Here is a 144,179-nt window from a genome sequence, read left to right as displayed (position 1 = left end):
TAAGCAAGTATATGTATGTCTCCCATTAATACAAGTCACTAAAGTTTAACCATGTGATGGAAACGTATTAGTCTCAGCGACTACATCAGGATCTTTTCCTCAATAAAGGGCTGGGGAGAAGATATAATTCATACATACAATACTAGGCTCAGTGTTCTCCTAAATCCCACTTTCACTTGCCAAGTGTGAAAGTGAGGTTGCGCCTCAATCAAATAAATGAAGTAAATGTATAACTCTAAGCCTTCTGGCTTCCGTGCCTACGTGAGCAACGAAAATTAGCAAACATATTCAATGCCACAGGAAGCTTCAAACTATTATAAAACACCATCCATATTAGATTATAACATATTAGTACATTGATGGTTATATAATTGGTGATTAACACTTTGCAACACAGAGGTGTATGAAGATGATACAGGAAAGATTTAAGTTTTCTTGCAACACCTGCTAAGAAAGTGAAGACACAGAAAATGCAGCATCTGGCATCATCAAATAGTGTTAACTGGGTTGGTTTCCTCTCTGTTAATAAACAAGGTAGGATTTCTTTAAAATTGCTAAATATATTTTGTAGTACGAGCAAAGGACCCTGAAAAAGTGCTGGGCCGGGAGAATAATCCCACCTCTGCCATTCCCTTTTAATCGCCCTGATAAATTCTAATCTGAAATCAAAGATTGAATAAATTACATGGAATTTAAAAGGTTGCTTCTTCATCTTCATCAGTGCTACCACATCAATATATATTTTTCATTAAAAGTGTGCATAAAGAAGGAAGCGCAAATTAGTTAAAGAAAATCTATAAAAGTTTATTTTTTTCAATAAAACAATAGCAACAACATAAAATAGGCACAATTACAAACATTCAAAAGTACAGTTATTTATGAGCAATAGATTAAACATTAAAAGAAATAGCTATAAACATTAGTACATTACTATAATCTAAACCAGTTCATTCCTTATTCTAATAGCAACAACCCAAAACTCTCAATGGCATAACTACCCAAAGGTCATGAGTTGGAATTGGAAATGTTCAAAATTATATGGGATAACTTTTTGGAACGATAAACAACTTCAATTCATTCTCTCTCTCTCTATCTCTCTCTCTCTCTGTAAGTTAGCAGTTACTCATCTAAACTGAAATGGATCAACCAAAATAACCCAACTTTCAATATTTTGGGGAATTATCAAAAGTGTAATATACCATCGTCTTGCAACGAGTTTCGTTATTTCAGGTGAATTTTATACGCATATGGTCTCTGATAACTCTACAGCAATACCAAGCTTAAACATAACCAAGATGCTTTGTGCCCAAATTCATAAATTGAATCTAATGGTGCTGCAAGATCCTCAGCACAAGGACACCATGGTACTCACATATAAAAACTGTAATCGATATTCTATAATCGACTGTATTATAAATTCAAAAGATTTAGCAATTAGAATGGATGGGTACCGCTTAGCCCCCTGTGTGGAAAGTGACCATATAACGTTGACACTAGCCGTACCATATCATTAAAAGTCATGAAATCTCCGGCAAATGACAGCTACCTATGATCTAAAAAGACTGACATGGCAATCATCCAAGCAACATAAGAATATGGCCTTCGCTGAAATACAAATTAACTCGGAAGCTAGCGAATAAGGTCAGGTAAACCCATGGTGGAAATATGGTCTAGTCTATGTGCTTCAATAATAGAAAACTTTCCAATCAAAACTTTATCTAGGGGCTACCAAATTAGGCCAATTCATAACAGATGTTACTCCCACAGGTTATATTTACAGAAGAAAGCCCTCAACACAGCAACGAGGACAAAATATCTCAAAAGTTCTAAAATACTCTTACGGAAAGGGCTAAGAAGAACATACAAACAGGAAATCTGGAAGTCTCAAAGGTCTCACAATGAGGAAATATGAGCAAATATGCACCATTCATGCAAAACCAATAACATATAAACCTTCTGGAAAATAATCAATGACCTGGAACTTGACAGTACGAGTGCTAATAGTGCAAATATTTCAGAATCAGGATGGGAAATCTTATTTCTAAGCTGTATCGGTCCTCACCAGAATCTAATATCAGTTATAATGTACAAGGGTCTATTACAGCTAATTCTACAGTCATTATTTGTGACAGCAAGAAGAAAGAAATCCCTTGTGATGAAAATTTATCAACAGTCGAGGAAATGTTGAAATCAACAATGGGTGGGATGAGACCAAATGGAGCCCCCGGCCCGAATGGCATTCCTAACACCATTTTTAAAGATAATATTGGCCAATGGGCAATATTTTAACTCCATTATTCAAAGACATTGTAACTACAAAACTGGTTCTGGAATCCAGGCAAGGAAGTATTATTCATCTGATCTACAAGAATAGCACTACAGATAACGCAGATAATTACCGGCTAATTGCCCTAACAGATGTGTAGGCAAAGGTTTTTGCTACATACCTACTTAAGGATCTGGAAGAGTGGGCTGCAACATCAAATATAATTCAAATTAATGAAATGGATTTCAAAGAGGACAATCAACAGTCGCAAACTTACTGTCCCTCACATTGATATCAGAAAGGGCAAAATACAAATGTCATAAGTTATTTATGTGTTTTGTAGACTTGAAAGCTGCCTTTGACTCTGTTCCCCAAAATCTCCTTGGGTCAAAGTTGACAGCTTGGGGTGTTCCACAGAATCTCCTGAACATGATTATACTGCTATACACAAATCCCTGGGTTTGGGTAAACTTGGGTGACAGTAGACGTACAACCCATCCACTTGAACCTTTTAGTGGTGTAAACAAGACTGTGTATTAGCATGTATTTTTTTTAATTTATTGCTGGTTTATCTGTTCAATTAAAAAAAGTTAATTCCCACTCGCCAAATATTTCAGGAACCAATATAAATACTTACAGTACGCAGATGATACCATATTGCTTAGTCACACCCCAATAGGCTTACAATGCCTAATAGACACATTTAACAACTATATTATAGCTAACAGCCTAAAAATGAATATTAAGAAAACTAAAATCATCACAATAGGCTACTCCAAATAAGGTATGAGAGAATAGAAAGCAAATGACGTAGCGATTGAATCCGTTAAAAAGTATTTAGGAATTACATTTGATGATAGATTAACATTTAAAAATCATTGTAATATTTTTAAAGCAAAGGTTCCATCTCTTACATTTGCTTTCAGAACACTGCGCAATAATCTATTATGTCCCAGCCACGAGTTCTTACTTAAAACCATGAAGATAAGGTTGATTCCTACAGTGGCTTATGGGTCAGTAATTTTCAGAGGTAAAGACTTAAAACTCCTGGAAAGCTTGCAAATTAAAGTGTTTTAGTCTATTTTCAATATGCCGAAAAATATTGATCATGTAAGTCTACGACTGGAATTTGGCTTGACAAACCAATTCCTAGTGAGAAAATCAGCACTTTTGAAAAGTTTATATCTCTTTTTCTCTTCTGAAGCGTGCACCTTAGCAAAAATGGGCTGGCAAGAAAAAATTATTCATGATTATGCCAGTGTCTTGAGAAACTACTACACTGAAAGCCTTCAGACTTTCAATCTGCAGCATTTTGGCCCCTTGGATATAAATAAAATTTCCCTTAAGGAGATACTAAACCGTGCAACTAATATACTATAATTTCTGACTGACAAGGAAGCTCCTACGGGGAAAAAGTTTGCCTGGTCTGTTATCAATTTGTTTAACAAGTTAGAGCCTCTGCCATTTCTATAGACAAACCTTAAACCATTCTTTAGGGAACAGTTGCTTAGATTAAAATTTGGTAGATATCCAACAAAAGATGGTACCCCATCATAGATACAAAAATGTTTAACCAATAGCTTCCGTCTATGTGGTGCTTCTGATGAAACTTTATTAGACATGGTGTGCATCTCCCCACGTTTATTAAAAGAGGGTGAGAACCTGCTGACAGGCAGTTATATGCTGTCTCTCAGGTTAATCAGCCTACTTAACCACAAAATGTATTACGTTTATTAATCAAATTGATCACATGCTGAATCAGGGCGCAGAACCCCCATAGCAATAGCACATGAAGGCTCCTTATCTAATATGCTATAATTATTTACAATATAAAGCATTCATGCACAGTACTTTAGGACTCACCACTACACCAGACTACTAGGCATAAGCGTATACAAGATATAGCACATATGCAATTTTCTGCTTAGGACTCACCACTACACCAGACTACTAGGCATAATCGTACACAAGATATAGCACGTATGAACTTTACTTCTTATGATTCACCACTACACCAGAGTGTGGCAGTGTGTATTATATTATTGTACGATCTGAAGCATTTGGGTTTTATTAGATATATAGAATGGTTTTAATGATTGGATCTTGCGTTTTAATATATATTTTGAGATAAAAACCCTATTCTGCTTGATGTTAATGTGTGTACACGGTATCAATGTTCCCAGTATGGACTGCTACTCTAAAAACGTCATAACATCTGTAGTAATGTTGGTTTGACTTTAGTGGAATTCCCATGGTTACAGAAATAGCATTTCCCCAGTAAATTATTTGCATGAACTAATGTGTGTTTGAATTCAATTTTCTACTTAGAATGATTTTAACCAATCAGACAATAAAGGTCTTACTACTGATCTAAACTGGCTCATTCACTCTTGCCTTTCAAACTTAAATATTTTCTTATGGTGAAGCTTACATAATAGTAATGCTTTGCTGATAATATTTCAAAGATCTGCATTGTTTGCATTTAATAGCACACTTTTTATTATGTGTGCATGTTTTAAGAAATATGTCAAATGTAAAAAGGAAAAGAATAGAGCTGTAACACAGCAAATTTGTAGCATGTATGACAAGAATGAAAGCAATTCATGACAAAATCAGTTTGTAAGCAGCAAATGTGTAGCATGTTGATTTGCAGACTTGTGTTTGTCCCCAAATATTTGAGCCTTATGCATCCAGGCTGACATAATATTCTCTTCCAAAAAGATGACTGGCTTGCAGGTAGGATTTGGTGTTGAGAGTCCAAAATGCTACTGACATTAGCAGTAGCAAAAATAAAGAATGATCAGTTCAAGTGCAGTGTAAATAAAACACTAAATATTAGAATTGAATCCTTGGTAAACATTAAGGAGAAGGATCTTCAAAAATGAGCAAATATATCCCAGTTTAGGCATATAAAAGATGTATTCTTTTTTTAACTCAAAAAGTGACTCAGGCATATGACTCAGGAAAGGGCATTGTTTCCCTGATGTAAGCTGACATCCTTAGCAATATGACTATGCATTATTGACAGTAGAAACTGTGCAGGATTATGGTAAATTCCAAGTGAAGACATTAGTTTCTCTAGCCCACTGAACACATATGCTGCTTTGGCTTCTTTCCAACCCTCAAGTTCATATTTATCCAGTATTCTTCAGCCAAAAACATTTGATGGATGACACCTTTGTAAAGGAATCCATACATTGGCTTCAAGTGAGACATTAGAAGAAGTACAACATGTGGAAAGGGTTAACCATGTAACATCAACTAGTGTGTAATTTAATGTTTTCCCATAAAGAGAATGAGTACTTTCTCCTTAGGAAAATACAAATGAATATATTCAAAAAAAGGAAATGAAAAAAATTAAAAAGCATAATATCGACAGACCGTGCTGGCTAGGTGAAACTGACGCACCAAGAAAAGCTTGTCCTATATAATTTTATTCCATATTGGGGAGTAGGATGGAGCAGTCAGAGAACATTTTTAAAGCTTGAAGGTTCACAGCAAATACAGCCATGTCACAGAACCCACATGGACTGATCATTCCATTGTCCATTTCAGCATCTCCAGCCCCTGCACTGTCATCCCCAAGATGGCCAACGCCTCCCATCGGAGGTGGAACATAATCTCAGAGACCAGCTGGGCGAATGCCCTTAACATTCCCAACCATGCTACCGCCATCAACCTCGAACAAGGAGTGAAAATCTTCAATGCCTGGATCAAGAATTGTGCAGACAGCATCATCCCTATCAAGAGCAACATCCAGAGAAAATCCTCCAAAAAGGCCAGCTTGTACACCCAAGAACTCAGAACAGTGAAATGAGACAGCAAACAGTTGGAGAGGTGATGGCACACCAGCAAGGGCACCTCTGACATGGCAGCCTTCAACATGTCCCATAAACTCTACCACCACTTGCTGAGGGCAACAAGAAAACAACCCTTGTTGCATGCATCAAAACCAGCACCAACAACACTAAGGAATTTTCAATATCATTAACGAATTCTCCCACCAGGCTGCCAGCGAAAACAACATCACGCCCTTCCAAGAGCCGTGTGACAACCTCGCTCACTTCTTCCATGACACAATTGAAAACATATACAAAAACTTGGAACCCCAACCCACACCTACGGACTTCCTCGACAGATACACCACCATTGTAACCAACACAAACTACACACTGACCACCTGGGACATCCTCTCCGCCCAGGACACCACCTCCACCATGAAATCCATCCACTCACGATCTCCCACACAACCATGCCCTCAACACATTTTCAAGCTCGGAAAAGACAGGAGAGGCCAGGAATTCACCACTCTACTCAACACCTCTATCACGAAAGCAGCATTTCCCAATGCCTGGAAACACGCTGAAGTCAGATAACTACTCAAATAACCCTCTGCCAACCTAAGCGAATAAAAAAATTACTGGCTAATCTACCTGCTCCTATTCCCAGTTAAAGTACTGGAAAAGATCATCAACAATCAATCATGACACACCTGGAGCAGAACTAGCTCCTCAATGCGTCCCAATCGGCTTCCGCAGCAATCACAGCACCAAAATCGATAATCGCAGCCACCGACGACATCTGAATCCTTCTCGACCAAGGAGAAATATCAGATTTGATCCTCATTGACCCCTCTACCGCCTTCGACAATGTATCCCACCACACGCTGATCGAAAGACTCCAACACATCTGCATCCAAGAAGATGCACTCATATGGATTACCTCCTTCCTCATCAGAAGAAATGGGAAGATTCACCTCCCACCTTTTACCTCTGAACTCAAGGAGATCACTTGGGGTGTCCCCCAGGGCTCATCCCTCAGCCCCATATTCTTCAATGCATATATGACCCTGCTGTCTAACATTGTCAGATCCCATGGTCTCAACATAATTTGCTATGAAGAAGACACCCAACTTATCCTCTCACTCACCGACTACCGACTACCCTATCACCACCAGAACCAACTTCCACAGCTGCATAACAAATGTCGCCAACGGATGAAGAGCAACTGCCTGCAGCTGACACAGACAAGACGGAAGTACTGAGCTTTGGCAACATCATCAACACATGGAATGACTCCAAACCTAGAACCCGTACCCACTTCCTCCAACCATGCCAGAAACCTCAGAGTCATCATTGACATCAAGCTCAACATGAAATCACAGATTAACACCATCTCCTCTGCATGATTCCTCACTCTGTGCATGCTACGTAAGATCTTCAAGTGGCTTCTCCTACACATGAGACGCACCATAACACAAACCCTTATAACCAGCCAACTGGACCATGGCAACACTCTGTACATTGGAATTGCCGCGCACCTCCTACAGAGACTTCAGACCATACAGTATGCCTCGGCCTTGCCAGACAAACCTGCATCACACCCCGCCTCAGGCAACTCCACTGGTTACCCATACAGAAGAGATGCCAATTCAAGCTGCTGACCAACAAACACACAAGACTCTATGCAACCGAGGACCACCTACATTAACCACTGCCTTAACCTCCCCCAACCATCGAGATGACTACACTCTGCCTCCCTTTCACTTGCCCATACTCCCTGCATCTACTGAAGCAGAAGTGGGGGACGTTCCTTTTCCCCCATTTGAAACAAAGAGACCTGGAACAGCCTCCCCACACACCTCTGGACCATCACCTCACTTCAGGAATTCCGAATGACCCTGTGTAGTAAAATTACATTATAGTGAACTGTGGCACATTATGCTGCATAGTATGCCTTCCTTGAATAATTTAACATCATAGGTGCCACATAATTTGGTCTTCCATTGATGCATAGGTCTAGTGGCCTTGCTCACAATGAAGCATTTGTAGCAGAAATATTACATAGGAATATGAGAGTGCATTAGAGAATTGGCTGCAGAATGGTTACAGTGAGAAGCAGTGAAGGTAGTTGGAGGAATGGGAAAATATTATGACAGAACATTAAATAAATTGCATTCCACACATATTGACATTCGTTATCTCCACAGCATAAGGTATCAGAAGAATAAATCATCTGGTCAAAATCGCACAATTTTTGTTCAAGTAAAAAAGATAAGATATAACTCCGGAAACCATGGCTCAAGACCTCCAACTTTGCCCAGGTCATCTCCCCATGAATCAAGTTAAGGAAATTATGTTTTTCTACTTTGCAGTCTGAGTTGTTAACAAAATATACCTTGTCTTGCCTGAAACCAAGCACTTCCGCAATCTTTGTTTGATACATGAAGTCATAACGTACACGTTTATTGAAATATCTGGGGACAAATAGTGATCAGATGCCCTGGAATTTCTCCATGCAATTGTCTTTCTCGCTTTCTGCCTTGTTCTTTACAAGGCTCAAGCATTAATTTGGAGAAATTCCAAGTTATATGTATGAACTTTAGGGGTGAGCCAGTGCAGCTCAATACAATACACCCCAGAGTTTAATATGACCCACTTACACTCATGTTTAGGGACCAGGACTCATTTTGTGTCAACAGATTTTGATCTGGAGCAAGAGAGAGAACAAATATATAAATTGCGGACGAGAAAAACGGATATACAATGACAAAAGGAGACCACAAGGATGAAAAGGACCATGCAAGAGTTAAATAAAGAGGCTGAGAGTGTCTGGTGGTGGATGAAAGAGACAAGAGGTAGAATCAAGACTATACAGCCTTGGGATTCAGCGACACCGACATTTGATGACGCTGGCCGTGGGCCTTTGAGCAAAACTTTGTGCCCCGGCACTTATTCTTTTCAAAATTAATCAGGGCCGGATTGGCCGTAGCGGGCACCGGGCAATCCCGCGGTGCGCCGCACGGGTGGGGGGCCGGTTTTGGACCCCTGGGGGCCGATTTTGTTACAGGGCCGTTTTAGCTGCAAATTCGTCCCTGTAACAAAATCGGCCGAAAACCGGCCCCGGCAAAGAGCTCGGCGGCACCCACAACCCCCCCCACTCCCCCCCCCCGGGAGGGGGTTGGCCGGCGGAGCACTTTGCCAGGGCCGGTTTTGGTTCCCAGTCCGGCCCTGAAATTAATCAGTTCTACCCTTGGGATCCTGGCTGTGGAACACTGAGGTTTTCTACTGTAAACAATAGTCTCCCTAAGCTGAGAGGGTCAGGTTAGTAAGAGCTGTGTCACGCTTGAAATTAATTACTGTAAAAGCGGTTAGATAGGCATCAAGGCCAGTGTCACAACGTCATTCTTTGTGCTATGTTTGATTTAACGGAAGCAGTTAATGATTTTGCTTTTTATCATCTCTGCACCCTCCTTCCTCACCACACAGACACATTTCCCCTAGTTTTCTTTTCACTAAGGATCTGGAAGGCATCATGATATTTGTTATTCGGAAGTCAATTTCACGCGCGACTGGACTATCTCTTCAGTTTCTGTTTTTACTCAGTGTGCTGGGGGTGTACAGTGGAATCATTTGTGTTTATTCAACTTGACGGCAGCGGGGCTTTCAGATAATTATTTGGGGAATTTGAGATATAATGTAGCAGTAAACGATGCGTCCTCAGAATGAAGCATATCACGGATTTATATCCTTGCCGGTGTATATTATGGCTTTTAGCATTCAAGCTCTAAATAGAAATAGCTGTCTCTATAGCTTCAACACCTGATCAGCTTGTGCTGACAGACTAAAGCAGTAACTGCAAGAGCTTTCAGAATTAATATATTGATCGCAAGCTTTCTTACTCATGCATTGAACACATACAGTGCGAAAATATATTTCCTCTGGTGTCTGTCTCTATCGCCTACATTCTGGGCTCATGGCAGTATTTTTCTCCAGCAATCACACTCGTCTATTTTATTCTTTAAAAAGAAATTGTCACTGATTACGTAGCACATTTGAAAGTCTCTACCCTCCAAATAAAAGGCCCAGGAGGTGCTATCCGCTTAGTCAGTTTCAATTCCATTTATTGGTTCTGACACCCCAGGCAGGAATGCTCCACTGCCTATGATGTACTGCAATAGGCTTTAAGGATGAATCGAATCGGTCAAGAACTGACCTCCTCAGTGCCAGAGGTCAGTACTTGGATTTGCAGTTGGAGTATTTTACTCCCTACATATGGGAGGTGGGAGAAATATATTATTTTCAGCATGAACAATTTGCTGTCCCAAAGAGAATATTTTTAATTGAATAAAAATATATTTGAGCTTCAACACAAAGGCAGTTTTATTTTAGACTTTGCTCTTTTTAAATGATAATTAAATTGACAATATTCCGCTTTGCTAGGAGTAAAGTTACTCTCTCATTTGGGAGTTTAGACTGTGCCATGCAGAATATACTTTGGTTGGAGTACTTTTGCCTTTTCACCTTTACCTGTAATTTGGGACTAAAATTTCTGTCAAATAACTGCATCGTTTATAGGTTTTCTAGCAAATCCGTGAAGACAACTAATGATTGGAGGACTGTTCACCCTATTATTTGCATGCCGCTAATGGTTTGTCTATAGAGGGCTGGTTGGTGAGAGATTTTAACCACACCAAAAGGCAGTGTCAGATTGTTTTTTTTTGTCAATGATAAATATATTAAGCCACATGTTAACTAACTTAGGGCCTGAGTTAGACTTTGGCTGAGAGGGTGCTGTGTTGCAAAGGCTACATAGTACTGCAACATAGTACTCTCTCCGCCAAACCGAAGTTCCGCCCGTCTCAATTAGAGTCCGGAGGAGCTGAAGCATGTAATTGGCGCTGGCCACTCCTTCTCTGCCGCTGACATGCAGTCCGACAACGTGACAGAGTAGGGGTCGTCAGAGATTTGGCTAGTTGACCACCCACCAGATTTAGGGTGGGTAGTCAAATGGCCTGGTTTCCCTATCTGTCACCCACTGTCCATTACAGCAAGGTAAAACCAGGAGGTAAGGGACAGTAAAAACTTATAAATGACCCCTACAACATAGGAGAAATCTACCATGTCGATGTGGGTGGGGTCATTGCTTTTTCACTTCCAAAAAGAAAACCTCACTTTGGGATTTTGTTTTTTAAAATAAAAAAATATTGAAGGTTTGCTGTATGGCTCCATCACGTTAGTGAAGCCATTCATCAAATTTTCAGTGTTTTGACAGCAACTACTGTTACAGGTTTCCTGCCACTTCATTAGATATCCACTGGGCTGGTTGGCATCTCTAAATTTGGTAGGAAAAGCACCCTCAGAATGGCGTGGCAAAGTACTCCACTATGGTGGTGGCACACACTGTGTTTGCCAAACTATAAATGAGGCCCATACTCTCCTCAATACTTTTTTTAAAGTATGGTGAGCTAAATACTTTGGTAGGTCGGTAAGTGGTTGATATGGGAATTTTGGGTAAATATGTGCAGTTCCTGAACATGGATATGGTGATGGCTGAATGAGATTCTGAGCCGAATCTTGTGTCATGTAGGTTGAATGTGAGATCTTGCTTTTGTTAAGGACCAGGCACAAGTTAGAGGCTGCTGGATCATCTATAGGGAAAAGTGGACTACAGATAAAAGGCAACAACATCTTTTGTCAGACTTTATTCAGCTGGGATGACAGTCCCACCACTCTTGGTGACAGAAATGTCTTGGGTCTGCAAGTTCTTTTCTTCTATTGGGTGGTAGGTTTTGTGGTTCCAGTCAACTACCACATGCCAGGCCTGCACAGAGAGTTCCGCTCCAGACAAAAATCTATCTGCTCCGGTCTCCAGTGGCGGAAAAGCTAATAGATTCCTTGGAATGAGTCGTCTGGTTGTTCTGTATCATGTGCACCAACTTATCCTCTTCACCAATTTACATTGCTATGACTAACACATCATCTGCCAGGATTAATAATCTCACTGCCTGCATGAGTTTAATTGTGAATTGCATGCAAGGTTCGGTAGACACGATTGAGCATTCACGGCAATCAGGGGCATTTTTGTTAATAACCTGTGCGAAATAGACGCAGTGTGTATTATGCATGAGAAAGCCCTCAATCTGCATGGAGCAAGTCTATTAAGGTTTCCTCTGGAAACACTTCCTCATCTGGATGAGTAAAGCAGGAAGAAATTATGATGGGAATGTGCACAAAATAGTATTATTTCCTATAGAACTAATATTATTGTGAAATGCTGTTTAATATGCCATCACAGATTTGAGGAACTCCAAACATGTGACCTTCTAAATCAGAAACCTCTACAGAATTATGTAACCAGAGGAGGAGAATACATTTTTGCAAAACATATTAAATGTGAACTTTCAGTCCAGAGAGTCATTTAACTCTCAAATGCAAGAAACCTCTTCCGAGAATCATGTAGCAACTAAGATTTGAAAAACTTCTAAAGAGCGTATATCACTTGAGATTTGAGGAGCTCTTGATTGTTTGAAGACATCTGAAATTGTGGTAATTTGAAAGGCACATGTACAAACTCATATTCAATAGCCGCTTCACAGTCAACAAAACAAGTCAATTTTGAGGACACCTGTTAGACCACCTGTGATTTTCTATATATTATTCAAAATGTTCCTTTGCTTTTTACAATAGAACACTCCATTTATATGTACAAAGGAATTAATGCTCTTGCACTTGAGAACCATGTAGTACCTAATAGCGCCAAGTGTTTGGAATGCCAATATTATCAGACACTTTAAAGATGCAAAGCGTGTGGTATGAATAAAACACATGCAGCAAAATATGTCCATTTATTTATCCATTAACAACACACAGTATATTTGCAATGCACCTTATTGTGTTCTACATCTGAAAGGTATAATAATTTAGCTTGTGTGGACCCAGACAGAGAGTAAATGAAGTCTGAAATTAAATTCTAAATTTAAATTCATTTGGCAGTGCTTCTATTACTTAATTTCTTATTAAACCGAAACATGCAAGACTAATTGCCAAAGGATCGCCTTATTGTGGGCTTTTGACTACTCTTGATGATTCATCTGCCAAATTTGTGTTACTCTAGTCTTGCATGATTCACACATTCTGTATTACATGCAAATTTCAGAATTTTCACCATTGAGCATGACACCAAATTTTATGTGATTTTTGCCTGCAGGAAACTGGTTCAAGTTGAAAATATCTTTCTTTTTTCCCTCTTTTTTTTTTTTTTTTTTTAAAAATCAAAAACTTTATTTCATTAACATTCAGAAGCGTTTCACCTTAGAACATTAGATTAGTGCATTGAAAATAGGTTTTTTTTCAAACGGATTGCTTTAAAAAATGAGTGTAGAAATATATATGCCTCCTCACACCCTGACAACAATGCCAATAGTGAACTAAGAGGCAAGTCAGTAGTCACGTACAAACCTCTGGGTGATTGGGGTTTTTATCATACATGGCAACAATATTTCATTAAATAAAACACAGGAGAAGGTTTTGTACAACATATATCCTGAAGGCATACATTTCAAGGTGCCTTCATATCTCATAATGAAGAAAAAGGAGGCAACGTGATATTAGGCAATTGCGAGTATAAAGTAATGTGGTCAAGTGGGAACGCTAGGACTGATCCTAGGTTTTCTGGTTTTTTACATTCTGTAATTATATTTAATTTCAGTTATCAAGTTACTTCCTTTTTACACTTGCCTCTCCCAAGCTAGAGATAGCAAGCAGAGAAGGCCTACCCCATTGTGCAGTAGAGAGATTGCAAATCCGATACAGAATAGCACAGTATTGTCAAATATTTGACTCTTCTAGAGACATGGGGCTTAATTTATAGAGCAGTATGGATTTAACCCCATATAATAACTCCATGAATAACTGACCACATCCTGTATATGATTCGCTTTCCCTACGTCCACCTTAACCTTCCACAAAGCCCCACTCCCTTTTTTTTTTTTTTTTTTTATTTTATTGAGCATGATCTATAATAGTCAATCAAACATTTTCTGTACAAAAGAATACCAGCATAATAAAACAATAATACATCCATAAAAAAAAAAAAAAATAGATAAATAAATAAATAAAAAAATAAACAATTACAAAAAAAAAAAAAAAAAAAAAAGCATTCACATTAACATCCAGTACATATGTATGACTAAAAGATATCTGTCCATCTTATCTCAGTGGGAAGATCTTATATTGAGATACCAATCGGAGATTGGGGCCCAAATCTGGGTACCCCGGGCTTTAGCTTTCCTACCTCTTGTGTTATATATAGCTATCTCCTGTTTGTATATGGCAAGAAATCGACTAAGCCACATCTGGAAAGTGGGTACATTTGTATCCTTCCATCGGGCCGCCAAGATAATGCGGAAGACGGCAGTTCCCAGGAAAACAATCCTCCTTTCTTTCCTACTATAACCTAAGGATTCATCGTGGCCTAGAAGATATAATGTAGCAGAAGACCTAAGATTCCGCCCAAAAATTTGGGCCCAAAATCCTCCAATCATTGTCTGTAGAGTACCAAGTTTCGGACACTCAGCAAACATGTGGATTAAATCTGCTTGTCCCTGTCTACATCTTGGGCAGCAGTCATCTACCCGCAGTCCCCACGTGAAAAGTTTAGACGGGGTAAAATAAAGATTATAAATGGTTTTGGAATATTGTGCTTTAAGGTTGGGTGCTAAAAATAATGTTGTATAAAGGGTTAAGGAATAGTCAATATCAACATCTGAATTTCTGAGTTTTAGCGCCCAAGACCGCTCAACACGATCTAGATCATCAGTAGAGGATTCAGAGAGTGTGTCATATAAGGTGCCTATCCTGGTAGCTCGTTTCCCAATAATAGAGAAGAAGTGAAAACTATCTAAATTAATATTGAGTTTGGGGTTGCGGATGCTGGTAAAGACTTGGAAATATTTTAAATAGTCTGTGGATGGAATATCAAATCTCTGCTGTAGCCCTTCAAAAGATGGAATAGCATTCAGTCCTAAAAAGTCACCTAGTGTATAAATACCTAGATTCTCCCATTTCCTGGATATACAGTCGTTTAAACATGATGGTATGATCTTACTATGCCATAGAGAGATATATCTGGTTATTTTTGGAATGCCTAGTTGTTTAGAGGCAAGTTTCCAAATTTTCCACGCGTCACCAATCACCTTAAATTTGGTCTTTTTATAATATGATGTTTCAATTTGTTTCAGAAATAATCCTTGACATCTATCACCTAGCCCAAGTTCAAAGATAGAGGGAATATAGGAATCTATATTGGATGAATTAGAGGGTTTAACTTTAAAGAGCGGGCCCATTTGCTGGAGTAGTGTCGCCCAAAGATAAAATGTCAAATTCGGGATACCCAGGCCACCTCTATGTAGGGGGAGAGTTAGGAATGGTAGCGCTCTCCTAATTTTTCCATAACTCCATATAAATTTGGAAATTGTAGAATTGATGATTTTAATAGTACTGCTGTCAGCCATCAGTGGAATAGCCCGAAATAGATAGAGTATTCTAGGAAAAATACTCATTTTAATATAATTCGCTCTCCCAATTATTGATAGATGTAGATTATCTACCCTCTTAAGCTCAGTTTTTATTTGCTTAATCAAAGGATCATAATTAAGCCTATTAATCTCTTTCACCTCTGAAGATATATTTACACCGAGATAGATTGCGTTTTTAACTTTATTGGGGCTATCATATATGATGTTATTTGTGCAAAGAACCATAGTTTTGTCCCTGTTAAGGGAGTAGCCAGAGTAGGAACCGAAAGCCTGGGTTATTTGCTCTATTTCTTCTACTGCGTCAGCCGGATTGGTTGTAAGCACGGCAATATCGTCGGCGTATGCTAAAATTTTAGTAGAATATAGACCCACCTTAACTGGTTGAATTTGAGGGGAGGTAAGAAGTTTTAAAATTAAAGGGTTAATTACTAGGGCAAATAATATCGGGGAGCAGGGACAGCCCTGTCTAGTGCCTCTTTGTACCTCAACAAACTCTGACTCAAAGCCACCGATGGATAGTTTAGCCCTAGGGTTACTATACAGGGCTTTTATGGCTTTAATAAAGCCTGGTCCAAAGTTGTTAAATTCCATAATGTCCCATAGGAACTGCCAAGACACTCGATCGAATGCCTTTTCGGCGTCGAGAAGGATCCTCGACATTTTTCCTCCCGTGGCGCCCATGATGTCAAATAGGGAGATGACTCTACGGGTATGATCAGTCGTACCCCGCCCAGGGATAAAGCCATGTTGCCACGGGGATACGAGATGTTCGATGACCCCCCTCAGCCGATTTGCGAGTATCTTGGCGTATAGCTTTGAGTCCGAGTTTATGAGGGAAATAGGCCTATATGAAGATGGAAGCTGGGGAGGTTCTCCCTTTTTTGGGAATATCGCTATGTTCGTGTATTTCCAAGACTCTGGTGAGTTTGAGTGGTATTGAACCCCCAGAAACAAGTCTAATAGGTGGGGTAGTATCTGTTTACCCAACAATTTATAAAGGTCTAAAGGAATCCTGTCGGGACCAGCCGCCTTCCCATTAGCGAGCTCTGATAATGCAATCTCCAACTCTGAGATTGTAATTTCTTTTTCCAGATCTTCCTTAATTGCTTGATCTAGTTTTCTAGATAACTCTAGTTCAGGCACCCGGTCTCCAGTGGCGGAAAAGCTAATAGATTCCTTGGAATGAGTCGTCTGGTTGTTCTGTATCATGTGCACCAACTTATCCTCTTCACCAATTTACATTGCTATGACTAACACATCATCTGCCAGGATTAATAATCTCACTGCCTGCATGAGTTTAATTGTGAATTGCATGCAAGGTTCGGTAGACACGATTGAGCATTCACGGCAATCAGGGGCATTTTTGTTAATAACCTGTGCGAAATAGACGCAGTGTGTATTATGCATGAGAAAGCCCTCAATCTGCATGGAGCAAGTCTATTAAGGTTTCCTCTGGAAACACTTCCTCATCTGGATGAGTAAAGCAGGAAGAAATTATGATGGGAATGTGCACAAAATAGTATTATTTCCTATAGAACTAATATTATTGTGAAATGCTGTTTAATATGCCATCACAGATTTGAGGAACTCCAAACATGTGACCTTCTAAATCAGAAACCTCTACAGAATTATGTAACCAGAGGAGGAGAATACATTTTTGCAAAACATATTAAATGTGAACTTTCAGTCCAGAGAGTCATTTAACTCTCAAATGCAAGAAACCTCTTCCGAGAATCATGTAGCAACTAAGATTTGAAAAACTTCTAAAGAGCGTATATCACTTGAGATTTGAGGAGCTCTTGATTGTTTGAAGACATCTGAAATTGTGGTAATTTGAAAGGCACATGTACAAACTCATATTCAATAGCCGCTTCACAGTCAACAAAACAAGTCAATTTTGAGGACACCTGTTAGACCACCTGTGATTTTCTATATATTATTCAAAATGTTCCTTTGCTTTTTACAATAGAACACTCCATTTATATGTACAAAGGAATTAATGCTCTTGCACTTGAGAACCATGTAGTACCTAATAGCGCCAAGTGTTTGGAATGCCAATATTATCAGACACTTTAAAGATGCAAAGCGTGTGGTATGAATAAAACACATGCAGCAAAATATGTCCATTTATTTATCCATTAACAACACACAGTATATTTGCAATGCACCTTATTGTGTTCTACATCTGAAAGGTATAATAATTTAGCTTGTGTGGACCCAGACAGAGAGTAAATGAAGTCTGAAATTAAATTCTAAATTTAAATTCATTTGGCAGTGCTTCTATTACTTAATTTCTTATTAAACCGAAACATGCAAGACTAATTGCCAAAGGATCGCCTTATTGTGGGCTTTTGACTACTCTTGATGATTCATCTGCCAAATTTGTGTTACTCTAGTCTTGCATGATTCACACATTCTGTATTACATGCAAATTTCAGAATTTTCACCATTGAGCATGACACCAAATTTTATGTGATTTTTGCCTGCAGGAAACTGGTTCAAGTTGAAAATATCTTTCTGAGACATTTTCCCTGGAACAAGATAATGTTTTTTTGAACCAGTCTCCTCTGATATCTCACATGATGTTTTATATGCAAGGTGTGTAAACTCTCGCAGAGAAAAGTTACTAGAGATACTAGCGAAATATATTTTACAGAAGAACCGCAATTTCATGAAAATATTGTGTATTTCGAAAGGTAAATAAAATCACAAATACTACACAACCCAACATGTATGCGCAACACACAATTAAAACTTCATCCACAGTCACTGCAGTCTCCAAACTGAAACATTTAGCAATTCCAAAGTTACAGTTTTCCACACTGAGGATTATGTTATCACCTGCCTATTGTTTAGTAACACATACAGAGGAACTCAGATAAAACAGTGGGCTGTTCCATTTTGTTTGATTGATGGTTAGGTGGCTTTTCAAAAAGCAAATGACTACCTCCAGCTGGTTATTTATTTGGCCTTGTTGTGCGTTTCGTGTGCTACCAGCAGTTCGGATTATTTGGCCGGATTTAAATGTGGGAGGTCCTAGGCTTCCATCAAGGACTGACTGATGTCCAATTTGCCCAGCTCGGTATTCTTATGTCCAATTTAAAGTGTCAGAGAATTAAGTCTTCTCAGTGGTGGAGGCTCAGCTGCTTCAACCAGAGGGAATGTCAGGCAGTGATGCCAACTGAAATTGAATCATACTGTGCATTCATTCTAAGCATAGCTGCCCACACTAGTTTTGGTGGAGCACCGCCTAAGTAGAGCTGGCAGCCTTGAGTGCACAGCACTGAAATGAGCACCTGACATGATGTGTGAAAACTACCTACTGTGTTTAAGTAGGGTACTCCTGCTAGAATAAAGCTTTTCTCTGATCGAGGCTCCAGTCATTAGGGAGGAGCTCCCTCATGGTAAATGCTGTATCTGTGTGGCAGGGAAGCCGTTCAGCCAATGTGGTGATCCACCTCACTCAATTATGGTGGCATCTTAGCAGTGTGACCATTTAAGCTAAATGATTCACTATATAAGGTTTAAAACAAATAAGAATGAGAATCACAACATTCAATTCAAATACTGGCCACCGTGATACTCTCAGTGCATTTTGTGTATGCCAGAGAATGCATGGCCAAAGTTAATATTAATTTTTCACTGCCACAGAAACTCTCACTTTATGAGGTATGGCAAATTCACCGCATCTCTATGTAGCGAATATTAGAATATCGCTTGTGACACCAATTGGTTTCAGGGTGGTTGGGACGCATTGAAGTCAGAATCCACCATTCCAAGTAGGATGAGTATGATACACTTGCCCGAGAATCTGTGCTCACCCTTTGGTAGCTTGGCACCGAGCAGTCAGGCTTATCCTCAGGGCTCGAGTGTAAAGTTTTGGAACAACACCACCCTCGCAACACACTGCGTACGCCACAAAAAGACTCAACACTATATATATAAAACACTTGTCTTTGTATTACACACACACATCAAAATCAAAACGAGATAGACATTGTATATACACTTAACAGTTATTCGCAATTGTCAGACTTCCTAATTGAAATCAAAACGAAACACACATTGTACATCCACTTTACAGTTATATGCAATTTCAAACATTCCCATTAGCAGAAAGGTCAGACAGTCATATGTCTGTGACTACGCCTCGTGGCCCAGCCCCTCAGTCATTCAACTACACCAGCCAACAATACACGTTGCCCCTGCTGGCAAACCGTAGACTGGACATTCGGAGCCTCTTAACTCAGAAAGAAACAGTTATTTAGTTTCGTCCATCTGGATTGGTCCTCCAAGCACCTGCCAGGTCCTAGATAGAGTGTGGGATCGCTATCTCCCCGTAGACAAAAGTTTGGGACCCATAAAGCTGACATGCTTCTAAGTCTGGAGAAATGTTTTTCCCTCCGACTTCTGACAGAGGCCGTGATGTCAGGCACTGTCATCATTCGATCTGGTGGCCGAAGACAGTCTCAGCTCTTGGCTCAGGTTCCCCTAACACCACTTGGACACCACACTCTCTGGAGCGCAAGCTAACACAGGTCCCCTTAGTTGCAAGCACGGGTCCCTAGGGCTCTCCAAGCTTTGCTGCATTCCTCAAACTCTTCACATCCAGGTACCTCAGGTGGCTGCTGATCCTTACACGCATACTCCTTTGCACAGTGTGATGATGTACATCAAGGCGGTCCTTGCCACTACCAACAATCACTTTCACCGTCTCTGGCACACCCAGTGTAGTCCTTTTGATCTTGTGGGGATGGTGATATTATTTGTGTCGCTGGGATCTCATGGACAGAAGGACAGCTCACTGGGCCTTGGAGAGTATTTAGTGACTCAAGCCACATCAATTGGCCCTTGGCTGCAGGCCAGCAACATCCAGGTCAAAACTACCAAGTGATAGTCCCCTTCCTGGAGCATGACAAGCTCCAGGCCACCAAAAGTCCGCAGATAGTCCAGTTGCAGTCCCTCCTGCCCTAACGCTTCCTCGTATCGATGTCTCAGTGCCGAACCAGCGTAGTATGGCTCCAAATCCGAAAGCTTCTCTAGTTTTGGAGGCCCACATTGGCCTTTGAAGATATGATCAGTTCAGAAATCCACCTTAGAAATGCACAGGTCCTCTCAAAATGTTGTTCTGTCTGCCATTCTACCCTGAGAGATTTGATGACTATCTTTAGTGAGGCCAAGACCCTGCCCCTTGGAATGCAGGTGTCAATTCCACTCCCACAGAAAGGCCCCTCAGAATCTGAGGTCTACAGTTACCAGTGAACCACTAGTTTATGGCCCGCTATTAGAAATGTACAGATGTGGCTGTCCCACTAGAATCCAATTGTGAATTAGGAGACAGGCCGCCAGGGTCACAGAGCCCTGAGTATCAAAATGCCAATTTTCCCAAAGTGACATTTCCATCACCGGAATGTCAAATTCTCCTCCATTACCGGAGACGATTCAGCATTACGAACTAATTGATACCAAACACTATACTGCTACTGTTCTGCCCATAGTAAATACGGCTTAATGGCCTCTTCCTACACCCCCTCATGCTAATCCAATGTGAGAAGCAAGTCCCATCATACTGAACACACTACCCGGTGCCAGTCACGATCCTTACAGGTAATGCTTACATGCACATGCCAACCTCTTCCCAACACCACGCCCTGTCACCAGGGAGAACTCTGATATAGCAAGAGACATGCAGAACCTTGGCACATAGATTTTTAAATGCCAAGCCGAGTAACAGTAACCGGTGCACACCGGCAAACCTGTTGCTCAATCAATGAGCTACCTCCGTTGATCGCACAACCAGTGCTACAGGCCCACAGAGGAGTATTTGAGATACCTGCCCCGGGTATAGGTCTTATACTTTGATAAGAGACTTACACATAAATCAAATTAGCCAATCATATATACACAGATCCACAGTATGTATATGACGAGCACAGAGCTTTGACACTGCACAGCAGTGCCAAACATGCTCAAGTCCTAAGGCTATCATCCAGATACGCAGAAATCTGGGAAGGAGAAAAGCAAAAAATCAAGGGAAAGCACCCTAGAAAGGGCCATTTTCAACAAGCATTTTCCCCCAAAATTAAAAACATTTGGTGGAACACCTAAGGCATTTGGGATTTTCAACATCCAACATGAATATTCTACTTGAAATTTTATATATTCCCCCTGGCTCCATGGCCACACAAACATTCGGCTTTCAAGACTTTGCAGGACTATTTTGTTTGAAAGAAATCCATTTTGCTCCCATCACATGTTCTGATGGAACTTCTCCTTGTCATCCTACTGTTGCTTTTCTATATACTGAATATAAGTGTTAGTTGAGCAATCATAAGCATAGGCAGAGAAGAGGGGTGGGGCCACAGCCAGGACGACTGACTCCGGAATCTGGGGATCACGGTTCGATCCCCGGCAGCAGATTAGCCCAGCACCATGTGACTCTGGGCAATAGCTTGCTTAATCTTCCCGACAGCCCCCAGCGCCCAGAGACCCTTACGGGTGATTGTTCGCGCTTTACAAATGTGGATTATTATTATTTGATATGATATTCTCTCTTTGCCATCAGCCTCACAGCGCTTCTCTGAAATTTCTCCTCTTCTTGATGTAGTTTCAAAAAGCTGCCACATGCAAGAGATATAATATGCTACATAATTAAAAGAATAGAATTCTATATTTGCTACTGACACTAAATTTATTCAGAGAATTAGGAATAGACAAAGTTGAAAACATATCAGTCTGTCGTAAAAAACTCCTTTATCCTACTCTACCAATTCTATCAGTGGGGTTGTTCACGTCCCCTGAGCTTGGGGGATGGATTAAGGGAGAGGTTTCTTTGACTCCGTCACTGTGTATTAGTATATGTTTGTGAGATGGAGTGCATCACGTGACAGTGTCTCTGCATGTGTGTATTTGTGTGAATGTTTGTGTGTCTATCTGTAACATTGTGTGTCCTTAACACCTTAACCGCGGCGGTGCGGCGGCTTTGAAGAGTGGGCAGGGCCGCATCGGCCAACGGACGTGCGCAGCACAACGGAGGTAGTGCTCACAACAGCCGTTGGCCGACGGGCGCAACGAAGGAGTTAAGACAGTATGTTTTCAGTGGACACTACCATGTCTGCTCTAAACACCATTATAATAACAAGTCAGATTTCCAGCCAGGCATGGCCATGCACCTTCATCTCAAATCAGTGCTTGCAAATAATGTTTTTTAAAAAGTGCAGGGTCTCAAAGTTTTTAAGTGTCTGCTGACAGCGCCATTGAATGGTAGAGTTGCTCTTCACCACCATGCACTTCTTGTCTCTAGATTTCACTCTTGTAAGTCCCTTTTCGCCCTGCTTTAATCCATTTTTCATTGTTTTCCTATCTCTCGGTTCCTACTTTTGTATTGTTTTCTACCTTTCTCTACTATGTGTGGGTCAAAGTCTGCTATGAAAAATATGAGCTAGTCCCCAAAAATAATTGTTGTGCCACCGACCTTCAACCACCGGTACACAATAAACACTGCCTCACATGTTACCTGAAAGAACAGGCTGGTTCCTTTTGACGTTTTAAATGCTTTATTCCTTTTTCATGTAGATTCCTGAATATCATTGTTAACCATTACCTCAAAAGCATTTTCCTTTTACTTAGCTAATGGCTTGGTATATAAAATGTGTACACTAATCCTATTAGTTTCCTATTGGAAGGACAGGGGAGCTCTTTATTAGGTACAAGTTGTTCCCCTTTGATATCCTTTTACAGTATTATATGGTACAACCTCAGATCTACTGTGGCTTTTCATCATCGTAGATCTTATACTTTTTAGCCTCGCAATCATTTTCTGCACCTAGTTTGAGTCTTAAATCCCAGCGCACCAGAGCTGCGTTCCAATCCTTGGCAGTAGTTCAATCAAATTTCACTTCTTCTCAGTAAAAGACATCTTAACAGTCGACAGCTGTTCCTCGTGGAGGAAAGCCATCCTTCCCAGTAATGAACTCTACTCTGTTCACTTGACTGTATTTATGTGTGAAAGCAAATTAAATATTTTACCATTCATTTTTACTAGTAACAACTTTATTCATTAAAATATGGGCGGCTTTTTACAAGAGCGGTTATTAACTGGGGTTTACATCACATCACATGGGGTTTGCTGTCGGGGTAATTCCCATCCAGTCATGTAACTAACATTATTTTTCTTATCCTTTGAATTGCCCTTTGCAACAATGACTATTTTTGGAGGACTGATGCTTCAGCATTCGCTACAACAAAGAGCAGACTGAAACCCAAACTGTACCTACTACAGTTTGTATTTCTGTATGTATATTAATGGAGGCATAAGGGTCGTTGCTGGCTGATCCTGTTTTTGAAGACAAGGGGCCTCATTCATGAAAAGTGACGCATCGCTGCCTGAAAACAGCGATGCGTCACTTTTCACTGCGCACTCCTTCCGACACCAATGATGCGTCATATTTACAGTATGACGCATCATGGCGCAAGGAGTTACAGATACGTCAGTATTTCTGACGTATCTGTATTGCGCAAAAGTGACGGATTTCTGGAGTGTGTCACAAAAGTGACGCAACTCCAGCAATGTGTCCTTTCACATGGGGCAAGCCCCATATGAATGGGCCTGCGTCAGTCTTACGCCTGCTGTGAGGCAGGCGTAAGAAATTGATACATTTGTGTCCTAGAAGTGGGGCCGTGTAATCTTATAGATTTCACTGCATCACTTCTATGACCCTTTCTTGGTCAGAACGCCCCCCTGCACACATTATACCTGGCGTAGGTATAATGTGGCGCAGGGGTTTACAAAGTGGTACAAAAGGGGGTGGTGATGGACGGAGCATCTGAATCAATCAAACACTCACACCCAGTCAAAAGATCTGGGTTTAATCCATCACCGTGCTTTGGCCCACTCTGCCACCCCAGTTCAGACATGGTTATATGCAAATCAGTCTGACCCTGTGCCTCATGGGAACAGTCCAGCCCGAACTGCCAAGCCATGTCTTCCCTGGACCGGAAACAAGCTTCCGAGGAACGGTTTCTGGCATTCCAGCCGTCTTCAGCCCGGCTTGCTTGAATCCAGTGGCAAAGTGAGCAAGGGACTCATGTCTGAGCATACCCTGCCACACTTATGGCGGCCAAAAGCGGTACAAAAGGGGGTGGTGATGGACGGAGCATCTGAAGCAATCAAACACTCACACCCAGTCAAAAGATCTGGGTTTAATCCATCACCGTTCTTTAGCCCACTCTGCCACCCCAGTTCAGACATGGCTATATGCAAATCAGTCTGACCCTGTGCCTCATGGGAACAGTCCAGCCTGAACTGCCAAGCCATGTCTTCCCTGGACCGGAAACAAGCTTCCGAGGACCAGTTTCTGGCATTCCAGCCATCTTCAGCCCAACTTGCTTGAATCCAGTGGCAAAGTGAGCAAGGGACTCACGTCTGAGCATACCCTGCCACACTTATGGCGGCCAAAAGCGGTACAAAAGGGGGTGGTGATGGACGGAGCATCTGAATCAATCAAACACTCACACCCAGTCAAAAGATCTGGGTTTAATCCATCACCGTTCATAAGCCCACTCTGCCACCCCAGTTCAGACATGGCTATATGCAAATCAGTCTGACCCTGTGCCTCATGGGAACAGTCCAGCCCGAACTGCCAAGCCATGTCTTCCCTGGACCGGAAACAAGCTTCCGAGGACCGGTATCTGACATTCCAGCCGTCTTCAGCCCGGCTTGCTTGAATCCAGTGGCAAAGTGAGCAAGGGACTCACGTCTGAGCATACCCTGCCACACTTATGGCGGCCAAAAGCGGTACAAAAGGGGGTGGCGCAAGGAGTTACAGATACGTCAGTATTTCTGACGTAGCTGGAGTGTGTCACAAAAGTGACGCAACTCCAGCATGTGAAAGGGCCTGCGTCAGTCTTACGCCTGCTGTGGGTGTACTTGTAAAGCGCACTACGACTCCAAGGAGTATCTAGGCGCTGAAGACCGCTGGGGAACCCGTCCTGTTTTTCCCTGTGAGATGGTCCCTTTCTGGGTGTCTCCAAGGTGAAACCAGGCATCCCCGGCGTCTGTGGGGGGCCGTTGTAGAGATGAAGCAAGCTTAATGCCCAGAGTTGCCGAGTGTGTTCCCTGGTTAGAGTAGGCACTGAGGCGAGAATTATCGAGCCCGTTTTGACCCTGGTCCACGACCCTGCCGCGTCGGGAATTGAACCCTGGTCCGGGCCGTTCTCTGCTTACGGGTCTGCCGCCTCTAACCAGTGAGCCACACCACTCCACTTGCTGTGAGGCAGGCGTAAGAAATCGATACATTTTTGTCCTAGAAGTGGCGCCGTGAAATCTTATAGATTTCACTGCATCACTTCTATGACCCTTTCTTGGTCAGAACGCCCCGCCCTGCACACATTATACCTGGCGTAGGTATAATGTGGCGCAGGGGTTTACAAAGTGACGCATCTACCTAGATGCATCACTTTGTAAATATGGTGCAACAAGGCACATTTTTAAGCTGCTGGTACGTCACAAAAAGTGACGCACCGGCGGTGTAAAAGTGACGCACGGCCTCATAAATGAGGCCCAAGGTATCTAAGACCTATTTGCATAAGTAAATTTCCCATAATCATAACAATTTGGTCTCAAGAAACTTCAAGGATTGAAGCTCTGCTCATCTCGTTGTAAAACCCGCAACTTAATCACAAGATACATATTATCTTCTACAAAGGCTATGTGAATAAGTTCTATAAATACTCCACATAAGCAGTGATCTCTGAATTTGAGTAGAGATACAAGTGGCGGCGTGTCAACATGGGCGTTAGGGCAGTGTCCTGCTATATGTGAGCTACCACATACTGGCCAAGCATCTGCCCACATTTGAAGTGCATTTGTCTGGTGCTTTGACTGATAGTAAGAGGTAAAAACTAACCAGTGGAACATCACCCAAACTGTGCGAGTTCCCATCAGTCAACTCACGAGACCGCCCTTCATCATTTGGGGACCGTCACGTTTAGTAGGTCGAATATCCACAATAGATTGGCTGGTGTAATAAGCCTAATCTACGTTAAACGTGTCAGTAGGAAAGCGTGTCTGTGGAAAACTGAATAGCAGTGCATAAACAGAAGTAAGTGAAAGTGAATCAGTGAGTGATAAAGCAACAGAAGTTTAAGATTGGGTAGTGATAGGGGAAAAAAAGTTTATTCAGTACCCCTTCAGTCCCAAAGTATAAAAAACAGTGCAATAGTAGTGTAACAAAATAACTACTAGGAAGTATCTTAAGTCGACATGTTTCTGCAGACTACTGGAGCCAGGTGGTCTCCCGCTGCTTCTTCAGGACCATTACGTGCGACTGCTAATAAAAGAAATTAATATCACCTTATACGTGATCAGTTACCATCTTCCTAGCTTCATAGAACAATCATCCAGATACATACAAGAGAAAAGAAAAGCACAAACAGGGCACTATTAGTATGTGCTTGAATTTGCACAAATAGATACAAATACATTTGCTGACTTAAAAGTTAATAGTCATCAAAGACAGTTGTAACTTGTCATCACACTCGACTGCTCACTCACATTTGTGGCAGGAAGGAATAGCCCCACCTCACCTGGCTTCAACTCAGGTACATGGAGCACCGCTCTAGCGGAGGGAATAAACAAATATTTACATTCTAAAAATATGAAACTATGTAACAGTAGTGCTCAATCTAACTGCAACGACCCACCAGTCGATGCTGAGTAGTCTCCCCATGTGTTTGAAAATGGCCAAATAACTATCTAGGCTTTTCGCTTCATATGACAAGGGCATTTAGGAAAGCAGTGTTGCCACAACGTTGATAGAAAGCATTAGTAACCACGTGCTCTGAAAAGCAATTGCCGAATCCTAATAAGACATAGGTCGGGAATATGCAGCTGTATCCATATGCTCAAAAACCGCATTGTCATAGTTGAACTCACAGCCCTCACAGTTACACTCGAAGCGCCGAATCATTCAATCATCTCAACGTTAGCGCTACAAGCCGTTAGGAAAGACGTATTAGTCACTCTTATCAGGGTGCCAGAACAACGAATCATCTCAGCGTTAGTGCTAGACGTATTTAGACAAAGCGCATCAGGCGCTAAGCGCATCGGTCACTCATGTTATTTCCCAGTGCTCACAATACAAATACAAACACTAAGTTTGGCACGCTTATTGTGCAAAATCGCTAGGCGCTGCCAACTGACCTCTCCGTCGGTACCCCTAGCTTCCCTCTGGGCTGTCAATTGGGGAGGTACCGGCGCTGCAGCACTCGATCGGTTTAGTTCGTTCCGGCTTCGGCGTCACTCTGGCGTGTGACGTCATCATGGCGTGCCGCGCTATGCATCATGGGAAAAGTAGTTTGACATTCGCTCTATGGTTACCCCGCTAAGAGTCAAAGGTGGTATAACACTCGATATGTGCTTCATAAGAAGCCTAGTGATAACAATGCTGAATATAACTCCATACCCGTTGAGGGCGCGGAAGTCACAATCGTGATCGTGACGTTTACGGCAACCATAACAGTCGCCAGTATTTTTTATCAGCGATATCTACAATGACACCCACTAACATTATGGAACCCTTCATTCCATTTAATATACCGCAGGTTCTCAGCACAATAACAAGAGACCTGACTAAAAGCTAGAACTGATCCATTATGATGTAGACGATGACATGCAATATTGTTTTATGTCAGGATCATCGTTCAGTTTGTTGGAAAAAGAAAGCGACAAGCAAGTACAGGAGAGTAAAGATGGTCTGCTCAGATCCCCAAAAGTAGATAAGGGTTCAAGTAGCGAACCTATGCCCGATATAATTGGGCGACCAGGAGAAGAAGAGGGCCTCGAATAACAATAGGGAAAGTCTCTTGGAGATTCTGCCTCCGAAACAGAAACAAGATCGGATTACATGTGTAAATACATTTAGCACACAATCCAATCAAATTCAAAAAATTGTTGATTCACTTTCACTTACTTCTGTTTATGCACTGCTATTCAGTTTTCCACAGACACGCTTTCCTACTGACACGTTTAACGTAGATTAGGCTTATAATACCAGCAAATCTATTGTGGATATTCGATCTACTAAACGTGACGGTCCCCAAATGACGAAGGGCGGTCTCGTGAGTTGACTGATGGGAACTCGCACAGTTTGGGTGATGTTCCACTGGCTAGTTTTTACCTCTTAGCATTTAGGTTCACTCACAGATACATACTTTAGAAATACTGATCTTTTGACCTACTGTTATTTGTTGTTGGTGTAATTAAGTAATTGGGGGTTATAGCAGTTTAGGTCGGTAATCTTCTCCTGGGACCCTCCTCTCAGTGTTTTGTGTGCTTTGACTGATATACTGGCGGTCATTTTTGGCATAAGGCCCACAGGTGTGTGGGACTGTCTGGAATTCAAGACAACTATTATGTCCCACTAGTTTCAAACATTACCGACCACCACTAGTGGAGGAGAAGGGTATTCTATCTTCATCTGAGGCTCACCAATAATACCCAGGGAGAGCACTACATTTTGGATAATATTGTCATATTAAATTGGGCACTTGCATCTTCGAGAGAAGTGAGCCATATGTTTTTAAGGTGTCTTTTGAATGGCTTTAATAAAGTGGATAGTACAGGAGGCGTAACTGTACTGCATTATTTATGGTGGTTAATCTTTACCATCTTTGTCTTCTGTAGCAACACACTCATCCTGTTAAGGTGCATTGAACCTGATACTGTCAATTTTGTTTTAACTGACAATGTCTTTTAGGTTCAACATAAATTCACTATTGCAGTTGCTACATCTAATTAAGGAATTATTATAAATTGTTTTCATAAATTTTTAGATGACTCTCTTGTACATCGCAAAAACCTCCCACATGTTTTTAGATGCAAAATGGTGGTGGGCACAGATGATGATTTAGAGCACTGATTGGTTGGAAATCAAGTTTGTCTTCAAACAGCAGTGGAATGCTACATGAAGCCGAAGACCATACAAAAAATGGTGTATTCCTGTGTTTCTTTGAAGCAGAAAATGGATAGAAGCAGTGCTGACACATATCTAACCCTGCATAGGAAAACACAAGGTAGAAGTTGGTTTGTGCCAAAAAAGAATTTTGAGAGCAACTTCAGCCTACTTCTGTATCTTCCCACTCTGTGTTGTTGATGGAACAAAGAGGAAACTCTTTTATATGCCATGTGACTGGACTAGGACCTGTGGAGTTTATAGTACTTCCACCAGATCCTGGTGAAGAAATTGATTTGGTAATGCAAATCTGAAACCTGCTGCATTCTTAGTTCCAAAATCAATTAATGTGAGATTCCTCCCCATTGTGGACAGGTGGCTTGTGCAGCACAGAAACAACTCTTGCCACCTTGAAGGCATGAAGGGGATAGAGCCAAAGCACTCTGCTTTTACTTTATTTATGCGAAGCACCACATCTAGGATCATGGGTGCATTCAATGTGGAGATAGTGTCTTCAGGGATTATGAGTTTGCCATTTTTCATCAGGCCATCCGCCCTGACACTCAACTAATGTCGAACTCTCCAGAGTGCTGAAATGGTAACTTGAATAAACGCACACCATGTTTAGACACCTTCCGGGAATATTGTCCATATGTTTGTCTACATGGCTGGAATTGCCATCTATAAGAATTAATTTTTCTCAACAATTGTTGTAATGTCCACTATGCAGGTGCCCTTGTAATATCAAGTAGACCCTCCTTTGTTGGGTGTGCAACGGGCTTGTCTTCTTCCAGGCTTTGGGTAGGATACCTTCATAGGTAGTCTGCTTGACTGCTGATATAAGCAATTGAGAATCAGCATTTCTGTAGATGAAATGCCCATATTTCAAGCCTCAGTGGAGGATCAGGTGACATCCCCTGAAATAGGGCCATCAAGTGTTTGTGATCAGTTGCTGACTTGAAGTAATTTCCATACAAATACAAACTGGGAGGGCACACAGGCCCATCAGATTGACAGGGTTTCTTGTTCGATTTGGGAGTATTGGCCAATGTTTGCTTCTTTTTTTATCACATTGTCGTCAGTTAGTACGAACCTTCTCTTAATGCTGGGAGATAGCCTCTCACTTTGTGCACGCTAGCCAGGCAATTATATTTTTTATTCTGCGACTTTATTTTGAATATTGCATGTGTGAGTAATGATTGGAACTGGAGATCCCGGGCAGCTGTAGTTAACATCCAATTAAGCTAATGTTCATGTCTCTATTACAGATATGGGATAACTCTTTGTAGCATTGCAAAGAACATTACATTCCTTAGTTGGTTAGTCAACAAATGATGCCCCAGAAAGAAAAAATAAACCAAACCACTAAGATTTTTTTCATTTTTATAAACTTGGTAGCAGATACATACTAAATCCCCAACAGTTTCAGTTTTTTCTACTTATTAATCGATAATGCTGTTTATTCGATGTAGATTCAGACGTGAAATTAATTGTGAATCATTCTTTGGCAGTACGAGTGTATTTACTCATATGAAAGACATTTTTGTATGTTATTATATCTTGCATTTGGTTCTTGTACTCCTGCATTTGTAAAGGAAAAATACAACTACAAGTACCATAATGCAAGGAAATTAATGGACGGGATGAATTACCCACAAAAGAACTAGTAAAATGAGATTTGGGGAATATCACATTGTAGCACCATCCACTGTCCTTACCTGTTACATGTACTTTGGCTGGCAAACACTTCAAAGAGTTTAGTATGACTCATAACAGGTACGGGAGCTTATCAAATCATTTTTTTCTTGTCAGGCTTGCAAAGGCAAGTGGAGCCCCCACATTTTGCCTCTGTGTTTGTAGCAGGACTGTCCCTAACTTTCCAAGGCTTGTATTTGTTGTAACAATTGTGACCTTTTGTAAATAGTAATATTGTAATCTTTCCCCTTATTCTCTGTTCCCTTCCCCCCCGTATTAAGTAATGGACCATTCCTTGACGGTTAGAGGTGCCTTGGTATTCTAGCAACACTCCAACTGCCACTCTGACTGAAGATGTGATTTTGTGAATAAATCTGCTTGGAAACCACTCTTGTCTTCGGGCTAGCAAGAAGCACAGCTCCCACTTTTGTTACAGGGGGCCGATATTGCAGCACTGCTGTGAAACCGGCTCCCAGTGACAACACCGACCCACACTGGCACAAAACCTGTCCCCAACCCTCCGGCCCACAGGGTAAATTCCCGGTGCCCGCTAAGGCCAGTCTGGCCCTGACTACCACTGCTCTTAATCACCAATGATGGTCTGCATAAATACAAATATTATCACTGGTAGTCATGAACCCTACTGAAAAGACTTCGCCCATTGTGTTTCAAACACTTCTGCCACCAATAAAATGCTACAAGTGTTTTGTAGCTTCTTACTCTAGTCTAACCTGAAGTGGTGGTATGTGTGTCACAGTAACAGCGCTCAGTGCTGGAAAAGTATGAGTGGAGATTGAACCTGAGTCAACTTGAGCCAATTATCCTACATGAAAAAAATTAAATACCAGCATTTGTAAAGTGCACAGCTGCGTCCGGAGAGGTGGGGGCCCTCGGGAAGATTAAGCAAGCTATTGCCTAGAGTCACATGGTGCTGGGCTAACCTGCCACCGGCACTGGGGATCGGACTGGGAACCCTGTGGTCTGGAGTCAGGCACCCTGGCTGCTGCGCCACACCTCTTCCATCATAGACATGGACCCTAAAAAAGGGCCTGAAAATGATATCTTTGCACTATCTGTGCTCTGTGAACTATGGCCAGAGAGAGACCCTTCCTGCTCCGCCTGCTGCATATAGCAGTGCAGGCAAAAAGGTATTCAGCCCCTACTTTTAGCCCACATAGGCCCCGATTCTGAGTCAGGTGGAAAGAAATTACTGCATGGAATTTTGTTCTGCCTGATTAAGAGAGGGTAGGTTTTTTTCACACCCATTTATGTATAATGTGTCTAAGCCATACCCGATTTTTATGACCTGTAATTTCGGATAGAAACATTGCATAAGGATTTGACTGCAACAGCAGCCAAGCTGCATTTCTTTTTTTTTTTTTTTTTTACTGGTGGCAGTAACAGCTACCTACCAAAAAAACGACCCCTTCCCTACCCTACTCCCTTCAACCCTCTCCCTCTTCTCCACCCCATCCCAACCGTGGGTCTCCACATACATTTACCACCTATTTAGTTTTACAACGAATTGGTTCTTTGTAGTGATTCCTCATTCCTTGGGGTTTACCCATAATTGCACAGTAGTGGTGCAGATTAACTACACTAAAAGTTACACAGTTGATTTTACTGGTAACCCAGTGCTGTGTAACTTGTAATCTGACCCTTTGTCTAGAAATAAAAGGTAGCAAGGGATGCATGGTTTGGAATCGTGTCTGACAGTCTCAAAACATATTTGAACAGGATTTCAGTAATATTCCCACTGCTGTATTCTTTTCTTGTTGTCTGTTATGCATTTGGCTGTCTCCGCTCATCACTTATTTGTGAGAACCCCACTGCTAGAATACGTTTTATCTCTTAAGTCTTTTAGCTACTTGAACTGTTTGGTATCCGATTGTTTAGAAACAATTAGGGATTAGCTATGACTGCTCTGCAGAGGCTCTTGTCATTTAGGGAGACAGCATTATCAGCCATGCTTTGCAGGCTCTTAGCATTTCTCTGTATACACCTAGCCATGCCTTCCTACCAATCGGCTGTCAAGTTTTCAGATTGTTTATGTGAGATATTTACCAGGCTTAAGTGTATTTATGAGTGAAACTCCACAGCCAAGGATATAACAATTCGAGTGACAATTTGTGTGATATCATTTTTTTAAAATGACTTGTATATTCACAGTGCTCTCTCAGTCGCCGGCTGGGACCATGTAGCACTCTAAATACACAAGTACTACTATTCACCACAACTTCAACTAGAATTTTGTTCTGTTTCTTTCTAGTTACACACATAGATATTAGAAGTGATTGCATTAACCAATTGAGGTTTCACCACATAGAAGAGTGCATTTACCACCGATTATTTTAGCTTGCAATATATATCAATTTAAGATGTGTGCATTATTTTATATACAGATCCCATACTTATACCCATTTGTGCTTTTGAAGTGGGGTGACTTCAAAGAAAGGTCTTTGAAGTGCACAGAGGTCCCTTCATCCTGCCGCAGCGCCAAGCTCACTACAGTGTGTGAACAGGGACCTGCTTATTCAGGTGTAAGGGTGAGGCTGTGCCCAGCTCCTCTGTTGTTATTCACTGTTCAGAGTAATTCATGTATGATTTTTTAATAATTCTTAATGTAAAGCTTGGCCAAAAATAAGAGAGTGTCAGTCCCAATATTTACTCCAACTAATGCCTCCAGTGAGAAAGGATTAGTATCCAACCGACGATATGTCCTCTCTGGCACAGCGCAAAAAAATGAGTGAATTATTCTGAGCAGTGAATAACAACAGAGGGAAATAGAAGACTGATATACAGCTATTGATTTAAAATATAAAGGGGCCAAAATTGCGGTCCGTACTTGTTGTGAAGAAGACCACGGAGGCACTCCAAAGGTGTCACCTGAAGCCACAATAAAAGCCATCTGGAAATAAACCCTAGCATGTTGGGAACTGTTTTGAAAGGAAGAGTAAACGGATGAGACTAGAAGCAGCACTACACATTTGTGACAGAAATTCCCTCTTATGACGATTGATATAATAAAGAAAGGATTGAATACTGATGGCAAATGAAAAAGAGGATTTGACAACCCTGATGAAGTCCCATGTGGAACGAAACGCGTTGGCTGAGCTATATGGATTGCTTCTGTTAAATTGCTTTATTTTAATAAAAGTGGATGCCAAGATATATACAAGACTCCTAAATGTCTACTTTGAATGGGATCATGACTATTGGAGGAAGTGTGGTACTTTCACCTTGATCAGGACTATTGGATGAAGTGTTGGAGAAGAATATAACCCCTGGGATTATGAAGCGATATTGATTTATTGAAATTGAATGCTCCTTTTGCTGTATTGTTCTAGTTTGGACCTTGTGTTTTGGTGGCTTAAGGGCAGTGGGGTCACAAAAGTAGAGCGTGGGAATGAGCTAAAATTAGGACCAATAACACACCAGTGCACCTTTTCTAGCCGACACTACCAGTGTGCTTTTTTGTCGTATTCTATTCGTAGGGCACTAGACCCTATAGGACCTATAAAACTACAAATCTGGTGCCCCTGACAGACATCCTTGATGTCCCCTGATATCAGGGATACCCTAGGTTGGTCTCCCCGGCATGCACTCTCAAGGAGGTAGCCCCCCTCCTCCACTCCATCTATACAGGATGTGACTGGTAGCTGCTTTTATAGCCTTTGTGATGCAGTAGTTAATCCCCCATGTAGCTCAAGCAGCTCAGAGACATATAAACAGAACTTAGAAGCCCTCTGTATCCCTCTCCAGAGACTAATCAATCAATTAATCAAGTGGCTTGTGAAGAACGACTACTCACCGTAAGGGTCTCCAAGCGCTGGGGGGGAGGGTGGATGGCTGCAGAGGAGGGATACCTCAATAATCGACTGCTACTTGTGCAGATGAGCTAAATGGCGACTTCACCTGGAAAGCACACTCCCTCCTTGCCCCTTTTGTTGTTTTTATCTTCTACCTTTATTTGAATTGGTGAGTGTTATCATAGTTATGCTTTTGATCATCTCTGATGACAATAGATGAGTTCAAGTGTTATGGGCGCTCTGTTATATTAGTTTTTATTCTCTCTCCCATCTCTACCAGGACATTGATTATCTCAAACTAGGCATGCAACTGGCACTTTAAGAAAACAAAGCTGGAGATGACTGCTTAAAACTGCCCTTGTGTATTTATTAGACTCTTACAAGGAATCAAAATAGCAGAGCACCAACATGGATTCAAAAGAGTTATATCATGCTACACACTTTATGAATTTTCGAAAATGTATTCAACTCACTGAAGAGCAACAAAGGTAGGGTTCTGAATAATATTTAGAATATCAAGTCGATTCTGCCATCTGGGTCAATCTAGAGACTTAATACCATGGGGTTGCGATTGCCACCTGAAACCAGTTCAATACAAAGTTATGAATAAAAAGGAATGGCTGGTGTGCTTGGTACCACATTGATCCTATAGTGCTGGTGCATAAAGGAGTGACCAGTGACAATCCGATGGGTCAGTCTAGCCTGAACAGTATCTTAACCCGTTCTCACCATGTTGGAGAGCACTGCACATGGTTCAAGAAAATACTTAACAGGGTACTCTGGGTGAAAGAAGTCTGGATGCCCTGTAGTCAGGCTTTTCTTTTCTACGTTGGTTTAATGTGAAGTGATCGGTGGTGCAGAACTGGTGTATCTGTGCTAGGTATATGTGTTCCTGGGAAGGGTACAATACAGTGACAGTGCAGTACTGAGCAGTGCGTGTATAGTGAATGCATGTGTTAGCTTTATATGTGCGTATGAGTGGTACAGTACCTGAAGGATATAGTACTGTGCAGTGCATGCATGATAAATGCATGTGCTGGGTGTCTGTGTACCTGTGGATGGTACAATGCATGTAGAGTTTAGTGGATGCATGTTAAATACATAGGCTGAATGTATATGTGCCTGTGAGTGGTATCATACATGTAGGTTACGGTACTGTGCAGTGCTTATATCATGTATGCATGCACTGGGTGTATGTGTGCCTGAGAATGGTACAATACATGGAAGGACCTGGGTTATATTTTGGAAGATCCAGACATGTATCGTGAAACAAGGAGAGAAGGTAGTGAGATCCCCCTAGACAGATTGGTGTATTGCTTCATTCCTGTAAGCTGAGTGGAACAGATACTGCAAATGAGATGATCAGGCTCACGCTGCACACATCAAAAGGTGCTCTTTGATACAGTGAGAGGTCCCAAGGAAGGGTCTGATAAGAGAATCATAAACAGCAGGGCTTGGGTCACTGGGCTAACCTTTTTATGCACATCTCACTATGGCTGACATCCAGGTGTGAACTCTAGTCACTACCATGACCTGTGTTGTGGGACCATTAGCTTCAGAGACACTGCTGCTGTGACAGACTGATTTTCAAGAGAAAGGTGCAGCAGAGGAGTGGACACTTCAAAAGAACACCAGCATAAAACGTAAAAGACTCAGACCCTAAATCATATCTGATGTCTGGATTTGGACAATGAGAAGGGGAGACTGAGACCCCCAAAATTGTCATCTGCCAAGCAGCCAGGTGGGTTGTGTGAGGAGGGGAAGCTATGCAAGACATCTGCCTTTGACCAGGAATGGGGGCCTTGGCCTGCTAGTATCCCTGCTGGGTGAGGCAACACTACCCAGGGAATCCAAGACCACCTGCCCTGGAACCTGGAGCACCAGTGCCTGCCTGCTTGCTAAAACCAGAGTGCACTATGACGAAGAGGAGAGCGTTGGAGGGAGAAAGATACAGTGGGCTTCCTTTGTGAGGTGTGAGGAAACAGCTGCTGCACCGATCGGATCTTTGCCCGTGTACAGGACAAAATTGGTGACCCACGTATGACAAGAGAGGGCTGCTGTTAATTGAACCATGTGTCGTGCTGCTTTAATCGGCTTGAGCCCGTCCGTTATGCTGCATCGCAGAGCAGATATGACAGGAGGAGCCACAGTGGTAAAGACTGGCATGTGGAAAAGGCAGTAACCTTGAGTGGAACAGACAGTGACCCCATGTGCCAGGAAGGGCCACTGTGAAGAACTACACTGTGCCGATCGGGCAGGAGTGAGATCCCCTATGCCAGAGGGAGTCACCAGGAGTATCAAGCACTGCAACCTGATCTGCCATTGCCCATATGAGAAGTGAGCACTCTGTGGGAGCACCTGCACACCATCACTTAGGTGAGGAACCCTTGACAGGACTGTTGCAACCAATCCCCCACGGGGGAGGAACCGGGCACTAACCCCACAGGAGGAGCCGCAGAGAGCCTCCGGTCATTTTGGGACTGCGGTAACAAGTGAGAGACACTGCACTCACTGAGTGTAGCCTTCCAGGCTACATGCGGGCGACTCACCTGAACTCAGCTGCAGCCACCACGTCTACTGACAGATGCACTCTCCATGCCTGTTGGTACTAGAAGCGCTGCAGCACCAGAACACTGTTTACTTAACTTAAATTCAAAGTGGGCTCTTGAGACTCAGACTGCTAGTGGGGCATACCCTGGATGTTACCAATAGTGAATGTTGAATAACCACTCTGGCTAATTTAAGAATGGAGTGGAACAGGGAATCGCCATAGAAACACTAGATGCCCAATCTCAAGGGCGACTGTGTAATTGTTTGTGGATGTCTTATATTACCTTTATGTTGTTTAGAGGTAGAAATAAAATAATACCCTTTTTTCATAAAAGTAAGTTTTTGCTGAACAATGATTTATTGTGGCTGCCGTGGCCAGGGCCGGACTGGGAACAGAAACCGGCCCTGGTAAACTGCTCGACGGGCCCCTCTGAGGGGGAGTGCGGCTGAGCTGTTTGTTAGGACTGGTTTCAGCCGATTTTGTTACATGGGGGCGATATTGCCAGCCCCGGTAACAAAAACGGCCCCTCAGGGGCCCAACACCGCCCCCCACCATGGCGGCCCACCAGGGAAACGCCTGGTGCCCGCTATGGCCAGTCCGGCCCTGGGCGTGGCCTTTTTAAGACGTGAGCCCATGTTTATTATCTTGAATCCACATTTTCCCCCAAAGGGAGCTTTGGACTGCTAAGATCAGACTACTGTGAAAGTTAAGTGCAGAAGGGGAACTTGACCCTGTTATTGAGAATTCATAGTAATTTGAACCCCAGGACATCAGGAGTAAAAGGCCTCAATCCCCTCAGTTGGGCCCAGTAATCCATGCTTGCCCCATGGCCCTCTGTAAGTGATTCCAAAATAAGGCATCAGGGTAGCTGCTGTAGTTGGTTACAAAGTGTACAATGATTTTGCAACAAAATGACCTCTACCCTAGCACACAGCAGCCCGATATTGATATATATTAAATGTACTGGGGCTAAGATAAAAAGTCGAAGTGCAATTGTTAAACTTTTTAAGTAATACTTTAAGTTAAAGAGAAAATGGACTACATGATCATTGTATGATGAATTATTGAAAGAGAAAAATAAATGAAGGTATTTCTTCACTCAACTTTGATAAGCATGCTTTACAGGCATAGGGGGCTTGTCTCAAAAACATTTTTATATGAGTATTTGTGTTTTATTCGGGTCTTGGATGTGAGTTACACATGAATGTCCAGGTGTGTGGCACAAAGCATTTTCTGTGAGTATGCAAAATCTATTCACAAAAACCCTGTAAGAGCGTGCATTTTTGAAAAAAATATATATTTCCAGACATCCTTGATGTTTCTATTTTTTTATTGTGATTGTGCTTTTCTTTTTTAAATAATTTGCTCAACTCGATTCTGCTATAGCAAGACCATACACTGCTCCTGTAAATGATTTCTCTACTCTGAACAATCATTTTTTGATTTAAATTTTTTTGCTATAACCGAAAATATTTTATTCTTTTATGCCAGTTACATTTTTTAGGTTCACGTGTCCTAATTTACAGTTACCCGTAAAGATTTTTACTGGCCCTTAGAAGCACGCCAATGGGCAAAATGGTTGTTAGTTGAATGCTCACTGTTGGCTTCTGCCGTGACCTGCAGGTCACGAGTTTGACTGGCAACAAAACCAACATTCCACCATTTTTTTTTTATAAACACATTTTTATTGGTTTACAAAAGGAATGCACCAGCCATTCTGCACCGTCTCTCAATAATTTAGGATGACATACAGAAGTCCGCGTCACCCAATGTACAAACAGTAATAAGACAAAAATGGGATGGAACATTCCACCATTTTAAGGTTAGTACAATGACTATTATTAATTGGGTAATATCAGCATCTGTAATTTTCAGAATTTAGGGAAAATGTGGCAATACATAAAAGTTGTTATTATTAAAATACAGATTCTTCCTGTACGCCGAACGTCTTTGCAGAGCATTTTGTTAGCTGCAGATTATACTTGGAATGTACACATTACTAGGCGAAAAACTATAAGATTGTGGAAGGAATGCTTGAATTAACCTCGGCCATTGCTCGGGCTGCATTTCAAACAAATGTTGTTCGCCCACTGTGCTTTTCTTGACAGAGACCAACCTTGTGCAAATTAATCTTGATCCTGATCCAATATGAGCAGCCCAGCCTGATCTGCCGGGTCAGGTGCTCTCCAGATGGGAACACAGGTAACCCCTGACAAGTATCGATCAGGTTAGGTGTCATTAGTGAGGCATAGTGTGTGTTCCATGACCTTATAAAGGAATCAGCCTTCGGCCTTGTACATCTTTATCTGAGGTCGTCAAACTGCACACCCTGGGGGTCCGTGGTTGCATTCTCAGGGGTGTGCAAATTTATTTGCAAGTACTTGTAAATGAAGATGGCCTGGAAGCGCTTTTCGTATTTCCAGGCTTTCTTAGTTTATATTCAGAAGTCGAAGTACTTGAAAAGTATGGCAACTGCGATGCTGAGTTCCCTGGGGTAAGGTCAGTGAGTTGGCAAGCAAGGTCAAAGATGCAGCTGAAATGAACAAAATATACAGTATTTGCTTTTTTTCACCTATAAAAAACGAAATTCTAAAAAAAAAAGCCCAAAACTTACATGAAAAATAAATGCAAGTTAAACTAATCTGTGTGAAATGCAGCCTTTTAGGTAATGAAACCTCAGCTGGCTAATGTAATCAGTGCAGGTTGTCTGCGTGTGACCAGAAAGTCATAGAACTGAATTCTGGTTGGCGTAGCTGGGAATAGTGTTTTGCAACATAGTACTACAAAGTTACAGCTTGTGGCAAAACACTCTTGCATATGTAAATCACAATTTATAGCAATGTATTTCAATAATATTTAATCAGACCGTGCCTAGAAACCTAGTCACTGACAGTGCAGGAATACACTGGCCCAAATTCTGATGTTTGTGTCAGGAGAACTCTTCAAGCAGGGCCGATGTGTCAGATCTGCTCAGGATTGCGTTGCGTTGCAGAGGAGATACGTCTGTTCTGCTGGATTCACAAATGGGCTGGTAGAGCACATTCAGGCCCACTTCCAAGGGTTCAGGACTCGGGTGGCAGCACTTGGCAGGGTAGTACTCACAGCTGGCAGAGTACAGGTGCTGTGTTCAAGGATGTTGGAGGCTTCTGTCCCTGAGGTTCCAGTCAGGAAGCAAGCAAACTAGCCCTTGAAGTCACTTTGGAGTCCTGGTTTCAAAAGATGCAGGTCCAGTCCTTCTTACCCAGGCAAGAGGGCAGCAGGCATCACGTCAGCCCCGCAGGGCACCAGTTCCTTCAGAGCAGCAGTTTAGCAGAGTGCCTGTCCCTTCAGCAGCACAGCAGTTCTTGTTCCTGGCAGAGAATCCACAGGGCCAGAGGTGTACTTAAGAGGTGGTGACTGAGGTCCAATATTTACACATGGTGCCCTTCATCTTGAAGGTTGGGAGAAGCTTCTGGATGTTTCAATTTGATCCAGCGTTTTCTGGGCCCACTTGATTACCATTGGTCCTCCGACAGATCTTTCTGAGAGGTGATGGGAGTGAACATTTATATCCATCAAATTCAATTAACAGTGCAACCCATTTGGCTACACTATGAGGACCAGAAATTGGTAGGTATGTTCAAAATCAAGTTAAGATACACGACTCTTAAACCATGGTATAGAAATACAGAATAGCAACAGGCAGTCCAAGCCTGTGGAAGAAATGTAGGTGAACTAATGTAAGGTAAACAAGCAATTCAGTCACAGCAATACAAACGGTTTGCAGTAATATTTGTTACTCAGAAAAGAGTTCCATGTTTTGTAGTCTATGCATTGATTAATCAAAATCCTTTAGGAGAGAGGTCCAGCTAAAGGGATGGTTCTTAAAAACCTAAGAGTCTCGAATCAGGAATTTCCATAAAGGAAATTCAAACAAAGTAAGGAAAATTTAAATAGGGAGGGTGTCAGCATCCCAGAAGCACGGTCAAGAGTCTTCCATGGGTCAGTGGGTAAGTGTTATCCTAAGCTACACTAAGGAAAGAATTGAAGTAAGCATTAAGGTCAAAACCTCTGTTGTGAGAGGCAAGAGGGCTCCTTTGTACGCAGGCAGAGCATTCTGCCCCCTCCAGACTGTCTGTGTGAGAGTAGGAGAGAGGAGATGCTAATCATTGTCGGTATGAGTGGTGGCCATGGGAGAGGAGGCTGGACTGAAACACGGCTCACAAAGCACTGCACACTTCAGCTTGAGGCTACATTTGCAATTAATTTAAATTAAAACACAAATGAACATACGGTTCTAGTGCATTGGATTCATGTTACATGTATCTTTCTGTAAATCTTTAAAATAATCAGGTGTCAGTATGGCTAGAAACTACATATAAATCAAGAAATAGATCAAACATTAATGCATCTATTACATAAACGTGTTATTGTTTGAAGTGAAATTACACTCTACATATGTGAGGATGGTTTCTATCCAGCTGTCTAAAGAGTAAGTGTGGTTTAATGTATTAAAGCACATAGTATGAACATCAAATTTCATCTATATTGAAAGTACATTATCTACAAAATGAGGATGGTTCAATTAATTAAGACTTCAATTAATATCTCAATCAGTTATGTTAAAACACATATGAGTAAATTATCTACTTCTACAGTGAACCCACTCTTTAAAAATGATGTCAAGTGAAACACTTACATTAATTTGTTAAGCCACCCAAGAAATTTGTGCTAAGTAAAAAAAAAAAAATATATATATATATATATGTGCTAAGTACACTTTCATGTCATGTATCTGTTAATTATCTGTGATGTATTTGTGACATACAAAGGGTGGGCAATCTTGCGCAGCACTTCCTTCGATGTCCCCAGGCATCCTACCCTCCCTGTCTTGGCTCCAGATTAACTACAGAGGGTATGCAGCCCTTTTGTGTTGGGGCAGGATACAGCTTATTCAAGTGTAAGTAGGGCTGTTCTCCGCTCCGCCCTCCCATCATGCCAGTGATGGCCAATCCATGGACACCAAAGGTCTTTATTTTTGTATGTGGCTGTCTAGGAGGAATACACGAAGCTCAACTGTCAGCTACACCCAGTCATGTGACACAGGGACAGTCTACAGGCACTAAAGAGCTAAGGCAGGAAAATGTAAAATTTCTAAAAGTTGGCTTTTTCTCAAAATTGTAATTTGAAATCCGACTTTACCATAAGAGAGGATTTTTCATTACAATTCCAAGACACCAAACGTGAACTGTTCCCATTTGGAAATGATAGATTATTAAATGTAATAAGGTAACTCCAATGTTATCCTATGGGAGAGGTAGGCCCTGCAGTAGTGAACAATGAATTTCAGAGTTTTTCACACACTGGACATTTAAGTCTTAAAAGCACCTGTCCTACTTTTTAAAGACATTGCATCCTGCCCTATGGGCTATCCAGGGCCTGGAAAAAAGTTTATTTTGCGAGGTAGAAATGGCAGTTTGAAACTGCACACACAGGCTGCGATGGCAGGCCTGCAACGGGTTTTAAAATTGCTACATGCGTGGGGGGCACAATCCATGCTGCAGGCCCATGAGTAGCACTTAATTTACAGGCCCTGAGAACATGTAGTGCCACTTTACTAGGGACTTATAAGTAAATAAAACATGCCAGGGGTTAGGCCAACGTTACCATGTTTTAAGGAGTGAGCACATGCACTTTAGCACTGGTTAGTAGTGGTAAAATGCTCGAAAGCCCTATGGCCGGCAAAAAAGAGATCAGAAACAAAATGTCAGAGGCAGGCATATGGCTTGGGGGAAGATCACCCTAAGGCTGACAGGTCTAACATGTGCCCCCCAGCTAAAAGTGAGAAGAACTACTCCACCTCTTATGAGTTCTCATCATTAAGGCAGAAGAACCTGGATAGACCATCAGCATTGGTGTGGTTTGACCCAGGACGGAGTTCCACCATAAAGGCCATTCCCTTTATGTAGATGAACCACCTCAACAGTATGGGATTTCCACTCCTCATTATCATGAGCCATCTGAGGGGTCTGTGGTTTATCTGAATCCATAAGTGAGTCCCAAACAGGTATGGTCTCAGCTTCTTCAATGCCTACACCACAGCAAAGGACTCCCTTTAAATCACACTCCACCTCTGTTCCATGGAAGTAACCTCCAGCTAATAAAGCTACCTATTGGTCTAGGCCCTCCTCGTTTAACTGTGCTAAAACAGCCCCAATGCCATGCTCTGAAGCATCTGTCTCCACTATGAACGCATCAGACAACTGAGGAGCCTTGAGTACAGGTGCCGTACAAATGGCCTCCTTGAGGGTGTCAAAGGCTTTCTGGCAGACCTCTGTCCAGATCTCTATTTTGGGCTGCTTCGTTGAAGTCAGCTCACGTAACGGAGCAACAATGGTGCTGTGTCCCTTAACAAACCTCCTATAGTATCCTTGGAGGTCCAGGAAAGCCCTCACCTCAGTTTGTGTTTCAGAGGGCTGCCTGGATAGGCTCAGTTTTGGCCTAGAGGGGCTGCACCTTGTCCCCACCTATGATATGGCCCAGATATATAATGAAACCCTGCCCCATCTGGCACTTACTGGCCTTGATCATTAGGAACGCTTGCTGCACGGCCTGAGGCACCTGAAGTAGGTGTCCTCCCAGCTGGAGCTAAAGACCGCTATGTCGTCCAGGTAGGCAACACAGGCGACCTCCCTCTCAGCTGGGACGCTGTTGACCAACTTCTGAAATGTGGCTGGGGCATTCTTTAGGCCAAAGGGCATCACCTTAAACTGGAAGTGATCCTCTGGGGTCAAGAATGCAGACCTATGTTGTGCCTCCTCAATTAGAGCATCCTGCCAGTACCCTGATGTAAGATCAAAGGTACTAAGGAACTTGGCAGTGCCCAGGCTGTTGATGAGCACATCAGCTTGAGGGATGGGGTGTGCATCAGTCTTCGTGATGGAATTGAGTCCCCTGTAGTTCACACAGAACCTCTGTTCTGGAGTGGTTCCCGGTGAGGCAGCCTTGGGTACCAGTGCCACAGGGCTGGAACAGGTACTGTTAGAGTGCTCAATCAATCCTAACGCCAGAATCTTGGAGACCTCCTCCTTTATCCTGGCCTTCACCTTGTCTGATAGCCTGTACATTTTATTTGTAACAGGCATACTGCCTCCAGTATCTGTCATGTGTAAGCCCAGGGTGGGAGAGATGAGGGTAGGAAACTGCTCCACCATCAGGCAACATTTGCACTGCTGTTCTGGGGTCAGAGGAGAGGAGATGATGTCCCCCTCTATTGATGCATCATGCTCCTGGGCAGACAGTAGGTCAAGGAGAGGCTCACTCTGCTCTTCCATCCCATCATCTGCCACCAGGTGCATGTTGACTTCAGACCTCTCATAGTAGGGGGTGAGCAGGTTTACTTGGAGCACCCTTAAGGGGTTTCTAGGAGTCTTGAAATCCACCAGTGAGGTGGACTCCTTCTTCCTCTCCTTTACCTCCTATGGGCCTACCTAACAATCCTGTAGAGCTCTGGGTTCCACAAGCTCCATAACCCACACCACTGCCAGGTTGAAACTTTACCAGACCAGAGTTGCTTCTGGTCATACCATATTTTCATAACTTCTTGGCTGCCCTCTAGATTGCTTTTTCCAGAAGTGATGCATCTGGTTGTGGAGGGCCAGCATGTAGATGACCACAGCCTGAGTGGGTTTCCTGTGAGCTCAGCAACTGGTAGTCCTACCCTGCCAAGTGGTGCCACCCTAGTGCTGGAGCCTTGGAAGATTGCTGGACTAACTACAGGGGGTATGCAGCACTTTGTCTGAAGGTAGGACACAGCCTATTCAGCTGTAAGTGGAGCTGTGCCCAAACCCCCCCACATCCTGCCAGTGGAATGGCAGTTTTAGAATTCCATGCACAGGCTGCAACTGCAAGCCTGGGACAGGTTTGCAGGGCTAATTAAGTGTGTGGCACAAATATTTACAGGCTCTGTGTATATGTAGTACCGCTTTACTAGGGACCTATAGGTAAATTAAATATGCCAATTGGATATAAACCAATGTTACCGTGTTGTAAGGAGTGAGTACATAAACTTTAGCACTGGCTGGCACTCGGAGATTAAAATTGCACTTAGTTATAAAAAATGGATGCCGTACAGGAAGATTGGAGCAGAAAGAGAAAAGTAGAGAGATAAGAAACTAGAAGGAAGAAAGAGAAGTATTGAAAAAGACTAGTAAAGGAGGATCTTAGCCTACCATTTCAAGTAAAATGTTTTAGACCAGATAGAGGGGCTGGCCCTGAAATTTAATTTACCTTCATCCATGCCTGGAGTTTAAATTTCCATTGGCTCCTCTAGAGCCCCAGAAGGGGTGCACCAAATAGACGATGTCCTTGGGAATGAAGACTACTAGCCTGTTTCATATCGTCATTTTTTACGCATAAGCCAGACACTGCAATGTGGTTCACAAATAATGCATAAGTGCAGTTTACCTTTCAAGTGTGTTCTGTAATTTCATGATGGAGTCTTACAATTGTTAATGAGGAAAGATATGAGAAGTAAATATAATTCAAAAATAGCACATTTCCATTAAGTATGCTTATTTATTGATAGCACCTATTACTCAAACCAAGCGTTCAAGAAAAATGGATCCTAGGTTTCAATGTATATGAATGCCACACATTTATGTAGATTAGGAATGCAATTTGTGCATTACTCACGTGGGCATCAATTATCCATATACTTAAAAAACATAGACCTACATAGATAATGTGTACATTATGCATATGTTGTTCTGAAATTTACGACAGTCAGCGACAGAATCATAGCATGCTCATGCTCACTCATATGGGAACCGATGTAATTTAGTGGCTGATTGTCTGCACTTAGAGCCTGAACGTCTGAATTTGACAAATAACATGCACTTATCAGAAAATCATGTGTTTGATTGACAGCTGCATATTTCTTTCATACAGCTGGGGGATTTTTAAAATTCTTCTTTTGAAATATTTGAGGACAAATCAGGTGTTTAGGAGAGAAGATGAGGGAAAGAAATACTGGAACGCTTGAACATATTTTCTATAGAAGCCATGCTGCCTCTGCCTGGAGTTTATTGCCTGTCGTCTTTCTAGGGATTTGATTTTAGAAATGTAGTCAACTAAAACAGGGCTTTATATTAGAAGCCTTTCTGTAAGACTCTTGTACTTGACAATGGTGACAATTTGAAGCCTCTCTTCACATATATTGTAATATCAGATAACACATACAGACACAACTGGAATGCTCATATTGTTTTACATACAGCTCAATCAATGCAGAAACATTGATCGTGCCTCCCTCTGCCCACAGTGGTCTGCTGTGAAGCCAAAAGCAACGCCATCCCATAAAAGGCACGAGGTACTACATTTTGTGTGTAAGCTTTTTCGATAGGTCATGTTCACCATGGGCGATTTCTCAAATCATCTTGAAAGCAGGGATTGGAAAAGTTAATCGAAGTAGTGTTGGCTGCTCGCTTGTTGTGTTTGTCAATGCTTGGTTTGTTTTGCTATGGGTTTAATAAACTATGATGTGGGAGCTGCCTGGCCTTTGCAAATATTAAAAAAAATACAGTGTGAACAAATTAAAAAATATTTTTTGGGTCTCAATAAACACAAATTGCCATGGTCTCAAAAAGCAACATTGCCATGTTTATGGGCACTCTCCTTGTGAAAAGGCATAATGCCTTTTCTCAACCTGAAGTTAGCCAATGGCTGAAGTGAGTTGAACATTTGCCACATACTGTATGCTGTAGTGGCCAGACGAATAACATGAATGTCACAAAGCAGACCAATGGATGAAAAAGACTTTAAAAAAGCCCCAACAAGTAATATATATATTGTATTATATATATGTTAATATATATATATATTCACTGAAAAAAACATAGGTTTCAGGGGTGTTATAGTTAGCTGGACATTTCACTCGTACAAACCCATAGAAATTCCTCCATTATAGTTAGTTCTGCTAACTATAACTCCTGCCCCCGCAATTCACTGCTGCTGACGTCGCATTTTACATCACTCATGACATAGTCAGTGACATCACTGATGACATCTCAAATGACACCACTGATGACATCATCCAGTGACTGTGTTATTCTGTAAAGTTTAAATATGTTTAATATATAGAGGTAAAGGCGTATTGAAGAATGAGTGGGTGTATAAGTGTCTGAATGGATGATTTAGTAGGTGCGTGACTGACTCTATAAGTGAATGATTAAACGTATCTTACTGAATACATGGGTTAGTGACTAAACTGTGAATGTCTGTATCCGTTTGTCTGTTGGTGTGTAACCGGCTACATGGGTTTGCGAATAGCTACATGAATGTCTATATGTGTTATTGATTGGTTGTCTGAGTATCTGTATGGGTGCCTGAGCGTTTATGTGGGTGGGGTGTGTGTGACTCTGTGCATAGATGTGTGAGTGGGTGATCACTGGGTGCATGGTTTTAAGAGTACATCTGTGATGGTCTGTATGGGTGGGTGAGTGTGTGTATGGGTGTGTTAGTGAGTGAATGTATATCTTAGTGGTACATGTGTGAGTAATACATATGTGTAAGGCAGTATATATGTGTGATGGAGTATATAAATAGCTATAAGTGAGAGTGTGTGATTCTGAGAGTGGATGTATGGATGAGTGTGTGCTTGCAGTGATTGTAAAAGAGCGTAAGAATGTGCTAGTATTTGTATGAGTGATTGAGCTGGTGTGTGTATACCTGTATAGGTGAGTAAATGGTAGCGTGATTAAATATTTGCATGATTGACTAGGTGTGTGAGTACCTCTATGGATGAGTGGTGGTGTGTGAGTGTGTATATAGGTGTATGAGTGCATACGATAGTCCTGTACTGAGTGACCATACGTATGAGTGACTATACGGGTGAGTGAGTGGATGTATGTGTAAACCTAAGAATCAGTGAGTGTGTATGTAGCTATTGTTGTTGGAGTGTCTATGGTTTTGAGAATGGCAGTCTGTAATTTAGAGTGGGTGAATCAAAGGTTATATTAGGGTGTGAGAAGATGCATCAATTTATCACATGGATGATGTCATCAGTGATGTCATTTGACATGTCATGATTGATGTCATCAGTGATGTCACTGACCATGTCATGAGTGATGTAATATGTGACGCTATCAGCAGTGCATTGCGGGGGCACAAGGTATAGTTAGCAGAACTAACTATAACGGAGGAATTTCTATGGTTTTGTACGAGTAAAATGTCCAGCTAACTATAACACCCCTGAAACCTATGGTTTTTTCAGGGAACTTCTAAGGTTTTTTAAATGCAAATTCCTAACTATAATGTGCCTGAAACCTATGGTTTTTTCAGTGAATTTTAAAGGTTTTTTAAATGCTAATTTCTAACTATAACGTGCCTGAAACCTGTGGTATTTTTCTGTGAATTTCATAGGTTTTTCAAATGCTAGTTTCTAACTATGCCTACAGAGGTAGGACATGTGAAGAAAGAAGAAAAAACACACAGAAAAAAGCAAAAGAAATGCAGAAAGAAGCAACAGAAGTTCACAAAGACGAAGAAAAGTGCAGGAAGAAGCAAGACATGTGTAGAAAGAACCAACAGAGGCCATGTTCCAAAATCATCCTGTGCCCACAACTTTTTCAGATGGGAACTGGTGGTAACTGACTCTGACTAACCAGGCCTAGAGCCAGTGCTATGCTAAAAGACACTTAGAATACAGTGAAAACACCTACATACACTAGGGAACACTATGCGTTGGGGTACCCCTCTGATTAGCATGACTGCCTCTGTAAGGCCCTAGTACACTACATAATAGGGCAGGGAGATTAAAACTATCCCTTTAAATGCGCTACAGGGTGCGTTTGCACAGTGGTGAAGGGAGGTGGGGGGCTGAGGTGACATGTGTGAAAACACCCTGTGGCCATTTTAAGTTGGGAGATAAAATCCCCTTGAATCTTGACAATCCCTGCGGTCCAACTAGCCAACCAGGTACCGTCACTAAGCGCCACAGAGCTGCGTTGCAGATAGGTGTAAAAAGGGCGTGGCCTAGCCCACCTCTCTGCAACGCAGCTCTGTGGCACTTACTGGAGGTACCTGGTGGGGTTGCTGGCCCCCAGGGCCCTCAGAATTAAAGAGGAATTAATTCCCCAACTTAAAAAGCACCACAGGGCGTGTTTGCACACATATCACCTGAGTCCCCGCCCTCTCCCTTCACCACTGTACAAACGCGCCCCGTGGTGCGTTTTAAGTTGGGAGATTAAGTCCCCTTGAATCCTGAGAGTCCCTGGGGTCCAACTAACCCATGAGGTACCTCCATTATGAGGTACCTCCTTATTTTCTCGGCCGGATTCGTGCACCCAGTGCAAATTCGGCTGATTACTTTTTTTTTTTAATGTTTTTTTGGGACCCCTTAAGCAGGTCTAGGGGTCAGGCTGTTTTTACCCTGCCCCCTTTTCTCTTTTTGCATGTTTTTTTTACTGCTTTCTTGTGTCTCGGTTCCTGGTTTGAAGTGCTTGAAGTGTGGGTTGAAGTGTTCCTGGTTTTTTACTTCCTGGTTTGAAGTGTTAACAGCCAATTAGAATGCAGCTCGTGATCGGCAGGATGTGCGGATCCTCCGTGGCTCTACATATCGAAACTTTTCTTTTTTTATTTTCTCAGCAACTACTGAACGGATTTACACCATTTAAGAAAAAGAGTGCTTTCTGAACCAAGCACTACATTTCTGCCAATTTCGATGTAATTCCGTTCAACAGTTCCAGCTATAGCCATGTCTAAAATTTCCTATGGGAAATGCATTTTTTCACCTCTTTTTCTTGAATTTCTCAGGAACTACTGAATGGATTTACACGAGTTAACAAAAAGAGTTCTTTCTAAAACAAAGGCTACCTTTTTGCAAAATTTGGTGTAATTCCGTTCAGCAGTTCGGGCTGTAGCTGTGTCTAAAGTTTCCTATGGGAATTAACATGGAGAAAACACGTTTTGAGACCCCCCTTTTTTCTTGGCTCCCGCTTGCTGAATCACCTCGAAAATTTCAAGATCAGAGCTGACCGGAGCGCCCCACTGTTTTGAAAATTTCGCTAAGATTCATCAACCGGCACAAAAGTTATTGGGAAAAGAAAAAACGCTTTTTGAATAGAAACAAGGTCCTAACTATAACTACCTACTGGAGACTGCCAGTAGGTAATATATACATATATGTATATATGTATATATATATATATATATATATATATATATATATATATATATACTGGCAGCCCGCCCCAGCGTTGCCCGGGGCAGAAGGGGGCTAGGGCAGCATTTCAGGCTTGCGTGCACCCACCCATGGCTCCCGCCCGTCCCTCCGCCCGTCCCTCGTTGCGCACCCGCGGCTCTTGGATGGTTCACTTACCTTACTCGCCGCTCCTCCTCGCGCTGCTGATTTTACCGCTCCACTGCTCCTCCGCTTCTCGCTGGTCATTACCGCTTGTCCGCCGCTCGCCGCTCCTCCCCGCCTGTCCGCAGCTCCTCCCCGCGATCATGTCCTCCGCTCTTCCTGTTGCTCCTGAACGCCGCTCCTCCCCCCGATGTCATGACGCAGACGTCGCGGCCGTACTTCTTTCAGGGGACTACTTTGTTTTTAAAGTAAATTTTTTAAATTTACGTTTTTATTTTATTTTATGTAGCCTATGTCCATCTACACACCCTGACAATTTCAAGGATGTATCGGGTGTGTGGATTGGCGCTGTGGTTCCCGAGTTTACCTGGCTCAAAGGGTTGTGTTCTCTCTTTATAATAGTAGTATAGAGATATGTATATATACCAGGGCTATCTTCTTCTCTCGTAGTAGATGAGGCGACACTGCGGGGATTAAAAACAACCATTTATTTAAACAGGCATGACACGTTTCGGAGTTCAACCTTTATCAAATGCCTTTTAGTTAAAAAAGTTCCTCTGGTGCTGGCAGCTTCTAAGTAAGTCTCTTATTGGCTCAATCACTGAAGTAGTGTTGAGTGCACCTGGAAAACGTTGCACGGAATCACCGATGTCTCCACTATTTGGACTGCATTACCCAGCATGCAGTGTATCCATCTTGCTGGTTGGTGGTTCCGTTCAGTCGGTATTCACTTCATGTTCCCAATTGGAAAGCCGACTAGTAACGTAGCCAGATTGAAGCTGTGGCACTTGTACAGGGCTAGATGGAGTTCGCATCCCTCACTCCCAGCCTCACAGTTCCATTGGCAGCAGAGTCTGAGATATCGGTAAAGTAACGACGTCTCTCCATAAGGTATGGACTGCCATTTGGCAGCGTTCTGTTGTCTCCGTTGTGCGAGGCGGTCCGGGTAAGAACCATTGACTCCCTTCTTAGGACACTTGCAGGAAGGCCATCATCGTGTGTCAATGGGAACACGCAATATATACCAGGGCTATCTTCTTCTCTCGAAGAGGCAACAACAATAAATATATATATATTTATTTATTTTTTCGCTAAAAAAACCAAAGGTTACAGGGATGTTATAGTTAGCCTCATGTTTCACCCATACAAACCCAGAGCATTTCAGCAGTTACAGTTAGCTGAGCTAACTATAACTTGCGCCCCACAGTGCACTGCTTATGACCTCACATATTACATCCACATACAATGCAAGATCAAACATGCTCAAAACCATCATGAGGAGACATTGGGGCCTTATTCAGGCAGATCCTGTAATTGGCAAAATTGTAGGCGATTCCCTCATTGTAACCTATACAACACCAAGCTCGCTTAAGGATAAATTGGTCCAGAGTTTCCATCAATCAAAACTAGCTACCACTTGGTTACAGGTCAAAGAAGGATTTCACAAGTGCCATTCCTGCAAAGCTTCCAAATTCACTTCCAGCTGTAAAACATTCAAAACACACGATGGCAAAAATAGATCTAATACTGAATTCATCACATGTACCACAGAATTTGTAATTAACTTTTTAGAATGTCCATGCGGTCTTTGATATTTAGGAAGAACCAAATTTCAACTAAGAGAATGCATCCTAGAACATCAAAGGGCTATAACCAATATGGACTTTAGCTATCCCGCATCGAGACATTTTTACAACTCCCACAACAGTAACAATAAATTACTCAGTTTCTATGGGATCAACAGAGTAATGACACATATACGAGGAGGTGACAGGGAGAAATAGCTACGCATTCTCAAATCCAGGTACATTATTGATCTCAATACCAGGATGCCATTTGGGCTGAATAGGGAGGAGGAACTGTGCACACAAATAGGAATTTAATGGTCCATTCTCCTATGTTATCTCCGCATGCATGATTACATATTCGGACAATTGTCCTTTTTAAATTTGATGTTTTGCCATATTTAGATACTTTTCCTTCTTGCTTTCTTTTCGATAAGGGTTCCTTAGCTTTATTTTTAATTTTGGGTGCACGTAGAAATAGTCAGGATTTGTGGCGATCCATATATATACCAGCTGGGCATTGGCCCATGATTGAGTTATGATCCACAAGAAATTCTATTATGTGAATATATTTATGACTAAGCTGCATGTGTAGACTGTTTTGCAGCTTACGTTTAGATATATGAATGGTTAGATGCTACTCACAATAGGACGAGTGGCACTTGATGTGATCTTCGCCCCAGACTTTTGTAATTTGCACTTATAGAAAACTTGGAAAATGTCATTATTTGCATTTCTTTCTTTCCCCAACCGGCGAACCAGGACAACATATGGCATACATTACGTATATTGAATTCATAATATCGTCATGGTGTTCAGTTGCATATTATTGTTGTGCAATTTTTTTATTTTTTTTCTCTTGATGGACATTTAGCAAGATGAATTGATTATGCGTATAAGCATTATATGATTTCAAATGTTTATGTTGTTTTAAAATGACACCGCTTCGCATTACGAATCTGTCTTATGGTTAAACATTATCCCATTGTTCATTAGGTAACGTGACCATAATCACTCCAAGGGCAGGATTGCTGACAGGCATGCACATTTGTCCTCTTGTACCTATGAATTTATACTATATATATATATCTATATATATATATATATATATATATATATATATATATATATATATATATATATATATATATATATATATATATATATATATATATATATATAATCAAAAGGTCTTGGCCTAACTCCAGACCTAATTTATACATGGTATAAAATATGGAAAAATATTTGGTTTTAGGAAGTTTGTTTTCTATTACAATTTTTTAATATACTCACTAACTCAGTTCAGGGCATGCTTACTTTGCATATTTTCTTAATTATTTACATATTTAGAGCTTTGCTGTGGCAAGATCCACATCAGGATTCCAGTTTGTGTGAACATGAAGAAGCGATACAACTTAAGACTTGAACCAAAACGATTCAGGATAAATAAAATAACAACCCATCTTTTTCAGAAGCAGGTCTGCACTGTGGAACTCCCTTCCACTCAAGTTGAGATACTCAGAGATCCATATGCTATTCCAAAGAAAGCTGAAACCCCATTTGTTCAAAGTTAACTGCACTGAGCGTTGCTGCCCATCAGCCCATGCTGTTTTTCATTTTCTCTATCTTCTATCTTTTCCCACACCTTTCTCTTCTCTCGCCTAATTTCTGAATCATGTTTCTCCCTGCTTTCATTGACTACTAGTTTTTTTCTTTCACCCATTTTCCAGCCCACTTCTACTTCCTCTTCCAGTAACTCTCATTATATTTACTGGCAGTTCTGTAGCTCTTCTCTCATCTATATTCTTTCATCTCTCCCCAGTAGAATATTGACATCAATCTAATGTTGATGCACTTATGAGATGAGTTTCGTTTCTTGTGCCTGCATCTCACTCTTTTATTGTATGTTAAGCACAGTAATAGTTCCTGGCTCTATAAAAATACAAACATAAATAAACAAATGTGGGAAAGTCCCTAGCTGATAGACATCAAATTGCAGATGTGATATTTTTGGTATTTTAGTGGCACAATCCTGAAATGTGTTCACAGTATTTTCTACCTTTTGCTTGGACTATTGACCAATGATTTATTTATTTATTAGCACTCTGCCCCTGCACCATAATAAAATGGTGTTCCTGGTATATTTAGAAGTTTTCACGCCTAGCACCAGCCACAACTAAGCCTTGGGCCTCTAATTGAGGGTGACACCTCCACATCTCTTCTGCCTTGCTAATAATTGCAGGTGAGACTAGATGGCAAATGTTTTCTGCCACTATCAAACAGTCCAGTTATTTGCTTAGCAGTGTTCACCAACAAAGATTGAGATTTTGAAAGGTTAGCCTCAGCATGGAATACCCTCCCATACATATTATATGTATATCTAGAAATAGCACACAACACATCTAAATATTGTAATGGAATTGCTAGGCAAGAAGCCCAAAAAACGTCCTGCGCAAATACCGATGGGGAAAAGAACATTGTGAAATTTCTGTTACTGCCCTATTACGGTGGACAGCTGAGCTTGAGCTAAAACACATAGATACTCATAAAAAATTATGGAGCATGTAATAGCGTGCAAATTAATGCCTTCACACCTTCTTTAAGACATTAGATTGCTTTGATTCATATAAATCAATTTATGAAATGTCTTCTAATCTGGATCTTCATCCCACATTTTAGAAGCATCTTAGTAGCATCACAACTTTTATTATTCTGGGTATCCATATAGTAGCCTACATATTTAGCACAATGCTCACTGCTACCTTACATTTCATGCGTCATGTTTTAGTTAGTAAATGAACACTTTACTTTGACCTCTCTATAATCTATGCTTCATGGCATTTGTGCCAAATTTGTTCTTCACTTGGGCACTGATATTTCTCAAGTTAACCCTTTGTTGCCACCATAGGTGTCTTATTGAACATCAAGTCCCTGTTGATGGTTTCAACCTGGCTCAACCTTAACACCTTAGCTGCAAAGGAACGTCCAGCTCCAGTGCTGGACGTTCCATTGCGCAGGTGCAGTTGGAACGTTCAACGGCCGACAGCAGCACTACGGAGGTAGTGGTGCTGCTGGCCGTTGGTCGTGTGCAGCACTTATGAGGTTAAACCTCCATTTTCCAGTGTCCTCTGCTTTCCCAGGATACCCTTTGCTGAAAAACAAACCTGATGTTAGCAGCAGTTTAAACGTTACTTTCTGGTCATCATTCCCTCTGAAAACTTGTTGTTACTGCCTCTGAGACATTTGCATCATCATGAGACAGCTAAACTTTCAAAGAGGACACATCCTCATGTAGCAACAGCTTTCTACGCATGTGCAAATCCTATCATTAACTTCCAGAAGAATCCATTCACCACTTCTCATCTAATCTGTATTTGACATCAGGATCCTAAAACCCATCTTGTTATCCCCCACTGAGCAGCCCACTACGTGTATGTCCCTGCTATTACTTCCATTCATCCTGGCTAGCAGTCACCTACTGACCTTGCGAGCACTGCTCAAGTACAAGTGAAAATATTTTTCTCAAACAGAGTAGCACATACCAGAAGGTAAGAATTGTCCAAGCTCTCTCAAAAGGGGTTGTGGTGGTGCCTTTCCTTGTAATAACAGCGACTCTGTTGGCTCTCCCAGTGCCTAATTTGTACAGGAATGAGTGCAGGTCAGTGGCGTAGCTAGATGTTGTGCCGCCCTTGGCGGTCACTGTGTTTGCTGCCCAGTGGCCACCTGTAAGAGCGGGGTCTGGCGATTCCTGTGACGGCCACCACGCACGGCTGTAGGCAATAGTGGGGGAGCACTGCCCCCACACCTCGTGCTGCCTGGGGCAGACCAGCCAACCCACCCCCCTTGCTACACCATTGGTGCAGGTGCTGGAGAACTTTGCTCAGAAGCCCATAGCCCGTGCCATTAAGGGCCTCATTACGATATCAGTCGGAAAGCTTTCTGACTGACTCCTTGTCAGAATCGGTTCCGACCGACTTGGGTTCATGGATTCCGACTGATTGATTACGATGTTTCCGAACACCATTCGAGTGGACTTCCGTTGACTTCAATGGGAGCCTGAGTTCCGGCCGACAACACAGACTCTCATTGAAAAATGGGGTGGTTGACACCAAGGGGCCTTTTGGTGTGTGAGGGGTATTTTACAAAACACTAAGTGCTCCCACACCACTGTGGTGGACACTTCGCCCTTACCCCAGTAGGATTCTTTTTGTTTATGTTGTATTACAGATGTAGCCACTAATGCAAAAAAGCTATTGACAAGCATAATGAGTGTGATCCCCATATAAAGTATTGCTCTCTTGTTGCATCCCTGAGGATGCCTCTTAGATGGGAGGTACATATAGTTCCCTTGTCCCCCACCCACAAGAGGTGCTCTCACCTGTCAGGGAATACCTGACCCATATGCACAAAGTGCTCCTGGTTCTTCTACAATAAAAGGCAGACCTTGTCTGTCTTTGAATGCAGCTTTTTCCCCAGTGTAGGCACAAACGCGTTCCTTGCACTGGAGACAGAAACTTTGTGTATGTAACATGGGACACATTTTCCTTGCCTTACAGGAATCACCTTCAATTGGGTGCACTTGCCACAGACAAAGATAATGTGTCACTTTAAATATTATGAACCCAGGACTTCCTTCTTAATTTGGCTTTGGCTGCAAACATCCAAGCCATGATGCTAACAGCTGCCCATGATTTTCAGTTGTCTTTATTTATGAAGGAGAAAATAACATCTGCTGAAAAATAACACTGCTATATCTCTCAATCCAATGGCGAACCTCTCTGGGACTTAGTACTTCAACATACCCAGGACCTCCGGTGGTGGTGACCTCACTGTCATCTCATTCAATATTGTAATCCAAAAATCAGAGGTCTTCCAGAAAATGGGGCATTTCTGCATTTCAGCTGCTACATCTGGCCCCTGTTTGCTGAAGAGAGTCAACAATAGTCTCCTCGTTGCAACCGAAACAGTAAAACTTATTTTAAATGTTGGGGTTGGTCTACACTAATATTCTCAGACATGTCAAATGATAAGTTTGTTTACTGAGTATTTCTCAAGATCTATACTAAGGAAGCATCACTTGATTAAAAAACCCAATAACAAGTATTCATCAAAAGCACTGGGAAATTAAAAATACATTAAACAACTAAATTCCTTTGCAATTAACATACAAGTGGGACAGTCAAGAAAAAGTAAAAGGTGTTGCAAGTGAGATTCATATTGTTCTGAAAAAACAGATAATTAAAGATATATGCTTCACAAGAGCATACAATGTTAACTCTGATCAATTGCTTCGCTCAATAATTTTGCTCGCACCACAATACTCCATTTTGAGTGCTTAGCATAAAGGAACATGAACCAAGCAAGACAAACTCCTAATGAAGCCAAGTCATGGAAGTATTGAAACCAGATATTGCTGTGTGGCAGTGGGTATAGTTACAAAGACCCTTTATTGTCATCTGGCAACTAAGGAACCATGGTTTTTGTTAACCTTTGTACTTTGTTAAACTTTGCGGATTTCTAAGGGGATTCTTCAAATGTGGAGGCTGACAACATAGGCTTTGTTTTTATGTCTTGTTATACTTTTACAGAAAAAGGTGCATAACAGGTTTCTACTGGAGGCTGCTCTGAGAGTGATGCTGGTGGCAATGATCCCCACAATGTTTCCTCGGGCCTTATCATACTTGTTAATATTCAGTGAGGATTAAAATGTTTCTTTCTTTAAACTGTACAACTAGCACCTGGTTTGAGCTAGGAGAGTTCTTCTCCTGGATGTGTTCCATGATACTGGAGTGGCTCCAAGCCAACAGCTGTCAGAGAAATTAGCATTCCCAAAGGTTTCTTGTGCAGCATTTAAGGTTTACTACCACAAAAACTTAAGTGAATGGTCAGTCTTGATAGCCCATGACTCTAATAAGACAGACAGGCTTCTAACTAGTGACCCGACTGGAAACTTCTGCCCAGAAGGCAACAACATTTATCCCTAAGTTACACATGCCCCTAGCAGGCTCAGCTGTCTTTCTGGTTTATGGGAAGGTGGAGGGTAATCATAGGAGGCCCAAGTCTGGCCTTTCTTCCTTTATTCTTGTAGAGCTCCAGCAAAAGTGCTTCAAACAATATTGAATTTTAGAATCCGCAGAATGACGGTGCTGCTCTTATGCAGATATGAGCTTCATTTCTTTTAGGAAAGTCATTTTCTATATATTTGAAGCCTTTTTCTGCTTCGTCTAGTTATGCTGAGCTTTGAAATTATTGCAGACTTGCTGTGACCTATATTCAAATGTCAGCCTTTGATGATGCTCCCTTATCCGCAGTATTTGTGCTAGCTAAGATTGCCCTGATTTCAATGATCTAATGTGCTCAGCCTTTCCTCCTGCTCAGACTTCTGATGGCCAGTAATTCCCCAGAAAACTGTAGTGTTTTTTCACTTTTCATTCTGCCAATGATTTAACAAGAAAATTACTTTATGGCAAAACTTTACCGTAAAACAATAAACTTAGCCAGCAACGCAAAACGTCCATTAAAGACAGGTGTCTTATTTCTTGTTTTTGTTTATCACAAGGGACTCATTGTAAGATTAGGAATTGCATAAGGCTCACTCTATATTAAATAAATTGATAAAGCATAGTCAAGAAAAATTATTTCAATATTTTTTACTTTGTGCAATGCCTAGTATAAAATAGCATTTATTAGTTTAGCACATTTTAGAATGTTATATGTCACATTTGTTATGTTGGTGGCAGATACAAGAAAATTTACTGCAGGCTTGTTGCCAAGAGCTATATTTAGAAGGATAATTGTCATGACTTCATCTCGAAGGGTTGTTGTTAAATTAACCCTAAAAACCTACTTTGTTTCCAGCAAAGCAAATGTTGACAGGCTTTAAGATGTCTGGGTTTAAAATACACTCCTGTTGTAAATGTGGACGATCTAAGGTCACAGTGCAAATCCTTTCATACTTCAGAGAATTACACTAATCCATGCACGCACAGAAGATAGTAAATCAAATTGAGTTTTCCTAACAGGTCAGTGACTGTATTATCTGATGTTCCCGAATCATCATTTTGCTAATTAATTTGACCCAGCGCTTCTAACGTTCATAATGTATTTTAGAATTAACGCATTGAATATTAAACTCATCAGGGTAGTGAAGAGTCCATTTTAGTATAATGGTGTACAGTTTTTGTAAACATGCGGAATATGAGATTTATCAGATAAAACAAACTATTAACTGTAGAATAACGGGATAACATTTTTAGACTGTATAGTGGTAAAATACTCTTGTCGGCACCAACAAATTGCATGAGGCAGGCCCCTTGAACCACATTTGCGTCACTCTTCCCATAAAGCATGGTGCGGGAACTGCCACCATCATTCTACTTTATTTCAAGCTAATACAAAGGTTTTAAAGAGTTCAATAGACCCTTTTAAAGGGCAAGTTTAACCAGTTTTGAGGAAGTGGTGAACAATCAAGTGAGCGTTCCGTTTTCCCCTAGCAATTGACATACCCCCAGATGCATCAACAACCCATATTGCGATTCCTTTATAGCGAAAAATACCGATTCGCTATTAAGGAATAGCACAATGGAATGCATCTAGAAATCCCTAAAAAAATAGCGATTTCTTAGAATTCCTTAATTGCGACTCGCAAATTGCGAGTCGCAATTAAGGAATACCTCCCCATTCATTCCTATCGGCCTAGAGGCCCATAGGAATGAATGGGAAGACAATCTCAATTTGCGAATCGCAATTAGCGAATCGCAAATTGAGATTGCAATTTCAAGGGTGCAGGGGTGTCCAGAGGACACCCTGTTGCACTCCTGAAATTGATCTGTGCACATATGTTGCGCACACACATGTCCTTAGGGCATGTGTGTGCGCAACATGAAACTTTGAAAAATGCACTTTAGTGCATTTTTCAAAGTTTTTGCAAATTACCATGAGGGCAATGGTTGTTGTTTGTGGATTTCCACATGGAATCTTGTTTATTTTGTGAATCAGGCCCATAGAAATGGAGATTGTGAAAAGTAATGATGCAAGATAGTTTATTTGGATTTAGCACATTAACTAATTCACATTTAGGTAGTATTCCATTAAAACATTTCTCCAAGGAGAGGGGAACCTTATTAATAACCTATTATGACCTTATTAAGGAAGTTGGCATTTGTCCCTGTGCCTTTATACAGTCACAGGACGGCTCAAGACTTGTAATATCTTTATAATGTACTTCAGGGGATATGTTCTCCAATATATACAGATTGAAATTATAAATGATATGTCTACTGAAGATAATTTTACAGATTAGAGTGTTGGCACTGAAATAGGGTCTGATTTAGCATGGGTCTGACGGTACTCCAACCATCAGGGTGGCGTAGGACATTACCTCTGTCACTCCTATGGACTGATGGACATAAAATTCGGGATTCGGTGGACAGAAAACATATGGTCTGCCCATCTCAAAATGAGGTAGGCAGGTCCTGGGTTTGGCCCTAGCTTTTTAGAAGGAGAACCCTGTCAGCCAAAATTCTATATCAGGCTCCTAATTCTTATACCACACAGTGCTACATCATGTTAGATCTGCTGAATTTAGAACTGAGGCTATTTATCCTCATTTGTGAGCGGTCAGATCACACGTAGTGCGCTACAGAGTATGGCTAGTTTGTGGGTTGCACTATCATGTAAAATGTTGAATTGAATTGCAGATTAGATTAGCATGTATTCATAAGTACATATCACCTCATGTATCAATGGAATAATTGTAATACCTACATCCAAATGGTAGACCTGCCAGTTCTATGAGATTAATTAGTATGTCACAAACTGTAAAGTTATGCTCAGCACCTTGCTTTGACAGCTAAATTACAGCATTTTCTAGTTAACAGCAGGTACATTCTATTTCGTAGTGACTTAGGCCCACATTACAAGTGACCATGGCTAAGGTGCAATAAATAAAGGAATTGTAGAGTATGTTTATTTATTTGGTGAGATAGAGAGCTCCTATTAAGCGTTTTCCCTAAAATAGGGAGTTACATGGATATTTTTGTATTTACAAGATGAAAACTGTCATGTCCCAGTACGTACTGAGCATTTTCCCAGATAAATATCAGACAGTATGACCAGTCGATATTTAATCAAGGGCATGGTTTTTATTGCACTTAGGGGTCGATTAGGATCGCGGATTTCCCGCATCCTCCGGGCCGGCGGAAGCCACCGCCGGCCCGGAGGGTGCGGAAAATCCGCTGCGGACCCACCAAAGACCCACCGCCAAATTAGGATGGCTGGTGGGTCTTGGTTTCAGTCCGCCGCTTTTCCGCCGCGGTCGGCTTACAACCGCGGCGGAAAAGCTCTAACATGTCTGGCGGTGTCTATCAGACACCGCCAGGCATATTAGGATGTCTGGAGTACTATGCCTTTCCACAGCGACATTTCCGCCGTGGAAAGGCATACGGAATTTTGTTTGGGGGCCTGTTGCGGGCCCCCAGGGGTGAAAGGGGGGTGGGGGTACCTATGGTACCCCCCTGCCTTTGTGTGCACAAAGCGGCAGGCACCGCGCGGTGCCTGCCGCTTTGTGCATGCAAATGCACTGCTTACATTTTTAACATTGCGGCGGGTGCTGCTTCAAGCCGCACCCGCCGCAATGTTAAAAATAGAGGATGTGACCACCAGGGTGGCGGTCACATCCTAATTGCACAGGAGGGAACGCCGCAGCACATGCGGACGTTCCCTCCTACTCAAGGCTCGCGGACGGACGCAAGTCCGTCCGCGATTGTAATATGCCCCATAGTTTCAACCGGGTGTCATAAAATCCACCAACTCATAATTCCTATATGTGAGGTAACAGGTGTTTCCACAGACACCAGAATTTAACTGCCCACTTGTAGTGAGGGTTTTGCATTACATAGGCCTTTGAGAGGGAAACATGTCTTTGAATCTGGACTTTTCACTTAAGTTATGGTCATCACTGATCAGCTAATGATAAATAGTGGGGTATTGTTTTAGCTTTTGCTTCATTTTATATGCATTTTTGTTAAACTGCTGCAGGGATTCAACTGGTAAGCAGAACTGTGCCTTGGGATGATAGGACATCAGAATGTAGGGACTGTGTCTCTCTACCAGATCAGTATCTGGCAGCCCAAATCTGGGCTAGTTTACAGTGCCTCACCAGAAATCCTAACCTTACAAGAGTAGCAGGTGATTTTGGCAAACCTAGAACATGAACCTCTAGGTCCGCAGGGAACGATGGATACAGATCATCACCTTTCATATCTCACTCATGTATGCCCTTAGTAAACAACAAAAATACATTAGGAAAGTTTACAATACATTTATTGAAACTATTGTAGTCTATTAGAAGCAGATATATTGTGATTAGTATGCAAATACAACTAAGCAAAGTAATCAAAATTACTAGCAGACTGTGTACAATAAACAACCCAACCACGGCAAATAATCTATCTGTCTGGACCTATTCCTACTGTCTAAGCAAAGGGATATATTAGTGATCTCTGGGGTTAGCAACGGACCCTATACTTGGTGTGCGTTTGTTCCAGGACAGGTCTCTCTGCCAGAATTCTCCTCTCTGCCCCCAAAAGTACAAAACACAGTTTAAATGATAATACTGCTGCATTGGAAAGCTGCAGTCGGGCCACCAAGTCAAGTATAAAACGTTAGGAACTGTTGCTGACTGAGCAGAAAACAGTACAACATGGTGTTATGTATTCTAGATGACCTTGCACAGAATATTCAAACTGAATCCCAAGAAGAGTCACCAAAAAACAAAACAACAAGTACAGCGCATTTCTAAAATAATGTCACAAAAAACAATAGTGTTATTTGTGGCTGTGCAAGCAGAAGCAGCCAAAAATATCTAATGACCTTTCTCACTGCTTCCGCTGTTGGCGAAGCTATTGGAAGGTCATATTAACAAACAACTTATGGACTTCTTAGAAGCTAATCAGCTTCTAGATTCATCTCAGTTTGGTATCAATCATTTCACAGCACCGAAACAGCCCTAGTGGCTGTTGATCAAATAGGATGTTCCCCTGATGCAAACATTCCTCCTCTACTTGTGCTGTTGGACCTATCTGCAGCACTCGACACTGTGTCGCACTTAAGGATGCTGCAAAGGCTGAGGGGGATCAAAATCCATGGCACTGCTCTACAATGGTTCGAGGACTTCCTTACCAATAGAATGCAAACCATAATTTTAGGTGCTTATAAATCCCAAACACTGTTGCTGGATAAATCTATGTGGCATCCCTTGCAAAGCTTGCAAAATCTTTTGGATTTGAAATACTATCATATGCCAATGACACTCAGCTTATAATATCTTTTGGTAATGATCTGACACAAGTAAAAGAGCATTTTGCAGCAGGACTTAGAGCTATTGCTGCATGGATGACTGAAAATTGTCTTCAGTTGAACGCGGGAAAAACGGAGAGAGATCATGTTGTTTGGGAAGGCACAACAGCTCTGGACAGTGATTGGTGGCTTCTTGAACTAGGTACTGCTCCTAGCCCTAAGCCAGTTGTCAAGAATCTGGGAATTTACTTGGACCAATCCCTCAAAATGAAGGAACAGGTCCGAATTACAGAAGGGATTTGCTTTCACACTATGCGGCTGTTGAGAAGAGTTTTCCTGCTCCTTCCACTTGCTGTTAGAAAAACTCTGGTTCGGGGCCTGATCACAGTTTGCCTGGATCATGGGAATGCCCTACTGGCTTCTGCAAACGAGACACTATTATTAAGATTGCAGGTTGGGCAGAACACTGCAGCGTGTCTTATTTGCAATCTTACAGCGGGGACACCATCATCTTCTCTTCTACGCACGCTTTATTGGTTTGCCTATTTGGAAAAGGATCATATTTAAAATCTATTGCTTGACTCATCACGCTCTGATTGGGAAAGAGCCCTATTTTCTAAAATCAAAACTCACTCTTTATTGTCCAACACGTTCTCTGCGCTCCAGGGACAAAACTCTGCTCACTGTCCCACAGATTAGTATTTCTCACTCAGGGGGCAGGTCTTTTTCTTAGGCATCCCCTCGCTACTGGAATGTGCTTCCACTCCACATACGTCTGTGCTCTGATCATACTGAATTTAGGAAAATGCTAATGACTGCACTGTTTTAATTCCGCTCCCTGTTGTCGGTAGTCTGTAACATTGGCAATAACACCAAGTTTATAATATAATAATAATGCACTGAACTAAGGAAGAACCAAAGTGGGCGCAGAAGTGACATCACTACAAAATCAATAGATGCAATTATAGATTACTAAAATTACATTTTGGGGCTAACTTTGAGCATGTCTTTGGAGTCAAAGCAGATAATCACTGTCTACTTATACTTTATATTCAGCTAAAGTATTAGTGATAGAGCTTTTCTTAAAAAAAAAGAATAGCACAAGTAAAAAAAGGAATAAGTAATCACGGTTGCATATTCTGCAAGGGTCAGAGCCTCAGGTGCATGGTTGCAGTATCATCCACACTCTCAGAATCTTTGCATTTAATAGTGCCTTCAACAGCCAAATCGTATGCACTGTTTTCAGGGATTGCTAGTGGATTTAAAAATTTAAGAATTGCTAGATTTTAAGAATTAAGAACCAATAGAGTTTTTTTTAAAGAACCAGCAATAACACGCTTAGGAAACTAGAATCCTCCTTGAGATCAAACTATGCCTTGATCACTTTTTCGTTGTCAAGCTGAAGATAGTGCAGCCATGTTCCCATCTACAGTTACTCTTCTTCTAGACAAAAATATTTTCTACAGGCACTCAAAGGGAGCCTTTGGGTAATACATTTGCTCTGAACTTTATGAATCAATCAGAATGTAGAAGCAGAAAATAGTAGACGCAGCAGAAAGAAGAAAGATGAGTGATTAAGTTGGCCAACAAAGACAAAAAGAACTTCATCCATATAACGTGTAGCAACTATGATTTTCAGTATTTTCTTAAAATTCATTCTGTATGTGCATTTGAAAAAGACATCTTCTCTATTCTTAAGTCAGAATATGCACAGTGTATCAGCTCTGAAATGTTGAAGATGTATGTTCTTGCAATCAGAGTTGCAAGGAATCATATATGTGGCTCTGAGGGGTTGCATGTCTCTGTAGCACGGTTAATAATATTGACTGGCAATAATATTGCATCCGCTACATCGACCTACTTCTACAGTCAAGGACCGCTGTACATGCCCATCACATTGCCTTCATGGCACTCCCCAAGTGGTCATAAAGCACTAACACTTACTGAAAAAGGTAGGTTGCAGCTTCAAAGCAGAAGTAGTGTCCATTAAGCAGACTTCTCCATGGCACATTTGCTAGGAAACATGGTACCACAGATGCATAGGCCTTCAGTGGGACTCTTGCTGAGGGAGAGCAAGAAAAACTATGGCATAGGCAACAGGTGCATAATGCATCCTGTTTAAGGCAGGAGGTGAAAGTAGGATACAAATGGAAACCAACCTTGCCTAGTGCCTGCGGAATCTAACTATCTGTTACCAAACAATAAGTGACAGACTTATATATGGAAATAGGTGATGATGTCACAGTTAAGACAATGATATTTTGCTTTTATGAATGTATTCTTGAATTTCTGAGAGCATGTGTGAAATTTTAAAAGTGACTATAAGCATGAGTATGAGTGTGTGAGATTGAGTGTGTGCTTGTTGGTGTGGGCATGTTTAACCCATGCTATGAGGACTGGGTCAGTCCTCATAATGTTGGTAAACCATGACCGAATTAGAAAAACGCTGTGTTTGTGAGGACCTGTTCCTGTAGTGCTTTTAGGTACTTTCAAGCAAGTGCAAAAATGCAATTATATTTGATTCAGTCCTCTTCTTAACCTGCCCCAGTAGCAAAGCATACATTACGTTATTATAGTAAATATATGTGGGTGCATGTGTACTAATTAATAGTGGGCATCCTGGGAAATTCAGGCCAAAATAGGCTCTGCCCTCCCAAACTACTGCAATGTGTGGTCTTGCTCAAGAGTGTCAGTGCCCATCTCCTTCAAGTTGACTCTTCTTCCCTGGACTTTGAAAATATTTTGTTTCTTCTACCATCCCAAGGACCGTTGACATGTTTACACACCAGAATCAATGCTCGTATTTGTTTTTTCATTCTTTATAAGTCTTAAATTTACTTTGATGTATATTGACTTTTTATGAGTGTGCACATGTTAACCTAAAGGTAAATTGGATATGATCCAAACTCTATAACACATTCTTCTCATACACTGATTTCAGGCCTAGGCACACATAAGATGAGATAAACGGTAGAAGGTAGCTACAATATAAATTATTTGAAAGCAAATGTTTTGTGGTAGGATGTGGCAGTGATTTGTTTGTGAAATCTTCACTTATGTGGTGGTTGCTTTCCACACTCGTGAGGGTATCATCCATGTCCCTCACTACGTAACACTGAGGTTGAGATTCATTTTGTGCACATGATGCAGGTGGGTGGTGGCCCCTGTCAGTGGCTCCTAACCCCTAGTTTCCTGAGGTGCCTGCCTATTCCCTGCAGCTAGAGTTGAGCCCCTATTAGAGAGTATACGTTGCTTGAACATGGCATGGTACCTTAAAATATCCTCCCTCGATGCCCAGTGATGTTCCCAGTGCAACGTCAGGATATCTTGTGGACTTTTATTTACGTTCTCCAAGACAACGTCTTGTAGGTGTATGTCGATGTGGTGCATGGTCACCCCCCCCTTTTCTCAAATATCTTCATGCACAGAAAACTGTTCATGAAAAAGCTGCTTCTGCCAGACGACAGTACTTGACCATGAGAAACCACCAGAAGTGTGGCAGCACACTGCTCATCCTGCATCTAGAAGAATGGCATCTGGGAGATTGTAGGGGGGAGATTAGGCAGTGAGCTAGAAGTATGACTTGTCTGAGTCCTCATGTATCATGAGTAGATAGAGAATTCAGAGTTACACCAGAAGAGTGGATTAGGGAAGCAAATGAGAAACTGATTTCAGGCCATGGCACACATAAGATGAGATTAACGGTAGAAGGTAGCTGCAATATAAATTATTTGAAAGCAAATGTTTTGTGGTAGGATGTGGCAGTGATTTGTTTGTGAAATCTTCACTTATGTGGTGGTTGCTTTCCACACTCATGAGGGTATCATCCATGTCCCTCACTACGTAACACTGAGGTTGAGATTCATTTTGTGCACATGATGCAGGTGGGTGGTGGCCCCTGTCAGTGGCTCCTAACCCCTAGTTTCCTGAGGTGCCTGCCTATTCCCTGCAGCTAGAGTTTAGCCCCTATTAGAGAGTGCCCATATACGTTGCTTGAACATGGCATGGTACCTTAAAATATCCTCCCTCGATGCCCAGTGATGTTACCAGTGCAACGTCAGGATATCTTGTGGACTTTTATTTACGTTCTCCAAGACAACGTCTTGTAGGTGTATGGCGATGTGGTGCATGGTCACCCCCTTTTCTCAAATATCTTCATGCACAGAAAACTGTTCATGAAAAAGCTGCTTCTGCCAGAAGATAGTACTTGACCATGAGAAACCACCAGAAGTGTGGCAGCACACTGCTCATCCTGCATCTAGAAGAATGGCTTCTGGGAGATTGTAGGGGGGAGATTAGGCAGTGAGCTAGAAGTCTGACTTGTCTGAGTTCTCATGTATCATGAGTAGATAGAGAATTCAGAGTTGCACCAGAAGAGTGGATTAGGGAGGCAAATGAGAAACTGTTTTTGTCCTCAACTTAAGAATGGAAATGCACCATTGTCAGGCTCTTGAGCTCCAGGTGCTGCCAGAAAAGAGAAATAAAAGCTGTTATTTTGGCATTAGTGATTGATATATGAGAGTATCTGTCCAGTGATGTGTGCCTATACACAAGGTATGATAGCATCTTACATGTGAGTGCCTTGAATGCTTGCTGTGCTGACAGACTCCTTGACTTCAGCTGTTCACCAACCATCAATTATGAAAATCATGGAAATTCTGACAATGTGACTGAGGACAACTTTGATAGGTGTGACAACATATGTCAATGCCAATACCTATACAAGAGTGATACAGCACATTCTTTTCACAGGATCTCGAACAACATCCTCATTTCTATCAGGATCAACCAAATGCTGCTCCAATTTATGAAAGAGTTGAAGACACACCTCCTTAAAGAACACTACATAACAGTGCATTAACAAACCCCAAACAACCTACCTCTCCTATTGCTTAATGTCTTTATGCTTGTCTTTGACCATGTACAACAGTCCGCTGCCTTTTGGCTACAACATAGATACATTCATAAATACATTGATAAATTGTTAAGTGGGCCTACATCTGTTAGAAATAAAAAGTGGAAACATTAGTAAAAAATTGTATCTGATTGATGCATGGAAGAGGGCGAGGCTGCAATTTACAGGATGTCTCCTGATCTGATGGGTAAATGTAGTGCTGAGATTTCAAGGGCCATTGTATCCTGCAGATGTTGACAGAGACACATAAAGAATATATAAATATTGCAACACAAATAGTATGGGTGCATGGGAACATGTGAATTAACATCCATAGAGTTGGATCCTGGTGACCACTACTGGCAGGTTATCAATTTAGGTCAGGCATTCACATGATGTGGGAGAGTTCTAGGTGCTTTGACAAAGGATACATCACTCTACATTCTGCTGCAAGGTGGACATGGGTGGATTGAATGGATGGCTGAAGACAATATACTTACCAAAGCATCCCTACAACTGAGCTTTGTATTTTCTAACATATGACACAGATATTATACCTATAAGTATGTTCACCTTTGTTGTAAATTGGGTTACTGGCTGACTTGGGTGTGAGACCTGGTCAAGCAGCAACCACAATCCTAGTCAGTGCAAGGCACAAACCCCAGATTAACCTATGTTCACCCTCCAGTAGCTTGGCACAAAGGAGTCAGGCTTTAACTCGAAGGCAATGTGGGAAATTGTGCAACACTTCAAACAATAAAACTGTGAAAACACCACACAAAAAGATCCCACATCAGGTTGAGAAAAAAATAATAGATTTCAATAAATAATACAAGACCAAAACAAGAAACATTCACTAAGTAGAACTTGAGATATTGAATTTCGAAGATTTTAGGTGAATATAGCACCTAGAAGCAAAAAGTGCTATTTGGGATATCTGGTCATACTGGACCAGGACAAAGTCAAAAGTACAGGCTGACCGTGATGAAGGACGGGCCGGCAACAGGGACCCAGTTGGACCAGCTGAAAAAAGTATGTTAATTCTATGCTTCATTGTGTTGCATGTATTCGGGGCTAGAGTGTGTTGTGAAGTGCTGGAAATGTGATGATTCAGAGATGCGGCAAAGCTGTGGTGAGAGATCCTGATGCATCAAGGAACTTGCTGACGGGGCTTGCAAAGTGAAGACTGGTGTTGAGGATCCGTGGGGCAGTCGAGGCGATGTGTCGACTCTGATGAGCAGAAAAGCTGCAATGCAGAGTTTCGCCAGCAATGTTGAGGCTACTGTTGTGGCGAGATGAGTTGTAAAGGTAATGCGTTAGGTCGATCCATGCAGCAACGGTGATGTGTCAGTGCAGATTAATGCAGCAGAGACGATGCACCGGTTCTGATCCGCGCATCAGCGGCGATGTGTTGGTTTGATGGAGGATGCGTTAGTATGAGTTCCATTATTTATAGCCAGTTGGGCCTTTGAAGTGGGGGAGAAACAGAGTGGTAGTCCTTTCAGCAACATAGCAGTTATTCTTCCTGTTCGAATATCGACATGTCCATAAGTGTACTGAGGTGGTGGTGCCTGAGGTCCAGTACTTATACCCAGTGGTTTCCTTAGAAGTGGGGGAGATTTCAAAGACAAACCTTTGAAATGCATAGATGCCCTGCCCTTCCTGCCCTGGCTCCAGACTCACTACAGGGGAGTATGCAGTCCTTTGTGTAGGGGCAGGATGCAACTTATTTAGGTGTAAGTGAGGCTGGGTTCAGCTCTTCCCTGCATCCTGCCAGGATGGCCCATTAAGTCACACCTAAGCTCCCATTGTGCATGACTGTCAAGGGGTAAATACACAAAGGCCAGCTGTCACACACACCAGACATGTGACCAGAAAAAGGCAGCAGGCATTGAACGGCTAAAGCAAGAAAATGCCAACTTTCTAAAAGTGGAATTTGCAGAATTTCAATTTGACATCTGACCTCACCATAAGTTAGGATTCTAAATTGTGATGCCAGAGACACCAAATTTGAAGGGGTCCTCTCTTCCCATTTAGAAATTACTCTTATAAAATGTAATAAGGCAACTCCAATGTTATCCTATGGGAGAGGCAGACCTTGCAGTAGTGAAAAACAAATGTAACAGATTTCACTACCAGTACATGTAAAACTTAAAAATACATGTCCTGCTTTTTAAATGCATTGCACCCTGCCATCTGGGCTGATCAGGGCCTATCCTTGGGGTGACTTATACGGATTAAAAAGGAAGGTTTGGGCCTGCCAAAAGGTTTAACTTGCCAGATCGACATGGCAGCTTAAAACTGCACACACAGGCAGAACTGAGACATGTTTAAAGGACTACTTAAGTGAGTGGCACAATCTGTGCTGCATGCACACTAGTAGCATCTAATTTACAGGCACTGGGCATAGGTAGTGCACATTACTCGGGATTTACAAGTAAATTAAATATGCTAATTGTGGATAAGTCAATGTTACAGCCTTGTTTTGGGAAGAGCACAGAACGTTAGCACTGGTTAGCAGTGGTAAAGATGGCAGAATCCTAAAACCAGCAAAAATGAAGTCAACAAAAACAGGTGGTTTGAAGAAAAAAAGTTAGGGGAAATCACACCAAGGATGCCAGGTCTAGCAACCCTTTAAACCTGTTGGTGAGACATGCTGAACATAGGGTCCTAAATATGTTATAACATTAAATGTTCTCTATTCTAACACTTATGTAGAGAGAGATAAGCAGAGTCAATTCTCTGGTACCATGGAAATAGACTTCCCAAGCTCTGCCATCTATCTCATGTGTAAGGCCAGTTAACATATCAGTTTGTCAGCACAGTAGGTACAGTAGCAGGTGGTGGCAGGTGGCAGAGGCACTGACAACCCAAGACTTGCAAAGTATATAATGGCATGCTATAAATGAGCATATATCAGGTTATAGTAGTAAACTTATGGTCATACCTTGAGTAGAACATGTCTCCACCCCTTCATATTTTTGGATGGAGAATTGAACTCCCATGACTGGGTGAAAATGTTCTACCTGGTCTTGGTGAATTGCAGTCAGGTGGAGATAAGTGCCCAGGCGTAGATAGAAATCGACTTGTATGGAGACCATTGTATACTGATTTGCCCACATCAGTTGATCCCAGTGTCACTCACATTGCCATGTGATTTTGTGGCATTAAATATTGGGACTGGCCAACTAACACAAATATAAGCACGACAACAAATATTACATAGCCCTCAAGAGACTGTCTGCAGCTATTTATTATCCCATTTTCAGTTTATTGTAATTCTTAATGCCTTCGGTATGAGAAATGCATCAGTTACCAGCAGTTTGAATGTTGCTATGAAGGGAGGCTTTCAGGCAGAGGAGTAATTTGAGGGCTTTTAAGAAATCTTGGGTCCATGTTGGCAGCATCTGATTATGAGAAAATGGCTTTCAAAGAATATATGAACATTGTTATTGAGAGACTTGAACTTGAGGCGGAGAGTATTTGGCCTGTTCATGTGTGAAGAGCAGGCTAGTGTGTAATTGAGTCTGAGAGTGGACACTTCAGGCCAACCTTAGGGGTGAATGGAGTACAAGGTGGCATTCATATTAAACAGACAATTACCTCACAATATTGTTATGAAAAATAAACACTGCATGGAAAGGTCTAGCAATATTCAGTTGTTGCAAAGAAAGTAAATATTACATATGTGATGCTTGTTATACAATGTCATTTATCAAAGTGTCATTTATGGAAAGAATTCATATTAGAATTACATGAAGTATACCCAGTGAAGCAGAACTGTACAGGAAATGGTGTGAACTGTTCGCGAAATAGCTGGTTTTGTGTCTGTGAACAGAGAGAGATGCATGACCCTTTCTGCAATGGAACGTCTATGTTTGACATTTTTGTGCATCCTGGCTTTTGTCCCAAAAGAATATCGATTGGAGGCCATCCTTTAGATTTCCAATAGCCAGGATGGGATGGGGGTGGGGTCCATTGTGAGGGAGCTGAAGGATCCTATAGAATTCCAGTTTTAAATGAACAAAGGAATGTGAAAAAGAGGCAAGCCCAGTTGGGACACACCCATTTACCTCAAAGATTAATGAGAAAGGTGTCCAGAATGGACAGATGGGTGTCTAAGTATGCTACACAGGCAATGGGAAAACTAAAGCACTCAAACGTTCTTTCTTCCTTAGGCAGACATTTCAACACACAGACAAGGCTGTGACCCTTAAACGGTAAGAAGGAACTTACACATTCATAGTGCTGCTGAGGAAACTGGAAGCTATTATAAGATACTAATGGTATTTACTATGTTGTTCCGTCATAACTAATAATTAATATGTCAGTCTAGTGGAAAACAATATTTGAAGACATGGTGAAAATTATAATGTTTAGTTTGCTTATATATAGTTTTAATATATGAAACCCTGCAATTCCTGTAAAAAGAAATTCTAATGTTCTTATTACAGTTTAGTTGTGACATCACTAATCACCTTTAATAGAAAAATTACATCACTACTCGACTGTCATACGTTCCCATTGCTAAGTTGTGATGTTAGAATGCAGCTGCCAGAATCACCAAACAATGAGCTGCTGTTTCAACAATGAAAGTTTGCACTTGAATTTCAGCTCTCCTTCTTCTGAATACAAGTCCCAGAAATTCTTTCTCACACAGTTAGTGTTCATTAAAATACATTAGAATGTTAGCCTCAGGTCATCACAAAGGTTGAACATGACTTACATTCAATTGCTTAAATGTGTTAGAACAAATTGCAAACTATATAAAGGCATTTACATTTTTTTCACAATAGAACATTTACATTATTAGATAAAATACACTCCGGTGCATGTTATAAGGATATTGCACGTTATAGAGAAGTGTTGTGACTATATAGAAGAATGAGGATGAAGTTCGTATTTCTTTAAATGTCATGGAACTCCCCAAGGTTCCTGCTCTTCACCTGTCTTCCGGCTTTGCTCGAAGGTATTCTGACTTCACTACTCCAATGTAATAGCTTATTACAGTTAGGCAGCTACTCCATTTTCCTATTAGTTGTGACTAGTAGTATCGCAACTTTACTTTAATAGGAAAATTATAGATATTCTTTCTTGCATAGATTTCAGGCTCCAGTCTATTGTAAAACGATTATGGGTAGGAAGATGGTATGTGTGGCCACGTCAAAGGGCTATTGAAAGTGACTTTAGACTTACCGGAAACTCATATAGGAGCAATACCTTTGGCTCCGTTCTTCTACATGGTCACGGAAATAATTGATGTGCAATATCCTTACAACATACAGTAGGGCATACTTTATTCTAGATATATAGTTCTCATGTTCTTGACTGTAATATCCAATGTTTTCGATTTTTCAGTGACAATATGGTTTGAAAGGAGCTGAATTGTTAATTGTACTGACCATGACTGAAGTCGCTCAGTTTTGAGAAGCTTCTGCAGATGTACCAAGGTACCTTCATTTATTGGAGCTCAACTCTTGCTGGAAAAATGCAGTCTTGAAATGCTATTTAAGCCTAGACAAAGAGTGCCTTGACGGCTCGGACTACTTCTCCATGACTGCATCTCTCTTCCCCAGCCTTTAATGCTGAGTCCTTAAGTTTCTCCTAACATGATTGTGCTTTCAGAATGCCCTCCTGGTGCAGTAGTGGCTGCTATCAGATGGGGGTGTAGGGGCATGGGAGAGGAATGAAATAAAAAGGAAAAAAAGGACTTACCTCAAAGGCTGTCCTCGTCCTCTCCTCCGCCCTCTTCCTTCTTCCCGTCTGGGTCAGCAGGAGGAAACACCCAGGCACACAAGCTCCCCTGAGCCAATCACAACGTTGCAATGCAGCATTGTGATTTGTCTGAGCGCCGTGGTTGAATGCTCAGACGTCGATAGGGAGCCTGCGCATGTTCCCCACCAGGCTGTAATGCAGCATGCAAACATGCAAACATGCACACATGCAAAGAGCGCATGAACTGTTTGGTCTGCCCAAGAGGCCTGGCCAAACAGTTCATGCGCACTTAGGGACTGCCCACCACGCCGCCCCCTGCTCTGGCCAGCCCGCCCAGCCACTGAGATAGGAAGAATAAAATGATAAAAATGATACGTTATTATCATTTTATTCAGTGGGGCGACGCTCCCCCACCTTAGTAGAGTAGCCGCCACCGTCCAACTTTATGTAGAGCTGAAGCTGCAGCATTAGCAATAATAACATGCAGCTACTGGCAGTATCATAGACATTTCTGAATTAACATAAATGAAAACATATCTCCTTGTGTGGATGAGACAGACTATAAGCTCCTCAAGGACAACTGTTCAATCGAGACTGAAAAACAAAATGGAAAGTCTCAGCTGGCCGCCGGTTTGTCCTGCCACACACAAAAAACACAAAAGAAAAATAACATACACGAATTGTTAAGCAGATTGTCTTTCCTACGAAGTGCTATTAGAAAACACTGAATAAAAGAAAAAAGCAATTGTATTTTTGTGAAAAAAATAACTGGTGCAAATCGAAACGATTTTGAACAATTCACAGGATTAGAATTCCTAATATCAATTTTTAATTTAAGTAGACGTTTAATTTAAAGCTTAAGTTTACTGTTGGGGTGAACACATTCGAATGCTCGTGGAAAATGTAAACAAAAAATACTTTTATCCAAGAAGATGGTTAAAGCCCCGCTGTGATACTGAGGCATTTGTTCAGAAGATAGTTCCATCCAAACGGACACCATCTGGCTTTTTGAATCAGATGCTATGGCTGTATAATGTGTTTATTATGCACCTGTCCTTGAGCTGATTGCGGTATAAAAATCACGATAAATCAATAAAACCATGAAGATCTACTACTTCTAGTAGGCTTTTAAGACTACAGATACATGTAGCACATGGGAGGGGAGAGAAATTAACAAAACCACCAATGCTCATTACACATTGCAATATGTGTCTTAAAGCTGTAGCAGCATTTTAATTTGTCAGCAGTATATTGTGCAGGGCTAGATTTCACCGTTAGGTGTGTTTAAACGTGTATCCTTGACACTCAATGCTGAGTGAAGATGGGAATTGTTTCGCCCCATGGAAGAGGTCAAAAATTCCCTTCGTTCACTGAGACCAAATTCACCCCCTGCAGCCACTCCAAATGTGCTATTTCCCAGTTGCAGGATGTTCCTCCCACAAAAGTTGAGGCATCTTGAAGGTGCAAAGGGAGATCAGAAGGTATGGGGGTGGATGGCGAGATGGGGGCTTAGGGAGCGTCACTCTGGGTAGGGGACTTTCCTTGGGGTACTTACTCAAAAGGATCTTCCCTAGGAGAGAAGATGAGTGAATCTAAGAGAAGGGGGTGCAGTGCTAGGCGGGGATCAACCGTTTGGTGTGAGTTGGGATGATGGGCAGCTGCCAATTGGCCTCGGTTGTTTATCCGCTGCCCCTCGGGATCAGCCAGGGGACTGGTTACATGAAACTTTTTTATCATTTTGAACTTTGATCAATTCACACATCACAAAGCGTGTGGAGTTTATTTTTTCCCCCGCAAACTCAAGCCAGTCAACCTCTCAATTTTTCACAGTCCTAATTTGCACAGTATTGAAACATTAAATGTATATTATTGCCAGTGTTACATCAATTTAAAAAGTGTTGTCCATCAAAGTAAAGATGTTACTGTCGGATCATTAAAATACCACTAAGGAAGACCAACTCTCCTGAGACAACCAGTACTGCCAGCCAGTTTAAATGATCGACTCTTGCCTGAAGAAGGCATTCTTGGAGACGTTTTGTAAGCTTAGATGGAACAGTCTTGTTTGTGGTTGTTGTCATGACATAGTTCTATTCACCGTGCATGACCAATGGCAGTTCCTTAGTTTCTGTGCTTGTTTCTCCCCTCCACAGTTTTGAATGATGAGTCCTGTGCTTTTATTTTTTAACATGGATGTGTTATTGGAAAATCCTTACTATGTCACTTCTAGCATGGACATTAAATTACATTAAGTGAGCTGATGCAGCTTCTTAGACAATTATGGCATGCCAGAGACTTGGACCATGTAACGACCATCTTTCATGAGTGGCACAAGCAGCAACTAAGGTTTTAGACCAGATTTAAGGGGATCAAATAGCTGTAAGTGCTGCACAGCAGAAATCCTGGCAACCTATAGAACACAGGGGCCGTTTCAGTACTCAGATCGAATTCCCTGGTGTCCACAGTTTTCAAGGACTTGCTTAGTTTTCAGTTCTTCACCTAACATTGGAGAGTAAAGGTTTATGACTACACCCCATGTTTATACTTAGGTGCTGCACTTGTGTTTTTCACTTCCCTGTAGAAGACTGAGAATACTATAATATATTTGTTTCTTATTTGTCTTTTAGGGATCCTCAAAGCTATGCCTTTGCTCATTTTCCTAAGCCATATAACACATTATTGATCTGTAATAGTTGATGCATTTTTTTTTATTATACAAGAATGCACATTACATGAAATACATTAATTGCGTGTTTTGATAGCATGTCTCTAGTTCATATATTCATGCATTCATTTGACCTGCTTAGGAGAAAGCAAAGGGAATTCTCATATTACTCCTCTCACTTTACATCATGATCACACGGTTAATTTTTCACATAATGCGGTCTTAAAATGTAGTGCTCTTCTTGAGAGAGATCAGGACACAGTGCTTAATTTGAGCCGGTGGTTTCCATTCTTAAAGCGTTGGCGGCCTCGAACTGTCTAAATTGTCACACGTCAGTGTGAAAGAGGCCGTGTAAGTAAAGCAGCAATGTGTGGTGCAAACTGCAGTGGGCTCCTGACGAAGGCTCCAGCACTTATTTGATTTACGCATTAAGCACTGTCACGACATAAACATTAGGGAAAGCAGACCAGCGCAGCTCTGAGGGGAGCCATCCAAGGCCTCCTGAGTCTGTTAGTCAATAACATTTCTTCTTATTAATACTATATACTGTGATAAGATTAAGAACTCAGGGGCATAGCTGTCAATGGTGCAGCAGGTGCAGTGGCCTTGGGGCACTGAGGCCAGAGGAACTCACTGGACCCTGATTATTGTTGTATTTTAACAGTTGACAGTCAGTTGGGGTGCCGAGTTTCCCTGCATGCACTGGGGTCCATACCACTCTTGTCACTGTGAACACTTTGCAATTTACAGCCGACAAATTCAGCTACCACCAGTAGATTTTACCATCACCACAAAGGCGTTCTTGTGATATGAGTAAGATCAGTAGCAATTTCCAATGCCACCAATGTGTAGCTTCTTACATGATATGCTCAGAGCCTTCAGTTTTAGTTGAGGCATGGTCTTGGCAATACCGGGAATAAAAGACATAACTGCTTTCATGCTGACAGTAGTGAGCAGGACCGGGTCTGGCTTTAGTATTGGTGGTGCCTGTGCGACAATGGTTGTTGGCGCCTCCCAATGACCACCTTGCCATAGATTACCTCACTACCACCATTTGACAGTGCCCCCCAAGTCTCCATAAACACTCTCTCTTAGATTCATTTATTTATGTAGCGCCACTCATACTAGTGTAAGATGTCAGTACACTTTGCATCACACATACGTTGCACAGAGACAATCACAGGTGTGTAAATCAGTGTATAGGAAATCTTACATAAGACAGAGGCCTAAAAGGCGTAGGAGTCACATGACATCTTTACTGGTAGGCAGTATAGTTTAAGAGTCCTTGGTCTGAAAAAGCACAAATTCAGAATTTAAAATGTAACACCTTTGTTAGGGATTTTCTTTAACAATAAGAATTGATTTCCACCCAAATGAACCCATTTTCGCAATATTAGCATAAGGAAAGATTGGGAAAAAAAAACATGTAGCTGTAATATATTCCTAGCAGTTTGCATGCAGCTCTTTGGCAACAGTTTATAGCTCACTCCTCTATATTCGGACTTCTAACTTTTAAACTGCAAGTAACAAAAGGATCTCTCTGACAAAGTGATAACCCATTTACATATTTATAGTGCATGCGTTTTGATGCTAGCTATGATGAGTCAAAATGTCCTCTACCAGACAAAGCTCTGGTCTGTCTCCAGGAAGAACATTAATCATCGGAGTTATCGTGACATTTTCTTTGATGCTTTAAAATTTCTGGGACAAGGATATTGGCATCTGGTGTTTTTAAAACAATAAACCTGGCGCCATTACCCAACTCAGTGCCCGTTGCGGTGGCACTGATCGCACCCCCCTAGAGCCGGCCATGAGTAGGACAGACTCTCAGATCTTCTTTCAGGGGCAGGCAATGACAGATGTTCAAATGCAGGGCAAGATTACCCATAGTGGGCACCCAGGATTTTACCGGTGAGCCGGAAGAGCGGGGGCAGTTTTCAAATCATGGGGGCCAGTTATGTCACTGGTGGCCGGTTTTGCAGCAGTGCTGCAATATCAGCTTGCTGTAACAAAAGCGACAACAGTACTAAAGCGGAAGCAGTGCTGCTTCTCGCTAGAACCCAACACCCCCCACCCGCACCCCCACCGCCCCCTCCACTGGGGCCAGAACGGCAAAATTGCCAGGGCCGGCCCTGTTCAAAAGATACAGAGTAAAGCTTATAAAAAAATTGAAGTGGACTAATGTTTGTTCTGCCACATAAATAGCACAGACAAGAACAATAACATTCAATATAAACATGGAGAATAGGCAGCTTTAGTAAAATGTTCTACAAATTGGCCTTCCTATGAGCTACTTGAGAAGGCTAAAGGAATGAAAAGAACAATTGTATTTGTGTCCATAGTAAAACGAAATGCAGGTAGACATTTAAGTTAAAGTTTAAGCTTTGTATTGGGGGAGAGCACATTTCCTCATAGGAAATCAGACATGTATAAAAACATTCCTTTCACTAAATAAGATAGCAAAAGTCACCCTGTTGCACAGAGCTTTTGTTCAGAAGGCCATTTTGATCATGTGTGGGCAGCGGGCCCCATCTGTCTTTTTGAATCAGACGCCATGACTTTTCAATGCTTGTTAATTGCACAAGTCATTGAGCAAGCACGTTAAATCAATGAAAGCTTGAAGACCTACTGTCTCAAGTAGGCTCTTTATTTGAAAGGCTATAAATATATGCGGTACATGTGCATGAGGGGAAAGAAACAAAACAACCAGGACATTACTTTTTGAAACATCCTGGCTATAAAAGTTACCACCAATATTTTAATTTGGTAGCTAGAGATTCTGGAGTGTTTAATGTCAGCACTGTTGTGTACAAGAGGAGTGCAAGACCATTAAATGAATGTATAGATATCGCGCAAATATATATTACGTTATAATACCCAAAAATATATATGAATTCCGTAAGTATATTTATATAAGAGCGCCAGAGCAGTCCTAGAATTAGGACGCTGAACTGGTGCAGTCTGAACAAAAGGAATGTTTCCATACAATACATCTCCCTTTGATGCCCTAGTCAGATTGCATAGTGCCACATTCCAAAACATAGACTTTCCTAAAGAGCTTATGTTCATAGTATTGTGTGCTGTCAAGTAATATTTGCATTTCTAATCAATATCCCTTTGGAAACTGCGTAGTCGTGTGTTAAAGTGCAAAACAAATGTATAAAGTGCTTGTGTTCAGATTCAAAGCTCTCGCACTGTCAATAGTCTTTGAAATAAACCAAGATGCTTGTCAATGAATGTTGTACCCCTTCATCTCTCAGTTATCTCATAAAAAAAGTTGTCCGCTGATCTTATCCATGTTGCTAGATAGGCTAATTCAGTAACACCTATCCCTCCTAGTGATTGTCGCCATCCGAATATTCCAATGTCCGGCCCTGGGGGGTTGGTATCCTTCTTTTTCTAGCCGTCACAGTCCTGCTGCTCAAGCACTATGGAATACTAGACTAGACTAAAACTCTTTGGATGATACCAATAGGCCATTAAGGGCATCCTTAGCTGTCATTATTCGCTTCAACAATCCAAATTTATTCAGAATAGATCCTCATTTATCAAGCTGGACAAACAGCCAATCACGTAATTGCAAATATTGAAAATAGACTCCTTTGAAGAGTAGATCAAACTCTAATTAAATTTATCAAACCATTTAACATTCTTTCTGCTTACCATCTCTCCAATAGTTGCCACCCCCCACTCTTGCTAGAAACTTGGACTATCTCACAGCACGGTCAATTCATGGAGTTCAAGGATCTTAAATATATGTAGAGTGTCCATGATATTCTTAGCAAATTCACAAGGATCTTAAACCACACTTTCTTAAAATACTTTTTATTCCCAAACAGTGTAGAAATCCCAAACATCCTTGCCCAACCATTTAAACCATAATAGTGTTGTCCATATTGCCTGAAGGTGCTGGATTCATTATTTGGTGTATATACTCCCCACCCGACAAAGTCCACCGTCTGCAAAGCAGAGTGTGGAACATCTTTTTCCTGCTGGCTCGATTTCTTTTTCCTGTTCATATCAACTATGCTATAGATAAATTCAATGAATTGGAGATGCTCTTAGACAAAATAGCATGGAACTGGCAGAAAAAGAAATATGCATTAAGATGACAATCATCTTGACAAGATTAACTCTTCCAATGAATGTAAATGACAGCTTATTCCTTAATCTAAATTGGTTCTTTATCTGTACTCGTAATGGGTATAATTTAACTTGAACTAAGTGGGGGATAATAGGCATGCACGCCCCATACCAGTGAGGGGCATTTTCACTTGTTTCAAAGCAATTCACGCAACAGAAAGCTGCTTCCGATGCTGTGTATTTTAGGTGCATAAGACACACAGATGATGGACGGAATGCCGAGCAAATCAAACTTTCACCCCCAGTCAAGAGATCTGGGTTAAATCCATCGTTCTTTTGTATTTTAGGTGGGCTACATGGGGGAGCCAGCTCACTTACTACCAAATATCTGGAGGCGTTCTTCCTAATAGGGAGAAAAGCTGTAGGAAGTTGCCCTCTGCATTTCTTTTATACTTACTAAAGATAATAACCACCACAGTGACTGCTTGGGTTTTATTGGCATACCCAATCCATTCTATTATCTAACATTTGTACCGTCATGGCTTAAATACTTGATAGAGGAGTGCCCAATTACAATTTTCTCCCTTGGATGTGGAGTATCTCTGCACACAAATATTGGATGTACATATACACCGGGGGAGATTTCTACAATCTTTTTCTCTCCAAAAACCTCTGGTGAATCTCCTCAAACAGTATTTTATGGGTAATCTAACATGTAAAAAAACATTCTGTAATTTTACAGCATAGGGCACCAAGCTCCCCAGTTGATCAGTACCACTAACCACGTTATGCTTATATCACAAGTGTATGACTATAGGAACCTGCCTACCGTCAGATGCGCATGATTGCAAAACCACCCATAGTTAGGGTATGAAGTGTGATTGTATCCTCATGTTTCTTGGAATTAAAAAATGTGCATTCTCAAGTGTGCTTTGTTTTTTTGCAGTGGTTTACCATTTTTCACTTGATAGCATCATTGTAGATCATACTAAATGAAATCAAGCTTTAACCAGGGTCTAGTCTGATATAGGCTGGTGGTTGATGTCAATTGGGGGCCTGCCAATACAGGGCCCCCTCCCTCCCACCAACACAAGCTACCACAAACATTGAGTTTAAAAAAAAGAGAGATTTACCGTCCTAAACGAAAATACATCCTTGACACATCCATTATTGTCCCTGGATTTCTCCAGTAGGAGTCTACTAGAAGTTAAGCCTTAGGCCTCATATCTACACATGGTATGAATAAGCAGATATGCAGGGATGCTAACAGTCCTGACAAAGGCCACAGACCCGAATGGGCTTCAAATATTGGCCGAAACATTTTGGCTTAATTAGCTTAATTAATTGAGTCATTGATACTCATAGAGAGCCCACACATTGTTTTATCAGTGGCTAGGGTACCAAACAAATAAAGGGAATCCCTTTGGGTATACCCTGAATTTGTTTTACCACTTTTCTTCTGGATCCCTGCTTTAAATCCAGTAATGATTTATATAGGAACTCCCAACTTTGGTTGCGTCTGCCCTAGTGGCACCATCCTACCAGGGTGTGGGTATGTGCTAATGATGAAGCATGCTGATATCTAGTGGGCAAAGTATCTATGCTAAAATATTTGGATTTCCCCCAGGTGCTCACTCTATCAGTCCAGCCTAGTTGCCCATAAGTGTAAAACGTTGTGCTAGCGAGGATAGAACTAGGTCTTCTACCCTCTCACTCTCTCTCTGTGAAAAAAAAAATACAATTTAACTCAAACAATTTACCAAAAGCATGCTTACTTGTGTACCCAAATATCAAGAAGAGCCATCGACATTCGATTTTCTTAACTGAATAGGCATGATATTGGGCTCAGTCTTAAACAACAAGGGCTGCGTTTTACAATGATTGACTCTGTAGCATTGATTTATAAGATTTAAAGTTCTGGGAACATTGGGTTCTCCCGGGGCAAGATAAAGTGTTGCACCATTGGCGTACAGTTTGATCTTTCTTCCTGCTGGAAGGCAGCAATTAGTCTAGGAACAAGATGGATCATGAATGTAAATGGCTCAATGAAGAAAGCGAATAACAAAGAGGATAAACCCTCACCCTTTCATCAGTAAGGTAAGATATTGCTTGTATTTATATAATGATTTGCCAACATTTTCTGAAATATCTACTTTTCTCTGTTTAAGAGAGTGATGGGTAAAAAGGGGCCACACTTCCTGGGATTCCAAATTTGATTTAAAAGTGTGTTATACAATTCACTACAGAACACACCACGTCTTCGTGTTTTGTCATCGGGTAGAATCCTTATTGCCCCATTTACTTCATTTTTTGTCAGCTGTAATTTACATTTTCCATTCTGACCTTAAACTCCTTCGATGCTCATGACGAGCTCAGCTTGTCATGACGTATACCTCTCGTTGCTCATGACGAGCTCAGCTCGTCATGACCACACCCAATTCCATTATGGCCCAGCACAGCAGAGGAGCTTCTCAAGCAGCCAAGGAGTGAAGGATTGGGAAGTCCTGAAAAGAGAACAGCATTTGCTCTTTGCTCAGGTCGAGCGTTCCTGCATATATGTCTCTGAAATGGTGAAACAAGAAGCTACTTTATCCAGTCTCTGAAGCTTCCAGCCACTCTTAGGATTACTGTTTTAGCATTCTTATGTTTGGATTGCCAATCCAGGAGCCATCTCTCTTTGAGTCTATCTTCATATAACTTCTGTCTTTACAAAGTGGCGGGAAGAAATTGATCGTTGATCGAACACTGTACAGATTTTAGCTCAAACTTATCAATGGCAGTGGGAATGGTTTACTGCTAACACAAAGGGTCACTAAATATGCACTTTTTTATCATTTTTTGTCTTTGTTTAATGCACAATTCACAAAGATTGCAAAGTTTAAAACGTATTCTAAAAATTCCCAAATCAGCCATTTCCATAACCTAGCCTATTATAATTTGCATATTTCTTTCCACATAAAATGCTGGCATATATATATTTTTTCTTTCCAGTGGTATTTCAAAACATGTAATTCCCCTTAAGAATGTAAAGGTCTGTCAACGGGTAATATCTTTGAGTCATTAAAATACCACTAGCACAGATCAATTTACAATATATGTGGATGGTAAAGGCAGATGAAATGGAGTATGCATGTATGAGTAGAATAGACGGGTGAAATGAGGAAAGGTAAAGGAGAATGGTGGAGTATGGGCCTGTTCAAAAGAAAGAGACAGATAGGAAACACAGTGATTAAAAGAGACAGTCTGACAATCTTGGAGTGCCTGTGCTTCCTTCTTTTAAAAATGGGAATATTATCAATTCTCAATCAAATCAGTTTCGTATTTAGAGTTCTAATGACAATGAAGAGAGATGCCCTCTCTTTGAAACGATATGCTGTGACCACCAGAGAAACATTTTAACATTGAAGAATTGTGGGTGACCACAAGTTCTTTGAATTACTGTACACAAGATCATAATGGCTTGACTTTCATGACATTCACAACATAATGTGTGCCACCAAAAGGAACTCTGTGATTAGCAGTCGCTTTGCCCACCCGGGGTTGTATTATAGATACAACTCACTGTTCCACTCTGTGTCACAGCACACACTTAACTCTGGGTGCCTGGCAGAGACTGGAACAGTGATCTGTATCACAGCAAATATGTTGTTTTCCAGTGCAGGCAGGACCTGTGCCTGCCTCGGAACAGTATATTAGTGAAAGACTAACCTGCTGTTTGAAGCCATATGTTCACCTTTCTCTGTCTGTGCAGGCAGCAACTGACCTGCCTTTTAAAGTGGGGTTCCTGTTGCAAGTTGTGATTTGCTGTGTCTATACCCAAAACATTGTAAATGTCTCTCCATGAGTAATTCGCCTTCTGTACTTAGTCATGCCTTAGCAATAACGTATAGCTGCCTTGCTTTTTTGTTACTTGGTCATATGGGGTGTGCGCTTTTGTGTGGCCAAGCTGCATGTGTTTGTTTTCTGGACTTTGGCATTAACGTGTTAACATTTCTTTTGCTATTACTTTAAGGCATGGTATTTTTGTGTTTATGGTTTGTAGTCAGTTGTCATTTAATTCATGGTGAAGGCCTCTATGTCTAAACAGTGATGACTCTTATATGGTGCAAGGTGCATGTTACTAATTTAAACATTCTTAGGTTTGTATTTATGAGGATAAGGCCAGGCAAAATAACCGGGGGTTGTGTGAAATCGGGATTATTGTGTATACTTCAAATGGACCTTTTCTTTAATGTCCTTGCTAAATTGGTGTATGCCTGCTTTTGTGATTATGTTATTATTTGGTGAAACTCAACTTTGCAACCTCTCCATGGTCTACGAATTTGTGTCATTGTTTTTAATGATCAGTACATCATTTTTGTTTATTGTTTTTTGTAAATTTCTTCGTTTTCCTCTTCAATTTCATTGCCCTTGGGTTTGAGCCTCAGGATTATGACTCAATAAAAAAACGAGCACACTACCATACTGGTGTTCTGCTTGAGATGTCCTTTACACATCTGTGTGAAACAACCTTTCAGGTTTTCTTAAAAGACCCCCTTACCCACTAACATAGTTGGTGGCATGCTTCATCATTGGGGTCCCACCCGAGACACTTAGTGCATGAAGGGTGTGTTGCAATGCCTGGTTACAGTGGAGCTGTTTTTTTGGTGATTCTCAAGTGAAGTGAAGAAGAATGCAATTTAAAATTGCCTCCAGGTTACCAGCCAGGAAAGTATATTTAATAGTAGCAAGCATGGGCAAAGATTAAAAGTAGTGGTAGGTGTGCTCCGAAAAAGCAATGAATTCTCACATCCTCAGACTCAGTCGACATGTCTCAGCCATAATGTCTAAATGCCTTTTGGGTCAGTATGACTTTCTTCAGAACCAGTATCACATGCATTAAGGCATGCAACATTCAATTCACAGCTCGTACCTTAAAGTTGTCTGTGCTTTCTCCCTATGACCCTTGAGCCTGATTATTTTCCAGGAAGGCATCTACTGCACTCCACTCTACTCTACCCAATGCCACTCCAATTTCCTAGGACAAAACATTGGTACCGCAGAGGCATATGGTCATGGTGTACCGCTTCCATATATTATCATTGGTGCTTAGTGCTTTTTGGCCCTATTTTTACTTGAAACTTAAAAAATTCATAACTCCAGTTCCCCTTACTGAATTTTTGACTTTTTTTGTTTGTTTATTAAAACGTTCTCTATTTTTCTAATTTAGTTGGGATTTTTATTGTTTGGTGTTTTGACTGTATTACTGTTTTGGTACTGCATAAATACTTTACACATTGCCATAAGATAAGTCTGTCTGCTCTGTGCATTGATACCAGGTGGCCATCTACACCATGAGTGAGTTGTGTCCACCCTCAGCGAAGTTCATAGACAATATTAAAAATACAGGGGAACAATCATGACATTGAATAACCAGTATATGTTTCCTGCTTAAATGGTGTTTAAAACGTGTATTTTATTCATCTGGTATTTTTTTATATTTTCTGGAAGCTTTTTAAGTGCAACTACTCTGGGAATCTTACTGTACAGGTTATTATTATGTATACAATAAAGTTGTTGTCTTCTTCTCAACCAATTACATCCACAGTATGACTGTGCAACCATTGAAAGGCATCTTATAGGAGGGTCGATAATAGTAGTGCAAGCGAAAGAGGAAACTCTGCTTGCATTTCATTTTAAACACGTAAACAATCAGCAAATGCATTAGACCAAAAAGGATCAAATGAATGCTGTGCACAAGCGCAGAGAACAGTTCATCTTGTTTTATGTCAGTATAATTGTGTTTTTAAGAAGGGATTTCGCTAGCCATTTGTTTTAGAGCCTAATTACAAAAATGTTGGAAAAAAATATAGTTCAATAGTGACAGATTCATTTAAAATCTCGTGCAAAATATTGATTTAAAAGTCTACAGAAGTAATAACTTTACCAATAATCAGTCAATAATAAAGTTTATTTCAGTGACAACCAATAAAACCATATTAAAGTGCATTAAAGCAAATATTGAATAAAATCCTCGGGCAAACATTCGTTTAAAATACAGTTTGAAGAAGATAAATGAAATGGTGCCTGATTATCCAAGCAGCCAAGAGGTCCCGAGATACTGCAAAGAAAACACCCTGGGGCATATGTACAAGCCCTTATCGCCACGGGAACGTCACTTTTTGTGATGTTGCCATGGCAATAGGGGCCTTGCCTTATGTACAAGGCAGCGTTAAGCCACTTAGCGAGGCTTAGCGCTGCCTTGTAGGGTGGCAAACATAGGAGGCAAACATAGGAGGCAGCGCCAAAATGAAGACTAGGAAAATCCTGGTCTTAAGTTGGCCATGTGTGCTGCCTTGTGCAGCACACATGGAAAAACAAAATGCCACGGTTTGCACCAAAATGCTTCTGGTGCAAGGGTGCCTGCATTGGCGCTAAGTTGTTAAACTTAGCACCATCACAGGGGGAAATGCAAGGCTGCATCACATTCTTGTAAATATGATGCAGCCTTGTGTTTCCGAAGTGGCGGAGTGTGTGGTTAAGCCCAGGAGGCTAACGACACGCTGCGCCACTTCATTGTACATATCCCCCCCAATTTCCTCATCAAATGCCTGAGTCGTTTAACTCCATTTAAATGGCATACATTGGGTTTGAAGAATTAATTATATCTCATCTTCTACCCAAGTGTGGTGTTACAAAATTGCCTAGACTGGCCAGTTTAAGTTGCCCAGTTATGGCTAAAGCATTTCCATTGTAGAATGTGCATCGATGGAAAGTGCTTCGATGCCTCGTCAGGGGTAGTAAGCACTATATATAAATACAATCACAATTGCAATTTCAGAGGTAGTGAACCAAACCTAGTTTTAACTTATAAAATCTTTGCCAATAGTGGTTTTACTGAAGCAAGCACCTCTCCAGAAGAGGTACACCTTTTTGAGCTAAAACACTGTAGTCAAGCTCCCTTGTGGGAGTTCTTGAATAGCTTTACTTAAAGCAATAATTTGCACACAGCTTTGACTTCAGATGCTAAGATAATATTAACAGACTCAGGGGAAGACCGCAAGTGAAGTATACCTATCCATCCCAATAGTTCTCAGTCATGTTTGAACCAGTCCAGGATCCCATCATCCTTTAGACCTATGACATCACACAAGGCTTCCTTAAAATAGTTTAATTTGGGCACCCCAAACCCTGACCCTGTAACAAAGAAGCCTCCTCTAGACTGACTATAGATGTAATATCCATGAGCCAAGATCTAGAAACAATAGGATTGTGGGAGAGTAGGTGGCATTCTGACACTGAATCTTTTATACCTTTGGAGCTGGAGGTATCAATTGATCACCGTGTTCCTTTACAACTCGTGCAGCCATATCAGCACCTTGCGCTAGTAGATTCTTCGACATTGGGATATATTTTTTCAATTTCATGCCTAATGATACCCCGATGCCCACGCATTTGAAATTGTGCACTTCAAGCTTTGAGTTATCCGACACATATCTATTACCGAAAATTGTGTGTGGTCTAAAAGTCATCAGCTTAGCTTTAGCAGTGCAATAGGCTAGGCCATTTGATCTGCAGAACTCATCAAATATGTCTCATAGATTCTGTGGACCACTTGGCATCTCTGAAACCAATAGTTACAGTCTTGAAGCCTCCGAGCCATGGTGCAACATAGGTGAAAGCACTCACAAACTTTAAAACTTGATTAATAAACATGAAACTAGAAATAAAAACAATGGGGAAAATGAACATGCTTGGTGGATAGCTTTATTTACATGGAAGGGCTTTCAATTTTCTTCAGGGCTTCCTTGCATTCTGGGGTGAAGTTTCCTTTGTTTAATCTTGTCAAAATGCTCAAGAGACCAGATGAAATAACCAAGTCATTTAGCGATCTCCAAAGCAAAATTATGGAGAAATTCCATAAATATCACTTACAGAGACTCCTTCCTATATAGAACATTTCGGTTCCAGAGAAGCGTCAGTTTCTCTGAACCTGCGTGCAAAACCTTTGTGCCACCATGAATGCATCGTATTTACAATACGGCGCACCATGGGGCAAGGATTGACAGATGCATCAGAAATTCTGACGCATCTGTTGGCGTAAAAGTTACACATTGCTGGAGTTGCGTCTCAAGCACAACACAACTCTAGCAAGGCATAGGGAGGTCTATACTTATTTTGCTGCGTCACTCCTTAGACATAAGGTTTTGACGCAGTGGCGTCCTAGAAGTGGCGCAGCGAAATCTTGTAGATTTCACTGAGTCATTTCTACGAGGCTTTCCTGCATGGGAACGCCCACCCTGCATACATTATACCTAATGCAGGCATAATGTGGCGCAAAGCTTTACAACGTGACGCATCTCCCTAGATGCGTCACGTTGTAAATGAACCGCAACATGGCACATTGTTTTGTTTGGAAGTAATATCTTTTCATTTTTCAGGATGCTTTGATCACTAATATGCAGTGAAAAATTAGTAGCTGAATTGAAAAATAAGTTTTATTTTCATCATAAATTACAATATGTCGAAGCTAAATTATAGCTATACCTTATAGGTTTTGTGAACAGTGCGTTCTTGGGCTCAAAGAGGTTCTGTTTGATACACGTTGCATATTTCATTGCCTGGCAGGGGCTAACAAGGCTATACCAAGGGCAGCACCACTGCATAAATTTGTATAAATTTGAACGACTGATTGTTAAGTTGATTGAATATTGTTGTATAAATTTGGTGTGCAGGTTACATACTCCTATTGTGTACATTGTTTACGCCGTCACTGTGTCACAAAAAGTGACGCAACAGCCCGCAAAAGTGACGAAAGGCGCTTTTAAATCTGCCCCTTGGTCTATAGAGCTGATTTTCTTTTTTGAACCACACTCGACTGAGGGGTTGAATTATGTCATTCTGCAGCCAGGTTTCCAGTCTGGCGAATAGTACACAAGTAAAGATGTTTGGACGTTGTGACGAAGGCTTATCAATTGGTATTCTGCAGGATGGTTCTTAGAGCACTTTTTATGCACTTATTCTATTTCAGCATCAATCCTGGACTTGGGTATTGGCTCCATCAAAGATGCCAATATCTACAAGCAAAATATGTTTGCTCCATAAAATGCACACTGATTTATGTTGGTCAGCTGGGATTTTCCCACTTTTCACTTCTTACCCACAGACAATTTTAGCTGTCTGTTGTCAAAGACCTATTGCGTCAATGCCAATGTCATTTGCTTCTCGTTCAATATTTTTATACTTAAGGACCGGGGGTCTAAGTATTTCTACAGGAATAACGGTCCCTCAAGTACAAAGTGACAAACAATATTAATACATTGAGATACAATGAGGTCTATGTCTGATATCCAACTGGAATATTTTTTTGCATTTATTAATACTAAGTAAAAAAACATTGCAGTGCGGAAACAAACACGAGAATAGCCATAAAAACCTCCACACTCAGACATTTTTCATGTGACATAAATGAACACACAATGGTGAGATCACAAACTGTAATGACCCATGCTCATATGTAAAAATGAATCAACGCACTGTGGCTGACAACGTTTCGATCCCTTAAATAGATGTAGGAATCATCATCAGGACATAAGGAATCATGCCTGATACAAAATGAGGGTTACTCAAATGTAATCCAATGCCTGAAGAAAGGCCCCACGACGTGGTCCTTTACAGCTGCAACTTAGCGTGGTATTTTAGACCGGAGCACAATGAAGACCTAATCAGAAGGGTTCCAATCAGCAAAGACATGTACTGAGTTATTCTTGAATAAAAGGCAAGGAGGATCAAATTAGGGCACAGTGGCTGTGCTGCATGCGGCTGCATCAATACTCAGTTAAACCACGCCTCGGGTAAGGGCGGGCAATCAGGGCCTGAAACATAACCGGAGAGTTGAAGGTCAGGCCAGAATAAACAAGGTGCAATATGTTTGTGATAGATGGCCGATGGCTGTAAGGAAACTATAGCACCTGGAGTTTTAGTTTGATGACTTGTGCTGTTCTTCAACAACTCACATCAGGTAAATACTTTTTTCGTTGAGCACTTCATAGGAGTCAATGCATTGTCCGCCTCCATGTACTCTCCAAATTGCTCCCACATTTCAGCTCATCTGTAAAAACAAGGCACCAGGTATACTTTTGACTACAGAGCAGAATTTCCCTGGTTGGTTTTATTTTATATCCTACCTTCCACGTGTTTCTGGATAGTCCAGGCTTGGCACACAAAGGCAGCATTTATGGCCCAGGGGGGATGGCAGGCTGCTTCATTGACTCTGCCTCTGTTGATGCATAAAAGTAACTGGAAAGATGACTCTTTTGGCAGAGGCCTAAAAATCTGCTCCTTGGGCTTCTACAAATCGCATAATGGCTGGGGCATTTGTTCCAGTACCTAGTCAGGGGAAATGTAAATAGCAAGTGTTCTCCTTTAAATTTTAATATTTCGTCAGGCAGCTGCTAATTTATTTTAAGTGCCTACAACTGTTCCTCCATATAATCGTTAAGCTGTATAACATGCAGTTAGATTTTGAAATTCTGTTCAAAGATGCCTGTGTGAAATTTGGAAACGGAACCAGGCAGGTTTATAAAGTTGAAAAAAATGATGAATTCAATTCTCAGTTTCAAGATAATTTAGGGAATGTTTGTTTTTCCTCCAGCAATTTGTCTTTTTCTCTTTTTCTTTTTACACATTATTTTTATTGGGATTTTCAAAATAAGGAAGAACATTAGGAGGTTACAACATATTATGTTATGGTGATGAGTAAGTTAGACAAGGAAGCAGATGTCTTACTTTACATACAATGAGTAATTGGGTCTCTCTGGAACAGAAATCAGAACAGGGAAAAGAGGAAAAGAAAGAAATGTAAACAATAGCATGGACCAATGATTAAACAAGGGACTGGGAGGTATCAGAAGCCTCAAAGTATCTATAAAGAATAGTCACAAGTGCAAGGGGGAAAAGCTTGAGAAGTCTGCCTGAGAAGGGAGTGGCATAGCATGATTCAAGGGTGGAATGTAGAGTTGGGGCATTAAGAAAGGGGCAGTTAGATGGGGAGCTACCCCCGTAAGAGTCCATCGATTGTGTAGGAGTAATTTTGACATTTTTCTTACTTTTGTAAGAATGCCTTATGTTGCACCTGGTCCTTTCTGCAGGGTTATCCCCAAACTTTTTGTCTTCTGCTGGGTTTTCCCCAAACCTTTTGTCTTCCTCCGCCTATTTTTCCGACCTTTCTGTTGGCTTTAGAACTCTGGGCACTTTAGCTCTGCTAACCAGTGCTAAAGTGCATGTGCTTTCTCCCAAACATGGTATGATTGGTTTACACCTGTTTGGCATACTTGATTTACTTGTAAGTCACTTCTAGAGTGGTATACCATATACAAAGGGTCTATAAACTAAATGTTACTAATGGGCCTGCAGCACTGCTTTTGCCAACCACAGCAGTAGCCTTTCCAACCCTTCTCAAGCCTGCCACTGCATGCCCGGTATGCACATTTTACTACCACTTTGACTTGGCATTTAAAACTACTTGCCAAACCTTAACTTCCCTTTTATAACACATAGGTCACCCCTAAGGTAGGCCCTGGGTAGCCCTGTGGGCAAGGTGCTATGTAAGTAAAGGGACATGTACCTTTATGTTTGCATGTACCTTTAAGTTTTGCATGTCTTGGTATTGATAAACAGGCTGTTTTGTTTTTCACTACTGTGAGGCCTACTCCTCTCATAGGCTAGTATTGAGAATTCCCTTAAATACTTTTAAGTAGTATTTTCTGATCGGAAGAGAGTGGTGTTGCCATGTTTGGTGTGTTTAGAATGGTAGTGATAAATCTCACTTACTGGTGAAGTTGGATTTCACATTACTATTTTAGAAATGCTACTTTTAGAAGTGTCCATTTGTCCGTGCTTATAACTCGTTGTGCTTTGCAGCCTGTCTCCAATAAACGTCTGGGCTGGGTGACAGCTACACTTTGTGCATTCTCTCTAGACAGCCACAACACAGGAAGGACTGGGTGTGACAGGGGATACATCTGCATTCATTGGCATACTGATAGTCTTCCTCGACAGGAAGAGTGAGAGGTGGTTCACACTTAACATTTGAATAGGTTGGGTTTTGCCCTTACACAAAGGACTGATTTATCCCCTACTGATCACCTGGAGCCAGAGATGGGCTGAAACTAATTGTTGTGCACTTCTAAGGGTTCTTTTAAAGTCATCCCCTACTTCAAAGACATTTTTGAGTACAAGTACTGCGTCTCTGACCCCATGTTTTTAGATACTATGTGGGACTTGTAACCAGACACTGCTGGCTCTACATCTGAACATTGCCAAGAGGACTGCTGTGCTGCCAGGAGAAACTGCCATTCTTGCTACTTCCTGTACTGTGTTGGCCTGTTGCCTGTTGATTACTGGGCTGCAGGAGGGATTACCACTTTGCAGACTTCCCTGGATGTGCTGGCCTGCTGCTTGCTACCTGCGTTGGTGTCTTACTAGTGATTTCCAAGATTTTGTTGGCTTGCCTCCCTGTTTGCAATCTCAGGGCCATCAAAGATTGCACCTAACACTTGCTGCGGCACTCTGCCAACCTCGGATCTCACCTTGCTTGATTTATTTCAAAGATGACCTAAACTCAGTGCCGAGCGCCTGCAGCTGTGTGTTTATTCCTCAATACTCGCACCGGCGATATGTGATGGCCAGGAATCTCTGTGCCTGCTGGGCAATTTCCGCCCAGCTCACTGAAGCTGTCTTGCCTGAACACTAACTGGCGTGGCTCAGTGCGACTCTGGGCACACCCTATTTCAAACATGGATCAACAGCACTGTGCAGGATGCCAGGAATCATTGTGTCTGTGGGCCGAGAGAAGACGCCGTGTCTGCCCTCCTCGAGCCCCTTGTGATTTCGGCCACCGTGTTTATTCTCTGAGGGGCTTAGCACCACTCTAGAACTCAACCCGGATATCAGCAGTATCAACAGACAGCATGTGACCCTTGAGACCTCTGGGGTCTCGATCACCTACCTGCCTTTGTGGGCGGGTTGCCTGAGGTGATTATCGCAGCCTCCCGTAACCAGGTAGGGCAGGCTGCTTTTGATAACTCTACTGGAGAATGAGATCCTTTTTTGTTGTTACCACAGGGAACTGGAGTTTAGGTCCCTGATCGTGATCAAAGTTCACTCGCCGAGGGCCCAGAACTTTGCCCAGTCTCCGACGTGACTGTAAACTCCTGATTAGAAGTGCACTGGAACTCCCCATGCTGTAGTAATGAATTGCTGGGGATTCGACCAGGTCTCGGCAGGAACATAAACTCCAAGATAGAAGCCCACAGGCGCTTCCAACATGCGCTAATTTGTATACCTGTTTTTAAATATATCTCGAATGGTACAAACTGGATTCCTGCTGTTTTGTCTTGTTTTGATCAGTATAACAAGTACTATCTGTGCATAGACATATCTGGAAGGATATTTACTGTATTCTAATTATTGTGGTCCAAATGTGCTTATATAATATAGAAGCCATTTTTCATATACTCCTGTTTGGAGTTTCTTTTTGTGGTGTATTCATTGTGTTGATGTGTGAGTGCATTGCACAAATGCTCACACATCGCCTATGTAGATAAGCCTGCCTGCTCTGCGCCAAGCTACCGGAGGGTGAACACAAGTTATCTTGTTGTGTATCTGACTTACCCTGACTAGAGTGGTAGGTTCTGCCTGGCTGAGGTACATACTTTAGCCAACCAGAAAGCCCATTTCTAACACTGGCAAACCAGTTGCTTAGCATTCACATTATACAGACAAGACCCACCTTGTTTGCTTGCTTGTCTGGTAATTACTAGTAGAACCTCGTTTTGAATAAATGGTTCTATATGGGAACAAGTATTGGTTAGGAACCTACTATACGACGCATTCCATTCCCCTGCCCACCATCAGCATAACACAAGAATGAGTACTGCACCACCCAGTGATTTAATTTGTAAAAAATGTTTGTTTTGCGGTATGGGCTATACTGCCAAAAGCTACAATTTACCAAAATGTTTACATACCTTTTTATTTTAACTGTCTCAAGTAAATCAAGCACCTAGCATGCTTCCACTTTCACTTTTCTTTGTCAGCTCAGTTTTGTAATAAGTCCTGGTTGCTTTACGTCATCTGGGACCTTACTTTTTATAACTGCCAGGACTGAGATCTTAGCTAGTTTGCAATCTCTATTGAACCAAGTGTGTGATTTTGCTTTGCTAGACCTCCTATAAGAGGAAGCATTGATAAAGCGCAGAACAGTGAGCTCACACACTACAATATGTAATACAGACCTAAAAATGCAGTGCGAGTGAACCCCAGGAAAGTTGTTAAAAAGTTAGTTTTAAAGTGCAAATTGATGTCAGTGGTAAATTTCCTGAGGTACTCCAACATGTTTCATTTACTCATATCTATTTACACCCAGGTGCAAAATACTGCACGTGTAAATCTGATCCAAATGCAACATTTTATATATTTCTCTACGACGGAACCCTGGCACTATACCCAGATTAAGCATGTGCTTATTTTCTCTTCATTCTCATGGTGGATACGTATTGAATTGTGTGACAAAAGCAATTCCCCTGTTCCTGCAGGTTGAAATTGTGCCTTCAAAAGCTATATGAATACTCACTAACCCTGGGTGAAGCACTACGCTACGCTCGTGCAGTTTGCGAAGTTGCGCAACTTCGCACTACGCGAGCTGCACGTAGCACAGTGCGAACACGCGTAGCGCAGCGTAGCGTAGTGCAGCGGTCATTTTTTGCTTGTTCGCGGTCCTCAACGTCATGTTCACGACCGCGAGCAAGCAAAATGACATCCTGGCGAGACTCTCAACGCGGGGAGGTCAGGTTTCTCATTGCGAGTGGCCGTGCATGCACACGACCGCTCGCGATGAGAAACTACCAGTTCGCGTTGAGAAAGCTGCCGCTCGAGTAAAAATCTACTCGAGCGGCAGAAAACTACAGCTCGCACTGTGCAAGATGCCGTTTTCAATGATTACACAGTGCCGGATGCTTGTTCGCACTGTGCAATCATTGAAAATGCATCTTGCACAGTGCGAACATGCTACTACGCAGCTCGCGTAGTGCTACGTGAAGTTTGCGTAGTGCGAAGTGCACTTCGCGTAGCGCTTCTTCGCGAACTACGCCCACCCTTAAACTCACTAGGTATGAGTTTGTGAGCCTTCATCTACTTTTACCGAATCCCCCTCCCAGATATACCCATAATCCCAGTGTTAAACCTATACTTATAAATGTGGCTTTTCTACCACACTGGTTGAATTTTCACATTCATAATCCGCTTTCTGCATACACTATTCCAACAATCCTCAATCTGTGACTCAGGACTGAGAACCTCTATCTGGTAATGTTTCTTGATCACCTAACGTATGCACATTTATGTACACAATCCATCAGAACTCAGGTCAAGCCTGTGTGTATAGGGCTTGTAAATAGGGTTTTATGGAGGATTGTAATATAAAATAAACTTGTGCTTTCAGCAATTCATTGAAGCTGGCATTTATTTGACTTTTATTTAATTGTTTCACTATTGATTTGTATTTGCTTAGATTTCTTTTTTTATCATATGTGCAATGTTTTGCACATATGTTTTCCAAAGGTTGTAACTAAGTAGGATTGTCTTATTGTTCCTAAACAACGCATGACAAAAACAGAATTTGGCGCACTGTATCATTCTTTTTTTTTTTGTGTTGAAATTGTTTATTGCAGTTGGGATCAGAGCTGATGAGCGACGTGGGGAGATCAAGAACTTTAAAGAGCATTATTTAAAAACGAAAACATGCTCTTTTCAACCTGAACGGAAGGTTTAGTTAGTTACACATGCACTACTGACATCAGTTGCAATTGCCAAAGCTATTTTTTATTTTCAAGGTCAAATATTGTTTCCGTTGTGCCTGTGTTTGAAGAGACATTGAATGAAACTGAATTGGCAAAAGTACTCGGTGCTGGCTTCAGGCTAATTTAAAGACTGGTTTTAGGTGCTCCTAATCGGACTTTAAAAAAAGTGCACATGGAGGTCAATCCTGAGCTTCTATATCAGATAGGTGCCTGCACACGGTGCCCATAAATATATTAGGATGCACCACCTCAGATTATTTTACTTCTCTAAAATAAGAATAAACAGGATATTGCCATGCGGTGATCTGTCAGGGTGTCATCATGCAGAGGCATTGTAAGAGATGGGCAAAATGACCCTTGGCCCAGGGCCCCAGCCTTTCAGACCCCCTATAGAGTCAGCTCTGCCCTTGCCCTGATGACTTTGATAATTCTTAACAGATTGCTTTAAATGCCGTTTTCCTTTAATGTACTTTTTGACGTGGATGATGTAGTGAAGTCTATGACAGAAATTTGGCAGAGAAATGTTTGTTTTTCAACATCATGCAGCATCATAAATACAGTTTCTTTTAGATCAAAACAGAACCTCACATATGAGAAACGGCAGGGGATCAGAAAGATTATTTGCAATAATATTAGTGAGATGCTGCTGAATTACAATATTGAAAACATGTCACAATCCTTGAATATTAGAGGTAAATACATTTAGAATTTGGACCAGTGTGACTGTGCCATGTCAGTGACCTGGCCAAAGAGGGCATCAAATAGAATCATTAATTTAAAGCTGTTACCTACAGGAGCCCCCAAATTCTCTTTGACCCTGGGCCGCCTTAAGAGGTCCTCGCCACCATGGCCTTCGCAAGTGAGACATTATTTTGGTTCCTGGTGCTGATATACTTTTAGGCTTTCGTTTTGCTTGGTACCCACAGCAGGAGGATGTGAAATTAATTGGAATCTGTAATGGTGTATTTCCAGGATGCGCCACACAGCGCTTACAGCAGCGATACTGTAGATCGCGACAGTGATCAATGGGCAATCTTCGGTTTCCAGCAGCTCTGCTGCGCGCCCCTAATTAGTTTGCGTATCTCCAACAACTGGGGCTGTGTACCGGAATGCAAATGTAATTTTCTGGGCTTGAAGAATTCGAGGGCGCCAGATTTCAGAGATGAGATTCTTGAATATCTTTGCTATCACAGAGAACCGTATTGATGCTTCTTTAAAAATATTACTCGACCTGTGGTTCCTTTGTGGATAAAATTAGCTCAGCCTGTCAAACAATTAGCTGTGAAAAACCACATAATAATGACTTGAAATTTATAGCGCTTACTAGCTGGATTGGTACTTTTGTAAATGCTGTATTTGAAAGGTGTGCCTTTGAATAATTTATTGGTACTTTGGATAGATTTACCAAGGTTTTGTGTTGCCCTCGCACCACGCAAGGGGGCGCTAGGGGGATGCAAAACCAAATTGAGGATTATCAAGCCACTCCAGGACATCTTGCGTGGCCCTGCACGGCTTGATATGTCTAGAGTAACGCAAGGCAGCACAAATCCCTGCCTTGCATTACTCTGTCTGAGGGAGGCACTCCAGGGGAGGAGTGTGGGTGTTCCCTCATACCCACCCACGGATTTTGAGCCATTCCCTAATTTACCATTAGTGGTAGACCTGGGAATTCAAAATGCTATGCATGGCGTAACGAAGAGAAATATCTTTATTTCTCCTAGTTTTTTCCTCCATCTACATGCAGCACACACAGAAAGAGGATAATGTATCTCAGGATTGTTTTTTGTGCAGGGAGGCATCCCTTCCTGCACAAAAACAATACTGCCTACAACGCAAGCAACCTTGCACCATGCTCCAAGTGTGCCTGTGTTGGGGCTAGGCAGCCAAAAGTGCACCAGTGCTAGGAAAAGACAGGAAAGTGCTGTATAATGTTATTTATGGTGCATTCCAGCCCTTTCACTTCCACGCAGCACAGCAAGGAGACTCGCTGCACTGAGGAACAAATGAAAAATATGGGCCTTAGTGTATTGTCCTTGGAAAAATAAATGGCTGGATATGCCTTTTCAGTATACAAAATCATGAGGGGATATTTACTAAGAGGTACATGGATGCTTGTGTGATGCAAAGCGACACAAAGCATTGCATGGATTTGTTTACCGTTGTAAAAGCCTGAGAACTTAATGAAAAATTGTGCAGCAACATGTATGGGCCTGCACAAACCTTGTATATATCCCCCTTGATCTGCAACTTACTCATCCAGGTCAGCCGGGGCTTGATCCCTCAGATCTGGCCAATTTCCACCCGATCTCGCTGCTGCCTGGCCTTGGCAAAATTGCCGAAAAAATGGTCAATCAGCAGCTTTCCGGATTCCTCGAAAATAACCTGCTGCTGAGCAACTCCCAAACGGGCTTTCGTCCGGGGCAAGGCACGGATACAGCCCTGATAGTGGTGGCGGAGGAGGCAAGGTGCATCTTAGATTCAGGAGGATCCGCAGTTGTGATCCTCCTGGATCTAAGTGAAGCTTTTGATACGGTGGACCACGAAATTCTAACCCATCGTCTCGTCAGGTTGGGCGTAACAGGAATGGCCCTGAAATGGCTGGCATCCTTTTTGAATAATCGCTCTTTTAGAATCTGGGAAGGGGGTGTACTGTCTAAATCAACCCCCCCTCCAGTGTGGAGTCCCTCAGAGCTCTTCTTTGAGCCATACTTTGTTTAACATATATACGGCCCCACTGGAGGAGGTGGTGGCTCCCTTAGGGATCAAAACAGTCACCTACGCGGACGACACCCAACTAGTCGTCTCGCTAACCCAACAAGAGGGATGTCTGGATAACCTCTCCGCCTGCCTTGCAGTAATATTTGCCTGGATGTCTAGTTCGCGGCTCAAACTAAATGGAGCAAAAACGGAGATCATGCTCCTGGGTCATCATTGTACATCTCTCCCCGAAACTGTCTGGCCCCCTTGCTTGGGTGAGCTGCCCTTACCGAGAGAAAAAATTAAAAGCTTAGGGGTGTGGTTTGAGCCTAATTTAACTTTTAAGACGCAGGCACAGAAAGTTGCAGGCATCTGTTTCGGCCTATTAAGATCAGTACGGAAAGTTCTCCCTCTCCTGCCTCCCCAGTCTAGGAAACTGCTGATTCAGGGGTTGGTATTATCCAGATTGGATTATGGTAACGCCCTGTTTTTAGCAGCTCCTGAAGCGACCGTCAACACCTTACAACGGGTGCAGAATGCTGCAGCCAGGATGCTGGCGGGTGCCTCAAGAAGATCATCGGCTAGACCGATTTTGAGAGCACTTCACTGGCTCCCAATACGTGAAAGAGTCATCTTTAAATCACTTTGCATTACCCATAAGGCGCTTCAGGGTAAAGGGCCTCCTGTCCTCAGGAGCCTGATCTGCCCCTATAAATCATCTCGGGCTCTTCGGTCGGACTTTGGAAACCTAGCTAAGGTTCCCAGAGTCAGGAAGGTACGTACAGGGGGTCGCCGCTTTTCTGTAAATGCTGCAAAAAACTGGAACTCTCTCCCTAGTCGGATTCGTACTGAACCCTGCTATCTTAAGTTTCGAAAGGCCTTAAAAACATTTCTTTTCCCCAAGGATACCTAATTATCGGTTCCCTCCTCATTTGTTCTCTGTTCTATTTTTTGTTAGCGCTGGGACGCTCTTGGGCAGCCATGCGCTTTATAAATCAAATTTCATTTAATTTCATTTCATTCATCGAATGATAAAGTCAGTCAGCCATCTTGCCAACACGAGGGTGCCTGTTTTAATATAGCAGTACCTACCACAGCAATGTAAGAGATTAACAATATTCGTGTCAGAACTGGTATTTTTCATTTAGAATCATCATGTAGCAAGTAGAAAATGCCCATGACAAGGTCAGTTTTTCGCAAATATTTCATTTCTAAGCCAGTGTCGCTCCCGCGAGGAGTAACATATTTATCCGCACAGATGTTCACCTGTCTGGGAGATGGCACAGATCCATATGTTCTTTCACTACCAAAGACTTTAATTAACCTTTCTGTATGAACTGTTTGCAAAATCAGGTACTACTCGTTACAATCTGTTTTCATAACACCCTGCCAGAGTAATGGAGATGTTGTTTTATACATTTTGCTTCCATAATAATTTTTATGAACAGTAACTAATATAAACATATATGGAGGTGAGACTAATATAATATAAATACATGAAGAGTTGATATAAAAAGAGTAGCTGTGCACTGTAGTTTAGTAATCCCATTGGTGGGATTCTTATGACATCTATTTTTTATGTTTGTATAGTGCATGCTGCATAACCTAATTGCTCCAAGGTGCTTCAGAGAGCCTTTGTACTTGGTTGGGGGTGGCTGTTTCAATGGCTGATCCACCCTTTGGGAGAAGAGCTGTGCAGTGGTGTCATTTATATCCAATAAGAGCAGGGCCAGACTGGCCGTAGCGAGAACTGGGCACTGGTGGGCCGGAGCGGTAGGGGCCAGTTTTGGACCTGTGGGGACCGGTTTTGCAGCAGTGCTGCAATATCCGCCCCCTGTAACAAAAGCAGGGATGGCTGGCCGGGAGCAGATTGCCAGGGCTGGTTGGTGCTCCCAGTCCGCTTGTGAATAAGAGCAATAGTCACATGTATTTCAGAGATGAGCAGTGGTTGCAATTCCATCATCAGTTACACTCAAGTTTTGTTGTCCAAAAGAAGCAGCAGATTCTTGATTTACTGGATACTGCTTAACAGAATACGCTTGTTACGGACTTGGTTATGGGGGCACTTTGCTCTTTGCTGTAAGGAGTAGCATTTGATAGCCTGTGTAGTGTGGGCAAACTATATATACACTGAAAAAACAAAGGTTAAAGGGAGCTTACAGTTGGGTGAAAATGTCAGTTAAAAATATAATTTCATACTAAAAAAACTGAAATTCAGCATTTTAAGTAGACTGAAGTAGTTGTAGCTTTTGCATTTTCCATGTACAGTGATGTTATAAGTTATGTAATGCAGATGTTATCAGTGATGTTATCAGTGATATCTTAGAACATGTCATGAGTCATGTAATATGTGAGGTCATAAGCAGTGCATGACAAATGTGCAAGTGTATATATTCCCAGTAAAAAAACTAAGGTTAAAGTGACATTATAGTTAGGGCTGGTAATATTGTTTCAATTTATAATAAAAAGAACCCTAGAAATTCACTGAAAACACAAAGGCTGAAGCGATGTCCTATTTAGATGACAATGTTATTTTAAACAAAGAAAATCCTGATGTTCATCAGTTATAATTTACTGAGCTAACTATAACTTGCACCCCAATACGCACTTCTTATGTACTCACATATTACATCACTCACCAATACCTGGCTTGGGGAGGGGGGCATACACAGGCCTCCCATCCTCAATATATTATTTTTTTCTCTAAAAATAATGTCATCTGCCCTTGGGATGAGGTCTACGTGAATAGTAGCTAGCTTGGAGGGGGCTCACAAATGCTCCCTCCACTCCACATATTTAATTTTTTTTAAAGGAGAATGATCTGACCCTCTGGTCCCTGGACCACCCTGAGGGGGGAGCGGGTATTTTAATGACAGAAGGTGGTTCTGCCCTTTAAAAAAAAACATTTTTTAAATAATTCAGCTGTAATGTGGTACTACAACAGGACTGTGAAGCTGGAAAAAATATGTTGTCCAAAAGGCGGGGTCCCTATGAGACCCCCCCACAAGGCCTAGGAGGTCAGGTTATTCCTACCTTACCCCCATATGTTATTTCATTTTTCTTTCCAGGACACAGGGACTGAGCCCCCAAGTCCTAAAATGTCCACCCAATGTCTTTGTTGATGTTGTCGGCAGTCAATCAAATCTTATCGTTTGATCTGCTGGTCCCACAGATTTTCTTTGGCATTAGATATCTATACATTTTGAAACTTTCTTTTTCAAAAACTACTGAACAGATTTACAAAAAAATCACAAAAAGACCAGTTTTAGGATAAAGATCAAGTTTTCCGACAAATTTTGTGAAATTCTGTTCAGCTGAAATTTCTGTATTGATGACACAAAAATTCCTATAGGAAATAGAATGAGAAAAATGGATTTTGGGACCCCTTTTTTCTGACCCCCATTTGATTGATCAATCGAGAACTTTCTAAGAAGGAGGTGAGGTAGAAGAACTTTATATATGCTTTTTGAACCAACATTACATTTTTAGGTGGCTTTATTGCAAAAAATTCAGTGCTATATAATCATACACCACAAGGAACTGTGAAGTACAAAAATATTTCATACCTACTTGTGAAATATGGATTTTATCATCAAAATGACAGCCTCCACACCATTCAGGAGAACTTTAACATTGTCAGGGCCAATAGGACTATGCGGCATAGTGAACCAAATTATGCATCACGATTATCTAAATTATACTGCAAAATGTACATAATGCGGCACATTCTTTGGCAGCATTATTTTCATCCATGTGAGCAAGACACGACATTTTTTAAGAAAGTTTTACAAACTATGCAGCAAAGTATGTGAGAAGTTGGTAAATCCATAATTATGTGGTAAACATTGCTGCCACCGAATCACCTAAATCCACTGACCCACAACATTTCAAAATGGTAAGGTAAAAAACCCTCAAAACTCTAACTCCAAAAAGTACACTTTTTTAGCTGCACTTTGAAGAAATCAGTATTCTCAAGTTAACTGTAGCAAAATAAACATATAATATAAAAAATACATAAAGAGTAATTGTTTAATATCATCCAATATTGACATGTCAATCTTCTGGTGAGATTTATAAAACACTCAGCCTTTAGCCTCATGTTTAATGATATCTCCAGTACTGCAAGATGGCAATATTGGACAGTTACCCTTTATGTATCTTATAAATATGTACATGATGGTTAACCATGTAATACCGGTTTTCTTCAATACATGATACATTTAACATTGTCGTTATACCAGTTTGTGGTGTCCAGTTAGATGTACAAATAACGAATGCATGTTTTGATAAAATACTGAGCGCAAAATATCGGAATTCAAAAATATCTGTAAAAATTATCATGATGGATAAATATTGTGGGATCGAATATCGCTGTTGAGAATATCGATGTTTTGGTAAGTAATAAAGAGCCTGATTATGATGGTGGTTGTCCGACCTCCATCCTGTCGGGAATGGGGCCTCCCAACTAGCTGTCGGCGAACCCGCCATCAGGATTAGGATGCAACTACCTTCAAGGCGGCCGTAGTCTGTATATTTTGTATTGTGGCATGTGCTGCGGGATGCACATGTGGCAGGCACTATGCGGTACATCATAGGAATAGGGGATGCACGCCCTCTTAGAAAAACAATTCATCCTTGTTCATAAATAATCGTTCAAATTGTGGGCTCACTGGTAGAGTGCCTTGCCCTCTTGGCACTGGAATACTAAATACCATAATTATTGAGGCTACTTCCTGCCCTAATGCCAATGGCACAGCCCAATGTTATTTCTTACATTTTCAATCCATCTTTTTACTCCATTTTACTCCTGTTACTCCTGTGTATTATCAGCTCTTTCGCTTAAATCAGATGTGCTCCACAAACAGGATAATGCAATTTTCAACGGTTTCTCATATTCAAGATGTGCCCATCCGGACCTCGCTTCAAGAATAAATATAAAAGCATTGTTCATCCGAAGCAGTATTTATTAAAAACCCAATGCATTTCGGGCTGCTGGGGCCCTTTGTCAGGGGTAACTACAAATGACAGTAAAACATGCATTATAATTCCATAGACAATGGCGTTCAAAAACATTCATGTAAGATTGGCTACATTTCAGTCCCCTGTGACTATCACATTTCAGCATTCCTAAAAATTCACACAGTTTATGGTATAATAAACCATTTTAACAATCCCAAGAACCTTAAACAAAGTTTAAACCCATTTCCTTACATCCTTATACCTTCAAGTTATTCACCCGGTAACTCCCACTTAATTGCTACATTGACCTGAACACTACTACTCCCAGATTACAACTTCCTAGTTTCATATTGCATATCATTAAACCTTCCTATTGAACGCAGACATACTCTCAGACGTTTTTCTAATTTGTACCCCCATACCAACACCAATCCCCAATCATCTTCTTATTATATCCCTCCTTTCATTTTCATTCAGCACACAGCCTGGTTTTGATCATCTAAACTGAGTGCACCTCGCTGCACTCTCGCTGTCCTACCACACACGGTGCCTACCATCTGGTGCAGTGAAATGTAGGGGGGTACCATAGCTACCCCCCAAGTGCACGCCACCTCCCCCTGACACAATGGGGGCCGCAATGGGCCCCTAGACCTATTCCCTGCCAGCCTTTCCATGGCTGCATCACCGCCATGGAAAGGCCCTTCATTTCCCACAACGTAATATTGCGGACGGTGCCTGCTAGGCACTGCCACCATATTAGTGGCTCTGCTCCGCCCACCAGGCAATCGTTACAATTGCCACTGGCAGTAAAGCGGCGAAGGGACTTTGAGTCTGCCACGATACCCACCGCCATCCTGATATGGCGGTGGGTAAATCTCATTGAGATGATGGAACGATCGGAGGTGGCGATCATTCCTGATTTTTGATACAATAATATTTAATATAAATATTGTACCATTTCTTGTCCATTTTTCCAAAAATTCTAAGCAAAAAACATACATTACTTTTTTGGGATTTTTTTACTTTTTTTCTCCATTCTTTTCTATGGGGGGGTCAGCCTTTTTTTCATTTTTATTACGCAACCATTTTTTTCTCTCTGTCTATCTGTTTCATTTTCGGGGCGTTTTGTAAGGCAGAACCTCACGGTTGGGAGCTGTGTTTCTTTGGTTAAGGTTAGTTTGATTTAATTTACTTTTAAGGTAGTTTTAGGGTAGGGGCAAGGACGTAGTAGTGTAGTTAGATTTGTTAGAGCATTACATGTTCATTTTTTGTGTAGTTAGGTGTTGGTTTGGTAGTTTAGGGATTGATGTGTTTGACGTAGTGTTGAGGAGTAGTAGAGTGTTATGTACTATTAGTTATGTGTTGTTTAATTATGTTATTTTGGTTTTAATGTTGAAATTAATGTTTGTTGTTTTATATGTGTTATTGTGGGGTGGTTGTGTTGTTTTTTTTTACAGGTTTTCCGTTTCATGAACGGATCATGCTGAAGACGCGTTTTTTATTTGTTTTAAAAGGAAAATGTATTTTGTTTCTTTGAAACAAATTTCTTTTTTACATTTCCTTTTATTTTTTGGGGTTTGTTGGAACGTTTTTTTAAGCAAATTTTCAGGTGACTTGAGGGTTTCGTTGTTGAGAGGATTGTGTTGTTGGAGCCTTATTTCTACAGTTGTATTTTTGCATATTTTTTGGGGCTTTCATTTTACATTGATTAATCTTTTGATTATTATGGGTGGGAAACGTTTTTGGTAATATTTGGTTTGCTTGTTTCTTTTTTTATTTTAATAATTATAATATGTCATATATTCATATGTACATTTTTAATTTTTGAATGACATAATTATAATTAATAATTTGAAAAAAGGGTAGAATTATCTTGTTTAAATGTTTTGTATATCTAAAATGCTTATGATGTTTAGCATTGTTTTTTGTTTAAAGTATAGATTTAGCAATCATGTCTAAGTATGCCAGCCCTTTGGTGTTTGGAAATAGTTGAGTTTTGTGTTGTAGGTATTCATACATTGTTTTTGTTTACTTACTGAATTTAGGGCCTATGTTAGTTAGGGATTGTACTAGTCTTAGCTCTTGATAGCTCTGTTCTTTTCTGATGGGTTCTATTAGTTTTTGTAAGGTTGGTTATCCTCTTCCTATTGTGGCTTGGAAGGCATTATGCTATCCTTCCTCTGTATTATTAGTTTTACCTTTTTGAGCTAGAGTCCTATCGTAGACGTTCCACCAGGAGATTTGGACCTTTGGTTGCCTTCGGTGCCCTGACCTATGTAGCCTTCCCACCCAGGTGTCTTCAAAGGAGGTGATTCCAGATACTTTGGTTGAAGTGACAATAGCAACCTTGTATTGCAGTGTGTGGGTATATTTTTTAAATTGACTGACTCATTTCTTGTTCAAAGTCAATGTTTATTCTTTTTGGGGAGTAGTTGGAGTGTTGTTTTATTATTGTAAGGAGTAATATATTGGTGGTATTTTGCTTGTTGGGGGTGTTATTGTCTTCATATTCACTGTGGATGGTATAGACTTGGTAAAAAAGGCCTGGGGTAAACTTTGAATGTACTATACAACATCCATGTTTTGCTTTTTTTAAACTTTTGTATGTTATTGTTGGTGGCAAAGATTATAATTCATTTCTCATGACTGTTATTGTCATGAAGAATTAATTTCTCATCTTTATGGGTGATAGTGTATTCCTGTAAGATTTATATTTCTACAAAGGTTTGGGGGTAGGTGGTGTTTGAGCAGCAGCTCTTTTAGTTCTGGCTATTAATCTTTTTAGAGTAGGGATGGATGGAAGTTGTCCTGTAACATGTTCAAGAACCCTTATTAATACATTTTTTAAATATTTTGGAACTGGACTGTTAGGAGCTGGTGCTTGCTTCTCTGATGGTTTCTAAAGCACCTCTGACCTCAATTTCTGTGACATTGAGGGGGATGGTTGTTTCTACCTGACATTATTAACATTTGTTTTGCCTGTTGTGGCTCTCCTATTAGCAAGAATTGGAGTAGTATTTCATATATCTCCAATGGGTTTTGTTTCCTGGTATTTTTTCTTGTGTGTAGCACAGAAGTAGTTTTCCCTTTTGTGATGTGATGAATTTTGCTCCTTCTGCCATTTGTTTGTCTGTCTGTGAATATATTTATATATATTTATTAATTATAAAGTATTGAACAGTAAACATGATTTTATCATTGTTATATTTGAAGATGAACTTACATTTGTCTTCCTTTAATTTTCTTGTTGGATATTTTTTCGTTCTTTGTGGTTTAGTCACTAGTTTCTTTTTTTCTGTTGGTTTAAAAAGAAAATGTTATTTTTATTAAAGTGTTACATATAATTTGATTATTTCAGTTATTTCATTTTTTTTATTTAGTTGTAAAAAGAATACTTACTATGTTTAGTTGCTTAGGTTTATTTTGTTGCTGTTGTGGTTTTATTGAAGTCTGTAAAAGCTGTTAAGATAAAAATATTTGCTTGTTATATTTTGTGTTGTGTTTTAAATTAATTGTTTTTTAATAGTTTACTCTATTTGTTGGGTAAGTTATATACTTACTTTGTTATATTTTTTTATGTTGATTTTCTGGTTGTTTTTTAAGACATTTCTTTGTTTTGAATTTTCTAGGTGGCGTTTTAGTCAAGTTTAATCTTTATCATATACAGAAAGACATGTTATAGTGTTAGTTAATTTTTTTTAAAGCTAATTTTCTTTATTTAGTTGCAAAGTTTTGTTACTACCTTTAATGAGATTTTTTTTAGTAGTTGATTGAGAAGTTCTTTTTCGTTTCGTTTTCTGTATCACAAACTTTTTTTTTTTTTTTTTTTTTAAAAACCTTTATTGTACAGAAGGTGCTCACAGATACGGGCCTACAACCCACCGGGCCGGCCACCACAATAAATTGACACACGAGGCAATACAGGAGTGACAACAGGATGTCTAAATAGCACATATAAAGGCAAAGATAACAAACCGTCGAGCCACCATCATGGACAGGATAAGAGTAGGTTAATTTTATAATAGAAAAAAGGGGGTTTCGCAGGATAATGACAATCTATAAAGTCCAGAGGGCCGCGGTGGGCCGTGAGCAAGCCAAAGTTGCGAATACGGGATAAGATCAAAAGAACAGTCACATTGTGGTAAGACAGAACGTGGGTCCCACATCAAGAACAATTACACTCGCTGCTCAACGCCCTCCCACCGTTACCTAGGCACATAATCATACGACAACGAAAAGCACACTTACAAAACTAAAGGCCCTCCATTACAGCAACCCAAAAAAGGAAAAGAAAAATAAGGGGGGGGGAAGGGAAAATAAAGGAGGAAAAGGACATCCGAAAAAGGGAAGGGGGAAAGTGAGGGCGCAGCGTCCGTTCCCGCCCCCCATGGCTAACAAGTACCCAATACTAATCCGGTACAAGGAACTAGTGGCCACAGGAGAAACGAACGCGCAGTAAACCATAACAGCAGACATACAAAAAAGCCCATGCCAGTACAAACACCCTGGGGGGCAACGTGTCAACACCGCGCCACGAAATTAGGGGATACATAAGAGCCATAGAACCAAAAAAGGAACAAAGGAAGATACTATAAAACAAACCCCCCCACCACCCCGCACAGCCCACCCTGCACCCCTGCAGAAGGCTATGGCCTACCCCCCCGGCAGCGTGCCTGTCGCCCTAATTAGAACCCGAAATATAGAAGAAATATAGAAAGAAAGAATTATGTAGATAAAAAGGGGGGGGGAGGGAAGGGAAAACAGGGAAAAACAGCGGGAGAGGAGCCACAGCATCAACAAACCCCTTCAGCTCCCACCCCCCCGCCCGAAAGTACTCAGAGCCCACGGGAAGATAGCAAATACACTGAGAAGCTCCAGGAACGTTTAAGAAGTATCAAACAGAATCATACAATTATAAACAGATCATCCAACCATACCACAAAATCAGTCCACAGAGTCAAGATCAGTTCAACCCTGCCCTCGTTTTTCGCAAACTGTAGTCGTCCAACAAAGCAGGAGCCAGATCACATGGAAACGGAGGTGAATAACAGGGAGTCGAATCACAAATATACTCAAGTCATAGTGGTCGCGACACGGATGATCCAGATCGTACAGCAACCACTTCAGGTGATACGGGCACAGTTCCGAAGTGAACACGGAGAAGGCCAGTCCAACGGCACAGTCACAGGATCTTCGTTCGGCCAGGTGAAGCAAAGGAGGAGAAGGAGACCCATCAAGGTCGGTCCAGACAAACTTTTTTTTATATTTCTTTTTATTGAAACTTTTAACAACATGAACAAAAATAAATAATCAAGGCAGTACAATCAATCGAATGGCGGTGCGTCCTGCGGGGAGGAAAGCATAAGATCATAATACAATCAATGACATTGCAGGATGGGAGGATTGAGGGATACAGCAAGTCCTGAGACAATCAAAGCAACATGATAGCAGGAATGTCTGGTCAAGGGGAGGGAGGATCCGCCACCAAGTGTGTGAAGGGGGGTGTACATATATCTCCCCGGTAGGAATTCCATTGACCCCAAATCTTACCCCACTTGCGGGGCCTGCCACGGGCCATATACACCGTCTTTTCCCTGAACATACACCAATCCATATTCTCCTTCCATGCCAGAACTGTGGGTGGCCTCTGGGAGCCCCACATCTGGGCGATATCCCTCTTGGCAATCATGTTGCCAAGGGTCACCCACCGAGTCTGTGACAAATCATAGTCATTCGGTTCCCACACATTCAACAAGCATCGTCTAGCTCCAGGCAACAACGCAACACCCGTGACCTCTTCCATTACAGCATGCACTCAATTCCAGAAATGAACAACCGCGGGGCATTCCCAGAGTATGTGAAGAAAGGTGCCCGGAAGGCCACAACCACGCCTGCACAGCCCATCCGAAGCATAACCCATACTGACCAAGCGCGGACCAGTAACATAGATCCTGTGGAGAATCTTAAGCTGCACAAACCTAAGGCGGGCCGGAATTGCGACCTCTTTCGGCGAGGATACGGCCGTCTGCCAGTCTTCGTCATATAACTCCAAACCATCGCCAGTCCAGGCTTCCCTGAGTCGCTGTAAGAGGTCAGTCTTATCGTTTATCAACTTTTTATAAATAAGCGATATCGTACTGTCGGGAACGTGCCCATCCAGCACCCGATCCTCAAGTGGTGACGCCTCCGGAACAGCAGTAACCGGAGGGAAAACGGCCATCAGCGCGTGTCGGATCTGAGCATATCTAAAAAACTCCCTGTCACTCAGGTCATACTCCAATCTCAACTCGTCGAAGGTTTTAACCCTACCCTTAGTCCACACATCATTCACCCTGCATATACCAATCACGTCCCATCTATCAAAGCCTTTCGTCTGCCATAGGGAGCCCAGCCTCTCAGAAGCATAAAGCGGAGTAGCGCGTGTAAGTCTATTCTTCCATCCCATGGCATCATTCGCACGATGCCACACTTGTACCGCTATCTTGGTAGGGCCAGTGAGAAGCTTCCCTGCAGATTTCGTATAAAGCGCCCTATTGTAGTCACCACCAGGCAGCAACCATCTATCCATTTCGAACGCGGGGTTCGATGCGGGACCATACGTGCCGTGATTAATCGCCCCCAGTTGGGAGGCCCAGTAGTAGCGCTTAATATCCGGGAGAGCAATTCCACCGTCATACCAAGGAAGTGTCAACTTGGCAAGTGCATTTCGAGACCGTCCACCCCATATCAGTTGTCGCTGCAAGCTTTCAATCTCCCGAAAATAACTGGCCGGGATGGTATCGCAAGTATTCTGTAGGGCACATAAAAATCGGGGCAATGACATCATCTTAAATAGAGCCGCACGCCCGAGCGGGGACAACGGAAGCCTACGCCATGCCACAACATCGGATCGCAAGCGCTGAAGTGGGGGCAGCAGGTTACGTTCATAGTGAACCACAGGATCCAAGGTGATAAACACCCCCAAATATTTGAAACCCGCGTGTACCACCTGTATTGGCCACCCACGCGGCAAGGGAGGAGGATCCCCGAGAGAACGTACACGCAGGACTTGGACCAATTGATCACAAGGCCAGAGTTTTTACCGAAGGAAGTCAAGACATCGAATAGCACCACCAGCGACTTCCGAGGCGACGTGAGATATAACAGGATGTCGTCAGTGTAAAGTGATATCCGGTCCTCGAAATCAGGGGTCCAGCGTATTCCCTTCATTGACGGCTCCCAGCGCAGCCAAGCCGCTAAAGGTTCCAAAGCAAGAGCAAAAAGAAGCGGAGACAACGGACATCCCTGGCAAGTACCCCTTCCGAGAGAAAATAAGCCAGAAACACGACCCTTAACAACCACCTGAGCCAAGGGGTCTTGATATAATAGTTTCACCCAACTGATGAAAACTGGGCCACAACCAAACTTGAAAGGACAGCCCAGAGATATGGCCATTCCAGCGTATCAAACGCCATTGTGGCTTCCAAAGAAGCCAAAATGGCCGATTCACGCAGCGAAGACGCTCTCGCAAGGGCGCCATGTAGACGCCGAAGGTTCAGCGCCGTGTTCCGGTGCGGAATAAACCCGGACTGATCCGGATGGATCAGGTCGCAGATGATAGAGATCAAGCGATTCGCAAGCACCTTTTCGAGGATCTTAGGCTCAGCGTTTAAAAGCGAGATGGGCCTGTACGACGCGCAGCAATCTCGCGGCTTCCCTTCCTTGTGAATCACGACGATAGACGCAAGCCTCTAATGGAAGGGTACCCGCGTCAAGCGATTCTAAAAACATCGAGCGTAGATGTGGTGCTATTTTGTCTGGGCGCAGCTTATAGAGTTCGATGGGGAGACCATTCGGACCCGTGGCCTTTCCCGATCTCACAGAGCGGATTGCGGTCGCGACCTCCTCAACAGAAAGTGTCGCGTCCATCAGTTCCCTATCCAGATCCGACAAGCAGGGCAAAGCAATGTCTCTCAGAAGCAAATGCGAATCCCGTTCCGGTCTGTCCGATACAGGGGAGTATACGGTTTGGAAATACTCAGAAAAACACTCCACAATCTCAACCGGGTCAGTCACTCTCACTCCATCCGCCCTAACAATCAAAGGAACCACACGACTAGCCCTCTCCTTCTTGTCCAACCAAGCTATCAACTTTCCGGCCTTATCACCCACATCATACAAGCGGCCTTGCTGCTCTCTACTCATCACCTTGGCGGCATCAGTGACCGATGCTCTATAGTCAGTTTGTTTGAGGCGAAGAAGGTGTAACCTGTCCTGGGTAACATCAGATTCCAGCTCTCTTTCTATGTCTGATATCTCAGTTTCAAGTCGGACCACTGCCTTGCATTTACGTTTCTTAGCGTTATGAATTAGCGATAAGGCCTGGCCACGGACGACCGCCTTATAGGCTTCCCATAGCGAGACAGACGATGACACAGACTCCACATTCTCCACAAAATAATGGTCGAGTGATTTGACCAGTTCCATACGGATCTTAGGGTCACGGAGATACCAAGGGTTGACCGGGGCTACCCGGCCCTCAGTTCCCGGACCTGTTTCCATTACAAGCCATAAGGGGGAGTGATCTGAAATACCCCTAGCCAAATGTCTGATCTCCTTAACAAGAGGGGCCTGTGTTGCGGGCATCAGGATATAGTCAAGTCTGGAAAGACTACCGTGTGCACCATAGTGGAAGGTGTATTGTAATTGTCCAGGGTGCAGCAGCCGCCAGCAGTCTATTAGACCCAGAGTGTCAAGGAAGCCACCCAGCCAGGACTGTGACCTCCCAAGATCCCTGGGCGGGTAGTGATTGACATGTCCGGAGACCACAGAGTTAAAATCGCCACCCACCACAAGGATGCCTTCCGGGAGCCCCAGTATCACCCTCCCCAGGTCAGCAAAGGTCGTAGTTTGAAGGCCAGGCGGGACATAAACGCCCTTCCCCTCCCACCGTCCCGTAATGGCAGCATATCTCCCCCTGTCGTCAAGGAGGACAGCATCGATCTCAAGGGAGAGGGAAACTCTAACCAAGATACCCACCCCCCTAGAGGCAGTGGTAAAGCCGGAGTGTACCAGGAGACGGGAGCCCCTACGGTTCATAGCCTGGCATGTGTTGCCCATCAGATGTGTTTCCTGCAACAGCACAACATCAGGGGAAAGACGTCTCAAGAGTTGTAACACCACGCCCCGTTTTATCCTGTCCCCCAACCCGTTAACATTCCAACACAGCAATTTTAGCCCCCTACACCCCATCCCAAACATAGTCGCTGCATCCACCCCACATTAGTCGCAACAGCCAAGTCCAAATGTCCATCAATATAGTGCCTTGAAGGGGACAAAACAAGAACAACCCCCCCCATGCCCAAACCTACCCAATAAACAGAACCCCCCACCCTGCACCCCTGCGTTCGACTCAAAGCCCCCCCCCAACTTGCAGTGTGCCTGTCACCCTAGCAAATAACTAATCTACGAAAAGAAACCCAAGAGGAGGAAGAGACTCACTCCCCCCGCCACCCCTGGAGGGCCACCGCAATTAAAGAAAGTTAAAGTATCCGCAAACCATGCCGAAAGATCTATGTGCAGTCCAGCGAACCAAGTTACAGTACTATTCCTGGTCCATCAGTCCACCCTCAGCTCCACCAGAATGTTCAGGGTGTTCCTGCTGCCTGGGCAGAGTGTCGAGCCAGTCACTGGCAGCCTCAGGGCGATCGAAGAAGAACGTCCGATCCCCATGTTCCACACTCAGTCGGGCTGGAAATAACATCGCGTATTTCATGTCCCTGTCTCTCAATCGTCTCTTCACTCCTTGAAACCCCATTCTTTGCTTCTGTACCAGCTGAGTGAAGTCGTGATAAAAACTCACCGTCGTGTTCTCAAATTTCGTAGGGCCACCCAAATGCGATGCCTGCAGGATAGCATCCCGATCACGGAAATGAAATATCCTGGCGATGATGAGCCGCGGGGTAGCACCCAGCTTAGGTTTACCGCCCGGCACTCTGTGAGCCCGCTCCACTGCAAAGAATTTACTCAGGCCTTTGGGTGCAAGATGGTTGACGATGAGGTCCTCTACAATAAGATCGACATTTAAGTTGTCTGAATTCTCAGGGACACCCACAATACGAACGTTGTTCCGCCTAGAACGACTTTCAAAATCTTCCAAGCGACGGGAGAAGGAGTCATTAGAGGACTGTAGATCGCGGACCTCTGTTTGTAGATCGGAGACATCCGCCGTGAGGCTGGAAGTCTTCAAGTCCAGGGATTTGACTTTTTCGTTCGTCTTAGCCAAATCCGCCCTGATCAAGGTGACATCGATCGCCACTGTATCCAGTTTTTGCGCCAGGGTTTCATACTGCGCACCGATGGAGGCCTGCATACTCGCAATGGCGCCCATGATATCGTGCAGAGTCGGGTCCTCGTCCGCCGGAAAGTCATCTCCCTTGTCCGCTGGAGGCTTGCCAGTTCCACTGGGGGACCCCTTGAGATGAGTGTATCGGTCCATGACATTAGATTGTACGGAGCCCCCACGGTGAACAGCCTTGGTCTTCCGCTTGTCAACCCTGGGCTTGCCGGCCATCTTGGACGCTGCGCCACCGAGGGGACCCCGAGATCTGGTGAAAATGGCTACGTCGAAATCATCCACAGACGCTCAACCAAAGGACGGCGTGTTCCAAGTCACACACCGAGCGGTAATGTACAATCCCGGTCCCAGAGTGGGACCGGGAAGTGAAGTGATCCGGGAGCGGCGGGGCCAGATCTGCTGTATAAGGGGGTCTGGGCCAAAAGCGAAACCGAAAGCCAAGTCCAGGGTCGAAAGTGGGACCAGGGAAGCCGCTGTTATTCAATTACCATCCTGGCAGTTCACCAACTCGAGCCCGGGGCAGGACCGTGGAGCAGGCCAGGAAAGTTCAAATCACCATAAAATCGGTTTTCTTGGACCAATTCAAATTTTGAAAGCTGCTATCATATCAGCTGGGTTTCATCTGCGATGGTCCGTAGTCATATCCAGGATTATAGACAGGATAAGTGCCGGAGGTGGCGAAGGTCCGGGGGACCTGTGCTCACGCGACCATCTCGGTTGCGCGCGAAGCTCCTCCTCCTGTATCACAAACTTTTGTGCTTCTGGAGTGTTTGTTTGTTTCACGATACATTTTGTGTTAATTAATTGATTGCTTTTATAGTGTTTATTTAATTAGTTTGATTTTTCTTTTGGTTTGTGTTGCTGTAGTTTAACTTTACTGGTCAAGATAGCTTTTTTTAATTGTTTTGGCAGTTACCATTTAATTTGTTTATTATTATTTAGGTTTATTTAATGTTTGTTTTTATTTTGTTTATTTTTGTTATTAAAATGTATGCATACATACATGTTATATATTTTATATATATGATATATATTAATGTTTGTTTATTTTTGATAGTTATTATATTTCTTGAAGTTGTGCTGTTCTTTTTTAGATTTTTAGTGTATTTGTTTTTTTAATTAATGTAATTTTTTAAGTGTTTGTTTATACTGTATGGAATATGTTATTTCATTATATTATTGAAAATAGTTTGGTTTTATTTTTAAATGTTATTTTTTGGTATAGTTTATATCTATTTTAGCGATGTTTGTGATGTCGATATTTATATGGATGTTTTTGTTGTGTTATATTTTCTTTTAATGTTATAGATATTTTGTGTTCTTTATTTTGGTGTCGATATTTTTGTTATGAAAATTTGTTTAACGATTTTTTTATCAATGTTTGTGTTATTTTTGTTTTTTGTATTGGGTGTCGATATTTTTGTATATAATGTTGTTGGCTCGATATTTTTGTAGTTAGATGTTATAGGAGTCGATGTTGTATTAGTGATGCATAAAGAACCAGACAAGGGTGAACCTTTACAGGCCACATGCTGCTAAAAAAGTGACACGACTAGTATTAAAAGCTACTGAAATATCTAACAGAATTAGGCTCCAGAGTGTCCTCAGTCCATACTCAACCTCAACTAATCAAGGGCTGTTACCAAAGTTGTTTCAGTCTCCATCCCGAGATGAAACACATCCATGGAAAATCCAGGAACTGAGTGGCATTCAGTTTGCTAGAAAACTATTAGACTAGGAATTTTACAACAATTTGATTACTACCTGGGACAGACTGGATGATAGTTGGATTCTTCTATGGAGTCAAGGTAAGGTTTCGAAATGAGAGACTTTTTTTCCACTGCAAGGGGACTTAACTAGAAGAGAAGGAAATACTCAGGAGAGCTGTCAAAGTCTGAATTATTGCCAAGGATATGCCCTGAAGAACTGACACAGGAAAAAATATCACCTGGAAAACCTGATTTTAAATATGATAACACTGTGAACAAATGAGTCTCGATAAGGTTGAGGAGACAGTCCTGGGGTGCATGCTTGTTTCTAAAAAAAAATAATACAACATCTATTGTTGTTTTTCACACAGATTTGTGAAGCCGTTGATCAAACAGAGCTTATTTTTTTTAAAGCATGCAGCCCTGTTACAAAATGCCTGAAAAACTGTTTCAAAGAGATCACTGGCATTGATGGCATGCAGAACCTGGTTGGTCAGGCAGATTTGACATGAAAACTGAGATCATATACTGTCTGAGCTGTTTCCCATAGGCCAGGAGTATAAGGTTAACACTTAATGCACTATGATGTTTTCTTTTCTTTGTTCAAGGCCCTTTTGAACAAGTGGTTTTGTTGTTTTAAGTTAGCATTTGCTTGCGCTCCATGTAGGAAATAACCATTTATATTGTGATTACCCCAAAATATTTGCCCTATCTGCTTTGGTGAACTTGAAACTCTGCACAGTGTATCCCTGCTAAAAAAATGTGCCTGTCCCCCTTAGACATGGTTAAATTGGCTTACCACTGAATGCCATATTTAACTTACCTAATTCTCATATATATGGTGTAAACAATGTACACAGTGCCTTGAAGTTAAATGTCATCTGTGGACACCAGTACATTTGGTGCCAGCCTCAGGTTTAGCTTGTAAAACATGACTTTAGGCATACCATATGTAGCCGGACTGCAACAGCCTAAAGCCTGCTATCAAGCCTGTCATAAAAAGCCATTTCAACATGCAGGAATCTCTGCATTTCAATATTTAATAAGGCGTCCTAAGTTAACCTTGTTGCCCACCAAGTAGGGTACCTGATATACAACAGTGGAACATATCTGAAAATAAAATTCCCATATTTCTCCAGTCATTAGTCCTCAATAGTGTATTTTTACTGTAGGGGTTGCAGCTGGATCCTGTAAAAGTCAAAGTATGTATTAAACATTTTAAGATGGAAATTGTAACAGGAAACGGCTAGAATAATTCAACATAATCCATTTTTCACATTTATTAAAAATCCAAACCATTGGTGATGTTAGGTTTTTTATAAATATTTAGAAACATTTCCTTTTAGTCAGTTGACTTTTTCCTGTCTGCAGCTTCTGGAATCTAATCTGCAATAACCTGCCAGAAGCTAACCAGCCACTGCTGGATCTTAATGAGGTGTGATAATTGTTCCCAGAGCAGGAAAATTATTTATGCCTGATTACACAATGCGGTGGTTGTGAGCTTTCAATTCCTTTAAGTCCAGAAAAGCCAGCCAGGGAATTTCAAAGAACTTCATCAACTTGTAAGGGGCAGAGGTGAGCCCTGATCATTCACAGTTCAATGTAAGTAGAGACCAGGGAGGGGGAAAGTCTTTGATCCACAGACACATGTGGTCTGATTACGAGTTTGGCGGTGCGGAGCAGGGTCCAGCCCACCACCGCACCGCAAAACCCATGATCGGGTCGCCCAACAGAATACAAGTATTTCTCATGTCAGACGGGATTTATTTTTTTTGCATTTCCACGGCGCTACCCTGAAAATGGGCACCGCAATGGGAATACTAAAAACAGTTCCTGCACAGCATGGACTTTAAAGTCCATGCTGTGTGGGAACTGTGGTGCATACACACTGGGGGCACAACATAGCACCCTAGGGCACAGAGGCCCAACCTTTTGTTTCCTCTGCCACGGTTTTAATGGAGGAGTAACTGCCATAAAAACTGTGGCTCAGAGGAAACTTGTAATATGCATGGCGGGACCGCAGTTCTTCCAAGCACATTGCGGCCTCCTGACTGGCGCAGAACCTCACAAAGCTTCAAAAGCCTAATCATTACATTGTATCAGATTTCCCTGGTCCATAGTGATTACTTTAAACATCTCACAGCCTTCCTGACAATGGACGCAGACCCCACTGACCAGTAACTCTTTCTGGAATAAATGAGAACTTGAATGTGCACAGAGAATGTTTGCTTCCCTTGCTCCAGCGTGTGTGTGTTCCCATCCCAGCCCTCAGGAATATCAGCAATTTACATCTCCTGTCTGGGGTTTGCAGTTCTCACCTTCACTGGCCTCTCCAGGTCTTCCAAAATGGAACCCACAGGCTTCCGTGTTATGTACCATCCCCAGGCACATAGAAATCCCAGCAGACACACATAAGTATCACATGGTGACTGGCGCTTGACACAATCCATACAGGTCAACGGTTAGTATGGTACACATCTCTGCACTTTACAAGAGTGGGTTGGTAGGCACCATCCAGTGACAAGTAACTAAACATCTTTTCACACTACTGGTTCTGATGAAACACAAAACAGGTATGCTGCCACCCCCTTGCTTGCATCACAAAACTCAAAGCAGGGCAGTAGCCCTCTACAACTCTGAGCATAGTGATTGGTGCACCCCTCCCAGTCTAACAAGACTGCATTAAAATGCACGCGCATGATCCACATTCACCCATGAGCAATGATCATACATGATTTATATTAGAGTTCTAGGAAAAATACCTAATCATACAGCTATACAGCTGGGGCACAAGGACAGTGGTGCACAGCCTTCACCATGCTGGGGACTTTTCTGTCCCAACAGATAGCATAGAATATTAAAAGACATTTAGAAACAGAGGTGCTGATTCACATAGCCCAGCTTTAAAAAGTGACAAACCTCCTTCTATTTGTGTCCAACTAAATGTGGAATAGATTACTTTCTTCAGATTCACCAACATCTCTGAATGTTATCCTGCAATTCATCGACAATAATTGAATCCAGAATTTCATCATGGCATTTATTTAGTCATTTCAACTGGTATTAGAATATCCATTTTCAAGCATAGTAAAATGTGCGTTTGCACTAGAATGTTCTTTTTCTTCCAGATGGAATGAACCCTTAGCCCTACATCATCTGAAAAAATTTGAGGTATTTGGGAAACTTTTCCCAAACCCATTGCTCATGTCAACACTGGTGTAGCTATCAGTAGTGCAACAGGCGCAGTGGCACTGGAGCCAAGGAGTCTTAGGGGCCCACTGCACCCAATTATAGCTGCTTTTTACTTCCAAACCAAGTGATAGTAGGCCCACTCTCATTGTTTGCATTAGGGTCAATGGGACCATTACTATGTCACTGCTTGTCAGGTAGGATTGCAAACTATAGGCCTTGCTGTCTACTTCAAACAAGATTTATATTAGAGTTCTAGGAAAAATACCTAATTCAGCGTGTACAGATATTGGATTGAATCACATACATCACACCTTGCTAATTTAAAGTAATAATGTACTGCTAGGGAATTACAAATGCAGTCATTCCAAATCACCACATGGAAAAAACACGCCCAAGTGCTGCAAGGAAAAAGCTACTATGCATAACTAATTGCGGATAAACCGGCAGAAATAGCATTCTGTAAATTATTCCAAATCTACATACCTGAATGTAGGTAACCTGTAATTCTTTATGGGGGCGATTTTTCACTGGATATTCCACCTCCTCGAAACAGGTCAAATGTATGGGCAGCACCCAAAAAATTAATAAAGTGAAAATATGTTTGGAAACATATATTCCAGGTGCTGTTTCCTTTATTTAAGGGAATAAATTGTAATTCCTGGAAGTAAAGACAGTGAATCATTACTTCCAGGCCTGGTAATATCATTGTGGGTTTACTGCATTACTCATTCTGCAGCCTTGTATGTGCGTGAAAAACTATTTTCATGATAGTCCCACACTGCCCAACTGTAGTAGAGTGGTTGCTATATAAGTGGTGTCAATGCAAAAAAGCTGTAAATGAGGCCCTGTCTCTGTTAGGAGAGCAAATGGAATAGTGTTTTCAAATTACCTAGCTATTTTCTGCCTGCTTTAATGTTTCTTTTCATTTTTTTTCTTATCTCACCCTGACTCAAAATTGAGGCAATATTTACATAAATAACCCATACAAAATCCTAAAGGTGAAGATTATCTACTGTATACATTTTCCAGTAGTTAGCCGAACATATCACCAGCATCCCATAAAAAAGCTTCCTTAGTTAACTGAAAAGTGTCACTAAACATGCAATTTAATATAATAGATTAATTGAAACATTTAATAACTTGTAATATTTACTATATGATTACTGCATTAGATTATAGGGGTTTGAAATCCTTTTGCTGCAGACAATTAAACAGGGCATAGAGCAGAACTCTGACACATAGGCCAATGCGTCACCTACCAGCAAAAAATGCATATTATAAACCTTCATCAGAAACTCAATCACACGAAAGTTGTGGACAAACTGTCAAACTCAAAGCATGCTCATTTAGAGTAGTAATCCACCAGGACTAAAAGGAACTGTTTGTCACCTGGTAGCACGCCAAAAGGCCCTGCAAAATCTTAAGTAACCTTTTCCCAGGGACCCTTGAGTAGTTGACTGACATGTACAGGGGACTCAAATGGTTTTCAGTGTTTATCAGAATAAAGGCAAACACTGCATGCATCCATTAGCTTCACCACCTGGGAATTCATGGAAGGCCACCAATAGGGTTGCTTCAGATTATTGCATGTGGCACTGACACCCAAGTGACCCTTATGAGCAAGGCAAATCAGGATATCATGAAGGGTAACAGGAGGAATACACAAGTCATTACACATGAGCAGACCATCAACAAAATATAATTCTTCAGAGAGCTTGAGAAAGGGCTTGAGATCACAATCCAAATTCATTTCCAGGGGATAACCATTTGTGATTAAAAACCAACCACCCTTCTTAACACCTCCAACTATTTAGCCTTATAAACTGCCCCTTTGTTGTTCAACATGTCATTGACACAAGCTACAAAACACTCCACATCTTCCTCATTCTCCAGCCTCAGATCAGAAGGCAACAGTGCCCTGGATAAATAGTCTGCCTACCATTTTTAACCCCTTCGATGCGGATGACAAAGCCAGCTCGTCATGGGCGTTACCTGCGCTACGCGGATGAAGAGCTGGCTTTGTCACAAACCGCGCGATTTTCGAATTTCAGCGCACAGCGGGAAAACCCGCTAGCGCGGTAGCGGTTAACACCAGGGATGCACTTCATGGTGAAAGAAAATTCTTGAACAAGTGCCAACGGCCTAACCAGTCTAGACGATGCCTTACCAGTGCCACTCGCATCCAACAAATAAATGAGGTTTGTGGTCAATAAATAGCTCAAAGGTAAAGCCCCACAAACTTTTTTGAACTTCACCACCACCCAATTGCAAGCAAGAGCTTCACACTCAATAGTGGAATAGTTGATTTCCGGTTGTCTAAGACAATGAGAGCCAAATATCACAGTCTGCTCTTTGCGATCAACCCACTGCGAAATCACTGCCTCTAACGCCACCTGACTGGCATCCACTGTAAGGAAGCATTTTCCAGTAGAGTCAAAAGGTGCAAGTGTTGTATCAGATATGATCTTTTTCTTAATATAGGAGAACACTTTGTCACACACAGTGTTCTACATAAACTTAGCACCTTCTCAAGAATTGCATCATATTCTTGAGCAGAGTTGGCAAAATTTAATACATCATCCTGAAAAGCCTGAGCCCGGCCACCCTGCCCAGAATAACATCAATAAATCTCTGAAACACTCTGGCAGCTGAGGCCAGACCAAAAGGAAGACGTAGAAATGTATGTCCTCTGAATGGCATTACAAATGTGTTAGCTCTTGGGATCTTCTGTGTGAGGAATTTGGTGGTACACTGAATGAAGATCCATAAGTGTGAAACATCTTGCTTTCTCAACTCTGGTCAACATTTCTTGAATCTTATTAAGTGGATGGCAATTCGTTGCTATGTTTTTGTTTAGCGTGTGAAGGTACACACACAACCTGAGCTCTTTGGACTTTTTCCATGCAATAGCAATTGGATTGACCCATTCTGATGGCTCTGTGGGGATAATAACCTTCTCAGAAATTAACTTTTGCAACAACTTTTTAAGGTCATCCCTCTCACTCAGCGGAACAGTACATAGCTTGTGAACAGTGGGAATGGCCCCACCCATGAGTTTGATTTTGCGTTCAAAATTCCTAATGGAACCTATCTCATCCTTGAACTCCTCAGGTAATTCTGAGACAAAATCAGTGTCATGCAGTTCAATACCATTGATGAAACATCCCTCACCACCAGCAGTGGGATGAGTGACCACTAGAGAGCGAAAGGCAGTGGTCAAGGAAGTGTCCACCAAAGGCACCTTAGATTGTAGGTTGGCAACAGATTAATGAATAGCCACTATTGTTGTCTTTGCCCCAGGAATGAGCATAAGACCTAATTTGTCTAAATCCAACCAACCCACCAAATTCCTGTCCTTGACAACAACATAGATCGTAGTCGAGGAGCTTTTGCCCAGACATGTTACTGAATCTATAAAATGACCTAAAAGATCAATATCCTGCTCCCCAAAGGCTTTGGCAGAGATATTAGGTTGTTCTGAAATGAAATTTTGACCCCAATGACTAAAGAAACACACATCTGATATAATGGTGATTGGTGCACCTGAATCGGCCATCATATTGATGTTGTGACTTCCAATGCAGACCTTGCACCATGGTCCCTTAACCTTAGTAGTCAATGTAGATACAGCTGATGTAGGTTCAGGGGTATCCCCTTGAATGTTAATGGCAAAATTTGAAAACCCAGAAGCACAGTCATCCAAGGGAACATCCACAGGAACATCCACATTACTAATCCTAATGGACGATCTACCCCCTTGTTTGCACACATTTTGTAAATGTCACTTTTTTTTTACATTTAATACAATGTTTACTCAATGCTGAGCAGCCTGTGCAATTGCCCATGTGAGACCTGGAACCTCGTCTGAAACAGAAACCTTGAATTCTCTTTTGGGTACCTGTTATAAATATGAAAGTCCTTGTAGTCAGATGATGTATAGGTATATTCATTAGATTTATTGTCAAGATAATCAGATCAGTAAATCATAGGAAGATGGCAAGTCCATATAACGCCCCACCAGGAGCAGCCTCTGTCCTGCTCAGCCTGCCACCAACTTACTCTCCACAGCTCCCCAAGCACCCAACATTCCACGTTGACCACATCATACCTCCAACATTCCAGTCATCTTCAGGCACATCCATACACACACTGGCTGAGCAGTAGATAGAGGAACCATAGAGAAGGGAAGTGCAGCAATAGATTATAACACATCCCCCTCCCTAAGGAAACCAAACACAATGAAGAATAAATAAAGATGCATGAAAATACACCGAACAAATGAATCAAGTACATATAACAAAAATGAAAATGTAAGCCAATTCAAATGCCAATGAAATCACACACCTTAAATCACAATAAAAGAGCTTTCGGAAATCATTAGATACAAACAGTATTAATGTAATCATTCCAACACAACGTAGGTAAAACAAGAAAACCACAAACAGATTCATAACCAGGTAAAACCCAGGATTGTTTCAACTAAACATTTTATAGGTAAGAAGCAGTGAAAACCCACAAGAATGTGTCATATGCAACACAATCAAACCTAGGATAGCACTTAAAGAAAGTACCGGAAAAACCATTCACCCACTAACCAAACAGTGAGTGTAAGCGTAGAGAACTTCATGTGAAGGTGTTTACTCCACGCAGACCAAACCTCAATAACCAATCAGGAAATCACTCACTCACCAACCGAACAGTGAGTGTAAACGTAGAGAACTTCATGTGAAGATGTTTACTCCACGCAGACCAAACCACAATAACCAACTAGGAAAACCATTCACTCACCAACCAAACTGTAGAAAGACAATCATCCACCTAAACTAAAAGTGAAGTAGATTGCTAAACCAAAAGTCGAGAAGGCAATTACAGCTAAGACCACACACACAACCTCGAGAAGGCAATTACAGATAAGACCACACACACAACCTCCTCTCATTCCATACAAATTCACAAAAGACTAACAGAAAGATCTCGTGACAGTGAAACATGTCTCCAAACAATACTGCAAACATATCGTTGTAAACAGGTAAAACATTAGTAACACAATAAATTAAAATAAAAAACGTAGTCACCGTTGTCTATGAACGATGAGCGATTTCTCACCCGAAATTCTTGTAACCTCTCACCCGAAGTCCATGTGGTACAGGTTAGAATCAGTGTTTCCACGCAATCGCGCCACCAGTACCACAGTCCAAGTCTTGACAGCAACATTCCAATAAACACCCATCGGTTGAGTGACTTCCAATAACCTTCTTTGGATGAACTCGAGATCTCCCACCATAAAGTTCATAAAAATGACTCCTATTAGCCCACAAGGTAGAAGCCCAAGAAATCTATTGTCGAGTAGCGGTACCCACAAGGACACGAAAATCCCACCATTCATTGGCAAAGTCAAGCGCTGCATCCCAAGACAAATACAAGTGATGAGAAGTCGGATGGACATCGTGAATGATACTAGACTCAAAGTCCAAAGAACAGTAATGCAAAGCGTCTTTTTTCCAATAAAAAAAAACGTCGTGAACTTCAGCAAAACAACGAAGTCTTTCCCAAAGTATTAAGATGGCCGCCACAACGTCGTCAGGCGTCGTTTCCCAAGGAAATGGGTCTCGTCTTTACCCAGGAATCCCCATCACCAACACGCTGATGAACTCCAAAGACGTCATCAATTGGACTCCAGCAGGGGAACCGAGAGGAGCTCCGCTGACCAACCGTCACCTACTCGACAAACGGTGAGTTGGTTGAAAGGTACGCTGGCCCGATTTTGAAATGTAAAGTCACTTCCACAGCCAGAACACGCTGCGAGCGCGGCAAAAGAAAAATGTGCGAAACGACGCTCAACCCCCAGTCTTGCTTTCACAACCGCAGTCAGTTCACAATACACGTTTACAACACGAAGTGTAAACTCACCAGGTGCCACCTCTTGTCCCAAGTTAAATCTCCATGCTTGTAGTCAGTCCGCTTCACTCGTGAACACCACGAAGTGAAAACTCACCACCTGCTGCCTCAGGTCCCAAGTCAGATTAACGGGCAGCAGGACAGCAGACCAAATAAAAACAGTAATAGGACAGATAGCACGTGATCAATATTGAAGAAAAATACAGGTGACAAGCAAGGCTGATAAATCCAAGTCTGGTGTTCATAGGAAAGCCAACAAACTTTAAACGCTCTGGCTGCAGGCTGTCCTGTTAACTAAGAACACTGGTGGGGCTTACCAGAGCATTTGTTTCACGTTATCTTCTTTCTTTAAAATTCCTGTAGTTTCTCAAGTCCTTTGTTTTATGGTAATCCAGGGTATCCAGGGTAATGTAGGGTAATCCTTCACCAACACGTAGGTAGTTCCTTTGACCTCGTCGCCAGTGTTATAAATATGAATGTCCTTGTAGGCAGATGATGTATAGGTATATTCATTAGATTTATTGTCAAGATAATCAGATCAGTAAATCATAGGAAGATGGCAAGTCCATATAACGCCCCACCAGGAGCAGCCTCTGTCCTGCTCAGCCTGCCACCAACTGACTCTCCACAGCTCCCCAAGCACCCAACATTCCACGATGACCACATCATACCTCCAACATTCCAGTCATCTTCAGGCACATCCATACACACACTGGCTGAGCAGTAGATAGAGGAACCATAGAGAAGGGAAGTGCAGCAATAGATTATAACAGTACCGTTCTAAAACTTAGTGTTGTGAGAGATCGCATTTATCGCAGATCCTGCTGAACAAGAATGTATATTAACTTGAGAGAAGGATGTACCGACATGAGCTTGCTAGAAACCATGGAACATTCTATAGCCCTGATTATATCAATAATTTCAGCTAGAAGAGGATCCCTGAAACTGAGCAGATGTTCCTGAATTTTCTTTGAAAAGCAAGCAAAAACAAACTGGTCTCTCAAGTATGTATCCAGAGATGTACCAACGTTGCATGTGGATCAAAGTAAGCATATTGCAGAAATGAATTCTTCCACAGGTTCATCAGCTAGCTGTCTTCTCTGAAAGAGATTAAATGTCTTCTAAAGGACACTTGGTGTTTCAGCAAACTTATTCTGTAAACAATTGCCTCTGCATACTCATTTCATCCTTCACCATCATTCCCAGTTGCTGACACCAATGAAAGCTTCTCAAAGATCTGCTGCCCTTCACACCCACGATGACTAAACAGCAGAGCAACTTTCCTGGTAGCTGCAAACTTCAAAGCATTGATACCAACAACGAAATTCTGAAATATGCAAACCCGCTGTTCCGGGGAACAGGATGTTTTTTCTGGATTTTGTAAGAATGAAAAAGTTGTACAAGATATTGGCTGAAACCCATAATGTGAAAATATAACAGGTTACACTCCCAAATAAACAAAAGCAAAAGGAAAGAGACAAGAGAAGGAGAAGGAATGAAGAGTAAAGAAAGAAAAAACAAACAAACACACATACACCACTTGAGGAGAATGAGAAAAAACCAATGAAAACACAGGTGAAGTCTGCGGCCTATAGTATATGACATAATACGCTAATGGAAATGCTGGAATCACTGAACGGGCTCAATGAGAAGGTAAAGCGAGTCACTGCTGAGTCAGCGTGTATAGATTTGACTCTCCGAATCCTGAGCCAACATGAAGAGAGCAGTAGACATAGTGCTCCAGTGGTCCTTGCGGGGCAGCTGCCGGGAAAGCACAGCAGAAATGAAAAAGGCACAGCCCCGGAGCAAACCCGTAAAGGCTCAACCTCTTTCCAAGATCCACACAGCACCTCTGATGCACCACTAAGAAATACACAACTTCCCGCAAAATGCGTAGCACACAGCAGCGCAGCCTTAAAGCTGCCAAAGACTAGCACACAATGTGCTCAGGGGCATGGGAGGCGATGTGTGATGGTGCTAAGCAGAAGGTGGATAGTTGAAAACCAGCAGCTGGTTTAGGTAGACTCCCAAACAGAAGGGGGAACAATCCAGTGCCGGCAGTGCAAGAATATCTGAAAGGAGGGGTTGTGCTGAAAGCAGAAACTGAAGAAATCTCCTTAAATCCACGCAGGTAAGTACAAAAGGAGAATATGTTTATTCACACAAAGGAGCCTATGTTTGCAGTCTCACACCACCAAGGTCACCTCAACCATCTGGAGAGCAGAGGGAGAAAAACCAGTTGGTGGTCAGCACGAACATGGAACCAGATACAAAAGAATACATACTTGAAGGCATGCATATAAAGACAATGGAGAGCAGTGAGAATGACACTAGGCAAAAACTTGTGTGCAAGCAAAGAACTGTCTAAAATGCTGTCGTTCTGCTAGCGTGTGTGCAAAGAGCATTTTACAGTGCGTATGTAAAAGGATCATTTTCCACAGATATGTCGATTAGGCAGGGGAAAGGAAGAGACAGAGGCTATGGACCGAGGGTACATAGGAGCCTTTCTCCCTCCCTACCCCCATAGCTAACAGTGTCACTAGAGCCAGTATTGTAACCAGTGTGTCATGGGCCCTAGTGCAAGGACGGAAATGCCTTCCCCACCCCAGGCTGCTCTTTCAATTATAAAAGAAAGCAACAATCAAGGTTCAGTGGGTCTCTCAGGCCTCTGGGCCCAGGTGCCACTTCACCTGCTGCACCAGTGGAATCTCCGCCCCTGTTTGGAGACTCAAAAGGAAGAAGGGGGTATACTGATCAGTTCCTTCATCTCTCTGGCTTGGCTGAACTAGGAAATGGAGTTAGTAAAGCCCATTGAGAAACAAGGATTGACTTTGGCCTCCTCTGACAGCTGTTGCTGTGTATCTTCAGCATTTAACAGTAGCATGAATATGGGACCCCCTCTAAAGATATTTTCTAGGTCAGGGAAAGAGGGGAAAACAACATCAAAATACACAAATTCCCTCACGACCTCTTGGACTATTCACAAAAACACTTTTATATCTACTTATTTCATATACACAAGGTGACTCCAAAAGTGACTATTTTTGAACTTTTTTTATTTATTTATTCATTTTTTCTTTAAATTCTTCGTTCATTTCATAGAAAAACAGTTCTAACAATACAACATTTAAAATTTATAAAGCAATTCATCACTAGACATCGTACAAGCAAAAGAAACCTAGATATTCATTCCTAATACATTCATGCACTCATTGTCATACACACTACATTCATACTACAATCTGTGTTGGAGGGATCACGTGTGGTTATGTGATCTAATACGCAAGGTCGACGCGTTTCGGTGGGTTTGTGACCACCTTCTTCAGGACCTCTTGACAGAACAAACGTTCACTCCACACGACATAAAGCTTTCTGTATCGACATCTGCAATAATAAATAACATTCAGTACATAATATATTTGATTTCTACAAATGGGTTGCATATTTACATCACCTAGTGCAACTATCATAGCAATTTAAACAATTATACTTTATTGCTTTTAAAGTTTTTATGAGAGAGCTCCAAAACTGAAAAAAGGGCACCTATTACATTACTCAGAAAAATTGAGGGGAAACGGAAAAGATTCCAAAGAGGGAAAAAAAGGGTAAAGCATAATTAGAAAGATGCTCCAAAATTTATCACTAGTCCCTAAGTCTATGTGAGATATGCATGAACAAAGGAGAACAATAAATGCATTCCTCACCTATGGGGATACAACAAGGTAATCCCACTGTGCTGTTCTGGTTGGGTTTAGAGACGAATTGTATGTCATCCACTATAGAAAAACGGCTCTGTATGAGAGAAAATATATTTTATTGCCTGAGGTCTGTCGTAGTAATGATCGACTTAAAATGGATTCTCTACCACATTGTTATTTATCTACATTGGTTGGATCTAATTTGTTAACTCGGTCATAGTTGACTTAAAATAGAGTCTCTACCACATTGCCATTTATCTACGTAAGTTGGATTTAATTTATTAACTTGGTCATAGTCTGATATTAATCTACATAAATCCACGAGGGATCATGGATCTTACCTGTAAGTAACGTCTAGCTGTTCCTATTGCCAGATCACCATGGATATAAGGGGCGTCAGATATAAAAGTGTTTTTGTGAATAGTCCAAGAGGTCGTGAGGGAATTTGTGTATTTTGATCTTCAGCATTTAACAGCCGTGGCAATGCACGCAGGCAGAATTGTGGAAGATTCACAGTAAGAGCTAAGAAACAAAGGTTTCGGACTTGCGGGGGATTCAAGCCCTTCTGTCTCCTTCATGGGGCAGAATGTTCTAGTAGCTTTATTGCCTGCTATTACCAGCCATTAAGGTCATTAAGATTAACAGTACTGATGTTTAGTACTGCTTTTACATCCTAAGGCAAAAAAAACTAACAGCACATTCATTGACCTGGCATTCATTTTAGCGAAAAGACAAATAGAAATGGCCTGCAAGAGTCAAAAGGCCAAACTCATTATCAAACTGCACTGTGAAGTTCTGAAATGCACATAGAGACAAGATGGGTGTTGAGGAAGTCTGAGTTTGCTCAGGCATGTGATATCATGTTCACTGAGTTTGGGAGAGATGAGAATGTGAGCTCACAACTAGACTAGAGGCGAACAGAGAAGTAGTTAAGCCCCTGGCTGCTGGCATGCGCGTTGAAATGCTCGGATAAGGTGTACAGCTATAGGCAGTTAGACCTGCAGAAATGATTTCAGCTATCTCCAACACTCCTTCTCAACACCAACAGGGCCTGTCATATACTGGTATTATACTGCTGCGACTTGAATCATGGGAACACACAGTTGGTATTGGAACAAACTGTTTGGAGTTTAATTTCCTTTTACATTTCTGTCCACAATTTTTTCTGTGTCTGAATTATTGATGTTCCTTTGCATGACATCTTGTCAGGCACTACGAGGAACATTGACCAACTAGTAAAAAGCACAATTACATATAACATAAACCTCCCCAAGAGGACGTTTATGATGTGAGAGATGATGAACTGAGAATAAGATCCCACAATATACTTGACATGTGCAACACGGTGTTGGTACTTTGTTATGAATAGCAATAATATTATGTTGACTCTGCCTATCCACCATTTCCTTTGCTTAACATCACCTTCATTTAAAAATTGTACCATTTTGGTAGAGAAATATATATATGTATTCACTGAAAAAACGAAAGTGACATTGCAATTTGATGCTAAGACCTTACCTTCTGTTACAAAATAGAAATGTACAAAAAAAATTGTGAAAGTGACGCAATAGTTAGGTGTTGGAATGAGACTCCAAAAATCATACCCACACACATACATATATATATATATATTCACTGAAAAAACCATAGGTTATAGACCATATATAGTTAGGAATTAGCATTTACAAAACCTTGAAAATTCACTGAAAAAACCATAGGTTATAGACCATATATAGTTAGGAATTAGCATTTACTAAACCTTATTTTACTCACACAAAACCATTGAAATTCCATATATAGTTAGTTGCACTAACTATATATCGCGCACCCGCAATCCACTGCTGATGATGTCACATATTACATCATTCATGACATGGTCAGTGACATCACTGATGACATCACTGATGACATCTCAAATGACATCACTGATGACATCACTGATAACAACATCCAGTGATTTTTTGTTTCTATAAAGTTTAAATATGTCTTACATATTGAAGAATGAGTGGATGTGTAAGTGTCTGGACGAAGGATTTAGTAGGTGCATGACTGACTGTATGAGTGAGTGATTAAATGTGTCTCACTGACTGCATGGGTTAGTGACTAAACTGTCTTAATTTGTGCATCATTATGTCTGTTGTTCTGTAAACTGCTGCATGTGTTGATCAGTAGCTATATGAGTAACTATATGGGTTATTGATTGATTGCCCAAGTATTTGTATGGGAGACTGAGTGTGTGTGTGGCTAGCTGGGAGGTGTGTGACTCTGTGCAGATCAATGTGTACTTGTATCAATGATTGTATAAGAAGGTAAGTATGTGTTAGTATATGTTTGAAAATGTAAGGTGCTCTATGTTTAACTGTATAGACAAGAAAATGGAAGTGTCATTGATTCTTTACAGGACTGACTAGGTGTGTGAGTAACTCCATGGATGCGTGGCAGACTGTGAGTGTCTGTATAGGTGTATGAGTGCATATGATAGTGTTGTAAAGATGAGTGATTGTATGTATGAATGATTGTATGGGTGAATGAGTGAAGGTGTGTGTAGACGTAGCAATCAGTGAGTGCGTATGTAGTAACTAGTATTGGTGTGTCAATGGTTTCAAAAATTATACTCTCTTTTTAACACTGGGTGAAACAGAGGTTATATTAAAATGTGAGGAGATGCATTGTATTGTCACATGAATGATATCATCAGTGATGTGGTCATTGATGTCAAATGAGATGTCATCAGTGATGTCATCAGTGATGTCATTTGAGATGTCATCAGTGATGTCATCAGTGATGTCACTGACCATGTCATGAATGATGTAATATGTGACATCATCAGCAGTGGATTGCGGGTGCGCGATATATAGTTAGTGCAACTAACTATATATGGAATTTCAATGGTTTTGTGTGAGTAAAATAAGGTTTAGTAAATGCTAATTCCTAACTATATATGGTCTATAACCTATGGTTTTTTCAGTGAATTTTCAAGGTTTTGTAAATGCTAATTCCTAACTATATATGGTCTATAACCTATGGTTTTTTCAGTGAATTTCATTGGTTTTTTAACAGCTAATATCTGTAGCTGTAAAATTTATTCTTCTTTAAATCCAAAAATATATTTTATATGTTTATGAATAATTATTTTTTTAAATATTTTTTTTTCTTCGTTCCCGCTTCGCGAATCGGGAACCTTACAGTAAAAAAATGTTCAGAAAAATAAAAAAAAAAGTTCTTTTCAGAACTACCTCCCCGTTATTAAAAAATTGGTACAATATTTTGAACTGTGCCAACCTCTATTTCTCTTAGTTCGCTTCCTAGTTCGCTCGCTGGTACGCGAACTGGAAGCGAACCAAAAACAGTAAGTATAAGGGAAGGAAACACACACTTATGTGAAAAGAAAGACAGCTATAGGGGAGTAAACTAGAGATACTATTACCCATAATCCACTACTGATGATGTCACATATTACATCATTCATGACATGCTCAGTGACATCATCAGCAGAGGATTGCGGGTTTTTTGGCAACATGCCTTATCGACGGTTTAATAACGCTGCCTTTTGCTTTATATAAGTTTTCAAATTGTATGAAATATATACCAATAGGTCTTTATGAACCTTTAGGTAGTGCTTTTGTTCATGAGGTCTGGTCGCTTCCATACACATACAGATGTTTCAAAGATGATCAAGAAGTTTATCTGAATGGAGAGGAATGCACTGAGACGCCAGATCATTCACTAATGTGTAGGCACATACAGTTACACGATTCATGCAACAAACACCGACCAAATATGGCTTGCGTGATGCAAGGCACGCCAGTTCCTGCTATCATCCCCACGTTCAAGTTGTTGGAAAATGGTAGTTATTTGATGCTCAATAATGAAGATTGTTCTGAGTTAATTAAAAGTATTCCTTTTATCGTAACAGTAAGTGAACGGGTTATTTGCTGCAGAAATGTTCTATTTCCTCCCACACATGAACATAGGGAGTTTTCAATCTGGCCACAAATACCAACCTTGGGACACGTTTCAACGGCATGACAAGAATAAGAGCTCTTTTGTCTCAGAGAGAGGTGGCCTTGAGTTCGGCCCGTGAAACTTTCGTACTTCACATAGCGAACACCCGTACACAGGTTTGCCTTTCAATTTCAGCAACATGTTTCCGACTATCTTTAACGCATCCTCCACAAAATCCCTGGCACACTTTTTTAAAGTTGTTACCAGTGGTCTCGTGACTTCATTTGAGAAAATCTTTGGAGTCATCCCTGCTCCCTTTCATTCCATTTTCTCCACTCTGGTTCGTGGATTGCATTTTTACTTGCATTACCAGCGGACGCTCTTGTGCTTTTTTACATTTTTAAATATGGATGTCCCTCCTATGCAACCTCCGACCCTGCAGCTGCTGACACTGTTCCGCAATCGCATGCTAGAATATTATGGCACAATGCCGTTGGCGATATTAAGCACGGCATATGGATTATCTTTTCGGTTCTCCTACTTCACCTGTGTCCAGCCTGTATTTCACTGCCTGACCTGTGATTTCGATTGGGCCATTGATTTGTGTCTCTGCGGACCGGTTTCTCCTGACGTCGACTTTAATCAGCTGATGACTCCTATCATTACTCACGAGTTGATTTGTCCTGGCGAAAGGATTATGGCTGTGGCATTGATGCATGGACTACTTGGTCCCTGGAATTTACTGGCGGCAGCACAGTCTTTCTTGGAACACAGCTTTCTTGAAAACCCACCGAGCTGTCCTCTGATGGTGATAGAGGATCCGGTGCTGGGAGAGCACGTATGTTCTTTTCCGCTTTTAAATTGGATGGCTGAACTGTTTTCGGATGAAGACGGTGACTTCCTGTTGGAGGCTGTTGCAGCTTATTTTGCATACACAGTTATGTCATAGACCTTTTTCATGTTTCATATGCTGAGTACTAGCATTTCATTGACAATTCATTGACTTAATTGTCAAGTTTTTATTATTTACCTTGCCTATTGGCTTAAGACTCGATAAAGTACTTGGCTGTTTTATTTTTCTTTAGCATTGAATTTTCCTAGTTTTTAATGCTTTACCTTGCGGACCGTCCACATATAAACTTGCAATCTGCTCTCATGAGATGGCACTTCTATTATCTTATTCAGTTCGTTTCCGGATCATGAGGAGGTGTCATCTAGGTCCTGGATATCTTTACACCGTGTTAAGTTAGCATGGGCTCATTACCGGTTTAAACGCCATTTTTCCTTTTTTGCAACTTCTGCACACGACATTTAGTTGTTGCTTTAGCTTTCCACCTAGTAGTTCATCGTGGTTTACATGAGAATAATATGTTATTGGTCTACTATCTGCTTTACTTGTTAAACTATATCTGTACAGCGAGTGCTAAAGTTTCAAGAACAACACGGTACAGAATTGTTATGAGGTCTGATCTCCACGACTTCATACTCATAACATAAGTGCAACTTCTGCCAATTCTGGGCATGAGGCGGGTTTTATATTGCTTTGCCGAACACACATACACAACAGTTGATGCGGTTCACATGAAGAGAGAGCTGGTGTATGCTGATGTGATTCCTTCAAATCTAAGACACTAAAGTATGGGCACGCCCTAAACCAACACAAAGAGACCTTCTTAGCAAATAATATAATATGTGTATTAGGGAGGGTGAGATATAAGCAGCCGCGGGCCGTGGAGGAAGTTACGGTGAGGCAGGGAGGCGGGGAGGGGGAGAAGCAGGGTGGAGCCCTCTCTACCTTGCCCCTCCCCCTCCCCGCCTCCCTGCCCCACCGTAACTCCCTCCACGGCCCGCGGCTGCTTATAAGTGTTGCTAACTCTTATTCATTTACAGCATGTTAACATACTGTCACCATTCGCTTTTTATGTACTAGTAACTATGCTGGTAATTTTGCTACTGATAATATGTGTACTTGTATTCTCCACCCTGCTTCTCCCCCTCCCCGCCTCCCTGCCTCACCGTAACTCCCTCCACGGCCCGCGGCTGCTTATAAGTGTTGCTAACTCTTATTCATTTACAGCATGTTAACATACTATCACCATTCACTTTTTATGTACTAGTAACTATGCTGGTAATTTTGCTACTGATAATATGTGTACTTTTATTATCTAAGGTACTACGCCTGAGAAGACGGCATTAGTAAATAAACATTTCAAATACACATGTGTTCTTCTTAACTCCATGTTCTGGTTTCTAAGAAATATATAACGACCGACTGTTCATGAGTTCCACGTATCCTGAGGTACTATAAGTTCATATTCTGGATTGTCTAAACATTGAGAGTTTGTTATATCCAATGTGACACTGTACCTAGCTTGCTAAATAGTTTTTGATTACTAACGTGAGTTTTGGGACACCCTAATTCGCCGAGGTTCCAATCCTCTGTCCACAGTTCTGTGTGAGAACAGAAACCCTGCGACAGGGGCACCCCCGACCCTTGCTGGAGCTTCATCACACTTGCGATACAACTCCAGCAATGCATTCGCCGAGGTTCCAATCCTCTGCCCACAGTTCTGTGTGAGAACAGAAACCCTGCGACAGGGGCACCCCCGACCCTTGCTGGAGCTTCATCACACTTGCGATACAACTCCAGCAATGCGCCACCTTTACGGCACAGATACATCACGCATCTGTGCTGTTTTTGCCCCATGATGCGCCGCATTGTAAATGCAGCACACCATAGGTGACGGAACAGCGGCACAGAATGACTAACACATCCCTGGTGATGCGCCAGTCATCATAAATGTATCCCTATGCTTCTTATCTTGTTAGAGATGAACCGCCATATGTATCATCAAAGTTTTTTGCATTTCCTAAATAGCGAACTTTAAGGAATAAATAGCGATTCTTTACCATTCCTAGTTTGCGATGAGCTATTTGCTAATTAGCCGAATGTAGCCCAATGAAGCCCAATGTAGCCCAATGTAGCCCAAAGATGGCCGCCAGACACACAAAAAAACAAATGTAGCCCAAATATCAGCCAGATGTAGCCCAACTATAGCCCAGTGACAGAATGACCAATCAGCTTCGCAAACCTCCGTTACGCGAAGCGGAGCGCTGTTACAGATATATATCTTTTTTTGAACGTTAATTTCTCAAAATCCACTGGAGCACATATATTGAGACCTAGCAAAGGCACATCGGGCTACCAGTCCCTAATATTTTGCCAAGTTTCGTGCAAATCCATTCAGCCGTTCAATTATTATTTTTATTATTTTTTTTTTCCCCGCGGGGCCCTTTTAAAACCTCCACATCAAACCTAGGGGGTCAGCGAGGATCTACTATGCCCCCTTATAGTTATTTCCCCCTTTGTTTTGACCTCCTCTTGTCTCTCGATCCTACCGAGAGACAAGATGGCGGCCGCTACGGACTGTTTGGAATGTTGACAGACGCCGGAGAACCAATCAGCTTCGCTTCACAAAGCTCCGTTGCGCGAAAAGTCCGCGAACCAGAGCGCTAACCGGTCCGCTGTTACAGATATATATCTTTTTTTAAACGTTAATTTCTCAAAATCCACTGGAGCACATATATTGAGACCTACAAAAGGCACATCGGGCTACCAGTCCCTACAATTTTGCCAAGTTTCGTGCAAATCCATTCAGCCGTTCGGGCTAAAAGTGAGGCCAACCGCCCTATGGAAAACTCAATGTTAAAAACACGTTTTGGGACCCCCCTTTTTTCTCGGCCCCCACTGGACGAACCCCCCCCAAATTTTCAAGGGCTGCTCAGAAACAAAATGTGCCATTTTCCTGAAAATTTCAGCCAATTCCGTCCACAAACGCCAAAGTTATTAGACATAGAATTTTCAAAAAACCCATAGAGAAAAAATCCTAACTATATATACCTACTGGCGACCGCCAGTAGGTAATATATATACATATATATATACATCGCAGCACAGATCAACTCAATCAAGTTGAAAAATTGGCAAGCACGCTGGAATCCGACTTCAAAGATGGTTTATTGCAAACCCCCCTTCACCCCAGACAGACGCGTTTCGCTATACCAGCTTCGTCAGTGTCAGTTCGTGTACAAAAAATAGTCGCCATTTAAACCCCACCAATCATTGCTTTCTTCATAAACATAAAATAAGGTTTCAATGGTAAAGACAGTGGCCATCTTGTAGTGTGTACAATTACATACATTTCATTGGTTTAAACGGCTGTTAATAAAGTGCTAAGTGCTCATTTTAAAAAAAATTTTTTGGAACAACAAACAATTCATTATTTTGAAGTACATTCCATAGAAAAATTCATCAAGTGCATTAATGCATAGATGGTCACATTGTAGTGTTTTATATAAGTAATGTTGCCCTGTATGGGCATTGTTTTCATTTTTATTTTATGTGACCTGAGCTGTGTTGTCTCAAATTGGATGTCAAAGTATTTCAAGGATACAGTGGGCTTTAGTTGCACATGGTCCCATGTGCAAAGTTACAGGTGAACCCACATCTCCTCATCATTATTTAGACCCCAAGGTGTCATTGTTTTTAGGTCAATAATGTATCTGGACTCTAAGATTCGGAGTGCCTTTTCCCTGTCCCCCCCACGCTCTAAGCGGGTCACTTGGTCAATACAGTAGTAACTTAGGAGGTCCCTATTACTCTGGTGGTGTTCTGAGAAATGGCGAGCAACCTGATAAGATCTGTCCTTATTCGCGATTGCTCGCATATGTTCCAGTGTCCTAAGTTTAGTAGGGTTGATGGTGCTCGGTATATATCGTTTTTTGCAGGGACATTCAAGGCAATAAATTGTATAGTCCGAATTACAATTTAAGAGTTTAGTTATTTTTCTGTTTTGTTCTCCTGTTCCCGTTCTACCTGGATAGACAGAGGCTTTTTTGCTGAATTTACACGCTTTACAGCAGAGACAAGGAAAGAATCCCTTCACACCTGCTAGGTTTGTTGGCTGGGTTTTAGATGAAAAATGACTGTGGACTAAATGATCCGAAAAAAAAAAAATAATATATATATATATATATATATTCACTGAAAAAACCATAGGTTATAGACCATATATAGTTAGGAATTAGCATTTACAAAACCTTGAAAATTCACTGAAAAAACCATAGGTTATAGACCATATATAGTTAGGAATTAGCATTTAGAAAACCTTATTTTACTCACACAAAACCATTGAAATTCCATATATAGTTAGTTGCACTAACTATATATCGCGCACCCGCAATCCACTGCTGATGATGTCACATATTACATCATTCATGACATGGTCAGTGACATCAATGATGACATCACTGATGACATCTCAAATGACATCACTGATGACATCATCTAGTGTCTGTGTGTTTTTGTAAAGTTTAAATACGTTTTACATATTGAAGAATGACTGGATGTATGGAAGACTGAGTGTGTGTGTGGCTGGCTGGGAGGTGTGTGACTCTGTGCATATCAATGTGTACTTGTATCAGTGATTGTATAAGAGAGTAAGTATGTGTTAGTATATGTGTGAAAAGTATGGTGTTCTGTGTTTAACTATAGATAGGAAATCGAAGTGTGATTGATTCTTCACAGGACTGACTAGGTGTATGAGTGCATATGATAGTGTTCTAATAATAACTGACTGTATGTATGAGTAATTGTATGGGTGAATGAGTGAATGTGTGTGTAGACGTACGAATCAGTGAGTGCGTATGTAGTAACTGGTATTGGTGTGTCATGATGTCATCAGTGATGTCATTTGAGATGTCATCAGTGATGTCATTTCAGATGTCATTAGTGATGTCATCAGTGATGTCACTGAAGTATGGTGTTCTGTGTTTAACTGTATAGATGAAGAAATGGAAGTGTGATTGATTCTTTACAGGACTGACTTGGTGTGTGAGTAACTCCATGGATGAGTGGCAGTGTGTGACTGTCTGCATAGGTGTATGAGTGCATATGATAGTGTTGTAATAATAAGTGACTGTATGTATGAGTTATTGTATGGGTGAATGAGTGAATGTGTGTGTAGACGTAGGAATCAGTGAGTGCGTATGTAGTAACTGGTATTGGTGTGTCATGATGTCATCAGTGATGTCATTTTAGATGTCATCAGTGATGTCATCAGTGATGTCATTTGAGATGTCATCAGTGATGTCACTGACCATGTCATGAATGATGTAATATGTGACATCATCAGCAGTGGATTGCGGGTGCGCGATATATAGTTAGTGCAACTAACTATATATGGAATTTCAATGGTTTTGTGTGAGTAAAATAAGGTTTTCTAAATGCTAATTCCTAACTATATATGGTCTATAACCTATGGTTTTTTCAGTGAATTTTCAAGGTTTTGTAAATGCTAATTCCTAACTATATATGGTCTATAACCTATGGTTTTTTCAGTGAATTTCATTGGTTTTTTAACAGCTAATATCTGTAGCTGTAAAATGTATTCTTCTTTAAATCCAAAAATATATTTTATATGTTTATGAATAATTTTTTTTTTTAATATTTTTTTTTCTTCGTTCCCGCTTCGCGAATCGGGAAGCTTCCCGTTAGCTGACCTTGATGCCGCGAAATAGACCGCGAGCCGGTAAACGTTTCTTTACCGCAAGTGCCGCGTTAGAAAACAACATCGTGACGCCTCCCGTCCGCATGACGTTTCACGTTGTCGCGTGATACGTCATATGACGTGCTACGTTAGCGAACTGGTACGCGAAGCGAGTCGCAAAGCGCAGGTTTCTGGAAGCAAACCGGGAGGCCCTGCAAAGCGCTTAACGTAAACACAGCAAGTCATGTGACTTGGTAATAACACTTTTCATTGGTTCATTTCACTTTTGGTTTCCTAATGATGTAAGACTAGGTCATATAATCTAAAATGAACACTTTTGATTGGTTGAGAACTCTTGTTTTTCCCAAATGATGAAAATCCCTCCTTCTTTCCTCACTCTGACTTTCATCATTGTGAGAGAAAGACCCTTTGTGATCACTGAGCAATGGCTTCTTTAGTAGCTTCAGCTGGTGCTTCCCCACCACCTCCACCACATCCAAGGAAGAGTGGACCACCTACTCAAGTTATAATTCAGCAAGAAGAGGAAGAAGAGGAAGACGAGGAAGAGCAGGAAGAGAGGCAGTTTTTGCCTGAGGAACCCAGGACGTCTCACCGGAAAGAAAACTTCATTTGGCAATTTTTTAAAATTCCCAAAGGTCAGAAAAAAGTAAATGCAAGATACGTAACTTGCCTTATATGTCAAGATAGACTGTCCAGAGGAACCGAGAAAAAATACAGTTTCGGAAACTACACAATGCATCGCCATATGACTAGGTGGCATCCTAACAACTACAGTGCTGCACAGTTTCGGAACGACCTAGATAATCTCCCTATTATGGCCAGAAGATCTGTTGTACCGGAAGTAACGGGACCAGAGGGCAGGGAGATGGTGCCAAATATACAAATGAGATTTGGTGAAGTAAAACACATCTGCGTATTTTGCGATGGATTCATTTGCTACGGAGAAAGAAGCATCACTCTGATCAACAGAGCTATTGACTATCATATGCAAGTTTGTACGAAACGCCCAAAATAATAAATACTTTTTTTTTGTTTTGTTGCTCCTGTTGAGCCCTTTACAATGAATCGTTTTCATTGCCCCCTCCAAGAAAAACCCCCAAAAATATAAAACTGTTCAGAAAAATTCAAAAAAAGTAAAAAAAATTCTGAAAAATAATAAAAAAAATATAAAACAACAAAAACAATAAAAAAAAGTTCTTTTCAGAACTACCTCCCCGTTATTAAAAAATTGGTACAATATTTGGAACTGTGCCAACCTCTATTTCTCTTAGTTCGCTTCCCAGTTCGCTCGCCGGTACGCGAACCGGAAGCGAACCAAAAACAGTAAGTATAAGGGAAGGAAACAGACACTTATGTTAAAAGAAAGACAGCTATAGGGGAGTAAACTAGAGATACTATTACCCGTAATCCACTGCTGATGATGTCACATATTACATCATTCATGACATGCTCAGTGACATCATCAGCAGAGGATTGCGGGTTTTTTGGCAACGTGCCTTATCCACGGTTTAATAACGCTGCCTTTTGCTTTATATAAGTTTTCAGATTGTATGAAATATATACCAATAGGTCGTTATGAACCTTTAGGTAGTGCTTTTCTTCATGAGGTCTGGTCGCTTCCATACACATACAGATGTTTCAAAGATGATCAAGAAGTTTATCTGAATGGAGAGGAATGCACTGAGACGCCAGATCATTCACTAATGTGTAGGCACATACAGTTACACGGTTCATGCAACAAACACCGACCAAATATGGCTTGCGTGTTGCAAGGCACGCCAGTTCCTGCTATCATCCCCACGTTCAAGTTGTTGGAAAATGGTAGTTATTTGATGCTCAATAATGAAGATTGTTCTGAGTTAATTAAAAGTATTCCTTTTATCGTAACAGTAAGTGAACGGGTTATTTGCTGCAGAAATGTTCTATTTTCTCCCACACATGAACATCGGGAGTTTTCAATCTGGCCACAAATACCAACCTTGGGAGAGATTTCAACGGCATGGCAAGAATAAGAGCTCTTTTGTCTCAGAGAGAGGTGGCCTTGAGTTCGGCCCGTGAAACTTTCGTGCTTCACATAGCGAACACCCGTACAGAGGTGCAGACCCTTTTCAATTCAGATTTGCCTTTCAATTTCAGCAAGATGGTTCGGACTATCTTTAACGCATCCTCCACAAAGGCCCTGGCGCACTTTTTTAAAGTTGTTACCAGTGGTCTCGTGACTTCATTAGAGAAAATCTTTGGAGTCATCCCTGCTTTCTTTCATTCTATTTTCTCCACTCTGCTTCGTGGATTGGCATTTTTACTTGCATTACCAGCGGACGCTCTTGTGCTTTTTTACATTTTTAAATATGGATGTCCCTCCAATGCAACCTCCCACCCTGCAGCTGCTGACACTGTTCCGCAATCGCATGCTAGAATATTATGGCACAATGCCGTTGGCGATATTAAGCACGGCATATGGATTATCTTTTCGATTCTCCTACTTCACCTGTGTCCAGCCTGTATTTCACTGCCTGACCTGTGATTTCGATTGGGCCATTGATTTGTGTCTCTGCGGACCGGTTTCTCCTGACGTCGACTTTAATCAGCTGATGACTCCTATCATTACTCACGAGTTGGTTTGTCCTGGCGAAAGGATTATGGCTGTGGCATTGATGCATGGACTAATTGGTCCCTGGAATTTATTGGCGGCAGCACAGTCTTTCTTGGAACAGAGCTTTCTTGAAAACCCACCGAGCTGTCCTCTGATGGTGATAGAGGATCCGGTGCTGGGAGAGCACGTATGTTCTTTTCCGCTTTTAAATTGGATGGCTGAACTGTTTTCGGATGAAGACGGTGACTTCCTATTGGAGGCTGTTGCAGCTTATTTTGCATACACAGTTATGTCATAGACCTTTTTCATGTTTGATATGCTGAGTACTAGCATTTCATTGACAATTCATTGACTTATTTGTCAAGTTTTTATTATTTACCTTGCCTATTGGCTTAAGACTCGATAAAGTACTTGGCTGTTTTATTTTTCTTTAGCATTACATTTTCCTAGTTTTTAATGCTTTACCTTGCGGACCGTCCACATATAAACTTGCAATCTGCTCTCATGAGATGGCACTTCTATTATCTTATTCAGTTCGTTTCCGGATCATGGGGAGGTGTCATCTAGGTCCTGGATATCTTTACACCGTGTTAAGTTAGCATGGGCTCATTACCGGTTTAAATGCCATTTTTCCTTTTTTGCAACTTCTGCACACGACACTTAGTTGTTGCTTTAGCTTTCCACCTAGTAGTTCATCGTGGTTTACATGAGAATAATATGTTATTGCTCTACTATCTGCTTTGCTTGTTAAACTATATCTGTACAGCGAGTGCTAAAGTTTCAAGAACAACACGATACAGAATTGTTATGAGGTCTGATCTCCACGACTTCATACTCATAACATAAGTGCAACTTCTGCCAATTCTGGGCATGAGGCGGGTTTTATATTGCTTTGCCGAACACACATACACAACAGTTGATGCGGTTCACATGAAGAGAGAGCTGGTGTATGCTGATGTGATTCCTTCAAATCTAAGACACTAAAGTATGGGCACGCCCTAAACCAACACAAAGAGACCTTCTTAGCAAATAATATAATATGTGTATTAGGGAGGGTGAGATATAAGCAGCCGCGGGCCGTGGAGGGAGTTACGGTGAGGCAGGGAGGCGGGGAGGGGGAGAAGCAGGGTGGAGCCCTCTCTACCCTGCCCCTCCCCCTCCCCGCCTCCCTGCCCCACCGTAACTCCCTCCACGGCCCGCGGCTGCTTATAAGTGTTGCTAACTCTTATTCATTTACAGCATGTTAACATACTGTCACCATTCGCTTTTTATGTACTAGTAACTATGCTGGTAATTTTGCTACTGATAATATGTTTACTTGTATTCTCCACCCTGCTTCTCCCCCTCCACGCCTCCCTGCCTCACCGTAACTCCCTCCACGGCCCGCGGCTGCTTATAAGTGTTGCTAACTCTTATTCATTTACAGCATGTTAACATACTATCACCATTCGCTTTTTATGTACTAGTAACTATGCTGGTAATTTTGCTACTGATAATATGTGTACTTGTATTATCTAAGATACTACGCCTGAGAAGACGGCATTAGTAAATAAACATTTCAAATACACATGTGTTCTTCTTAACTCCATGTTCT

Source organism: Lissotriton helveticus, chromosome 8, assembly GCF_964261635.1.
Source record: "Lissotriton helveticus chromosome 8, aLisHel1.1, whole genome shotgun sequence".
In the NCBI taxonomy this organism is placed as follows: Eukaryota; Metazoa; Chordata; class Amphibia; order Caudata; family Salamandridae; genus Lissotriton; species Lissotriton helveticus.
Note: the sequence above shows the minus strand (reverse complement) of the source record.